This window comes from Phoca vitulina, unplaced genomic scaffold (assembly GCF_004348235.1).
Source record: "Phoca vitulina isolate PV1807 unplaced genomic scaffold, GSC_HSeal_1.0 scaffold35, whole genome shotgun sequence".
NCBI classification, from domain to species: Eukaryota; Metazoa; Chordata; class Mammalia; order Carnivora; family Phocidae; genus Phoca; species Phoca vitulina.
Window position 1 is genome coordinate 4,300,522 of NW_022589738.1, and position 144,179 is coordinate 4,444,700.

At 40.8% G+C, this 144,179-nt stretch overlaps 1 protein-coding gene, 1 non-coding gene and 1 pseudogene across 9 annotated transcripts; 2 read left to right on the forward strand and 1 right to left on the reverse strand.

Moving 5' to 3' along the window:
- The first annotated feature begins 419 nt into the window (after positions 1 to 419).
- LOC116645952 lies at positions 420 to 931 on the forward strand (annotated as a pseudogene).
- Positions 932 to 11,036: 10,105 nt separating this feature from the next.
- LOC116646199 lies at positions 11,037 to 11,140 on the reverse strand. The gene has a single exon (XR_004302095.1). It is a non-coding gene; the product is annotated as a U6 spliceosomal RNA (small nuclear RNA).
- Positions 11,141 to 42,656: 31,516 nt separating this feature from the next.
- Positions 42,657 to 118,119, forward strand: GK (glycerol kinase). 8 transcript variants are annotated; one of them, XM_032426543.1, is made up of 22 exons: positions 42,657 to 42,906; positions 53,458 to 53,531; positions 55,639 to 55,745; positions 65,006 to 65,083; positions 73,868 to 73,960; positions 77,540 to 77,616; positions 79,566 to 79,703; positions 82,319 to 82,428; positions 82,879 to 82,945; positions 84,026 to 84,043; positions 85,742 to 85,777; positions 86,156 to 86,223; positions 91,454 to 91,496; positions 91,970 to 92,050; positions 105,130 to 105,208; positions 106,011 to 106,107; positions 106,634 to 106,718; positions 107,499 to 107,619; positions 107,731 to 107,874; positions 110,203 to 110,283; positions 114,083 to 114,169; positions 116,060 to 118,119. In XM_032426543.1, exons 1-22 carry the CDS (start codon positions 42,829 to 42,831, stop codon positions 116,068 to 116,070), a joined length of 1,773 nt encoding a protein of 590 aa, XP_032282434.1. In that variant the 5' UTR covers positions 42,657 to 42,828; the 3' UTR covers positions 116,071 to 118,119. The 8 variants fall into 8 exon arrangements, with proteins under 8 accessions (XP_032282434.1, XP_032282432.1, XP_032282437.1 ...); XM_032426541.1 differs by having other exon boundaries at positions 114,083 to 118,119; XM_032426546.1 differs by lacking the exon at positions 114,083 to 114,169.
- Positions 118,120 to 144,179: the final 26,060 nt, after the last annotated feature.

Here is a 144,179-nt window from a genome sequence, read left to right on the forward strand (position 1 = left end):
GCAAAGAAACTGAGCAGGATCATCCTCAGAGGGTCAAGGTCACCAAACTCCAATAGCCTACTTCCATTTGTTATTTTCCCAGGAAAACCAGAATTTTTTTGTCTTTTTAAAAGATCTACATTCCCTTGAAAACATTCTCATTATTTTGCTTTTAATCTGACACAAAAATATAATTCCTTAAGCATTTGCCATGTTTTGGACACACTACGAAGCCCTTTACGTATTTTATTTCATTTATTCATTTCCATGTCCTCATGAATTAGTTACTAGTCATATCCCATTTTTAAAAATGAGGAAACTGAGCTTTCTTTTCACCCTCTCCACCCTCTTCCCAGCACTGCTCTGGCTGCACCACGTTTGCTCAGAGCTCCCGGCTCCTGCTAAGCGAGCACCACCATCCTTTTTCTCCAGCCACCATCATGATCAACTCTCAGGACCTCATCCGCTAGGATGAGATGTTGTCCACCATCTACAAGATCTGGGGGATGGCACAGGGGCTGTGCCTGGAGGTGGAGGGGAGGACGGTCAGGAGGACGGAGGGTAACACTGATGACCCGCTCACTGTGGGAAATGCCTCCACCTCCGAGGGTGAAGGTACAGAAAGCACAGTCATGCCTGGTGTTGCTACTGTCCTGAAACATCACTGGCAGAAACCAGCTGCACCGAAGAAGCCTACGAAAAGTACGTCAGAGATTACATGAAATCGATCAAAGGCAAACTTGAAGAACAGAGGCCAGAAAAAGGAAAACCTTTTATGACAGGGGCTGCAGAACAAATCAAGTACATCCTCACTAACTGCAAAAACTACCCGTTCTCTGTTGATGAAAACATGAACCGACGTGGCATGGTTGCTCTGCTGGACTATTCTGGGGATGGTGTGACCCCATATAGGATTTCCTTTAAGGATGGTGTAGAAATGGAAACATGTTAATGAACTTGGCTATGACTTTGGATGTATCACCTGCTGCCATAAGAAGCTGCAGCTCTTCAGCCACACGACATCAGGACTTAGACGAATGGGACTGATACCACCTTGGGCTCTTCATTTATTTCAACCTTGACTTATTTGGAGTGGAGCCATTTATTAAAAAAAAAAAAAAGTAAAAAATAAACATGTCAGGTAGGTTGTCTACAAATAAAATTCATATAAGCTAGAAGAATGAGGTGGTGCCTGGGTGGTTCAGTCAGTTGAGCGGCTAACTCTTGATTTCGGCTCAGGTCATGATCTTGGGGTCGTGGGGTGGAGCCCCACGTCAGGCTCTGCGCTTAGTGGGGAGTCTGCCGGAGATTCTCTCTCTCCCTCTCCCCTTCCCCCCGCTCTCTCTCTCAAATGGGTAAATAAATCTTCAGGGGAAAAAAATAAACAGATGTGGAAACTGAAGCACTTAATACAGCTGTTAAGTAATAAAGCCAAGATTCAAATTTAGGTCAATCTGAAACCAGAGCTCAAAGTATGCAATCCTGTTAATATCTCTTTAAACTATGTTTTCATTCTACTAATGGTCTTTTGAACAGAGAAATTTAGCTGCTTCATAAATATTACATTTTGGAAAAATGGAAAGTTCATTGAAGGAAAATGTGAGCCAGGAGATCTCAGACTGTCATATGTATAAAGTGCTGGATTAATTAATGTGTTCCAGTGGCTGAGATTTCATTGTATTCAAAGGAGATTAAATTTAAGATTTAAAAAATTATGATGGTAGCCTACCCTTGGATCTTTGCCTAATAAAACAGTCAAGTATGACTGAAGCAAAAAGGGTTTATCCACCCCTCTCAGAGGGAGCTCAGTTCACATTGTGAAAAGTGAGTTACTGCAGAGATAAAAAGAATGTGTCTAGATGAAGCCATTGCAGCAGTGTCTTCTTCCTGCTGGGCCTGAGCCTTCACACAGATCCTGAGACCGTATCTCAAGACCTTCCTAAAAGCACCAGTATATGCATTAATAAATACATCATTGAAAAGTGAAATTAAACTAAAGCCCCTAGGAAAAGAAAATGAATACCCTAGGAGAGTGACTCTAGCTAAATTGGCCAACATAATTAAGTGCTAGCTTTCAGATCACTCCAGTCTATCAGTCAATGCAGTATTGAACGGCTAACAAATTAGGGAGACATGGTCTTCACCCACAAACTTCTGTTTATAAACACCAGATGTTTCTGGAACCACTACTTTTGCTGGGGAGGTTTAATTTTGCCTTGCAGTTCAGTAAGATTGGAGTAGTTGGAATATATTCTCAAAGCTGAAGTATTCCTGAGCTTCTGGAACAACCGGTAACAAGTATACTTATCTTAAAAGTTGAGCTTCTGTGATGAGCAATTCTATGAATATTGAATGCCTTTTAACCTATATGATACCACCCTTGACTGGTTGTTTTTTTTTTTTTTTTGGAGGGCCTAGGTTCAGTCTAAAGGATTTCAGCATGAAGTACACCAATAGAAAGTTTTTTTTAATCTTAATTTAGTTTCACTGTGTTTCCACACTCCTGTGTATGTATGTGTGTGGATACACACCAACAATATCTTCTCTTAAAATAAATATACCAACAGAAGAAGACTTATTTCTACCTTCCTTAGATGTGTAATTTATTTTTTAAATAGAAGTGTTAGCAACACCATCAAAGTCTAACTTCCTCAAACCTGAAGATGCCTCCTGAGCCTTGGATTTTTATTTCCATTTACTCTGTTCCTGAGTCTCATCTGTGACTTAATATGGAAACATACACCTTGTTTGGCTTGCAGACTAAGAGACAGTTTTTGCCATGATTCCTGGAGCATTTATGTTAATGCATCATTTGGATTTCTGTTGCTAGCAAAGATGGAGTAACAGGGCCTGGATTTACAGGAACAAAGTTATGAAACAACAGTTTTCAAAACATTGGACATTAGACAATGAAGGACAATAATTCCTGAAAAACAGGAAACATGCTAGGTAAGCCCTATGATTGCCCCAGAAAATTGAATCCGATAATATATAAAAAGGATAATACATCATGATCAAGTTGGGTTCACCCAGGAATACAAGGCTGGTTTTTTTTTAAATTTTTAAAAATATTTTATTTATTTATTTGACACAGAGAGATTGAGCACAAGCAGGTGGAATAGCAGTCAGAGGGAGAAGCAGGCTCCCCGCTGAGCAGAGAGCCCGATATGGGGCTCCATCCCAGGACCTTGGGATTATGACCTGAGCCAAAGGCAGATGCTTAACCAACTGAGCCACCCAGGCACCCCTACAAGGCTGGTTTAACATTAAAAAGTAATCAGTAAAGGGCTGTCTGGGTGGCTCAGTTGGTTAAGCATCTGCCTTCGGCTCGGATCATGATCCCGGGGTCCTGGGATCGAGCCCCGCATCAGACTCCCTGCTCGGCGGGGAACCTGCTTCTCCCTCCTCCCGGTCTTGTGCATATGCGCACTCTCTCTCTCCCCGTCTCAAATAAATAAAATCTTAAAAAAAAAAAGATGAAGAATATTTCACTCCCAAAAGCTTCTTCACATCCCTTTGTAATCTTTCCCTCCTGCACTTTTCATCCCCTTGGCCCAGGCAACCCCTGGTGTATTTTTTGTTGCTGGTGATTAGTTTGCATATTTCAGAGTTTTATATAAGTGGAATCATGCAGTGCATACTCATTTCTGTTTGACTTTTTTAATACAGCAAAAGTATTTTGAAATTCATCTTTGTTGCTGTATGTACCACTAGCCCATTCCTTTTTATTGTTTTTTTTTTTAAAGATTTTGGGGGGGGCACCTGGGTGGCTCAGTTGTTAAGCGTCTACCTTCAGCTCAGGTCATGGTCCCAGGGTCCTGGGATCAAGCCCCGCATCGGGCTCCCTGCTCCGCGGGAAGCCTGCTTCTCCCTCTCCCACTCCCCCTGCTTGTGCTCCCTCTCTTCCTGTGTCTCGAAAATAAAAATATAAAAGATTTTTTAAAAATTTTATTATGTTAGTCATCATACATTACATCACTAGTTTTTGATGTAGTGTTCCACGATTCATTGTTTGCGTATAACACCCAGTGCTCCATGCAGAACGTGCCCTCTTTAATACCCATCACCGGGCTGACCCATCCCCCCACCCCCCTCCCCTCTAGAACCCTCAGTTTGTTTCTCAGAATCCATAGTCTCTCATGGTTTGTCTCCCCTTCCGATTTCCCCCCCTTCGTTTTTCCCTTCCTACTATTATCTCTCTCTCTTTTTTTTTTTTTAACATATAATGTATTACTTGTTTCAGAGGTACAGATCTGTGATTCAACAGTCTTACACAATTCACAGTGCTCACCATAGCATATACCCTCCCCAATGACTATCACCCAGCCACCCCATCCCTCCCATCCCCCACCACTCCAGCAACCCTAAGTTTATTTCCTGAGATTAAGAGTCTCTTATGGTTGGTCTCCCTCTCTGGTTTCATCTTGTTTCATTCTTTCCTTCCTTCCCTTATGAGCCTCTGTCTTGTTTCTCAATTCCACATATCAGTGAGATCATGTGATACTTGTCTTTCTCTGGTTGACTTATTTCGCTTAGCATAATACCCTCTAGTTCCATCCACGTCGTTGCAAATGGCAAGATTTGGGGTTTTTTTGATGGCTGTGTAATATTCTATTGTGTATATATACCACATCTTCTTTATCCATTCATCTGTTGTTGGACTTCTTGGCTTTTTCCATAGTTTGGCTATTGTGGACATTGCTGCTATAAACATTGGGGTACAAGTACCGCTTTGGATCACTACATTTGTATCTTTTTTTTTTTTTAAAGATTTTATTTATGTATTTAATTGACAGAGAGAAAGAGAGAACACCAGCAGGGGGAGTCGGAGAGGGAGAAGGAGGCTTCCCACCGAGCAGGGAGCCAGATGCGGCGCTTGATCCCAGGACCCTGGGATCATGACCTGAGCCGAAGGCAGTCACTTAACCAACTGAGCCACCCAGGCGCCCCTACATTTGTATCTTTGGGGTAAATACCCAGGAGGGCAATTGCTGGGTCATAGGGTAGCTCTATTTTCAACTTTTTTTTTTTAAGATTTTTTATTTATTTATTTGACAGAGAGAGAGAGACAGCAAGAGAGGGAACACAAGCAGGGGGAGTGGGAGAGGGAGAAGCAGGCTTCCTGCCAAGCAGGGAGCCCGATGGGGGGTCCTGGGATCGCCAGGACCCTGGGATCATGACCTGAGCCAAAGGCAGACGCTTAACGACTGAGCCACCCAGGCACCCCTATTTTCAACTTTTTGAGGCACCTCCATACTGTTTTCCAGAGTGGCTGCACCAGTTTGCATTCCCACCAACAGTGTAGGAGGGTTCCCCTTTCTCCGAGTCCTCGCCAACATCTGTCATTTCCTGACTTGTTAATTTTAGCCATTCTGACTGGTGTGAGGTGGTATCTCATTGAGGTTTTGATTTGGATTTCCCTGATGCCAAGTGATGTTGAGCACTTTTTCATGTGTCTGTTGGCCATTTGGATGTCTTCTTTGGAAAAATGTCTGTTCATGTCTTCTGCCCATTTCTTGATTGGATTCTTTGTTCTTTGGGTGTTGAGTTTGATAAGTTCTTTATAGATTTTGGATACTAGCCCTTTATCTGATATGTCATTTGCAAATATCTTCTCCCATTTCTGTCAGTTGTCTTTTGGTTTTGTTGACTGTTTCCTTTGCTGTGCAGAAGCTTTTTATCTTGATGAAGTCCCAATAGTTCATTTTTGCCCTTACTTCCCTTGCCTTTGGCGATGTGTCTAGGAAGAAGTTGCTGCGGCTGAGGTTGAAGAGGTTGCTGCCTGTGTTCTCCTCTAGGATTTTGATGGACTCCTGTCTCACATTTAGGTCTTTAATCCATTTTGAGTCTATTTTTGTGTGTGGTGTAAGGAAATGGTCCAGTTTCATTCTTCTGAATGTGGCTGTCCAATTTCCCAACACCATTTGTTGAAGAGACTGTCTTTTTTCCGTTGGACATTCTTTCCTGCTTTGTCGAAGATTAGTTGACCATAGAGTTGAGGGTCCATTTCTGGGCTCTCTATTCTGTTCCATTGATCTATGTGTCTGTTTTTGTGCCAGTACCATACTGTCTGGATGATGACAGCTTTGTAATAGAGCTTGAAGTCTGGAATTGTGATGCCGCCAGCTTTGCTTTTCTTTTTCAACATTCCTCTGGCTATTCGGGGTCTTTCCTGGTTCCATACAAATTTTAGGATTATTTTTCCATTTCTTTGAAAAAAGTTGATGGTATTTTGCTAGGGATTGCATTAAATGTGTAGATTGTTCTAGGTAGCATAGACATTTTCACAATATTTGTTCTTCCAATCCATGAGCATGGAATGTTTTTCCATTTCTTTGTGTCTTCCTCGATTTCTTTCATGAGTATTCTATAGTTTTCTGAGTACAGATTCTTTGCCTCTTTGGTTAGATTTATTCCTAGGTATCTTATGGTTTTGGGCATAATTGTAAATGGGATCGACTCCTTAATTTCTCTTTCTTCTGTCTTCTTGTTGGCGCATAGAAATGCAACCCAAAAGACTCGACCCCAAAACTGCTAGAACTCATACACGAATTCAGTAAAGTGGTAAGATATAAAATCAATCATTTTAAATTCTTTAGAAGCTCAGGGTGGCCTGGGTGGTTCAGTCAATTAAGTGTCTGACTCTTGATTTCAGCTCAGGTCGTGATCTCAGGGTCATGAGATTGAGCCCTGTAATGGGCTCCAGGCTGGGCGTGGAGCCTCCTTTAAGATTCTCTCTCTTCCTCTCCCTTTGCCCCTCCCCCCAGCCATAGAAAAGAATGAAATCTTGCCATTTGCAACGATGAGTATGGAGCTAGAGAATATTATGCTAAGCAAAATAAGTCAGAGAAAGACAAATACCATGTGATTTCACTCACATGTGGAATTTAAGAAACAAAACAAATGAGTGAAGGGAAAAAGAGAGAGAAAAGCAAGCCAAGAAACAGACTCTTAACTATAGAGAACAAACTGAGGGTTACCCGAGGGGAAGGTTAAACAGGTGATGGGGATTAAGGAGTGTGCTTGTTTTGTTGTGCACAGGGTGATGTATGGAAGCATTGAATCGCTATATTGTACGCCTGAAACTAATATAACACTGTGTGTTAACTGGAATTTAAATAAAAACTTTTTTAAAAGGTGAAGAGAATGCTACAAAAGATAGGAATAGAAGAAACAGGGGCATTTGAAACCCCTAGACTCAACATAGAGTGCCCAAGGAAGATACCCCTCCCTGAAGGCTGAAATCCAGATCTTTTTGAGAAGTCAGGGTCATGACTAAGTGGATGAAAGAGAAGTCATTGTGGTGTCAAGCCAGCAGAAGTTGCCAGAAACCCACTGGTAACTTGCAAGAGAAAATCTATCCTCTAGGATTCCTGGGAAGCTGTTCACAGGGAGGTGTCTCACAAGAGGCACCCTGCTATAAAACCACTCCCGATGGGTGCCAGGGGCAACTTCTGGACAATAGATGCTGACAGCTTCTGTGCACTGTGGGACCTGTGTACTAGTGAAGCCCAGCGTCTAAATGGTCCTGCAGAGCAAGCCCATCAGAGCATGATGGGAAATCCTTTCCTCCTGCAGTGTCTCCTCAAACACCTTACAAAGCTTAACACTGCAGCTAGCAGAGGACAGTTTCGAGGGTCCTGACCCATTTTCCCACCTGCAGGTGAAAAGGGTAACTTTGGACCTGAACATCAAGGAAGCAGTAACTGGCACAGGAAGTGAGAAAGGAGGAGAAGAGGAGGCAGTGCACAAAGTGATGAAGACCTGGGAGATGACCATACAGCTCACCTCCCGCATGCCTGCAAGGTTCTGAGGAACAAAGGAGCTGAGTGTTGGTCCTTCTCATTCCTCCAGGCATAGGATTTTGGACCAGTTACTATCTCTCTGCAGATAAAAACAGGTTTTTTTTTAATTTATTTATTAGAGAGAGAGAGAGAGCGCGCACACACGAGCACACAAGCAGGGGGAGGGACAAAGGTAGGAGCTGAGGTAGGAGCTCGATGCCAGAACTCAATCCCAGGACTCTGGGATCATGACCTGAGCCAAAGGCAGATGTTCAACCGACTGAGCCACCCAGGTGTTCCTAAATACAGTTTAATACTTGCTCTGGGTCCCACCTGTATTCCCTTCAGAAAACTATGGTGGGGCATCTGGGTGGCGCAGTCGGTTAAACATCCAACTCTTGGTTTCACTCAAGTTATGATATCGGGACCATGAGATCGAGCCCTGCGTTGGGCTCTATGCTCAGTGCAGAGTTAGCTTGAGAGTCTCTCTCTTCCTCTCCCTCTGTCCCTCCTGCTCATGTGTGCGTGCTCTCTTTCTCTCTCTAAAATAAATAAACCTTAAAGAAGGAAGAAAGGAAGGAAGAATGAAAGGGAGGGGGAAGGAAGAAAGGGAGGAAAAAAGAAAGGGAGGGAAGGAGGGAGGACAGAAGGAAGAAAGGAAACTATGGTATCTCAGGTAGGAAGGAGTATCCCCATCCTCCACGGTCTTCACCTCACTGGCTGTATTTACAAGGTGGCTGATGAGGGGCCAACAAGGGTTTACCCGAAAGTGACGGCTTGAGCAGACTAACAGTATAGTCATTTACCCAACTTACCCCTCCCCAGCAGGCAACCAAAAAGAAGAGGAAGGGCAATGTAAGAAACATTTATTAAGCGTTCCTTACCCGGTGAGCACTTGTGTACACACTGTACGTGTATGTATACATTTTATACATGTACATTTTACAGAAGAGGCATCTGAAAATTAGTGACTTGTCCAAATGGTAGGGCTGTGACTTCAACTCCTCGCTTCTAATTCTGGTTCCAGAGTTCAGTTCACTAATCCACGTGGAATACTGGCTCTCCGCAGATGTCACCAAGATAACTTGTAGATAAGACAAAGCTGGGTTTACCCTTACTGCAGTAAAAGAGAGCAACCTTGACAGAACTTTGGGTAGGAAGGTGAAGCCAGGATGTTAGGAGATATTCTAGTCTGGCTTAAGGAAGGCCTTTCAGTGAGGAAGTCTTGGTTAGGATTAGGTAAGGATGGTGATGTCATAATTTAGGATTGGTGACCACAACGAGGTGAGGATTTTTAAGGCAAGGAATTCAGAGTCTGGCAGGGAGTAATGTGTCTTTCAGGAAGTTCCTGGAGTGAGCAATAAAGTTATTTGCAACTATTATCTTCTTGGGCAAGAATCTGCTGAGACAGCAAGTTAAGGTGAAGACAGCAAAGTATGAAGTAATAAAGTCACATTACTGAGTGTAGACAGTAAGCTCTTTGGGTGTATATGGTTTAGGTTGTCATCCATAAAGGTTTTTCTTTTCTCCTTGATGGTTACATTCAAGCATGATGTATGACAAATTATTCTGTTAATGGAATGATCATTAACCAATTTCAATATTAAGACCGCTCAGCATAATAACTAACTCTTGTGTAGTCCTTTCTATGTGCTCTTTGTATCCTAGCTCATTAAATCATTGTACCTCTGTGGGTAGGTGCTATTTTTGTCTACATTTTATGGATGGCGCAGTGATGCACAGAGAGGTTAAGTAACTTACTCCTGTTCACAGTGCATTAGGCAATTGAGCTGGGATTTGAACCCAGGCAGTCTAACTCCTTTTTAGGACCTAATTACTAGTATACTAGTATACTAATTAGTCCATGTTAGGGTTTTACAGTTACCGTTCCTTCAAATCATCTGCAATTCATATCATTCAGATCAGAGGTGATTCAGATTAATCTATTGCCCAAGGTTATCCAGTTAATAAGTTATGGCCTTCAAACTAAATTTGCAGACTTCCTCACCTGAGTAATTCTTTTCCCCACCCCCCACTCAGTCTTCTATAACTACCTCTTGATTTCCAAGGAATAATTAACAAATCCATGGGGCGCCTGGGTGGCTCAATTGATTGAGTGTCAAGTCATGATCTCAGGGTCCTAGGATCGAGCCCTGTGTTGGGCTCCCTGCTCAGCGGGGAGTCCGCTTTTCCCTCTCCCTCTGCCTCTGCCCACAGCTCGCGTTCGCTCTCTCTCTCTCTCTGTCAAATAAATAAATAAAATCTTTAAAAAAAATCCATTAGTATTGTCCAACAAAGACAAAATACACCAAAAAATCTAGTTCTGTATTAAGTTAGGGGTCTCTGCAAGTTAGAGCAGGGACTGAATTCTAATTGCTTCTGTACAATAGAATAAGAAAAAAAAGTTTCATGTTCTAGCTTTGGAGTAGCTTCACTAAATGACTTTCATTAAAAAAAGTGACTGAAAGTAATAATCTTTGACTTAGAACAAATATTTAACTTTTATAATAGAAATGTAAACAGAGCAATGATTTGCGATTTCTCAACATGTTCCTTCTTGCTGAAGGACATTTAACTAGTTTTGACCTATAGTCAGGATAAGCTTAGTACACACTCAAAATTTCCAACAATAAGGACCCACAGACAAGAAAGATAAGCCTTGACTTAAACCTTATTTGGCAAAGAGAAAACAAAGCGTGGCACCATTAAATTTCGAATGCTAAAGATTTTTTTTTTTTTTTGCTCTTAACTCAGGAAATCTTTAGAGAAGTCATTAGGGTTGACCTTCTTTTATTCTTTAACAGAATAAAACTCTTCTCTCTTTTAGTTGATGTGCCTTTTGTTCTGGACTCCAAAGTTGATGGACAAGTTGATATACAGTCACTATGAGTGTGGGGTGAGGGGGGGTGGGGAACAAGAGGTGTGTAACTTACAATTGCCAATAAAGATATAACCTTTCTTTGTTGTGCATTTCACAAGCAGATTACATAACCTTTTGGGGATATGTCATCAGCACCAGCAACATATTTATTTTTTTAAGTTTTTATTTTTTTTAAGATTTATTTATTTATCTGAGAGAGAGAGAATGAGAAAGAAAGCACAGGCCAGGAGGAGAGGCAGAGGGAGAAGCAGAATCCCCGCTGAGCGGAGAGCCCAACACAGGGCTTGATCCCAGGACCCTGGGATCATGACCTGAGCTGAAAGGCAGACGCTTAACTGACTGAGCCACCCAGGCGCCCCTAGTTTTTATTTTAACTCCAGTTAGTTAACATAAAAAATATGGAGCAGTTTGTGAATTTGCCTGTCATCCTTACACAGGGGCCCTTCTAATCTCTGTAGCGTTCCCATTTTAGTCTATGTGCTGCTGAAGCAAGCACAACATATTTAAATAATATATGCTAACTGCCCAAGGATACATGGCTTTTTACTAAGTGTAGTTTGACTTGGGCTTTGTTGCTCCCCTTCTTTCCATATGATGGATAGAGAGGGAGGAAATGGGAGAGAGAGGCAGTGGTGACAGGAATGTTCTAGTAGGCCCGCTTGGAGAAAGGCACGCATGTGCTCCCTGTTCATTGTCCCAACCCAGTACACACACCCACATTACATAAAAAGCCCCATGCAGATGAAAGGAGCTCTTTATGTTGCCTTAAAAAATGACATAGGAATTGTGTGTTTCTCAGTTGCCTTTCCCCAGATTTACGTGCCCAAAGCCATGCAAAATTTCCAGGCCTTAGCCCACTCCAAACCCTCTTCATCCCCTGCTCTCCTGACATTATTTCCTTGTGAATCTACTACTGTGGAGGCTGTCACCTGGTTTCTAATGTTTTTCACCTTTAAGCCAAATCAAAAAGAACATTACACTGGAGAAACACCCCACATCAGTCAGCAAGTGAATATTTGCTAAGAGACTGTGATGAGCCCACATCTTTACCTGAGACCACGTAGATCAAATACAGGAAGTGCCCTCCCAAACAGGAGACTCTAATCCTGTTCTTTGCCAAAGAGGGAATCTCCTCTTTGGGACAGCCACCCCAGCCTTGAAGCTTTGCCCATCCCTCTGAAATGCAACTAATCAGCATTTTGTCTCCACTTTAAAGAGTATAACTTTTGGAACTGGGAGTCCAAAGATAAGTACTTAAGTTCTGGCTTATTTCCCTCCTAACCCATACCACTTCTCTAAGCAGATCCACTCTTGTTCATGATTAATCTCTCCCATCTTGATTCTCATTAGCTCCATTTCAGATGGTGATTTTTTTTCTGACCTCATTTTCAAATTCCAAGTTGAATATTACTAATGCCACGAAATTAGAAGGGATGATTAACTTTAGGGGGGAAATTATATAATTGTTCACAAAAAAACGTGCACTTGAGACCTTAGAAAAGAATGGATATTCCTCAGTGGTATGGTTTTGTTTCGTTGTACAGGTAGTTTCTCTTATTATCTTCAAATTAACTTTTACTCCTTAATTTTGCATGGGATTTCTATTTGAAGTCAAATTGTATTCTCTGTCTCTTTTCCTACCTAAGCCTCCAGAGTAGGTCTTGTATATGCGTGTCTGTGTGTGTATCACACATATACACCTCAAAAAAGTGTTCCTCACTCACACCATTTATCAGTGAAGAGTGATGAGAAGTATTTCAGCAGGGGTGCTCGTGAGGGGTAGAACTTTCTCAGGAAGCATGCTGGGGATGGAGTACTGCGGTGACTTATTTTCACTCTAGCGATGTGGTTGTGTTGGTGGATGAAGAACTCCACACAAGAGCAGAAGCCCTGATGCAGACTTGGGCCGGTAAATACATCTGAAAAATTTTAAGTGGGGGAGGGGAGGTAAAGGGTTTGAACAACTGGGAATCCTCTTTGCTTCCAGGTTCAACAACGTAGGTACAAAACTAGCTTAACAGGTTTTCCTTCAGGCTATACTAGACATACGGTCAGACTGAGATTATAAAGCCACATTCATCCTCTCCAGATAAATTACTAGCATTCCAGCCCCTGTGGCTCCTGTTGGGACCATCCTTGCATAGACCCGGAAGTGGCCGGTGTCCTGACATTCTATGGTAGGCAGAATAATGGTTGTCCCCAAATGTCCGTGTCCTGACCTCTGGAGTCTTCACCTATGTATCCTTACATGGCAAAAGGGAATTGAGCTTGGGGGTTGAATTAAGATTGCTCATCAGTTGACACCATGATAGGGAAATTTTCCTGGATTATTCAGTGGGCCCAGTGTAATCACAAGGGTCATTAAAAATGGAAAAAAATAGTGTCAGAATGATGCCATATGAGAAAGATGGGACTGGCATTGCTCACTTTGAAAATGGCCTGAGCCAGGAATGCAAGCAGCCCCCGGGAAGCTGGAAAGAGCAAGAACACAGGTTCTCCCCTAGAGCGCGCGAGTACCTTATTACTGTAAGGTAATAAATGTGAGTTGCTTTAAGCCACCAAATTTGTGGTAATTTGTTACAGCAGCAGTCCTTAGGGAAGTAAAACAGGCCCCATATGGCTCCTTGGCAACATTTGTCATTTAATTATTTTACCTTATTAGATTTTTTTTACTTAAAAAAGAGGTTTTCTGTCCTTCTTCACCAATCCTGCCCATCTAAGGTTATAATGTAATATGTATTCTTCCCCAGGTTTTTTTTTTTTCAATGAAAAATTTCACTTTGCAACTTGCCTCTTTCACTTAAAATTCTATGGATGTTTTTCCAGGTCAGTTCAGATGTAACTCAATATAAAAGTTAAATGTTTATTCTTTTTATCAAAGCAATTAAAGAAAATATACAGAAAAGGACTAAGTTGAGACAAGGAACATAAAAAAAAAATATTAACCCATGACTCTACAATCTGTGTAAAGTCTGCTGATAATTTTAAAATATCATTAATGTAAATATCTAGGTAGAAAATCCATACTGTACAGGTTAGTACAAGATACTAAGTAAAAGCTTTCCTCTTTTCCTTCTTCATATTCCTCTCTCCAAAGGTAACTACTCTTCACGGTTTCTTGTGTTTTCTTTTAGAATTTATGTATGTGTGTGTGTTTGTATATGTATGCGTGTGTGTTTCTGTATGTCTCTCCCACACATATCAGAGACCATTCATGATTGTGTATCTTGCTTTTTTCCTCTTAGTTTATGTTATAGATCTTTCCCAATGTGACATACGCAATTTCATTTTTAGTGGTCGTATAGTATTCCATCTGAAGGCTATTCCCAACTTATTGGACCAGTTTCTAATTAACGAATGCGTTCATGATTTCTTTTTTTCCTCTATAATAATGTTGTAATGAACATCCTTTTGAATACACTTTGAAGAACTTTTGCAAGCATACATCTAGGGTATGTTTCTAGCAGTGGCATTTCTGGATGAAAAGTGCATTTAAAAGATTGTTGGCTATTGCCAAACTGCCCTCCAGAAATCACTGCATCTGCTGACACTCTCTCCATCACAATATGGCAATGCCCATTTCCCCAAACTCTCACCATCATTAGATACCAGAATATATTTTTAATTTATTACTAACCTTATAAGTGATACACAGCATTTCATTATTTTGATCTTCATTTCTTTAATTATGAACAGGATTGAGGTAATAATACTTCTTATATTGAGTTGCTCTGTTTGATGATTCACATGTTCATTGGGAGGAATGACAAATCTGTTTATAACAAAATAAGTACTGTTTGTATATAATCTAAAAATTAATTTGCAACTGACAAGTTCTGTGACTTTGAGCAAATCTCCCTGGGCCTCAATGTCCTCATTCTCACAATTAGGCTGTACTAGATGATCTCTAAGAATACATCTAGTTCCAAGTCTACAGGTTGAGTTGATACAAGAAAAAAGGATCAGGGGCACCTGGCTGGCTCAGTAGTAGAGCATGCGACTCTTCATCTCAGGGTTGTGAGTTTGAGCCTCATGTTGGGTGTAGAGATTACTTAAAAAATAATAATAAAATTTTTAAAAAAGAAAAAAGGACCAAAGGTATCACAATTACAAACAGTAAATGTCTAAGTCCATTTGGGCTGCTATAACGAAATACCATAGACATAGTTTATTCAAAAAAAATTTATTTCTCACACTTCTGAAGGCTGGGAAGTTCAAGATCAGGGCACCAAGATTCATTGTCTGGTAAGAGACTGCTTCCTGGTTCATATGTCTTCTCACTAACACCTCACATGGCAGGAGGGACAAGGGAGCTCTCTGGGCACTTTTATAAGGGCCCTAGTCCCATTTATGAGGGCTCTGTCCTCATGACCTAATCACCTCCCAAAGGCCCCACCCCCAAACACCATCACATTGGGGATTAGATTTCAATATATGAATTTGGGGGGGACAGAAACATTCAGTTATAGCAATAAATAAGCCACAATGTGTAGATGTTTAAAAAAATTGAGAATAATAACGCACAGCCCCAGGGAGAGTCTTATTTATCCCTGACTTTTTAAATGTATTTTCATATTTTTATGTTCTAACTTTACAGTTAAATGGTGTAGAGCCAAACCAAAATGTTTAAATGAGGGGAGAAACCCTCGTTTAAAAATTATTTCTTCTTTAGCAACAGGGTCCTTTCCAACTCTGTGGCTTATACTATGAATTTTTTTTTATTTTTTTTATTATGTTCAATTAGCCAACATATAGTACATCATTAGTTTTTGATGTAGTATTCAATGATTCGTTAGTTTTATAAGGCTGGTACCAACATTGTTCAATTGTATCAACGTTTGTTTTACATAACATTATTTTATGTATTTACTTCCACATATTTATATAGTTGTAACATGTCATTTCTTTTGGGAATATTAATTCATTGCCCAAACATATCGTGATTTGCCTAGAAATTTCTCCACGGTGGTTTTTCCAATGCTTTCCAATTTCAACTAGAATTCTATTAGCCAAGTATAAAAATAGCTTTTTTTCACACAACTCTGTCAACAATTGATTTATTTTTACTAATTAAATACAGTTAAGATGACACCGCATAGTTGCTCTAATTCACACAATTTGAAATTCTTCTGGAAGCTTAACTTTTGAATAACATTTGATATATTTCTTCTTACATAACCGTGCATTCATATTCTTAGACCATGCTTCCATTAGAAAATAGTTACTCCCTTTATAAACCAGTATCTCTCTTGCTTACATATTTTGGGGCTAAAATTTCTGTTCCTACATATCAGTTACAAGTATCTTTCTCACTCAGTTGTTTTTTTTTTTGTTTTTTTTTTTTAAAGATTTTATTGATTTATTTGACAGAGAGATACACAGCAAGAGAGGGAACACAAGCAGGGAGAGTGGGAGAGGGAGAAGCAGGCTTCCCGCTGAGCAGGGAGCCCGATGTGGGGCTCGATCCCAGGACCCTGGGATCATGACCTGAGCCGAAGGCAGACGCTTAACAACTGAGCCACCCAGGCGCCCCCACTCAGTTGTTTTTCATTTTATTATTCTTCATTGTGGGAAAACATTTCACTTCTTATTAGGTCTATTTCACCACAGTTATTTTTATTACTTTAATTCTCAAAAAATTACCTCCCTTCTACAACTGACTTAAGATCTGTGATTCCACTTTCTTCTAGCTTTGTCTGTGGATGGCTTTTTAGTATTTAACTCTTTAATTTGAAATTTCTAGGATGTGATACAAGTTATTTCTGTAAATTTATTTTTCTCCGTTTTCATATTATTTTTCTGTAACACATTTATTAGTGATTCATTTTTATTACTTTGTGTCACTTGACATGCCATATATTGACATCTTAAAAATGTTGTTAGTCTACTCTTTAATGCTATTCTACTTTATCATTCTATTTTCTCAGGATAGTACCAGAAATTTATGACAGTCGTTTAATGTTTGGCAGAGTAAATCCTACACTGTTCTCTTTTCTTCTAAGAATATTGCTTGGTTGCATGTTTTTCCATAAAAAGTTTACAGATAGTCAAGTTATCTTAAGCACTCTGTTGGAATTTTAATCAGTAATGAATTAAATCTCAAAATTAACTTGTGAGATACCTTTTTTATTATATTATCTTCCCAAACAAGAGCATATATATTTCTTCTTGTGCTCAGGATTCTTGTTTCTGCTGTTAAAGTTGTCCATTCCTCTTTTATAAGTTACAGATGTCCCTCATCAGATTAGTAGCAAACAGTTAACGTTTTTATTATCCCCAACATTTCTGAAGCATGGATCATGCTGACTTTGTTTTCACCACCCAGTCACTTAACATTTTGTTCTTTACACAGCAGTTTCCCATCCATCATCTCATTTGAGATTCGCACCAACCCTGTGAGACAGGTCAAGTTCCAGACTTGTGACTCCAGAGATGAACACATGTAAGAAATTAGCCCAAGGCCAATAACTGCTGAAAATAAGTCTCAAGCTCCAGTCTAGAACCCTCTCCATTTCCATTTTGGATTGAGTAAGAAAACAGTGAAGGGGCACCTGGGCGGCTCAGTCCATTAAGCATCTGCCTTCGGCTCAGGTCATGATCTTAGGGTCCCAGGATTGAGGCCCTGGTGGGACGCCTGCTCAGTGGGGAGTCTGCTTCTCCCTCTGCCCCCTCCCACCCCTGCTTATGTTCTCTCAAATAACTAAATAAAATCTTTTAAAAAGAAGAAAAAAGAACACAGTAAAATGCCACATGTTTTCTTTGTTATTATTCCTTACTGTCATTTCCTTTAGATCAGTAAAAATTCATGAAGGCTCACAGGGTGCAGGAAACACAAAAATCCTGGCATCCATTTATTACTGTTGTGCTGATAAGCGAGGCTTAAAATCCTTGAGCTTTGTTTTCTTATCTGTGCAGTCGGAATACCACCTGTCATGTCCATTTTGCGAGGTTTTAAAGATAAAATGGCAGCATGTATATGAAAATCCCAAAGAAATGTTCCCAAGGCAAAAATCACCAAATTTCCCTTAGTCAGAATTTTTACATAGAAAGTGAGGAGTGACCTCCAAGTTTTCTTCCTATGCAAATATTCCATCATTCAAGGCTGTGAATTAGGGGAGCAATTTACATTTAATTTAAGGTACAATATTCTTGCTTGATAATTGCAGTTTCCATCTTTTACTGATGATGGCAGTGCTTGTCTCTGTAGATACCAAAACTTTTGGAGTTACAACAATCTTGTTAGATTTCACAAAACCTTTATTAGGTCGGCTACATATTGTATAAGGCATGTGTGTATTTTGTAAGTAGAAATGAAGTGAAACTTTGTTTTACGTTAGAATATAGTAATAGCCTCTTTTTTTTTTTTTTTAAGGGGCACCATTAGGATGGCCCTGGCCCTGAAGTTAGAGTTCCTGTCAGGTGATTTGGGCAACTCTGAGCCAATTCTGTACACTAGAATGTTACGACATTCTTGTTGGCTGCCATCACTGCATCAACGTCAGTTCTTTAACTAGGTTAGAGGTCATGCTGCGCATAGACACCCCCTTTTTTATTACCTGTGTGAATGGCAGTGTGAACCTTTATTTCTTTTTAAGGATTTTATTTATTTTTAGACAGAGAGAGTGTGGGTGAGGGAAGGGGCAGAGGGAGAGAATATCTAAGCAGACTCCCCGTTGAGCACGGAGTCGTCAGGCGGGCTCTATCCCTCGACCCATGAGATCAGGACCTGAGCCAAAACCAAGAGTCGGGTGCTCAACCAACCGACTGAGCCACCCAGAGGCTCCAGCAGTGTGAACCTTTAAAAGTACAGTCCATGGAAAGGATTAAGATACTCTGGTCTATCTGCTAGACACTGGATTTTGTATACTTTCATAAGCAGAGGTAGTCTTGGAGAAAATTTGTGAAGGTTATGTCATTTATCCTCCAGCTCCTATCTTTTCTTCCAGATCCTCTCTTTGACCTTTTGCCCATTTTCCTTCTATCGGGAGGAGCCAGATCTGAGAGGCAAAATGTAGAGGAAAGAGCACAGCTCTGGCATCAAAAAACCTCTGTTGTCGTCCTTACTCTGCTACTTTTAATTTGATTTTAATTTGATTGACCCCAGATTGACCTGGTTTCCTCACTTATAAATGGGGATGAATGATTGCTTATTGAAGGTTGCCAGAAAATAAAACAAATAGGGAAGTATTTATGTAATTTATACATTTAGGTTATTAATGTACCAAGATCTGAACATAAATATTTTATGTATTGCTCCTTACAAGCAATTTGTGAATAACCCCAGGGTCTTTGCACATGCTGCTGGCCGTGCTGGAATGACTTCTGCCTTTTACCCTCAGGATTCAGGTTCTAGAAGGCTGGTTCAAATTCCCCTCTTAGAGGCTCCAGTAGCACTTATGCTTACTTCTGTTTGGTCTTTATCACATGTTGCAGTTCCCGTTTACCAGTCTGCATCTCCCTCCAGACAAACTAAAGTCTTTTGAGAGCAGACACTTTGAGGACATGCATTTTCATAGGTCCAGATAAAATACAGGACATCCAATAGATACTGAACACACAGGGAAGAGGAGAAATTAAGAATGGATAGGACAAATATAGGTAAAATGATAATACAAGACAGACTATGGGATGCACTCTGGGAGGTAAAGTAGGAACGGGTCATATTTGCTTGAGGAATCCACTTCATGGAAGAAGTGGAACTGGAGATAGGCTTTGAAGGATGAGAATAATTTGACAGGCAAACACTGAAAAGACAGCGTCCTAGATGGTGGGAGCAGCCCAGTCAAAGGCACAGAATCGGGGAAGGAGCAGGCCGTCTTTGGGGGGAATGGAAAGCCCGCTCATTGGCAGGAGTAGAGTACAGATGGGGAAGTTGCGGGGGTGGGGGTGCGGCTGGAAAGGTAAACAAGAGCTTACTCTGAATTCCGAGATGAGGAAGTTGAAAGAGTTCCCACCACTGCTGGGCCCTTGTCCATGCCTTCCCCTAAGGGCTCAGAACAAGCTCCTCCCCCTTTTCCCCTAACACTTCCAGTCAGGCCCCAGCCTCCTTTCTGCCATTAGTAACTAGCTTACATCAGGAGCCTCTTCTGGGACTATCAGAGTAAACCCCTGCCAGTGATTTACTCTCATTGCCTTTTCCTCCTACCATCTGTTTGGCATCAAAAAAAAAAAAACCCTCTGTTGTCATCCTTACTTCCTGGGTCTTCTGACTTTGTCACCCTGATTTAAACAATCAGAATCTACAGACATCAGGCTGCTCTGAATTTTACTTTTTTTAATGGTGACATGATTTCGACGTGATCCATACGTGACAAATAAACTGCTAAGGTGAAACATGATAAATCGCCAACTGAGTCACTTGGACAAGTGGTATGGTGGGTTGGGTGCAGCAAGCAGCGGGTTTGCAAGACAAAAAAGCCATGCGAGCTAGCAGGATCGGTCCATGGCTTTTTTTCTTTCTTGCCATGCCCTGAGGACCATCAATAACCTTGCATCTCTGACCCTAGCCAAGCCTGACCAAAGCAGACCTTCTGGGGCCTCGGACCTGAAGTAGTCTTGTCCTATTCGCCTTGGGCCAATGCTTGCTGTCATACTAACACCTTGCCCCTGACCTCTTCAATGTTGGCCAGACGTATGACTGTATATCTGTGTTGCTTTCTCGATGTGCACAGCAGTTTGCTCATTCCGGGGAGTACAGCTCTTCCCTGAACAACCTGGCTGGCCCTCTCCACTGTAGGGCCATAGCATGGCCTAGAGATTGCAAGTGTGGCACCATATCAGATGTTCTGGAATAATAGTTTTGATCCAGAGCCAGCCACTATCTGCCATCTCTCTTTAAACTGCCCTTCTGACTGCTGACAATCTTATAGCCATTCCTATAGATGCCTATAGATAAGTTAGTTCCTCTGGCCCGTGGACTCCTCTCTTCCAGCTCATCACCATTCGTCACCACCACGACCATCTTTGCTGGGCCAAAGATGAGCATGTCAAAGACATGAAAAGGGAAAACCATACTAGGTTGCAGTGCTGGCCCCAATTTTTCACCCCTACCAGCAGGCAGACAGTTGCTATGGTCTCATCCTGGGTGGAGTAATTTCCCTGCCACTTTGACTTTGGGCTTGGCCGTGTAACTTGCTTTGGTGAATGATATCTGGATGGAAGTGCCACTGTGACAATTTTGAGCCTAGGCCTTAATGGGCCTTGCATGTTTCCATTTGTTCTCTTGCACTTATGCCATCTCCATAAGATGAACATGCCTAAGAACAAGCCATCTTGACCAAGGGGAAAAAAGAACACACATGGAACAGAACCACCCTATCCAGTACATGACATGCAGTGAGAAAAAGGGCCACCCTAGCTGCCACATCCTGAAGCTGTGACATCCAGCTGAGCCCGGCCTTGATCAGTAGAACCTCAGGCAAATAGCAGATGCACAAAGACTTCTTGTCTACCCTATCTGTCCCGTGTCACCACTGCTGACCAGATCAGGGTGACCACTTGATTAAAGGGAAGCAAAAGGTACATGAGACGAGCCAATCAAAGCATCTTTTCGAGGGTTTGTATATGGAAACAAATTGTAATCAGTAAGGGACAGAGTCAGGTAGCCTCGGAGTCTGAGGTATCATTTAGAGCCCTGGGCAATTTGATAAATAGATAGGGAAAGCCAGTCTTGAGAGTGAAGTGAGAAAGCAGGGCACATGTTCGAAGAGTTTCGGAGAAGAGTCCCAGAAAGACAAAAACAAAAAGATGCTTAGAGTAAACTTGGTTCAGTCATGTCATCAAAACCATCTCTCATCTCCCACTCAGTGTGTGCATGTGCACACACGCACGTAGGCACACACACCATTTTATTTTTAGCTAACTCAAGTGGATTTTGTTCCTTGTAACTAAAGAACTGGACTAAGATATTTTCCATAGAGGAAGAAGAGGAAAGAAGAGCAGCCAGTTGTGTGGTCAGCTTCCCCGCACGTGATAGAAAACCACACCGACCGCAGGTGGGACCGTGTATCACGTAGCTCTTGCGGCGTAAGAAACCACCTTGAAGCTGAAGGACATTGAACAACAAAATATGTTGCTGACAATTTTGTGCAATGTGATGGCTGGGATATTTGGGACATTAATGATGGCTCTTCTGGTCTTGTCTGGCTGGGCTGATGCTGGATGTTCTGGGATGGCCTCACATGTCTAGTGATTGTTAAGCTGTTTTTTCTAGAGGGCCTAGTGGCAATGACTTGGTCTCTCCGCCATGGGGTCTCTCATCCTCCAACAGGCTAGCCCAGGCTTCCCCACATGGTGGTTTGTGGACTACCAAAGAAGAAGCAAAAGAGCAGTAGCCCAAATGAGGAAGCTCATTTTAAGTCTCTGCTCGTGTCATGGTTACTAGTGTCCCTTAGCCGAGACAAATCACGGAGTATAAACCCAGAGTGATGGACACTAAGCAAGGGCTTACATGCAGGGTGGAGTGAACACTTTGGAAGCCCTTATTGCAACAACATAGCAAAACTACAATGGACAGGGAGGGAGAAAGGAATACTGCCAGGAAGGGCCTGAGTGCAAGGGCCAAAAGCCGGGGGTGTGGTATTTTTAAGGGAATGAGTCTAGGAAAACCTCCAGTTTGCTTTAACTTGACCTATATACCTTTGGAAGAGTACAAGACTTTAAGCCGAGTACTGTTACTCTACAGTCATGGAAACGTTGGTCTAAATAGTTATAAAATATATCATAAGCATCTATAGTATTTCATCCTCACTGGAATGCCTAATCTCCATTGCCTCCTTTAGAAAAGAAGTGTTTCAGTAGAATTTTAACAGGGGGAAAATATCAAAAGATTGAAAATAAAGTGTTTCCTGAATACAGTTTACATAATAAGCTCTCTTATACTTGATAGCAGAGAAGACTCCCAAATAATAAACATAATTATTGGGGGGGGACTATTCTGTTGCAAACACTTCACTGGGGGTACCACCAAAGGCACCAAACCCTTACTTGAAATGGGGCTTGTCCCTTTAAGTATCATAACCACATAGCTGTGAATCATAAGTTAAAAGTGATCACTCTGTTCCCTATTCCTGAACACATACGCCAGCCTGGGTGTCCATATCTGCAAGGTTGGCAGACTGGAGACCTCCAAAGGTCACCCAGCAGTATGGACTCTGTCACCTGTGGAATATGCAAGCATCCCAAAGTGTGTAGACATGGGCACTAGATTACAGCAAGTTCTCTTGAATAGGCAGAGGTGTCATATCACCCCATCCAGAAGAAGAGGGCGTCATGAAAGGAGAGCCATACAAATTCATGCTTTCCTCATTGTACAAACGCTAACTTACAAATAGAGGTTATTTCTCCTCTATGTTCCTCCTGCTATGTTGCCTAACTGCAAACGGACAGTTGTGACATCACGATCATTTCCAGGCAGCCAGACACAAGCTACAAAGAGAAAATTTCCATTTGTAGACTGCAGTGTTATTAACCAGCACTTAGGGAGAAGGACGTGAAGGGGAGTGGAGAAGTTAAGGTATACAGTATTTGAAAATGTAAGTACGAAGTATATATGACAAATTTCTGAAGAGCAGGGATTTGTGGACCACCTGTTTTTATATATTTTTTAAGATTTTATTTTTAAGTGATCTCCATACCCAGTGTGGGGCTCAAACTTACAACCCCGAGATCAAGAGTCACATCGTCCACCAACTGAACCAGCCACGCCCCCCCCAAGGGACCAACTATTTTGAAAAGGAGAAAAAAAACCTCTGTTCCTCAGAAGTTAGTGATTTAATGTGTGCCAATATTTTACAAAATTTTAAATGACCTTTTAAAAAATTAAACGTGTGAGCTTATTTAAATACAACCAGAAAGAATTCTAATAAAATTTATTTTATCATAAGCAAGGAAATAGGCCAACACAAGCCATGTGGTCAAAAGTAAAGAAGGTCTAGATCAGAGAATTGAAATGGCAATGGGAGGGAAGCAGGTGATTTCTCAACCTAGGTAATGAATGCTCAGTAATGCACAGTCAGCCAAGGAGCATGAGTAGAGGACAGAACCATTCAAATATGTCGAAACTATCTCTACAGGTTTTAAAATAGACTTTATTTTTTAAAGATTTATTTATTTGTTTGAGAGACAGTACGAGCAGGAGAGACAGAGGGAGAGGGAGAGAGAATTCCAAGCAGACTCTGTGCTGAGCGCAGAGCCCGATACGGGGCCTGACCTCACAACTCTGAGCTAAAACCAAGAGTCGGTGTTTCAACCAACAGTGCCACCCAGACACCCTAAAATAGACTTTATTTTTTAGAGCAATTTTAGGTTCCCAGGAAAATTGAGCAGAAAGAACAGAGATTTCATATATACCCCTGGCCCCCATATCCACAGCCTCCCCCATCATCAATATCCCCCACCAGAGTAGTACATTTGTTATAACTGGTGAAACTACATTAACACATCATCACCCAGAGTCCATAGTTTACATTAGGGTTCACTCTTAGTGTTTCCACTCCATGGGTTTGGAGAAATGTGTAATGACATGTATCCACCATTATGGTACCATACAGAGTAGTTTCATTGCACTAAAAATCCTCTTTACTTTGCCTATTCATCCCTAAGTCTCCCCCACACACCCCCAACAACCCCTGGCAAGCACTGATCTTGCTGTCTCTGTAGTTTTGCCTCTACCAAACTGTCATTTAGTTAGAATCATACTGTAAGCAAACTTTTCAGATTGGCTTCTTTCACTTAGTAATACACATTTAAGTTTCCTCCATGTCTTTTCATGGCTTAATAGCTCATTCCCTTTGGCAATGAATAATAGTCCATTGTCTGGATGGACTACAATTTATCCATTCACTACTAAAAGACATCTTGGTTGCTTCCAAGTTTGGCAATTATGAATAAAGCTGCTATAGGCATCTGGTGCAGGTTTTATGTGGACCTAAGTTTTTACCTCCTTTGGGTGAATACTAAGGAGCATGATTGCTGGATCATACAGTAAGAGTATGTTTAGTTTTGTAAGAAACTCCCAAACTGTCTTCCAAAGTGGCTGTACCATTTTGCATTCCCACCAGCAACGAATGAGAGTTCCTGGTGCTCCACATCCTTGCCAGCATTTGGTGTTTCTCTATAGTTTTTAACTCCTCATTCTCTAACACAGAGAGATTGATGACAGAAATAAAGACCTAGGTTTCGTGCACAGTGGTGAGGAATGGGGCCTTGGGAGAATGGAGTACAGTAAGTATAGTAGAAAACTCTGAAAAAAGACCACAGGAGCACCTGGCTGGCTGGGTTGGTAGAGCATGCAGCTCTTGATCTCAGGGTCATGAATTCAAGCCCCATGTTGGGTATAGAGCTTACTTTACAAAATAAAATTAAAAAGACTACAGCACTTTTTTTCAGTGATGGCCTAATTTTATATATATATATATATATATATAATGTTTATATGTTTACAGTATCTTTCAGAAAAGAGCACTATTGATTCATTGTAGGTTGACTTATGCTCTGAGGTTTTTTTTTTCATCAATAGCAGTGAATTCATAAGACACACATGTGCACCTCACCACTTGCTGACCAATTTCAAACATTTAAGTGACCTGGGACAAGTAACCCAGATCCTTGCCTTTATTTTCTTCAGTTCTAATACACGGAGTTGAGCTAGACAATTTGAAAAGTTCTTCCCAGTCCTTTAATTTAGGAAATTACATCTGTATGTTTCTTCACAAATAAGAAGTGCCCCCAAAGATATGTGCTTTCTTTTTTTTTTAAAGATTTTATTTATTTATTTGACAGAGACACAGCGAGAGAGGGAACACAAGCAGGGGGAGTGGGAGAGGGAGAAGCAGGCTTCCTGCAGAGCAGGGAGCTGGATGCAGGGCTTGATCCCAAGATTATGGGATCATGACCTGGGGTCATGACCTGAGTCGAAGGCAGACGCTTAATGACTGAGCCACCCAGGCGCCCCAAGATACGTGCTTTCAATGGAGTGTTTCCAAAGAGAGGAGAGTTTCCCATTAAAAAGGCAATGAATGTACTTAAATTAAGATCATCGTTCCTCTTTCCTTACATGCCATTCCTGAGTGATAAATGATACATTTTCTTCCAAAATTTTTCCTAATCAGGTTTAACTATGGAGCCTAAACAAGTAAATTATAGTTACCTTTTCTTCTCAAAAGCATACTTTTTTAAAAAAAAGAATCAGCAAGGGGTGCCTGGGTGGCTCAGTCGGTTAAGCATCTCACTCTTGATTCCGTCTTGGGTCATGATCTCAGGGTCCTGGGATCGAGTCCCATGTCGGACTCTCTGTTCAGCGGGGAGTTTGTCTCCCTTTCCCTCTGCCCCTCGTGTGGTCTCTCTCTCAAATAAATAAATAAATCTTTAAAAATAAAATTAAATTTAAAAATCTGCAAATGAATGATTATAATCCTATTGAAAGTAGTGAATTCCCTCATTCAACATCTATTTTGTGCTGACTATGTGACTTGTCAGAGAAGGAACTAAATATATTTTCTTTTTTTTTTTAAGATTTTATTTATTTATTTGACAGAGAGAGACACAGCGAAAGAGGGAACACAAGCAGGGGGAGTGGGAGAGGGAGAAGCAGGCCTCCCGCAGAGCGGGGAGCCCGATGCAGGGCTCAATCCCAGGACTCTAGGATCAAAGTCAGACGCTTAACGACTGAGTCACCCAGGTGCCCCAAGAAGGCACTAAATACATTTTCTTTTCTTTGTATGATATGACTGTGTGAATGCAGCCCTTGAAAAGTCAGCGCCCCATGATTACGAATGTAACACGTAATTTATAATCATGAACGTACTTAAACATAATGGTGAACATAATTGTGGCTTCAATTTTGTCAGTTTCCCTATTTTTTACATCTCTATATACAGTGGCAAAAGGCAAACTATAAAAAGGAACATACGTCTTTGTCTCTCTTCTGTTAGCCATTGGAGACTTGAAGGTGGGCACATGGAAAGGCAAACAGGCACACAAAAGAGAAAGCATGAGGAAAATAAGAGGAATGTGAGACTGGAAAGCAAAATGGGTGCTGAGGGAAGAAAATAAAAACAGTCAAGTGACAGTGGTCCGACTTATGCATCACCTTGCCCTTTGTGGAAACAAGGGCTTTCCCAGCATTCCCCCCCCCCGCCTCAGAACCCTATCAGGAACAGGTGTTCAAACTGAAGACCTGTCAACTTGCATCAACTGCAAGTTTTCCAAACATGTTTAGAAAATGAGAAAACTTCTGGATATTCCTATTTTGATCTTTCCAAAAGACCCAGTATCTTGGTTAGAACCAAATATGACCAAAAATTAAAATTCTGTGAGGAAGAGAGATCACACCAACATGTACTCGTTGTGTCATTTATCTGTTGCTGCGTCACAGCTCCAAAACCAAGTGGCTAAAAAGAATAACCATTTATTATCTGTCATGATTCTGTGTACTAGCTGGGCTCAGCTGGGTAGTTTTTCTGCTCTAGGTGATATTGACTAAGGTCAGTCATTCAACTGGGTCGTTCATTCAGTAGCTGCAATCAGCTAGGAGCTCTCCTGGGGCTGAAATATCCAAGATGGTTTCATTCACATTTCTGGAAGTTGGTGTTGGTCAGCTAGAGTGCATAGTTCTCCTCCACATGGTTTCTCATCTGCTGGCAGGTTCGATTGGCTTTCTTAAAGCGTGGCAGCTGGTTCCAAGAAGGAAAGGCTCACTTTTGGGCAAACGCTTATCAAGTCTCTGCATCATGTTTGCTGATGTCCTGTTGGCCGTACAAGTCACCTGGCTCAAGCCCAGTCTCTTCTGCACCTGTGAAGGAATACCAGTGACTTGTGATGGGTATGGGTGGTTGAGCCTAGACTGGGTAGAGATGGGAACTGTTGCAAGGAGATGGAAATGTGTGTAAGATCATGGATGGGTTTTGTCTGCTTATCAAAGGAAATGTTACTATTTTATCACAATGCTATTAATATGGGCAGACTTTGACACAATGTACTCCAAAGAACAAGTTTATATTTTGAAATGGTTTTTACAGCTGAGACTCGATGTGTACTGCCCTACTTGTGACAGTTGTATGTGTTTATTTTGTATCTAGCAGCAGAGCCTACAGTAAAACCTTAAAACAATGAAAGAAATGTGGGAGGGTACAGCACAATGACGTTATTACCAGAAGGTACGATTCCATTGATTGATTCATTCATTCACTCATTCAACAGTCCCTTATAGAACACCCAGACCCTAGTGCTAAAACAATGATCAGGACAAAATCCCTGGCATCAAAGAGCCTAGGTCATTTTATTCTGAGGGGTCAGGGTAGGGAGAAGGTGGCAGGAGTCTGCATCTCTAACAAGCACCTTACATGACTCGGACAGACTAATGGTTGAGAACCTATGCCTTAAGCCTTTTTCTACCAATATTCTAAGTGTATTATTTGTTAGCAAAGAACTAAGATTTGGGAGAAAAGGGCACTAACACAGGATAAAAGACAGATTTCTCTTAACACAGTTTTGTCAAATCCTAGAAAAATGGAGACCCTAGCATACCCATAGTCCTGTGGTTCTCAAAGTGTGGTCTCTATATCGGCAGTATCATTACCTGGGAATTTGTTAGAAATGCAAATTATCAGACCTTGCCTACTATACCAGAAATTCTGGGGTTGGGGTCCAGCAACCTGCATTTTAACAAGTCCTATGGGTGGTTCTGATATGGGTAGAATTAGCAAATCATTACCATATCCTAATTCTATTACAGTTGCAACATTGCATAGAGTGATACATAGTTTTAGGTAGCTACAATAAGATTATTAACATGCATTTGAGTGGATTTTCTAGTTTGCGTGGGGGGAGAGGAAAACTCCTAATTTGGCTTTCTTAATCAAGTATGTTTAAATTCTGGGGGCGCCTGGGTGGCTCAGTCGTTAAGCGTCTGACTTTGGCTCAGGTCATGATCCCGGGGTCCTGGGATCGAGCCCCGCATCGGGCTCCCTGCTCCGCAGGAAGCCTGCTTCTCCCTCTCCCACTCCCCCTGCTTGTGTTCCCTCTCTCGCTGTGTCTCTCTCTGTCAAATAAATAAATAAAATCTTTTTTTTAAAAAGTATGTTTAAATTCTGAATCTGACTTTAACTCCATTATCTTGGGCAAATCACGTCTTATATCTGCCTAAATCATCCCAGACCCATAAAATAAAGGAATGTCTGAGCTATTTATTGCAATCCTTTCCATTACTAACTTTCCCTCTTATGCTTTCCATACCCATGTCAATCCCTATCCAAGTAATAGTTGCTAGAATAGCAAGAAGAGATAAGGAAAGGAGCTTTCCAAATAGACTAGAAAAAGTAGGGCAAATATGGGAAGACCAAGAAGCATTACTGGACCTCCCACTCCCACAAAAAAAAAAAAAGATTCTCAACGGAAATGTCGTCTTTCTGCTTATATAAATTAACAACAGGAAACACCAGAGGAGGAATCATTGAAACACCTAGAGACTGTCCAGTGGGAGTTGACTTTGATTTCTTATTCTACCAGTCAGAAATCATCACAATGAACTTGAAAGAACTCAAGCTACTTAACTCATCTGCCTGAAGTGCCTCGGTGTTCACCTCCTGGTTTCTTTGGTGGAAACAGATTTGCCAGTGAGAGCATCTTGCCTTTCATGATTAACCATTCTGCTCGTAGAGCGCATTCACACATCCTCCCATCCACGTCAATGACATTTGCCCTATTTGACAGATGAGCAAAAGGAAGCCAGGGAAGAAAATTAGTTACTCAAGGTCAGGAAGATCAAGTGTTGAATGGCAGGGCCAAGATCAGACCAAGATCCTTAGCTTTCCAATCCAGTGTTTCCTCCACTGCTGTACTTTCAGACCTGGAATGGGTGGGGGGGCGAGCAAGGCGGACCAGAATCCTACCTTCTTCCTTTTCACTTATTTTCCTGGCTTCCCTTCCCTCAGACTGCTCTAAAATGGCAATAGGCCTGATGTCAGGAGCCGGAAATTCTAGTGCTGGTTCTGCCACAGAAGGCTGGCTGATCTCAGACAAGTCACTTAGGCTCTCTGGGCCTCACGTGCCCCATTGTTACTTCCAACTCTGCCTCAGTAATAGTATGGAAAAGGAAATCGGAGTATCTATTGGTTGATTTTTACATTTATATAAATTTGAGTTTTCAGACTGCAGCTAGGGTTTGAAGGGTTGAGAAAGAGCAGGCAGATGGGAGTAATTCCAACTGGGTGAGAGGAAACAGGACTAGGAGGTTCAGAGTACATATTTAAGGTGTGGAGATTAGATAAAGCAAGCGAGACTCTTCTGTTCAAGAGCCTTGCCTTTGCCCTTCCCTGATCTCCAAGCGCGAGCTTAGATGTGTGTGACTCCTGAAACCTTAAATCATCTTTTGGCCTCTCAGTTTTGTTTTGGTGAAAGTAATTGGGATGTGAAATACAGACTGTTGTGGGAACCACAGGATCAATATATTTAAGAATCTCTCATGTACATCTAACCCCACTTATTCTGACATGTTTGAATTCGGATCCCACTATACTGGTAAGCAAATAATTTGCTGTCCTCTTAGAATCTGAGAGTCAAAAGTGTGTGAGAGTTGGAACATAGTCACTTTTTTTTTGTTTTGTTTAAATGGATCGATGTGGCAGGTCTGGTGGCTTTCTTTTTACTGCCTTCTAGAATCAAGGAAATCCTTATCTGTATCATTTAATTAATGCCTTTCATGGTGTTTAGAGGCAAGTTAGCCTACTTCCTTTACATTTGCCGGAACGCCTGTCTGTGTCTTCTTCCAGGAAATTCAGAAATACTGATTCATCTGCCCTTCTCTCCTAAGCAGGCCAGTTTATCAGCAGTTATTAAGTCCAGCATTTCTATAAGCAGGCCTCATGGGGAACACCAGAGTCTGCTATCTACAGAGTATAGGAAAATTTCCTTCCGGAGCAAGTGTGGTTAAACTATAAACACAGAGATGGTGTAGAATAAGGACTAGAGGGGAAAAAATAGAAATGATGTTCCAGAACCCTGAGAGATTAGGGAAAAGGATGGAAGGAAATGAAAGATTGACAATAGTAGGGTGCTTTTGAAATGGACAGAGAGCATGGTGGTTTACGTAATTAATTTAGTGATTTTCAATCAGCATCTTTTAAAAATTGGGGAATTGTGTACAATTTCTAGACACAAGAGACTCCCTTTTGAAGCTCCATTTTTCTGTCCAACTAAGGAACTATCGAACTGGGCCAGAGGCAATAATTCTTTTACAAGCAATTGCTCATAAAATTTCAACAGAACAAGTGGCATTCAGATTATATGAGGCCAGTAAAGCGAATTAATACATACCAGGGACAGGTGTGTTTGACAGCACCAATACAATAATCAATAGTATAGTAATCAGAAGCAGCTCCACCAGTCAGCACCAAATTAGCAGGGTTTTTTTTTTCTTTGTCTAAATCATGTAATTACCGCTTGCTTCTTTCTCATAAAAACCCCTTGCTTTCCCTACACGAACAGGACACTTTTCCCACTCCTCTGGAATCTGTGCACCCGAATTGCAATTCTGAGATCACAAAGGCCTGTTCTCTTTTTCAGTTTTGCCTCCTTTTCTCAGTTGACATAAATGGTGTGAGAATAGCATGGGATCCGAAGTGATGCACCCCTCTGACTCTAGACTCGAACATGGTACCTGCCTGAGCAGGCAGCTCGGGGTTCTGTTGGTGAGTTCTCTTAGTTCTAAACCTCACTTTTCATAATTTCGTTTTAAGTAAGCTCTATGCCCAACATGGGGCTCGAACTCACAACCCCAAGATCAAGAGTCACATGCTCTACCGATTGAGCCAGCCGGGAGCGCCACCCCCTGCCAAACTTCCTCTTTTTGGTTGAGGCTCAGGCCCAGGTTTGGGGTGTCTTTCCCGTGTGGGCTTTTGTCTGTCTGTCTATGTGTCTGCACTACAGAGTTACTCTCTTCTGTCTGGTGAATACTCAGTGGGGCTTTTAGTTTGGAAAATTGCTGCTGGACAGCAGCCCCTGCCTGGCACCACCGCTGGGTGTGTGTTATGGGTCCATTTCTTGTAAGTTTCTGTCTTGTTGGCTCAATCTTACTTGTCATTACAGTGGCCACTCCGGGGATCTTTGGAGATTTCAAAATTAGTTTATTTGCATGCACAATTGGAAAAAGAAAAAAGAACCAAGCAGCTTGAGTAGGAAGCATCGTTCACTTAGTATTTGGAGGCCTCTGAGAAATTAAATCATTCTAAACTTGCTTCCTTACACAAAAATAACTGAACTTTCTAAAGCCAACTCTGACCTCCCTCAGAGATGATCTAAACCAAAAAAATTGATCAGAAACTGCTACAGCTGTTGCTCTTCCTCACCTTCCCCCTCCTGCTCTTCACCTGTATATCCTAGGATTTTCTTAAAGATTTATTGCTTTCTTTATTTTGAGAGAGAGAGAGAGAGAGAGCATGAGTGGGAGAGGCAGAGGGAAAGAATCTCAAGCAGACTCCCCGCTGAGCACGGAGCCTGACACAGGGCTCGATGCAGGGCTCAGTCTCAGGACCTCAAGATCATGACCTGAACTGAGACCAAGAGTCAGAGAGTGACCCCGCTGTAACACCCACGCTGTCCTGTATGTCCTAGTTCCACAGAACTTCCAACCTATAATATCAACCCGGAGGTTCCTCTGGACCCTCCAGTCATCCAAACTCCTTCTACACTTACACCTAATGAAGGAGGTTCTAAGACTTCATCAGTCATTTATACTCCTTGAACCAAGGCAGGATTGTGAGCTGCTACCAAGGACCTTCCCAATGCCCTTGAAGACCCTCTAGGGTTCCCTAAGGAATTCATTTTAGTTATTCAGACCTGTAAACCTAGTAATTTTGACCTTTATCAACTTATACACATGCTTGTAAGTGAGGAGAATATAGAGGGATGAATGGGCAAAGTAGGCTGGACAAAGCCTTTTGATGATTTTTCCAAGTGAAAAGCTATAGGTAAAACAGAAGCTTTTAAGCTAGCTAAAGATTTACATAAAACTATCCCTAAGATTTTTCAAAAGACTATAGATTGGAGAAGCAAATCAACAATGTACTCAATGGCCAAAAGCATCTGGTTTTTGATTATTATGATATGTTACAGAAAAATTTCTTTATTTTTATTTTTTTAAAGATTTTATTTATTTATTTGACAGAGAGAGACAGAGTGAGAGAAGGAACACAAGCAGGGGGAGTGGGAGAGGGAGAAGCAGGCTTCCCGCTGAGCAGGGAGCCCGATGCGGGGCTCGATCCCAGGACCCTGGGATCATGACCTGAGCCGAAGGCAGATGCTTAATGACTGAGCCGCCCAGGCGCCCCAGATTAAAACTTTTAAACAATACTTTGGTATTGACAAAATTAATTGTGAAAACCCTTTTTAAAAAAATTTAATTCCACCTTTGTTACCTAAAAGACAAAGTTGGCTCAAACAGCCTAAGAGCACTTTCCCCTCTAAGGACATGAACAATGGGGGGAACAAATGCTCATATAACAGAATAGGGCAGCTGGGAGGACAACAGGGGATCTTCCCATTACTTCTACCCATACCTTAGGGGAAGTGGAGGTTAGTGGGAATGGGGTGAGATGAGGTCTCTTTTTTTTTTTTTTTTTGAGTGAAGTTGACACACAATGTCACTTTAGTTTCAGGCGTACAACATAGTGACTCAAGTTTAGAGATGATGCTGTGCTTCCCACACATATAGCCACCACCTGTCACCATGAAAGACTGTATTCCCTCCGCTGTGCCTTTCATTCCCCTGTCTTATTCATTCCATACCTGGAAGCCCGTATCTCCCGGTCCCCTGCACCCTATAGACATGGGAGCAACAGTGGCAGTGTTAAGCCCCACCAACCTTCCTTTCCCCCTTCCTCGGAACACAGAAACCCCGTAAGTGGTGGGAGTGTCTAATACCCCATGACAGTTTTGAAATTCTTACCTATCCCTTTTCAGCTGGGGCCCTTGCAAGGCACTCATCCATTCCTTCTGGTCCCTTCAGACCCCATTCACCCGTTAGGCTGCAGTTTTCTTGAGATGTATCAGGCGCACATCTCTTTCCCTCAGAAGGGGCAAATGTTTTTGGCAATAGCAGAATAGCACAGAGAAAATTCAACTTAGCTTCTGGATTGTGACACTTCTTTAAGACTGAAGGGGGGGCCGAGGGGGCTCAGAGCAAGTCTCCCCAGGGTGGGCCACTTCAGCATGTGAATTATTTTGAGCTGAAGGCAACTGAGACCCTGTGAGCTCAAGAGAAATAGCTGTTACCTTCCTGCTCCACTCGTTTTGTCTGCCTTTCTGCGACATGCAGATTGTCAGTTCTTTCCTTTGGCTGTCTTTGGGGGTGACTCGGGCTCTTGGGAAGGTAGTATGTTTGCACCCTCTTTGGGGACGTCTTACACTCAAAGGGTAGTTGTTTAATACTGTCAGAAATACTTACTGTTTGTCCCAGCTGAAAACTGGCAAGAATTTTAGAAAAAGTAGCTCTATAGTCAAAAGTTGGCCAGATTAGAAGCTGATATTCAGCATCTGATAGGAATGTTTTTAAGGCCTCTCCCCTAAGTTAAAATTAGAACTATATACCCACAGGGAAAGAAGCAAACTGAGGATAACATAGCCAGATGGGTAGATCAATCTATGATATCATTTAAGTTGCAACCCAATTCCTTGAGGGATTAAAAGCTACTGTCTTTATCCTACAAATCTTTGCAAAACTAGAAATAAAGCCCCAGAAACAACTGAAAATCCTTCAACCTCTCCTTTTCACCAGTCCCCAAACATCCACTCTTAATTTAATTTTATTTTTTTAAATTTTTTAAATTTTATATGTTGTTAGTCACCATACAATACATCATTAGTTTTTTTTTTTTAAGATTTTTATTTATTTATTTATTTGACAGAGAGATAGCACAAGTAGGCAGAGCGGCAGGCAGAGGGATAGGGAGAAGCAGGCTCTCCGCCGAGCAGGGAGCCCGACATGGGGCTCGATCCCAGGACCCTGGGATCATGACCCGAGCCGAAGGCAGACGCTTAACTGACTAAGCCACCCAGGCGCCCCACATCATTAGTTTTTGATGTGGTGATCCACGATCCATTGTTTTCGTATAACACCCAGTGCTCCATGCAATACGTGCCCTCCTTAATACCCATCACCGGGCTACCCAAACATCCACTCTTCATCTCAAAACTCTTATAATGTCTCTGGGAACTCAGATGTAGATCAGCCTCTATTCCTAAAACTTGGGTGGGGGGGCAGGGGGAGTTTTTTTAAAATTACAAATGGCTATAGAAGCACCCTGGCCCAAAATCTAACCCACAGCTTCCATAACATTACTTGTCAAGGATAGATACAAATGATAAGTGCCTTCTCCACAAATATTAGTAGAAGAAGTTTTAGTTATCTGAGCAGGAAGTGTTAACTGATTCCATCTGCCAGAAAAACACTATGGTTCCAATTGTTCTTTTATAAACTAGTGAGTTCTGAATTATCCTACTTGTCTCATGGCTAAAAAATTTATTCTGTGTTTTTAAAAGATTTTATTTTTAAGTAATCTCTACCCCCAACGTGGAGCTCAAACTCACAACCCCAAGATCAAGAGTCCCACACTCTTCTGAATGAGCCAGCCAGGTGCCCCTCATGGCTAAAAAAAAAAAAAAAAAAAATTTTAAAACAGTAGCTTTAAGGTTACCATTTATGTCTGTCTTTATGTTCATAGGTGTTATACATGTATGGGATTTACTACCTCTGAATGGTATTGCCAGAATTAATTTTAAAAAGAGCTCTGTTTAGGGCGCCTGGGTGGCTCAGCTGGTTAAGCGACTGCCTTCGGCTCAGGTCATGATCCCGGAGTCCTGGGATCGAGTCCCACATCGGGCTCCCGGCTCAGCGGGGAGCCTGCTTCTCCCTCTGACCCTATCCCCTCTCATGCTGTTTCTCTCTCTCTCTCAAATAAATAAATAAACAAAATCTTTAAAAAAAAAAAAAGAGCTCTGTTTAATTGGCTTAAAGAATATTAGTGCTTATATAAATTAAATTCTCAGAGATATAATAGAAATGAACCCAAATATGTTTCAAATTCATGTGATCTAAGATTAATCCTTAATATATAAAAGCTAATTGAAGTTGGTTGGTTTAATTAAAACAGGCATGTTTTTAGAGTTGCTAGCATTAAATATGAAACTTTTATTCTACCTAGGTTTGCTAAAAGTCAAATTAGCTCATGTTATCTCTGTTACAGAATTTGTCAGCAACGAATATAACTTAAAAGTGATGGCTAGCTGTTTAGTGTCTTGTGAAATTTTCATGACTAATCTAAACATAATTATTAAGAACAAGTGAATTATATCTAAAACTAATGATGTAATGTATGGGGATTAATATAACAATAAAAAAATTAAAAAAAAAAAAAACTTATAAGGTATACACTTAGGGGTAAAGTTGTTTAGGCAGAGAGAAAAAAAATCAGTTGACTTGTAAGGAAGAAAATGTTAATATTTCTCTACAGAAATATTATTAAAAAAAAAAAAAAAAAGAACAAGTGAATTAAATAGATGTAAATAAGATAAAAGTTTGTAAATGAACTTTTCAGCAATATTTATGTCTACTTAAATAGTTTCCCCAAATCCTTTTTGGTAACTTAAAACCTTAGAGTTTTGTTAAGTTAAATTACACGATAGATAGTCTTTAAATATCTAGATCATTTCCAAATCAGATCGAATACTAAAACATTAATTACTAAAACATAAGCTTATTTAATTTTGACTTCCTGTTACAGAGAAACTAAAGATATTTAGGTCTACTGGTAAACATGTTTTGTGCCATTCTGAGAAATTTACTATAAGAAGGCATATGTTTCTAAAACTTATGAAATGTATTCATAAATTTGCCAGTCTAAAGAATGCTAGTAGAGGGGCGCCTGGCTCGCCCAGTCAGTGGAGTGTGCAACTCTTGATCTCAGGGGTTGTGAGTTCAAGCCTCACGCTGGGTGTAGAGATTGCTTAAAAATAAGATCTTTAAAAAAAAAAAAAGAGGGGCACCTGGCTGGATCAGTTGGTAGAGCACTCGACTCTTGATCTCAGGGTCATGAGTTCGAGCCCCACATTGAGGGTAGAGATTGCTTTAAAAAATAAAGAATAAATAAAATCTTAAAAGAAAAAGAATGCTAGTATAACAGTTCACAATTGCTTACTTAGTTTTCATTAGAAATTAAGGTTTCCAGGGGCACCTGGGTGGCTCAGTTAAGTGTCTGACTCCTGATTTCAGCTCAGGTCATGATCTCAGGGTTGTGAGATAGAGTCCTACGTCCGGTTCTGCACTGGGTGTGGAACCTACTTAAGGTTCTCTTTCTTGGGGCGCCTGGGTGGTGCAGTCATTAAGCGTCTACCTTTGGCTCAGGTCGTCATCCCAGAGTCCTGGGATGGAGCCCGCATCGGGCTCCCTGCTCCGTGGGAAGCCTGCTTCTCCCTCTCCCACTCCCCCTGTTTGTGTTCCCTCTCTCACTGTCTCTCTTTCTGTCAAATAAATAAATAAAATATTTTTTAAAAAGAAATTAAGGTTTCCTGGGGTGCCTGGCTGGCTCAGTTGGTAGAGCATGTGACTCTTGATCTTGGGATCATTTGTTTGAGCCCCATGTTGGGTGTAGAGGTCACTTAAAAAAGAAAAATAAGGTTTTTAAAGGTTAGGAATTCTACTAAACATAATTAAGCTACCAGAAATAATAAGGAAACATTTTCGTATGCCAAGAAAGTAGGATGTTAATGTGTTCGGTAAGAAAAGATAAGAGAAATGGAGATGTGTTTCTTGTTGAGGGAAAAGAAAGTTTTGTCCTAAAGCAAGGTCAGTTATTTAAAGAGGGAAAACATAGACAAAATCTGAATGTAAGAATGAATGTTGTAGAAAGTTTGTGAAAAGGGAATCTTTGAAAAAAATTTTATGCGTGGTCAGGACTACAATTGGAATGAATGAATCTTTTTCAGGACCTTGAGATAGAGAGTCGCATGCTCTACTGACTGAGCCAGCCAGGTTCCCCTAGAATAAATGAGTTTTAATGTCACAGGTACACTGGTCAAGATTAGAATTGGTTTCCTCTCACTGTTACAACAGCAAAGTTTTCTTAGATTATTGGTCCACTCTTAATAAGAAATTATAAACAAAGATTTTTGTCTTTACCGTACTCCAGGTAAGAAAACCGAAGTTTTGAGATGTTTTGTCTTTATCAGGTCTTTGATTACTTAAGGAAACTGAATCTCCCCATCATTAAAGAGCTAAGTTTTGCTAACAACTATGTAACCTTCTATATTTGCCTTTAGAATCTTTTGTCACCTTGGATAATAAATAAAAGAGTATTAAGTTTTGTAATTATCTGTGATCCTATTTAGACATGTGCTTTAAAAACTTCTGATATTTTTAACAAACTTCCCCCAACTCAAATTCTAAATGAAGTCTTTTTGAATAAATTGTCAAATTACCAAAGCACTGTCAGGTAAGTGACGATAAACCTTCTTAGGTTATATTGTGTGGGTGAATTGCTATTAATATAACTGCTCTAGAAATAATAGGAAATTCCTAAAGTTTTAATATGTTCGGGTACAATGTTATCACTTGTAATTCAAATTATTGAAGTGTTGTGTGTCACAGAAATAACCACATTTCTTTGTCAGTTGCATTGTAATGAACTCTCATCGGATCTTGAACCATGGCCATTTTGAGTCTTTTGTCATTTACAGTTCTTGTTTTATACTTGATGCTCTTGCAAATGTGTTTAAGCTTCAAGGAGATTCATGGAAAGGACTTTTGACAAATAGAGGTTTCTGATAACCTTAAGATCAGAAAACTGAACCGAATAAGAATGTTTGTAACTAGTGAGAAACCTGGGTTCCAACAACAAGAATTAATAACATGGGCCTGAATAAACTGAGGAAGATGATCATAGTTTTTATGACTCTTGTTTGAAATGTTGCTGGTTTTCTAATGTTTGCTCTTCCAGATTTAAGGAAACTTTCTCTCTTAAGCTATCTATGACTTACAGAAATTTGATAAAATATTCCTTTGTGAATAAATATGAAACATTTGTCTTTTTTTCCCTACCTGACCCCTCCAGAGTTTAGAAACTCTCGGTGAATATTCCTATTTTCATGGCAATTATAGTTATTTGCAAAATTTATTAAGAATCTGCTCTCCTTGTAACAGAACACCATTGCAAACTTTGGTTATATTACCAAGGCTTGGATTGGAATGTTATATTTGAGAGAGAAGTGCATAGACTAGATATGACCAAATAGCTTTAGGGAACTAAGGTTGACTTCATGGAGCCAATGAAGCCCCTTGGAACAGTAAGCCTGATACCTTGCTTACAGGGTTCCCAGCAGCCTTACCAGATGAGTAAGGAAGGTCACTTCCTGGCACGGGCAGGAACCTCAGGATATTTGGGGGACCTCACGAAGGGAGGATTCACCCAAATCCATAACTATTAATTACACAAAATTCTGATGGCAAGTATTTGGGTTGGCTTCTTAGCCTGAGGAAGCTGTTGAAAGTTCAATCTAAAATTCCTTATGAAAAGTTTCAGCAAAGCAGATTTAAAAGAAGCTATAGAATCAATCACTCTTCTTGCTACACTTTTGAAAATAATCAGGCCAAGGTGTTGAAATTGGACTTATTTCACAAACAAATTAGTATTCATTTGGCTATCTTTGGTGGAAATGAGGGTGATTTTAGAGAGTGTTAAAAAACAAAACCTAATTGAATAAATCTAAAGATCTAATTGGTTTTATTAGATGATTCGTGAATCAAGCAGCATCCCATCTAGCAAATAGAGGGAAGCTTTGAGAAATTGTACAAAATGGAAGGTGTTTATAGGAAAGAGGGTGGGGCCTGAAAGTTATTAGTAAAAGAAAAGGATTGTTCTAGGCAAGGTCACTTTCCCTTCGGGGAAGAAGCAGGGGGTCTTATCATGCAGATTACTTCATCTTCCTTTGGGGGATGGAGAGGCCCCCTGTGACAGACTCTGGCGCTGATGAGGAAAATTCCTGACTGACCAGTTAAGATTACATTTCTGGATTTGCAACGAGGCGGATAGAACTAGAGGCTATTTTGCTAAGCGAAATAAGTCAGTCAGAGAAAGACAATTATCATATGATCTCACTCATATGTGGAATTTAAGAAACAAGACAGGATCATATGGAAAGAGGAAAAAACAAAACAAGACGAAATCAGAGAGGGAGACAAATGATAAGAGACTCTTAATCATAGGAAACAAACTGAGGGTTGCTGGAGGGAAGGGGGGTAGGGGGATGGGGATAACTGGGTGATGGAAATTAAGGAGGGCAGGTGATATAATGAGCACTGGGTATTATATAAGATGGATGAATCACTGACCCCTACCTCTGAAACTAATAATACATATTAATTAATTAATTGAATTTAAATTTTAAATACTACATTTCTGGGGGAGATTGAAACTGAAATTAAATTAGGTACTAAGTTCCAGTTTGAGAACTCGGCCTAAGTAACACCATTTTGGGCCTGTGGTTTTCTTTTTAAAAAGAGAAAAAAAATTATATTTCATAACACACAGTGTGGATGTTAGATTCTAGTTCTGATTGAGGGTTTCCCTATAAAACTGGCCTGGATCCTAAATTCTGGTATCCTCAAATATCTGGCTGTGACTCTCCAACTAAGGTTTCTAATTTTCTTTCCTTCTTTTGACTTGGAGTCACTCAGAACTAAAATTGCTGTTTTGGGGATGCCTGGTGGCTCAGTCGCTTAAGCGTCTGCCTTCAGCTCAGGTCATGATCTCTGGGTCCTGCGATCCAGCCCTGCATCGGGCTCCCTGCTCGGCGGGGAGTCTGCTTCTCCCTCTGCCCCTCCCCGCCATGTGCTTTCTCTGTCGCTGTCAAATAAATAAATAAAATCTTTTTAAAAAAATTGCCGTTTTTCCTGAAGCCCTGCACACTGAAGCTAGACAATTGAGATAAACTTCAGAGAAATTGCCACAACAGCCCATATCTAAACAATCTTCGTGCCTTTTGCTGTATGGGCCACTCAGAAAGATCACCAGAGATATTCAGACTGCAAACCAGGAAAATTTATCAGATTCCCACTGCCTGCTCGCACTCTCTCTGAAGATGCTATGAGCCTGACATCTAGAATTCTCAGTGGCTGCACTCAGGACCACACTGGGTTTATAATTTGCTCCAACCAATAACATTTGTTTCCTTTGTTTTTCTTTTGTTTCCTTTGTTTTTCTTTTGTTTCCGTAGAGATGCTTCTTTTTAATTACCTGATTGCTTGCACAATATGGGCCTAACTTTGGGAACCCCGTTGCAAGACCATCTCCTGAAATGAGACCCAACTGTTTAACTGAATTGACCTATTTTCAAAAGACTAGTTCCTGAGATATGGAGCAGACCTCTTAAGATCCAGAACAGAACATTAAAACTCCGGTTAGCAGGGAATAATATTGATCTCTGACATTTTTCTAAAAAAAAAAAATCTTGATCAAAAGGGGGGATTGTATAAAATTTCTGGACATAAGGTTCTCAATTTGAAGCTCCATTTTTCTTCCCAGCTCATGAACTCTTGAACTAGGCCAGGAGCAGCAATCGTTTTAGAAACAGTTGGTCATAAAGTTTAAACAGAGGAACTAGCGTTCAGATCCTCCGCGGCCAGTCAAGTGAATTAATACATACCAGAGACAGGTTTGTTTGATGGCACCAATCAAATAATAAGATAGTAATCAGAAGTAGCTCCACTGGTCAGCACCAAAGTAGCAGTTTTTTTCACTTCTTTATCTAAATAATGTAATCACCCCTTCCTTCTTGCTCATAAAAACTCCTTGCTTTCCCTACATGACCAAGACCCTTTTCTGATTTCTCCAGAATCTGTGCACCTGAATTGCAATTCTGAGACCCCAAATAAAGGCCTTTGTTCTTTTTAATTTTTTCCTCCTTTACTCAGTTGATAAAATGATATGCAATACAATAAGACAATGCAGAATGCATAGCATGGAAAGAAATTGTTTTGGAAATACTTTTCAATAATGTAAATATGCATAAAATATATTTATGTATAAATATATGTATTAAATATAAAATAAGTGTATGCGCGCGCACACAGACACCCACACCCACACCTGGAGTTGTCAACTGTTTCTCGCAGTGGGTCTTGATTCAAAGTTTGAAAAGCCCCTGAAACATAGGACTCAAAAGGATCCTGGCAAGGTAAATTCAAGGTCAAATGAGAGAGCCCCTTTCCTCTCCCTTTGCAATGTAGAGCAGTTAATGGAGGGAGAGGAAATTGCGTGGAAGGGAGGGGACACCCGAGTGAGGTCAAGCGAGGAGGAAGGGTGCATCAGGACAGGGAGGTGCCGGATGCCTAATTGTCAACTGAGGAACCCGGGAAGGTTGATTCTGCACTCTTCCCTTAAATGCTAAACCGAAAGAACTTCCGCGTTCCTCGTCCCTGAAAAGCATACAAAGATGGGGATTCGCCGTGCTCCCGGAGGTCACACTACATTGGACCAGTTCCCGCACAGGGAATTATTATCCAGGGCAAGGAGAGGGGAGGTGGGCGGGGCGTGGGAAGCGCGGGAAGGCCTGACCAGGTCAGTCTTAAGAGCGATTCACGTCGTGCTCTGCACAGCCCACCAGAGGAAACAGTTCTGGACTCTGGGACCCATTCGCGGGAGGGAGCCCCAGGGCGTGGGTTGGGAGTTGTGCCCTTTCCACGGACAAGCGGCGCTCCCAGCCAAAGGACAGCACCCGCCTCCGCCCCCGGCCCTGCAGCTGGATGGCTCGGCCGCCGGGTCGCAGGAGCCCACGTGACCTGCTGCGCGGGCCACCGCCTCCGCCGCGCCCAGGCCCCGCCCCCGTGACGTCACACCGCCCTCTGATTGTCGGAACGTTCCGCCTCTTTCCGCGCTCGCTAATTGGCTGGCCCGGCAGGCAGCGCCCCCCCCCCGCCACTCCCCCGGAGTCGTGGGGAACGCGTTTGGGGGCGGGGCCTGGGTCGGAGGGGCGGGGTGAGAAGGTTCCGCGCGGGTAAAGGGGCTGCCTGGAGCGCGGTCCGAGCGTTCTGCCCTCGCACGCCTTCTCGCCTTCCCGGCTCGCCGCCTGCCCCTCCCCCGCACGCCGCCGTCACCCGGGAAACGGGCCGCGATAGCCCGCTGACCCGAAGCTGGTTTCATGGCAGCCGCGAAGAAAGCAGTTTTGGGGCCATTGGTGGGGGCAGTGGACCAGGGCACCAGCTCAACGCGCTTTTTGGTGAGCCCAGGGTGACATTTGAGGAGGCGCTGAGCCGAGGCGGGAGCCCAGGGACTTCGGGGCTGGCTGTCGAGTCCCCATCCTGCGCCTTCTCCGACCCCGGGCCCCCGGTCGCTAGGCAAAGGGTGGAGGCCAAGGCCCCCAGAGCGGGACCTGCCACGCTGGAGCTGCCCTGCGTGGGCCTGGGGGACCTCGGCCTCTCGCGACCCCCGCGGCCGAGTTGAGCAGCCCCGGCCTTGGTGGTGGAGCCGGGTCACCTACTAATAGGGGACTCCACCCCCAAAGGGAGCTGGGACTCGCCTAGCATCCGTGCGGAGCGGCCCGCCTGCAGCCAGGGACAGGTGGCCACATTGACCGCTACTGCGGGCTTCCCCAGGAGCGTTTGGCCTGCGGGGCGCAGGACGTCCTTGGATGGGGCGAAAGCTGTGTCACGGCTTTGGTAGCCTAACACAGCGTCCTTTGAAGCAGTAGAACGAATATGAATATAGTATTGGCGTGATGATGCGTTGTCATCCTCTCCCACAGAAATTGCAGAAGGTGGAATGCCGGCTTGGGGGGGTGGTGGGGCGCTGAACACATTAGGAAAAAGTCACACTACACTGCTTTTACCAGCATCTTTACTTAATTTCGGAGACTCGAAAATTTCAGTTCTGGATACTTTGCGGGTTACAAACAGATGGTTTTCTCCGTGCTTCACAGCATAAAGTGACGGGAAAATTCTGTTTCTCTTTTTATTTACCATGGATGACAGCAGTTTTATCACAACGGAGTGCTATTTAAGGGACTCTGCTTATTAGTATGTTTTGTGCAGTTAGGAAACTTGCTCTTAAACTGATATACACCGAGTTTAGTAAGATAATTTAAAAGTAATTTAAATAAGTGGTTAAGAACTCAAGCTTTCAGTGGACATTTGACTCATTTGACAGGTTGATGTAATTATTGAATGATTATTTAGCTCTGTCTTCACTTCAAATCATTTTTTCGTGCGCTATTTTGTATGTGTATATATATATGTACATATATGTATACATTATATATAAAGTTTATACGTTTTTTCCAAGTCCTGTTGAGCTGACCACTTGACTAAAACCTGCATTTGTGCCTTCATTTTGATACTTGTCTCTCTTGTCTAAAGTGAAAAGCTTTCAGTCCAATTTTAGCTTGAATCTTCTTTAATGACTTACCCTGGTTTGAGCTGCCAAGATGTAGTTCTACTGTCTCTTACATTGCTTATCTTTTGATCACCCAGGGCAGGTTTCATTTTGTCTTATTTTCATATAAATGTTTGTAAAGTAATCCTGAATCATAAGTAAGATAGTCTGTCTAACTGGATTTGATTAATATATAAAATACACAGTGATCATTACCATCTCCCCAAATTAAGAAAGACCATTAAGACATGTGTGTTAACTGTGGGTTAATTTTTGAAATCCTATTAAAGAATTGCCCACACAAATGCCCGCAGGGGCCAGCCAGGTAGAAGTTGGAGAGCAGACTCAGGCCAAGGGGACAGCCTACAGTTGCCAAGCAGGAACACCAGCCCAGTGTTGCCAGATCTTCCAATTCCTTAAGAAAAGCTGATAGTCTAGAGTTTTCAGTGAAATCCTTCTATTCTTAAATGTTGGCAACTAGTTCATAAAGCACGGTGGGGGCCAAACTCAACATGGCGATTGTTCTCAAGTTTATACGGCTTTTGCCCTCTGTGAATATGGGTAAAATATTTCATAACTTTGTAGGCTTCCTTTTTAGGAGCCAGCCTTACTGTGCTTGTCTTCCTTTTGACTCTTCACTCTTGCTGTCCATGTAGCCCGCAATCTTCTTTATCTACTGCAGGTTGTTCCTCAGATTCTTCTGCCCAAGAGGCATCTTTCTGCATTGGTAGGGGAAGAATTCATCAACTTCATGTTATCACACTCATTTGTTCAGTGTGTGACATGAACAACACAAGCCCCCCGAAGTTGGGTTCTCTTTACTGGGCTCTGTATGGCATGATCTCATTGAGTAAGCTAAGGTGGCAAATTCAGAAGATTCCCATCCTGCTTATAGAATGATGCATAAAAGTTGATCAATTAAGTTTTCTGTTTCTTGAGAAACAACTATGAAAGCATGCCTCACAGGTACATAAAAGACTTAGAGATCATGTGTGAAGTCGAACAGAACTTAGGAACAGTTTAGCGAGGTGTTTTTCTTCTTTGGTTATAAGGAAAGCGGTTGCTAAACCACTCCCTGCAAAATGCAGGTAATAGATTTGCTGAATAAGTGCTTCAATCCCAAGGTGATTCCCAAGAATTGTTCCAGTCGTTTTGTTCCGTGTTATAATTATGACTCAAAACTCATTGCTTACCTTCTCAGGAAAGAATACGGGGATATGAACTGTCATAAGGAACCTTATAAAGTTAAAGGTGTTTGAATAATTTCCTGACCATTCATTAAATTTGCATACCTCATTCGACTTTTACAAGACCCATAACCTCTGCAAGCTTTCTTCTTCCTTTTTCTGTACTAACAATGTTAGCTTTCTCCCATGATGGACACAAGATTTCTTTCTTCCTGCTCTTTCATCCGAGTGAATTGCCTCCTCCCCTGTTCCCCAGATCTGCTGCTTGAAATTCCAAATAATGCCTCAGCTGCCATCTCCTAGCAGGTCTTCCTCAAACCCTTGGAATTTCCACCCCTTCCTATACTACTTTTCTTACACCTCTAGTCCTAGCTCTTATCACTGCTCTGTATTATAATTACATACCTGTACTTTGGAGCAGGGACCTCTTTTGAAGTCTAGGTCTCTATTCCTTAAAACATCTTGGTCAACACCGCAAATGAATGCATGTTTTGTCTGCAGGGAGCACTTGATACATATTTATCGAATAGATGTTTATTTCTCTTTAATAGGTTAACTGAATTTTGATTCCAGGTTGTTGTTTTTTTTTAACCTTGCCAAAAAATCTTAAAACTTCCTGACTTGGGTATGTTTGATTATTTAATTTCTTCTATTTTAGTAGTAGACCTGCCATTTTAGAACATGTTCACTTCTAGTTGTCAAAGAGTACCCCCTGTGACCCTATGCATAGGCTTTGTGCCAGAGGAAAAATTTCATACTTGTCTGATAGGAAAGTGAACTGGGGTTGGCACATGATTACTCAGATTACAGAATAGGAACTTCTTGGAAAAAGAATCAGTGTAACAGGTTTTAAGGAGGGGCCATTTCTTTAGAAGGCCAAAGTTTCAGTTGAAACAGTCAACTTCCTTCTTTAATTTGGTAAGTTTGTTTTCCCCCCATTAAGCTGGATGTTACAAAAAGCAAAGGCTTGGAATGTGTTGTGACTTGAAATGTGTTGGATGCAGCAGTTGAGGATTTTTTCCAGCATTATCTCATTTAATCCTCCTAACAACTGTGATGTAGGTAGTATTAGTAAGCTCCTTTCCCCAGGTGATTGGACTGTGCTGAAGACGGTGCCCAAGGTCACAGAGTAACCAGTGGAACTAGGATTCAAGGCCAGGTCTGTGACATTCAGAAGCCTGTCCTCCTAATTCCTGCCCTAGGCTTCCTGGCTGGGGAAGGCCACTTACCCACCTTTCAGGTGTCTGTTCTGATTACAATCACAGATGAATCTTCACCAAGAAAAACATACGCAAACGTTGGTTTCGCAATATGTTTAAAAAAAAAAAAACATTGCCTTTGAATAAGTCTTGCTGGTTTTGATCATCTTGTGACTCAGATTCAATGGGTCCTGGGCAGGGCTCAGGTGTAGTCACCATGGATAATGGTTGCACAACCATTTTGTTCCAATAGCCAGCATCTCCAAAGCATGGCACGAACTGTAGCTCTGTGCTTGCTTTGGCCAGAACCATTGTCTTGGCCCCACTTGTTCCATCATACTTCGAGATCTCATAAGGCTTAGGGACGGATTTCTGCTTTCCTTCTTTTATTCGACACATATTCATTAAGCACCCATGAGGGGCCGGGAACTAATGAACAGTAAATTTGGTAAAAACTAATCTGGCTCCTAGGTAGAATGAGGCCACTGTTGCGATCACTGCAGTTGTATTTCTTTTGTGTTTTCTTTTTTCCACTAGGTTGGCTTATTTTCTAGCCCATCACCTTACACAAATGGCAAGAACACTATCTCATCATAGGCTGCCACCCCCCTATACTACTAGTTCTCTTGTCTCCCATAAACATTGCATGTTAAGAGCTTTCAATTTTGAGCTCCTTAGAAGGCAGGACAGTATCTGTTTTTTCCTCCCCAAAGCCTAACACAGCACCTCGCATGTAGTGGGTGCTCATTACATGATGACAGCCGAGCCCTTCAGATGTGTTGACTAGAACTCTAGGATTGGAAGACTTAGGAAGCGTAAAATTTGTGGAGTCTTGGAAAAAGTCTAATTTGGGAACTATAGCTGTGTTAGATATAGTATATGCTATTTAATATGGTTTCATTTTTTAAGAAAAATATAATGTCATTTGCCATGTTTTCCTTACTTTTGTAGCTTGTTGGAAGATGCCAGTATGCCTTTTGTGGTCAAGTTGGCAATGTAATATATTTGTAGCTAGTATTTTTATTTTAGGTCATTCAAATTTATGTAGTATCATAAAGTTCTAGAGAGGGAGTTTACATTCCTGAAAAATGTTTTATCACATAGTGAAGCTGAGTGTGGTGTAAAAGCGTAGGCTAGTGGGGAAATCACGTGAGGAGGGAAATGAATGTGCATGTTTATGATGGGCTGGCTGAATTAGTCATAGGATGAGTGAGCAAGGATAAGTGAATTCATTTTGGAACCCCAAGGGACAGTTTCTTAGTAAGGACAGCATGTCGTCCCTTTACTGGTCTCCTTCTAAGACAAGGAAGGCCTGCAATGTTTCAGAAAGTCCTTCTTAAATAGTTTTTTATAAAGATAATTTTCCTTGTGTCTTTGCTTTTTAAGCCATCCCTCTCCCTAAAGCTGGAATTGAGTCATGAATTAGGCTTAGCGGTGACTATAGAGCTGGTGACTATTCTACCACTTGAAGGTAATAGTAGTAGTAGCCCTAATAATAATAATAATAATAAGCATTAGTAGTAGCAGCAGCAGTAGTGATGACATTTTGTGGGTGTATGCTATGTGCCTGCACTGCTAAATTTCTTTCCTACATTCACTTCTTTCTTCAGTTTTTTTTTATTTTTAAGATTTTATTTCTTGAGAGAGAGCACGCGCGCGCATGCACACGCATGCGTGCACACAGGAGGAGGGGGAGGGAGAGGGAGGCAGAAAGAATCTCAAGCAGACTCCCTGCCAAACAGGGAGCCCGTTGCAATGGGCTCCATCCCAGGACCCTCAGATCATGACTTGAGCTGAAAACAAGAGTCCAACGCTTAACTGAGCCACCCAGGTGTCCCTTCAGTATCGTTCAGGACTTAGATGGTCACGATTACCTTTTTTTTTTTTTACCCTCTCTTCAGTTTGTAATTGCCCTCCCCATAAAACAACCTAGAACTGATAAGTGATTTGGGCTTAGAGATGAGCATAGCACGGGTGGCTTTGAACCCTCACTCCCACCAGTCAGTTGTGCTGCCGGCTGGTGGTGGTAGTAACAGCAGTAACGGGGGCGCCTGGGTGGCTCAGTCCTTAAGCGTCTGCCTTCGGCTCAGGTCATGATCCCAGTGTCCTGGGGTCCAGCCCCGCATCGGGCTCCCTGCTCAGCGGGGAGCCCGCTTTTCCCTCTCCCAGTGCCTGCCCCCCCCCCCCCCCCCCGCTTGTGCTTACTCTCTCTGTCAAATAAATAAATAAAATCTTGAAAAACAAACAAAAAACCACAGCAGTAACAGTAATGAAAATAGTCATGGCAGCACCAGCAGTGGCCTCATCATTTGGATGCATACTGTGTGCCTGCCCTGTGTGAAATACTTTCCATAAATTCTTCCATTTAATCCTTTGACAGCTGGAAAAGTCGAGGTTCAGAAAAGTTAAAGTCAAACCGCTGATGCGAGCAGGACTGGAGCTTGACCCCGCACCCCCAGCTCTGTGTGCTTCCCAGGCCAGTGCTCTTTGCCTCCGTGTTACACCAAGCGTGAAGTTCTCATCCGCCTCTCTGCCCAACACAAAATTCTGCGAACAGATCTTTCTCTCTCTCTCTCTCTTTTTTAAATTAAAATATAACCAACATATAACATAGCATAAGTTTAAGGTATACAAGGTGTTGTTTGATCCATATGTATTGTAATACAATGACCACAGTCGCGTTAATACCTCTGTCGTGTCACAGAGTTATCATTTCTTTTTTGTGGTGGGAACAATTAAGATCTAGTCTCTTGGCAACTTTGAAGTTTATAATACGATGTTGTTGGCTCTAATCACTACGCTGTGTGTTAGATCTCCAGGACTTACCTATCTACTACTTCCAGGTTTGTAACCTGAACAGATCTCCTCCTTTAAGCTTATGACCTACAACATAAGCAACTGCCCACTGGGCATCTCTACGTCTATGCCTGAATAACACGCCAAACAACACATTATGTAAAATGAACTCTGCGATCTCCTTAACCCCTTTGTGTGCCACAACGACTAATACCACCCTGTCCTGTGTCTTGTAAACACTGCTCTGCTAACCTATCCCTTCGTCCATGAATGTCCCTCCTTTTCCTTTACTCCTCCCCCTCCAAGCCCTTGATGCATCTAATTGCTTATATCCTAAATTAAATCTCTCTCAGCAATGCACTTCAGTTTCTTTGGATCCCCACTGCTGTTCCCCCTCTGACCGCAGCCCTCAGCTTTCTCACCTGGATCCCCCCACACACGTGGTAGCTGCTCTCCCCGCCTCAGCCTAGCCTCCCATCCCTTCCCAGGCCCACACGCACTCCCTTCCAGTCCATCTTAAGTCTTAGCCTAGAACTTTCCTCTTTTGATAGCCCCTCTCTCTGACTCCCACGAGTCTGGGTGAGGTGTCCTTTCTCCTTTTATGTCCTAAAACTCCGTATTTGCTGCCACTTAATGGAGGATGAAAAGATCATAATTCGTATTAGCATGATTTTGTACTGGAAAAGCACGGAACTGGCATTTAGAAAACTTAGAGTTTAGTCCTGTTTGTAAGTATTATCCAATCTTCTGGAGTTCACTTTGGAATGTATGAGAGCATTACATTAGGGCCATGGGTTTCAGTTTGTGTAATCATTTGTTTTTTGCCTTAGGACTCCATTGTTAAGCTCTTTTCTGAAAGGGCCTAAATCTGGAAGCTAAAGTCGATAAAGTGTGAACTCTCAGGTATGGCGTGGCCCAGAGGCTCAGCTGGAGCTCCCTGTCCCTCCTTCCCAGCTTCTGAAGGGTCCTGGAGATGCAAGGAGCACATTTTGAAAATGCTGACCCACAGGATCTCAAAGATCTCTTCCAAGAAGCATAGACTCCTCGTGCCTTCAAATATGCCTTTTAATTAACTTTCTTAAAGAGAGCCTTTGATTCTGTGCTGTTGTGCATCTGAAGTTTTAACTGACTTTTAAATTTGGTGAATTTCAAATCTGAAAAGGGAGCAAAAAGTGAGGAACCTCGTGTAATTTTGAGGTCTTTCTCCTTTGCCACCTGATGAGTTTTAAACAATGAGCACGCTAGAACTCTTATAAAACCGTATAGCCGCCGCCATCTTCAGTTGACAGGGGCTTTTGAAATCTGCTGGAAAACATCAGACTAGCGTTCTCGCTACTGGGCACTGTGCTCTCATATAGAGTTCGTAACCCTCCAGGCAGAAAGTATTGTGGAAGCATCATTAGCCTTCTTTGTACATTTGTCCATCTGCAGACAAATGGACAGCCATTAAAACTCTTCCCAGGAACCTAGATGTACGAGAAAAACAGTACTGCAGAACTTCACTGTCCTGTACAATAGCCACTAGCCACATGTGGCTATTGACCACTTGATGTGGTTAGTCCAAATTGAGATGGACCGTAAGCATAAAACATATACCAGATTTCAAAGACTTACTGCGAAAAAAAGTAGCAGGTCTCATTAATAGTTTTTGCTGTTGATCACATGTCAGAATGATAATTTTTTTAGATATATTGGCCTAAATAAAAGTTAATAAAATTAATTTCACCTGCCCCTTTTTACTGTTTTTTTTTTTTATGAAAAAACTTAGGGGCGCCTGGGTGGCTCAGTCGTTAAGCGTCTGCCTTTGGCTCAGGTCATGATCCCAGGGTCCTGGGATCGAGCCCCACATCGGGCTCCCTGCTCAGCGGGAAGCCTGCTTCTCCCTCTCCCACTCCCCCTGCTTGTGTTCCCTCTCTCCCTGTGTCTCTCTCTGTCAAATAAATAAATAAAATCTTTAAAAAAAAAGAAAAGAAAAGAAAAAACTTAAAATTACAGAAGTGGTTTGCATTGTGTTGGACAGAGCTGCAGTAAGAAAGCTGATGATTCTAAAAATACCTAGAAAGTGTCCCATAAACCTGAAAGTGTTGCACAGGGTCAGCTCCTAAACCTCTAAAGGTGGTGTCTATATTCTGCACAGTTTCAGAACTCTGAAAAAGTAAGGAGGTCCAGGCTCCATCCTGTTACATCCAAATGCTGTGTGATCACCAGCATCATGGTCTGATAAGCCAAACGGAATTTACCAAACTTCTTCCCTTTTCTCTGCCTATTCCAAAGGCCTACAAATCCATTATTAGTATAAGGGTCCTGAAGTTAGCCTAGTAAAAACTACCAGATGATGGAACAGGGATCCTACTGCATTCAGAGCCCCATAGGTCTGCTACTGAGGTGTTTATGAATCCAGCCGACCAGAAGGGACACCTTATCTCTTAACTCAGAGTCCTTTGGGGATTTGTGAGTAGACCCTGCAAGCAGAAGTAGTATGGATAAAAGTAATACAACTGTGGTTTCCTATTAGAGATTTTCTGTCACATAACCATTTCTCATTTGATTTGATAATTTTTCTCCCAATAAGTATCTGGTAGACCATATTTTTTTCAGACATTCAACAAATATTGATTGTCAGCCCTATGCCAGGCACTATTCTAGGCCCTAGTGATAATTAAAAATAGGACAAATGGCGTGAACATCCTAGAGATACACCCCAATGCTAAGTTGTAAATTGGGGGGGGGGTGCCTGGGTGGCTCAGTCCTTAAGCGTCTGCCTTCAGCTCAGGTCATGGTCCCAGGGTCCTGGGATCGAGCCCCGCATCGGGCTCTCTGCTCAGCTGGAAGCCTGCTTCTCCCTCTCCCTCTCCCCCTGCTTGTGTTCCCTCTCTAGCTGTGTCTCTCTCTGTCAAATAAATAAAATCTTTAAAAGAAATAAATAAATAAATTAGGGGGATATTATTTGGGGTTCTGTCAAGTGCCTTTTATTTATGACATGTCAAGTTAACCTTTGACTTGTAAGATATTTTATCTCCTCCAAGGACTTGAGACTTTACCTTCTTCCTTTCATTATATTTATCACTTCCTCCGGAAAGGGAGATGGTGTGCTGGGGAGGGAGGGCGGCAGCTGCTCATGGTGTGTTTTCTCTTTGTACTTTCCCTTTCACAGACCGCATTGAGCAGGTAATTTTCTCCCACAGGAAACCTAGCCATGGACACACTTTCTTACCTAATTGGATGTAACTTTACCACTGTAATTACAGTGATTTCGGAAGTTGAGTTTAATTAAAATATGAATCCTGACTCTGAAAGCCTAAGGACTTTGGTACTCAAGTATAGGTACACACAGGTGAAAAAGAATGTCTATGAGAAAAAGTGGTTAAGTTTTTTTTTAAGATTTTATTTATTTATTCATGAGAGACAGAGAGAGAGAGGCAGAGGGAGAAGCAGGCTTCCCACGGAGCAGGGAGCCCGATGCGGGGCTCGATCCCAGGACCCTGGGATCATGACCTGAGCCCAAGGCAGATGCTTAACCGACTGAGCCACCCAGGCGCCCTGTTTTGTTTTGTTTTGTTTTTTAAGTATTGTTTTAGTAGTATTAAAATTGTGGAGGATTGTACAGCACTTCTTTGGTAGCTTTCATCCATTGGTTTAAATGTTTTATACAAAGGTCAACAATCCAGGACACTATATGTCACAGGGAGCACACTCAGCCGGATGGATGGCAGGAAACACTTTCCCCTTGTTGATAGGGCTCTGCTTACCTTTAAAAGAGCTAGATGCATTGCTGCACTTCCCTCTGAAGGAATTTATGCAGTGCCCTTCTCTGCCTGGGCATCTATGACTCTTTGTGTCTCTATATCCAAGATGGAAGCAGAATGGAACCTTACACCATTATCATCAGCATTTTGCCGCCTCTCTCTCATTCTTGGTTTTCCTTTCTCTCTTGAGATCCGTGCTATTAATTGCTTGATGTATTCAATTTTCTACACCTGGAGCCAGTCGTTTGTTTTGTTTTTTTTTTAAAGAATAAGGAATTGTCCCTTTAGCTTCATGTTCAATAGATTTCTCTTTATCGTGATTCTATCAGAAGAGAAGGTAGAACATCCTGTGTGGCATTTCATCTGATCGGACTTTTTCTGTCAGTGACTGAGAACTTAAGTTGCTGAATAGCTTTGAACACCTTTGCTCTCTACGTGCATTTTCACCCTAACGTTGCAATATGTTTTTCAGGTTTTCAATTCAAAAACAGCCGAACTACTTAGTCATCATCAAGTGGAAATAAAACAAGAGTTTCCAAGAGAAGGGTACGTTTCCTGATTTAATATGTAAAAGATACCTCATGTTTATTAATCCATTTCCCCTTACCAGCCCTCTGGCCTTGTAAAGCAAACTTCACCAAACCCCTCCTGAGAAGACTTGAGAGAGGTTTTTAGTCAAGGAAAGAGGCAATACCTTGGTGGCTCAGCAAAAACACGTGGGTGATTGATGGCTTGGGAATTCAGTGACAGGAAAGGAAGGGATAAGAAAGTAGTAAGGCAAAGGAGTATTAAATATCAGAAATTCCACATTGACTTTGAAGGCATTTAGTTCTGTGTCCATCCTTGGTGAACACTGCTTTGCTGATTGGAGTATAAGCATTCACATCTCTTACCATCTAATGCTAAAGTCATCCTTCTTGGGAATAATGTGCATATGTAGTAGTTGTAATTAAATAGGATGTTAAGTATATTATTTAAAATTTAATGATGTTTATGATACACCCTCTTTGAAAAACTGTGGCAGTTTCTTAGGAAATCAGCCATGTATCTGCAGGTTCTGCTCTTAGGAATTTATCCAAGAGAAATGAAAGAAGAAAGCATATGGCTATAGAAAGACACACATGAATGTTTATAGCAGCTTTATTCATAATAGCCCAAACTGGAAACAACCCAAATGTCTGTTATCGTAGAATGAATAACCGTGAAATACCATGAGGCAGATTTTAAAACATGAACTGATGCATGCAACAACATGGTTGATTCGTATTAATACCATGAAACACGAAAAAAGCTGAACACAAAGGAGTACATACTACATGGCTGTGTCTGAGATATAAGAAGAGACAAAAGTAATCTAAGATGATAGAAACCCAAAAATTGGTTGTCTGTGGAGTATGTGATTGATTTGGAAAGAGGCATGAAAGAACTTTCAGGAGTGACAGGAATAATACTATATCTTGAGTGGGGTGTTGGTTAGATGGATACATACATTTGTTAAAATTCAACAAATTGTATACTTTTGATCTGTTTATTTTACTTTAAAATTTAATTCAATTTAAGAAAGAGAAAAAAAAAACTTGATGCCCTACCAAGTTTTGGTATTTTCTTTCCATGAAAAATGTTCTCCTGCATTTTAGAGAATTACTTTAATAATAAAAGCTATTGATGTGGTACTAGCATTAGAATGACTGTCCACAGACCTAATCCCAGTGCAGTTTGGAGAGAAAGCACCTGGGTCTTGAAGGGACAGAAGTTAGAAATACGTGGAAGGAGGTTAGGTTTTTAGAAAAAGAATTTAGAGACAACTCAAAGCTCAGGAAAGCCAGTCAGGCTCAAGGAAGGCTGAGAAGAAAGGCATTTGGAATTCCCTTGTACTTGCAGATTGTAGGGTAGGACTTTTAAAATTTGGGTCCTTTCTACTTGTGGTTTTCCTCAGTTGCCATTTGTTTTTTCCACATTTCTCTTCCTTGTCATTTATTATGAGCCTTTGATCTTTCTGAGGTCCTTGTACCTTACCAAAATGGCACCAGGATTGGGTCTGAAAACTGGAAGCAATCCCTTGTCTACATGAAATAATTACTGGAAGAAATTTAAATTTTTTCCCTAAATTCTCACAAAATAGTTTGGGAGAAAAATGGCAAAAGAGATTAGTATACTTCTTTGACTTTTCAGAATTCATTTTGCTTCATAAATAAGTACATACACAAATAAGTAAATAAGTAGATCAATCAGTCCATCCATCCCAAGAATAATATATATATTTCAGTCTACTTAGAAATAGCTAGTGACTAGTGAAGGCATGTGGATGGTTTATCAAAATTCATCAAAGCCACAGGATATAAAGAATTGGGGAACTAATTTCTTATTGAATTTGAAAAAATTATTTTAAAGTAGGTAGAGTATCTGCTACTTGTGGTCATTACTTGCCTTCTTTCAAATGATTAATTACTATATGAAGAATAAGAAAAATGTAAGGGAAATGGGCTTTTGTTTAAATCATTAGTTTAGAATATTGGCGATGCTTTCCTTTACTAATGTAATTTTCTTTGATTTATGCACCAGCCACACCCTCATAAGTGCACATTTCTAGAGAAATAAATTACATTTGTACTGCTTTCTTGTGGACTAACCAGATACATTCTTTTGTTCAAAGATGGGTGGAACAAGACCCTAAGGAGATTCTGCAGTCTGTCTATGAGTGTATAGAGAAAACATGTGAGAAACTTGGACAGCTCAATATTGATATTTCCAACATAAAAGGTATTTTTAATAGAATATTTTTCTCCATGTATGATTATCTCAATCAAATTCACTCATTCCCTCATTCAGCACATAACCGAGTGCCTGTGCGGTGGCAAGCAATTCTATGTGAACCGGGAATGTGACAATAAATGGGAAGATTAGGTCCCTGTTCTCATGAAGCTTTTATTCCGGTGGGTGTGAGCCCAACAGTAAGAGCAGACAAATACAAGCTGATCTGAGATACTGAGAAGTACCATGCAGAAGCTAAAACTGAGTGATACAGTATGGTGTGCCGAGAGAGGCTTACTTTAGTTTAGATGGCTAGAGAAGGCCTCTCTGAGGAGGTGACACTTTTGCTGAGGTCTCACAAGCCAAAGGGGGCCAGCCATGCAAATAGCTGGGAGAAGAATGTTTGAGGAAAAGGAAGCAGCATGTGCAACGGTCCTGAGGTGGGAATAAGCTTGGCCTATTTCTGGGTCAGAAAAAGGCCAGCATGTCAAAAGTGGAGTAAAAGAAGGGTGAGGGTGGGGGTGCATCAGGGGTTTCAGTAGGAGCAGAAATCGGGGAAACGGATAAGGCCTTGTCAGCCATGGTTAGGAATTTGGGTGTTATTATTTTTAGTATTACAGGGGGCCAGCCGTGAGAAGGTTTTAAGCAAGGTGACAGGATGACAGGGTCTGACTTGCAGTTTGAAGACAACTTCCTCACTACGGTGTGGTGAAGTCGTGAAGGTCTGAGTGTGGACACAGGGAGACCAGTGTAGAGGCTGCCGTGGAAGTCCTGAGAAAGGATGGTGACTTGACTGACAGTGGTAGCGGGGGAGGTGAAGAGAGGGGGCAGAAGTTGATAGATTGGAAGTCAGGGTAATAGAGTAGTGCTATCAGGGGAAGTGATGGGTCAAAGATGGTGCTTGGGGTTTTTGCTGGAGGTCCCAGATAGACTGGGGAACAGCTGGGGGAGGGCGGTTGGAATCAAGGCGTTTCACTAAGAGAATCTCCCCCGAAATAATTGGGAGTGTTAGATTATTACAGATCTCTATTAATTCCAAGTAGTTTTATTGTTTTTAAAGATTTTTTTATTTGAGAGCGAGAGCATGAGCAGGGAGAGGGGCAGAGGGAGAGGGAGAATCTCAAGCAGACTCCACCCACTGAGCCACCCAGGCGCCCCCTTAGCTAGTTTGACTCTACATAAGGGCAGCCATCAGTTGGTGGTGATGGTGCCTTGATTCACATCATAATTGGCTCTGAGATTTACCAACACTCCTGAGTTGAAACTTTGATTATTTATTTATTTTGGTGGAAATGCTGAGGAGAACCTTTGAACTTGTTTTCAGACTTTCCTCTATTTGTATAAATAAAACTTACTTAAAAAAGACTGGACCAGGGGCACCTGGGTCACAGTTGTTTAAGCGTCGGACTCTTGGTTTCAGCTCAGGTCGTGGTCTCAGGGTCGTGGGATCGAGCCCTGCTTCAGGCTCCGTGCTCAGCAGGGAATCTACTTCGGATTCTCTCTCCCTCTGCCGCTCCTGCTTGTGCTCTCTCTCTCAAATAAATGGATACATCTTCAAAAAAAAAAAAAAAAAAGACTGAATGTTATCAAAACCTTTCATTCAGCAGACTTCACGTGCTGGGTATGCTGGGGAAACAATGGAGCATAAATAGGGTTGTGCAGCTAACAGCCAAGTGAGGGAGACACGTGATAATGCAATGACAAATGAATGGAATATCCTACCCTTGTTTGTCCCTACATCTATGTGGAAGTGCTTCAGACTTCTTTTAGAGCTGCATTCATCAAGTTTTAGATGAGTCGTGCATCAAAGTGGTGGTTGGTTGTGTCCTTGAATTGTTCTCACAGCTTTTGCAGCCTAAACCTAGCTGCAAATGAGGGAAAAGGACTTATTGGAGGTCAGGTAGCTATCTGTTATTGGATAACATTAAAGCACAGCTCCCTGTCTTCTGGGCCAGTGTTCATTTTCCTGAGCCACACTGGTAACTTCACAAACCACTTCACTTTTTGTTTTTCAAACCACCTCACTTTTTACTTCCCGTGTAGCAAATAAATCATATTTTCCAGCTGAAGAGCAATTTATTTATAGTCTTACCTGTTAATCATTAAGAGTTTAGGGGCACCTGGGTGACTCAGTCGGTTAAGCGTGTGCCTTCGGCTCAGGTCATGATGAGCCCCACGTTGGGCTCCCTGATCAGCTAGGAGGCTGCTTCTCCCTCTGCCTCTCCTCGCTTGTGCGCGCGCGCGTGCTCTCTCTCTCTCTCTCTCTCTCTCCCTCTCCCCCTCCCCCCCCTCAAGTAAATAAATAAAATCTTTTAAAAAAATCATTAAGAGTTTATCATAGCTGGTTGTATTTTTTTAAGATTTTATTTATTTATTTTTAAAGATTTTATTTGTCAGAGAGAGAACGTGCACAAGCAGGGGGAGCAGCAGGGAGAGGGAGAAGCAGGCTTCCCGTTGAGCAGGGAGCCCGATGCCGGACTCCGTCCCAGGACCCCAGGATCATGACCTGAGCCGAAGGCAGACGCCTGACTGAGCCACCCAGGTGTCCCTTATTTATTTATTTTTTTAAAGATTTTATTTTTATTTTTAAGCAATCTCTACACCTCTCTGCACCCAGCATGGGGCTCCAACTCATAACCCTGAGATCAAGAGTCGCATGCTTCCCTGATTGAGCCAGCCAGGTGCCCCTAGCTGGTTGTATTTCTTTTGCAAATTCTAGTTTGATTGGTATTAGTTGTCCTGCACCAGAAGCTTTGTGGATTTCAGGTCTGGATGAACAGTGTCACCAAAACTAAAGTTCACTCTCCAGCTCAACCGCACACAGGAGTCCAAGACAAGTAAATAGGCTGCTTCTTTCCTTAAAGAGTTGGGAAGCTTGGGGCGCCTGGGTGGCTCAGTCGTTAAGCATCTGCCTTCGGCTCAGGTCATGATCCCAGGGTCTTGGGATCGAGCCCCACACCGGGCTCCCTGCTCAGCGGGAGGCCTGCTTCTCCCTCTCCCCCTGCTTGTGTTCCCTCTCTCGCTATCTCTCTGTCAAATAAATAAATAAAATCTTAAAAAAAAAAAGAAAGAAAGAGTTGGGAAGCTCTGTTTGCCTGTGACTGGGCTGAAGGAGCTACAGAGTATATAAAGAATTAAAGTACCAGATACTCTTATTCATCCTCATGTGATAGAAGCAAAACATAACATACACCGCTATAATCCTGAGAACATAGGTGCACCTGGCTGGCTTAGTTGGTAGAGCATGCAACTCTTGATCTTGGGGTCGTGAGTTCGAGCCTCAGGTTGAGTATGGAGATTACTTTAAAAAATAAATTTAAAAAACCCAAGAGCATAAAATTTTCAGTGATTAAATTCTCTTGTATCAAAAGTAGTTACCACACTGTTAGAGAAAAGGGAAACCCCCCACATCCACTACCTTGCCCTGCCAAACATATCCACACATATTTCTGTCTCCTATCTACTCTCAGGGGGTCTCAGAAAGACACCTTTTCTCCAAAATAGCTTCCCAGCTGTGGTGCATCTCATTTCCAGTTGTTACAAGATGCCTCAAGCACACATTTTCTAAAGCTTTGACCTCTTTAGACCTCTTTCCACGTGGCATTTTTAATAGCCCCAGAGTCTCCCCCCAGGGCTCTTATTATTTCGCTTTGGGTGATTTTAGGGTTGGGTTTTTTTTTTCCTAAAAACATGTTCCAATTATAAGCTACGATTTTAATTTTTTAAGTGGCTCTAGGCCCAACATGGGGCTTGAACTCACGACCCCAAGATCAAAGAGTTGCACGCTCTACTTACTGAGCCAGCCAGGTGCTCCTGATTTTATTTTTAAATAAGGATGCCTACCGTCCATAATTCTACCAACAACAGTTATAACACCCTGCAGTATTTCCAAAGGCTTTTTCTGAGTATATTTTCTTAACTGTCATTATAACTTATCACAGGCCATGTTAAGCAAAATTGAACCAGAGATTTTGAAGTTAGCATTTAACTAGTTAATTTTACTGGAAGTGCTCATTGCTGAGAAAAATACCTCTTGAGAAGGAATGTACAGGTGAAGCATGAACCTCCTAGATACAGTGTACTAAATTGGGTTTTATATATGTCAATGATGATAGTATCTGTAACTAAAAGACTGTGGGGCCAGGAAATCATATATACTTTATGCATGTAACTCTCATATGCTCCTAAATGGGAGATAAACCCAGGGTGGAGAATTACAGAACCTCAATGTGTAATTCTGAGAAAGAGGGAATGAAAATTAGGCACTATTAAGAGAAGCATGTGTGCTGGAATCAGCAGTCAGAAAAGTTTTGTTTTTGTTTTGTTTTTATCTTTTATTTAAATTCAACTTAATTAACATATATTGTATTACTAGTTTCAGAGGTAGAATTTAGTAAAATTTTGTTTTTGTTTTGTTTTTTTTAAGCACAAGCAGGGGGAGGAGCAGAGGGAGAGGGAGAGAAGCAGACTCCCCGCTGAGCAGGGAGCCCAACATGGGGCTCGATCTCACAACCCTGAGATCATGACCTGAGCCAAAATCGGATGCTCAACTGACTGAGCCACCCAGGTGCCCTAGAAAAGTTTTCTTTAAAAACAAAACACAGGGGTACCTGGCTGGCTCAGTAGGTAGAGCATGTGACTCATGATCTCAGGGCCATGAGTTCAAGCTCCACATTAAAAAAAAAAAGAAAATCTTAAAAAAATACAGAGGATTTTAGGGTAAAAATGACAAGAAGTTGGAACACTGAAAAAGTTCAGAGGTACCGCATAAGGCCTGTGTGCCCTGAGGAGAAACCAGTAATGGAGATACGTTTATGGCTGCGGGAGAACCCGGAGAAGCTCTCTCGCTGGACTTTGTCTGCAAGAAAAGCAATTTACTTGGCACAAAGGAATCAAATTAAGATAGAAGGGAAAGAAGGAGTGGTCAGGGAGGAACCTGTGACCAATGAGTCAGATAGAAAATAGCCCTAGATTATATTCTGAATATAAGTTAAAATGAGCCAATAAAGAAGGGAGCCCAAAGGGCAGAGGAGAGTGACTCCGAGACTGTAGCTAAGCGAGCAGCCGGTCTGTTTATGGAAAATTAATGTAGTGGGGAAGAATAGGAGATTTTACTGGACCATGAATTCATTGTGATCCCCCAGTGTGAAGTTGTCACTAAAACTATCATGTTCACGGTATTCCAATTTAGCAGTCCATTGCTGAGGTCCCACTGAGTTCTCTGGCCTCTGTTGTGCGCCCAGTACTGCTGGGCAATTCCTTTATGTGTCCTGCTTAGCTCAGTCCCATTCTCTGCAACTATTAGTCCACTCTGTCCTCAATAATATTGATGACAATGAGGGGCACCTGGGTGGTGCAGTCGGTTAAGTGACCAACTCTTAGTTCCGGCTCAGGTCATGATCTCATGGTCATGGGATTGACCCTGAGTTGGGCTCCACACTCAGTGTGGAGTCTGCTCTAGAGTCTCTCTCTCTCTCTCTCTCTCTCTCTCTCTGCCCCTCCTGCTTGTGCTTTCTCTCTCTCTAAAATAAATTAATTACTTAGAAATAATAATATTGATGACAATGAATGGAAGCAGAAAGGAACATTTATTAAGCAGTTACTATGTGCCGGGCACTGTCGTAGTACGCATTAACTCAGGAATTCCTCATTGTAACCCTGTTAGGTGGGAACTATTACCTCCATTTTACAGAAGATAAAACAGATTGAGATCCAGGATCATGCTGCTAGGAAACAGGAATTTGAATTTGAACCCTAACAGTCTGGCTTCAGAGCCTGAGCTCTAATTGAATAGTGCCCCAAACTCATGATCCTATTTTGCTTGAGCCCATTTGAGCAGATAACCTTGTGTGCTACTTCACAGAGAACATTGAGGCTCTGAGGGCTTAATTCCTCATTTCCTGTTCCTGTACTTAATACCTAGAACTCTTACCCACTTCCCCACATCACAAGGAAAGCAATAGCCTTCTGTCCTTCTGGAGGCTCCTCCCTCCACCTGTGCATTAATCTCATCCCTTCTTGTCACTACAAGAATCAAGACCATGTCCCATTGATTTCCAGCTCCCCTGCCCCCTCTTGCACATTCTCCTTGGTCTTCCATCTTTATTCCTACAAACATTAGTGTCTTCTGTTTTTAAGGAAATGCCCCCAAATCTCTTCCTTTTACCCTGTGTCTCTTAAGTTTCTTGAAGTAGACCATCAGTCATCTTTATACCTTTAGAAAAGGTGTTCTAGTAAGTAAATTTGCATTTGATAAAGGTTATTTAGATAAACTGTTAGACTCCCTAAGAAAAAAAAGGGCTCAAATAAATAAGAAATGAAAGGGAGGAAGTTACAACTGATACCAAAGAAATACAAAGCATCGTAAGAGAATGCTATGAACAATTCTAGGTCAGTAAGTTGGACAACCTAGATGAAACTGATACATTCCTGGAAACCTACAATCTTCCCAGACTGAATCATGAAGAAATAGAAAATCTGAATAGGCCAAACATTAGCAAAGAGTTTGAATCAGTAATCAAAAACTAAACTAAAAAGCCTCTGCACAGCACAGGAAACCATCAACAAAATAGGCAGCCTACTAAATGGGAAAATGTATTTGTAAATCCTACATCTGATAAGGGGTTAATATCCAAAATTAAAAGAACTCCTACAACTCAATAGCAAACAGTCTGATTAAAAAATGATCACAGGACCCAAATGTCATTTTTCCAGAGAAGTCCTACAGATGGCCAACAGGCATATGAAAAGATGCTCATCATCACGCATTATCAGGGAAATACAAATCCAAACCACAATGAAATATCCCAGCACACCTGTCAGAATGGCTATTCTCAAAAAGACCGTGACAACTGTTGGCAAGGATGTGGAGGAAAGGGGAACCCTCGTGCACTGTCGGTGGGAATGCAAACTGGTGCAGCCACTGGGGAAAACAGTATGCAGGTTCCTTAGGAAAGGAGAAACAGAACTACCACATGATCCAGCAAGTCCACTTTTGGGTATTTATCCAAAGAAAATGAAAACACTAATTCGAAAAGATAGATACACCCCTATGTTCATTGCAGTTATTCACAATAGCCAAGATAGGAGCAACCAAAGTGTCCACTGACGGATATCCAAGTGGAATATACAATGGAATATTATTCAGCCATTAAAAAATGAAATCTTGTCATTTGTGACAACATGGATGGGCCTTAAGCATATGCTAAGTGCAATGTCAGACAGAGGAAGACAAACACTGTAGGACTTTACGTTTATGTGGAATTTTAAAAAACAACACAAACAAAACTCATAGATGCAGAGAACAGAGCCGTGTTTGCGGGTGGGAGGGGGGCAAAATGGGAGAAAGGGGATGAGGCACAAGCTCCAGTCATAAAATAGATAAGTCATGGGGATATACTGTACAGCATGGTGACTATAGTCAACAATATTGTATTGCATAGTATGTAACTTTGTACGGTGACAGGAGGATACTAGATTTACTATGATCTCTTTACAGTATATACACCTACCCGATCATGTTATATACCTGAAACTAATGTCAATTATCGACCTCAAAAAATATATATATTGCTCATTTTCCATAAGCCAGTTTTCATTGTTCTCTATTACACATAAAATCTCCTTAAAGTAAAATCTAAGTAATTATGTTTTTTATTTAGATTTTAATATATTGTTTTAAAAATAAACTGTTGTTTTGAGCTTTAAAAAGAAGATTATTTAGAACAAGGGAACTATTGGTCCCCCTCAGCTCTGTGCTGGTCAGAACATTCCTATTGTGTTTTATTCTGGGTGTACAATTTGAACAGTATGGACAAAGTTGCGTGTTCCTAGGAGGGGTGGTGAAGGGATTTTAAATCATGCCACATGGAAGGGTGCCTGGCTGGCTCAGTCGGGAGAGCATCTGACTCTTGATCTTGGGGTTGTGAACTTGAGCCCCATGCTGGGCATAGGGATTACTTAAAACAAAAATAAATAAACCATGCCATATGGTGGGAGTAGTGGAAGGAAACTGGACTGTTTAGCTTACACAGGGAAAGAGAAGACCCCGGGGACAATGTAGCTGCCTCAAGTTTGTGAAAGACTCGCATGTAGAAGTATTAACCTTCTTCCATGTATCTCCAAAGACTACAGCTAAGGTCTGTAGGTGAAAGCTACAAGGAAGAGGATTTTTTTTAAAATAACAAAAGTTGTGAATAAAGATTGGTCTGCCTCAAGAGAGGTAGTGAGTATTTTGTCACTAGAAGCGCTGTCTGAATGGTCACGTGATGAATGGTTTGGGGGGAAATTAAGTGGAAGACCTGTTATTGATTACATAGCCTTTAACGTCGGTCCTCACCTTACATTCTGAGAGAAGAGAGTTCGATCCTTCAGGCAGGCCAGTGTGTTCGACCCAGGCTGCACGGTAGAATCACTTGGGGAGTTTTAAAGAAAAATACTAACGTTCAGTTCCTACCCCTGTCTGTTAAATTGGAATGTTTGGGTCATGGCCTGGGCACGGATACTTTTTTTAAAAGCTCTCCGGTTGATTCGAATGTACAGCCAAGTCTGAGAACCTCTGATTTAGCTGAATCAAGCTGTTGAATAAAATGGAATGGATTAGTATTTTTACCTAAAATAATTGTAACTACAGCATTTGAGTCATGTGAAGGTCAGTATAATGTAAATGCCATCGCATATTGTATTTATGCCTTATTCAAATTCATATGTCTTAGAACATATTCCAATATGGAAACAAAACAATTTCTAAAGAACCGCAGTAGGAGGTTGCCCAGCGTGAAGGATTTTATCTGTAGCTGTTTTCTTAAAATGCAGGCGCGTGTGCGTGCCCCCAGACGGAAATTGCCTATAGCAATTCGTAAATAAATGGATGAGGTGATTATTGGTCTCCAAAGAATTATAAATTGGGTATTGTAAATTTGGAATTAGTGCATTCCCTTTTTTATAAGGTAACCTGGGAGCCTTTCATTTGGGAGATATTGATCTGAATCCATGTTGTTCGTGTGCTCATAGTGAAGTGGGAAGCAGTCTTGCAGAAATAAAAAGAAGCACTCGACAGTGGGTATTTCAACAGTGGGTATTTACTTTTCCTGGAGCCGCTCACAGACAGTATATTCAATACCACTATAAAAGTGCCAGATGTTTTTTCGAATTGTTATGTTTAGTTATGCCTGTAAAAAAACAAAACAAAACACATGAGAATTATTCTCCTGAAGTAGTTTTCTACTTGTTTGACTTCTATTCCCTTCTGTTTAATCTTCTCTTTCAAGCTATTGGTGTCAGTAACCAGAGGGAAACCACTGTAGTCTGGGACAAGTTAACTGGAGAGCCTCTCTACAATGCTGTGGGTAAGCTGTTGTTTGTGTATGTCAAATGCAAGGCCTTTCTCCACTTGCAAACATTGTCACCCTGAAATGTCTGGCTGAGAAAGCATGTAGTCGTGTTTCCTATACTCAGATGGGATGGCCAGAATAGTCCTCTAAGAAATTAGTTGTTCTGTATTTACCATCCTCATGTATTTATTCACATCTTGAATTAAGTCTTTCCCTTGCTTTCTCTTTTTCCTGATTATTTGTATTATACAAATGGTTCAGTGTTGCCACAATTGTTTCATAGTCCCTGCTGTTTCTGACACCTAAAAGAGATCTCGCCTCCTCCCCTCAAAAATCAAAATTACTCGCGTGCACAGTCATCTCTTTATAAAGTACCTGGGTAGTTGTTCTTCCCATCTAGGAATTTGAATTGACTCATCTGAGGTTATGAAAATAAAATCTCAACATTTTAGCTCCTTCTGCTACACATTTGGCTATTTCAGCAGGGGTTCAAAAACTCAAAATCTCAAATATACCAACATTAGGTATCACATCTTACTTAAATGTAAATGACCATGAGTATAATGTAGCATACTCTTCGCACATGATATTTGGGCACTAAATGACACTGTCAGTTGCTAAAAGGAAAATTTTGTTGTAAATATACAGTCACTAAAATGCATTGTTCTATTCACAAATGGCAAAACACAAGTTTTTGTCAATAAAATACCAGGTTGTAAAAAAAAATAAAATAAAATAAAATAAAATACCAGGTTGTGAGATGGGGAATGGAGGCAGAAATTGTCAGAGATGGGATGATTTCTAGAGCGAACTATTTTTACTTGATAGTTATTTTAGTAGTATAGTTACTTTAGTATTGATTGGAAGAAAGTGATATTCAAGCAGAAAATATACTAAAACGGTGCCTTGTAAGAGTAGCATGAAACCTTTGGAAATAATCTTTATAAAAAATTAAGGTAGTTAAAGTTACTGTGTTATCAGAGACCATTTAGTATGTCTTTTGTACTTGTGATAAAAAAATTAAAGACTCAAAAAATGTCAAAGAATTGCAACCATAGGTCCTGTTACACAAAAGTACGTGTTTTAAATATTTATTTTGTTCTCATTTTCATGAACAAATCATTTTGAATACAAGTAATGCAGGATATTACAATTTTAATGACTGATACCTAGGGGTATTCTTTCATGGATCACTATTTGCCAACTTCTTGAACTAGTTAGGGTTTTACTTTTTTTTCCCCCTTAGGGAAAAGGAAGGACCTTCTCAAAGGAACCAAAAAGTTCCTGTTAAACTCTAACCTTTGAATTGTAAAAATGCAACTTTGGACTTTGAGTTGTCATTTTAAAATAATGCAACTAGGTTAGTTGAAGTTATACTTAAAGTAGAAGATTTAAGTTAATATTTTACCAGAAATATTTTCTTTTCTGATGTGCTTATATACTCATTTCCTTTTCTTCTACCTTTGTCCCTCTGTGCCCCATCCTATGTGCTTTCCAGTATTAATTTCTACTGCATCTATGGGATATGAAGAACTTTTTTCAATACTGAACCATGCACATGTCTTGAGAAGCTCTTATGTGTTTGGTGCTATACTGAGTGTGTTATGGAGGATATGAGTTATTGGCCAGTTTTATAAACACTTTGTAATCTACTTTTGGTAAGAGACTAACACAGAATTAGGGAATCGTTGATAAACTATGCTGCTAAAATGAATAGGAATTAGAGCAAGTACATGTTAGTATGGATTTTGAGTTTTGGGCATACCTTTGGGGGAGCTTGAACTCCATCTTAGGGCTTGAAGAATGTATTGGATTACATTAGGAAAAGGGAAAAATGAAGGCTAGTGTGAACAAGCTATGAAGGTGAAAATGTCTACACATATTTCACCGAAGAGTGAAGAGACTGATCAGATTCGCAGATAGGGTGACTTATTTATTAGTTTTAATAGAACTAGCAGTGATAATAATGCTCAATAAGGGCTAACATTACTGTGTGCTATGGATTGTGCTAAACACGTTGCTCATATTATTTAATCTCAATGATCCTGAAGCAGGTTTTACTTGCCTTATCTTAAAAATGAATTATGGGGGGAACAGCTACATAACTTGTCCAACGCCATATAGCTGTAAGTAGAGGTAAAGCCACAGTTTGAACATAAACCTCTCCAACCCCAAAGCCTATGTTCTTGTTTGGATAAAAAGGGGTTGGTGCGGATATAGAGAGCGCTGAAAGCTGTACACTGGGTAACATGGGACAAAGTGAGTAATAAAGGAGAGTTTACTTTCCCATATGGTGGAATGGATTGTTTAAAATGCACCTGTCTACCAAGAACAGCTCAAAAATTACAAAACAAAATAAAACTGTCTGAGGGACTGGAAGGCTACCAAGGCAGTGAAGAATTATGGGACCAAGATCCAGGAGAGAAGGAAAGCCCAGAGAAGTAAGCCTGGCATTCGGTGCTGCTTATTCCCTAGAAGTACTCGTAGATTCTATGAGGAGTATCTGAGGCTAAGCAGCATTTTCATAGGTTCATGGAAATAGGGAGGCAAAAGGTAGTCAGGCTGCCGGGATAGAGATGAATATGGGCAAAATCCTAGACTTTTGATTGCGACTGTGTAGGGCCAACCCTAGAAGTGAGGTAAACTGAGACTACACTACCCATCACAGGAGTTAAAGCCCAGATTCAAGTAATTTAAAGCACTGAGTGGATTATGGTGATCTAAGATTGCTAATGCTCCTAGCCTGACTTTCTTTCAGAAATAAAAATGAACCCTTTCTGAAGGAAAATTATCTCTAAAGTTCTTCATATACGATTTCTAGTTTTCTATAAAAAAATAATCAAGCATACAAAACAAGACATGACTAAAAACCAACAGAAACAAATAACCTTAGAAACCAACCCATAGGAAATCCTGATATTAGAGTTATCAGACTTTAAAGTTATCATGATCAACATGTTCAAGGAATGCCTTGACAAGTTTGGTCACCTTAGCCAAGAGTTGGGAATTTAAAAATAGAAATTCTGGAACTGTATTAAAAACTCAGTTGATGAGTTTTACATCAGATTAGACACAGCTGAAAATGAATTAGTGAACTGGAAGAGAGATCAGAAGTAAATACCAGACTGGAGCACGGAGAGACAAAGGTTTAGAAAACAGAAAAGAATCTGGGAGAAAGATGGGGTAACGTGAGGAGGTCTAACATATTTATAATTGGAGCCCCAGGAGAAAAGGAAAGAGAAATGATACGGTTTTTCAAAACTGATGAAAGATATCACAGATTCAAGAAGCACTGTGATTCCCAGGCAAGATAAATACACAGACTTTCACTTGATTTTTCAATGGAAACAAAGTAAGTCAGAATACAATAGAATGAAATCTCTAAAGTGCTAAATGAATGTAACTTCCATCTAGGATTCTATACCCGTGAAAATATTCTTAAGTAATTAAGGTGAAATATAGAGGCAAAGACAGACAAAAACTGAATTTTGATGGCATAAAACAATAACATCTTAACGATGTTCAAAATTTATTAAGAATTAAAATACACAACAACAGTTGTACATGAAACGAATTTAGAGTAGATGAGTCTAAACTGTTTTGAGGTCCTTGTATTGTCAAGGATGCATGTTGTAATAATCTCCAAGCAATGAGAGTAAAATAATGTATAATTAACAAGCTTATAAAGGGGGAATATTGAATGATTTAAAAAAAAAAGGCAAGAAAGGAAAGAAAAAGGAATGTGAAACAGGAAGGAAGGACAAATAGAAGGCATTTAAATCCAAATATGTAAGTAAGTATATTAAAAAGGACGAGATTCATTTCTCTGCAGTAAAATCTGGCAAAGGTGTTGAGATTACTAATCAGTGGGTGGGATTAGTGCCAAGACAGTGGAGAGAAGGCAAACCGGAGAGACCTTTCAGAGGAAAGTCACAACCTGTATGTTTGTAAATCAGATAGGACATAAAGATAAATGGGGGTGGGAGGGGCGGAAACAGGGCTGCAAGATTTTTAGCCTCCGAGAACAGAAGGAAATTAAGATTTAAGGGGTGTCAGCCTGCTTCTTCGAACAAGGTGAGTATTGGACTTGTAATCAAAGCTCATTTCTGGGCAATTAGGCTTGTGGCTCTTGTATAAAGAGATTGTTCAAATGTAAGATGGAGACTTAAAGTTGGTACCAGAGAGGTGAGTCTCAGTTTATTATAGATGACTTCACTGTAGGAATGAATGTAAATTATTCAACAAAAGTTCAAGTGCCCGTCTGGGTACAGGTTCTGTGATGAGCCCTGGGCAGCTAGTGATGAACCAGGCAGGCACCGTGCTTGTCTTTGTGACTCAGAAGGCTAAGGAGAGGAATCTGGAAGTGAGAAGGAGGAAGGCGAATAGAAAAGTAGTAGAGAGAAGGACTAATTAGCTGAAAAGGGAAGCCACTTGGTCATGACAAGGATAGATTCTGCCTCTAATTTTATGTCACCCAGGAAAAGGCTCAGGTGTCATATCTCCATGCAAGTCGCAATTGAGACTATCAACATAATATTAAATCTTCAGCAGCTTTCTCTTAACACAGGGTAGGACTGGTGGAAACAGAATTAGATTTTCACTTACCTTTGTCTTTGAGCTTCTTTGTTTATATCAAAGAATAAATCAAACCCATCAGTCTGTGGGTTTGATTCTCTCTCTCTCTCCTGTCTCTTTCTCTTATAAATCTATCACTGTAGGCCTGTCCTCTTCATCTCTCTCTTTACTTACTCAATTATGTAACTGATTAGCAGCGTTTGTTATAGACAAGCCAATGAGAGAAGCAGTCTACACTTCTCTTTTTTAAAAATTGCTTTTTTATGTGGCCTGCTGGTTTATGGCCCAGGGGTCCTTAATAAGCAATCAGCTTACTCACCCCCAGTACCCGTCCTGTTAGTGGACCTGAAATCCATTTGATGTAGAAGTTGAAGACTGAGAAAGGCAATTTTTTTCTTGCTTGCAATAAAGGTGTGTGTGTTTACTGATGTCTTTTGTAACACATACAGTTACAAGCACAGAAAAAAAGTTTAAATCGGTCCATTGAGGCACAGATGGCCTGTTTCATATAGTTTGAGAATGTATGTGTTGTATGGTGAGTGAGGTAAACATTGGTGTGGTACCTAAAATAGAGCAGTGTCACTTGGCATCACCACTTTGCTGTCACCGGGCCCTGATATAGCCATTGACTCAGATGGGCCTCCCGGCTGGATTGCAAGAACTCTGTGGCCCTGGGTTGTTTGGCTTCTCTCGCCTGGCTTCACTCATCCTTACCCCCGTGGTGGTGCTTTTCTCTCCCCCTCTTAGTGTTCCCTTCATCAGTATTCTTTTTTTTTTTAAAGATTTTATTTATTTATTTATTTATTTGTTGAGAGAGAGACCACAAGCAGGGGGAGATGCAGGCTCCCCACTGAGCAAGCAGCCCGACGCGGGACTTGATCCCAGGATCGTGACCTGAGCCGAAAGGCAGATGCTTAACCGACTGAGCCACCCAGGCGCCCCTCCACAGACTTCCCTGTACCCCCAACTGCTGCCATTTTTCTAAGCCTTTTCCTTCTAAAACCAACTTTTATTATTAGTTAAGGTCTACACACCTTGCGGTCTCCTAAGTATTGAGTGAGAGAAAGGTTGAGGTTTACAAATACACCACAGAGGAAACCGAGCACAACTACAACGGCACAACCAAGGCCAAAAGCACTGAAGTGGGAGGGAAAGGCTTGATTCCGTGATGTTTAAGATCTTCATGTGCACGTTTCACTGACACCACCAGTAAAACATTCTGGCCTAACGACAGTGGCCCAACTGTTGCCCTCCTTCTTGGACAGGTTTTGTCACTCTCTGTTATAGTTGATGGGTGTGCGTGGCAAGCCTAGTGCCATATGACCCTTGCTCCAATAGCTTTCTATAGAGCACAATTCATGCTTTAATATAAAAATATTATTCATATTAAAGACTAATATCCAGGGAGGCAAGAGTCACTGATTTAAGACCTCTAGTATATGTAAGAAAACCACCAACAAAAATCATTTGTCTTCGATCCATTTTTCTTTATTTAGATGGTATGGCAAACATTTTTTTCTAAGATGTTGGATTTAAGGTTTCCTGTGGGGCTCCTCGCTGGCTCAGTCGGTGACTCTTGATCTTGGGGTTGTAAGTTCGAGCCCCACTTGGGTGTAGAGATTAGTTCAAATAAAATATTAAAAAAATAAAAATAAAAATAGGGGTGCCTGGATGGCTCATTTGGTTGAGCGTCCGACTCTTGATTTCAGCTCAGGTCATGATCTCAGGATTGTACTCAGCACAGTCTGCTTGTCACTCTCTGTCTCTGCTCCTCTTCTCTCTCTCTCTCTCCCCCCCCCTCGAATAAATAAATAAAATCTTTAAAAAAAATACAGTTCCCTATGACATATAATTGTTTACGCAGAGTATTGAAGTTGTAAACATTGATCATCCTCTTCGCCTTTTTTACTTTTTATGTACTGGTTAAACCCTGAGCCAGTGATTAAGCCTGTGTAATAATTTATCAAGATCTGAAGGAACCTTGAGTTCAATTTTTTTAACCTTTTCTGGGACTGGATTATATTTCAGAGTATCAGCACGAAAGAAAACCATAAATGACAAGCTACCTAAAACTTGGAAGCACACTTGTCTTTAAACAACAAAAGTGTGGTTTTGTTTTTATTGTTTTGCTTTGGAAGGGAGCAGGTTTTTTTTTTTTTTTTTACTTTTGTAAGATCTAGAATATTCAGCTTGATCCAGATATACTTAATTTCTCCTTATTTCAAGTCCTTTATTACAAGATTCTTTGAATGTCTTACACTTCCTTCAATGCGGGGTAAAAAAATTCTGCGTAGTTTGCATTTAATGAATTCTTCAACTCTGGCCAATTTAAAAAGAAACTGATTTTGATTTCAACTTTGAGGTTTCTGATCTTCAGTATTTCTTTATATTCCGTTTAAGACTTTGAATTCATCCTGGCTTACCTGTGTCGTAGGGGTTTCAAGCTGGATTCAGACTCTGGGTTCAAATCGTGGCTTTTCCACTTACTACCATTCTGTGCCTGTTCCCTCAACAGTTAAATTGGAGAAATTAAAAGTGTGGACCTCTTAGGCATGAGGTAAAAATGAGTGAGTTAATACATGTAGAATACTTGGAGTGCCTAGCAGATTAGAAGGCTTCAGTAGTGTTAGCCATGGCCAGTGTTCTGAATGGGCTGATAGTCTTTTTAATCCAGGAATGCCAGATGGAATGATTGATTTATACATGACAAGTGTTCTTAGGAGAAATGCAGAGCTTACCTGGGTCACACACACTCATGTGAATCATTGGCATTCTGGCATTTATACACCTAAGAGCTGAAATAGTTTTCGGCCCCCACATTGGGGCATATATATGTTTTAAATCACCCCCCTCCCTAACTCTCCATTTTTCTTTTGGCCCCATGTGATTTCTGAAAATGTCATCAGGTGAGGGACAGCCATCAATTATAGCCTCTTCTCCTTTGCAAGTGACCTCTTACCCAGCTTAATTAATAGCTTAACTTTTGGCAAGTGATAACACATAGCAGTGCAATCTGGTTGACTATTATTCTATCTCTTGTGGAGGAAGCAACCTGATAACACTTTGTGTAACTGTCAGCAGTCCTTGCTTAGGGTGTGCTCCGGAACCTGGGGCCTCGCTTTCACCTCCCTGCCAGCCCTGTAGCTGCTCACAATCAGCCCTCCCAGAGGAGATGTATTATTTGCCTTTGCTTCTAGTCCATTGAAAATAATTCCGATTATTTCTAGTTATTTTTAAATTTTTTTCTTAGGTACTTTTCCCTTCTGTTGTTCTGACTAACCAAAAATGATACAAATTTCTAAATATTCTCAAAATCATCTCCTCCTCTGGACTGTAACTACGTCACCAAACTGGCCCTGGTCTGTGGGCATTGAGGTAACCGCATTTCTCTTCACTCTTAAAACTGTTTTTTAGACCAGACCAAATCTAATGGACCTACATTGGATGTGACTTTATTTAATACAAATGAAAGTTTATCGCATCATCCAACTGGGTTTTTTTAAACTTACTTACTTCATGGTTTGAACCATTTAAATCAGATTTACTGGGTCTAAATAAGGGACATGCCTTATAAAAGCAGGCTGTATAGTGTTCTGGACTCCCGAGCATCTGTTTTCCTTCTTCTTCTTTTTTTTTTTCCAAATGACTCTGGAACTTAGCAATCCCCTGTTCCCTCAGGACATGCTTCTCCTGTCTGTGGTGGTGGGCTTCACCTCCTGCCACCCTATCAGGGAAGTGCTTTCTTGGGGCCATGCCTTCCCAGAGCAGCCTTTTCCCGTCTTCCTGTAAATTGCCGCAACAGAGACTGTGGCACGCTCCTTCGCGTCCCTTTCTAGGGAAGGCTCACTCACTACAGCACACAGCCTTTTGCGATTCACGGGTTGGGTGAGCAGTCAGTAACCAGCTGAGCCACTTCTCTAAGCAGGGCGCGGATACGTGGCCAGGTAGGGAAGAGTCATCCTGAAGTAGAAGCACGTTATTTCCCTGGCCTTTGTCCACATGGATGAAGTCCACCAAACCAGAGCCTCAGACTGCCCTGTCTTCGTTTCCTGTCCACTCCATGTCTCTTCCTTTGCTCTTTCTGTGCTCACATGCGTAGAAAATGTTCGTTCTGGGGAACTTGCCCAAGTGGTCTCCCATTTTCCCAGTGGTCCACGAGAGAACACAGACCTTGAATCGGGCCACCTCTAGCATGAATTGCCATTATTTCTCCTAATGCTCCAGCCGCTCCAGTCTCTCCAGTCTCTCCTGGCCCTTCAGATCCAGTTGCCGTTGTTCCCTCTGGCTCTTCAGTTCCAGCTGCTGGCACTTCCTCAGGTATTGGTGCTCCGGCTCCTGCTCACTTCCCGGCCTTCCGACTCAGACACGATGGGGGAAATTGACCACCGCTGCTGGATGTGGATCTGGCACTTCTTTTGATTGTTCTCGGAAATTACCTCCGCAAGGGGCTCCTCCTCCAGCTTGGGGTCTTCTCTTTGGCTTTTGGTCTCTTTTCCTGCAAATCTAATTCTGCCATCTTAGCTTCTTTAATGAGTTTTCTAATGTTTTTGTTCTTAATTCAATTAATTTTGAGCATTTGTGAATTGTTTGGTAGTGTATCAACCACTGACATTTTTCTCTTTGGCAGTTATACTAATTCCATTCCATGTATTCTAATTGCTTTAATCTCTTGGGCTGTAAAAACAAAGTGAATCTGCCAGCCTTCTGTGATCATGGAATAATGGCAGGAGAGGGACTACGGAGACCATCTAGTCCAACTGCCTTATTTTATAGTCAGGAAATCTAAGCCACGAGGGGTGAAATGACTTGCTTGAGTCACATAGCTTGTTGGTGGCAAAATTGGAAGATCTAGAACTTTGGTCTCCGAATTTCACGTCCGGTGTCTTGACTCATTTTGCTGAGGGGTTGATTCTGTGGATTCCACTGTGGATACTTGCAAGCTCTCAAGTGAGGAGTGAAGTGCCTAGTTATGTAAGTGGTCACTGTCCAGGAGCAATCGAGTCACAGAGCCACTGGGACTCAGGGGAGCCACCTGGTCATCAGTTTGTCTGTCATTTGGTTTTTAAAGAAATGATTGGAACAGATTGCATATCCTAAAGATCATGCCCTAGAAAAGAGCTTCTCAAGTTCTAGAATATGAATAACTTGGGATGCTTATAGCAAAAGTAGAAAGACTCGGGCCTTCCTTGCCTAGACCTGCAACCAGAATCCTGCAAGGTAGGGCTTGGAATGTATGATTTCAGATTTTTCCAGGGGATTCTCATTGTGCTTTCTGGATAAGGACCACTGCTGTGGAGTATAGCAGTGTTTCTTAAAAGGCAGGCACCTATTTAAAAGGCGTATTTCTGGGCTCCCTCCCTGGACCTTCTTAGTATTCTAGAATTTCAGGGAATGGGGTCCATCTTTAAGCTCCCTAGTGATTATTTACATTAAAATACAGAAAAACCATGATCTAGGAGGCTTTGAGTCATTAAACAGCCCAGAACAATGACTTTCAGGTCCTTTGTTCATGTCCCTTGATGAGAAATATATCTTCCATCATGATTCATCAAACTCACATAACTAAAAAGTTTCACAAGTCTGTACTTACCTTACTGAGTTCAGTGAACTCTGTTATTTTCCATTCTAATCCATCCTATTTCATTTTTTAAGAGTAGGTAGTCAAAACACACTCAATTGATTTTTAACCCCCAGCCCAGTGTAGCTCGAAACACTGAGAACTGAGACGTGTTTGTTAATTCTACCTGTCACCGACTCAAAACTTCTCTCTTGAATTCCTCTCCTTTTCCCAATTACTGCTGTTAACACCTGCTGGGATTGCCTATGAGGAAGGTCTACTTTGGTCAAAGTCTTGCAGTACGCCCCTCTGTGAGAAGTGGACTGCCTTGGCGCCCTGGACAGGGGAGTTCTCGCCAACTCCATGCTGCTGCTGCTAATGGCTTATATCAGTCACAGTGCAAATAATAGAAAACTCAGCCCTAATTAAATAAAGTGCAAGTTTTTTTTAAAAAGTAATTATTTTGTTCATGGAACCAGCAATGCAACAATAGCTTAGTTCAGATGCTGTTTCACTCTAGACTTGGACAATATGACCTGGATTCCCCGCAAGTCTTCTGGGATGGCTCCAGATGTGGCCAGTTCAGCTCTCTCTCTTCCTGGGGGCAGCAGGCCCAGCCACACACTGCCTAGTGGTGCTGAGGAGAGGGGCTCTGGCAGATTGAGCACAAATCTCCATTGGGCTGATTAGACCACACTGTCTACTGAACCAGTCATGGGGATGGGGACGTGATCCTGGAGCTGGGGGTAGGGTCGAATCTCCGGCAAGCCACATGGCTGAGAATGAAGGAGGGACGATTTCCTGAAGAGAATTTGAGATACTGTTCCCAGGAGCAAGAAGAATATGTGGCGGGCAGCAAATGCAGATGTGCGCTACGGGCCACGGATTCCCCTGGTGTTCCTCTCTGCCTCCTCTTCCCTCAGTTGTGATGAGCCTTTTCTTGCTGCTTTTCACACCTGCAGAAAGCAGTCTATTGTGCTGAAGTAGCCGCTGTCCAAATCAAGCTCAGGCAGCCCTCGGGAGAAATGACAGTTTAAGTAATTAGAAAGAACTGATTAAAATTCACTACCGAAGAGAACTGGTTTTTATTTTATTTTTTGAAAGATTTCATTTATTTGACAGAGAGAGAGACAGCACGAGAGAGGGAACACAAGCAGGGAGAGCGGGAGAGGGAGAAGCAGGCTTCCCGCCGAGCAGGGAGCCCGATGCGGGGCTCGATCGCGGGGCTCGATCCCAAGACCCTGGGACCATGACCTGAGCCGAAGGCAGACGCTTAACGACTGAGCCACCCAGGCGCCCCAAGAACTGGTTTTTAAATGAACAGAAAGGAATAGTCTAAAGGGTGAACCAAACTTTGCAATGAAGTGGCCAGCATTCTCGTGTGTAGTGGACAAGCCTGTTTAATCTTCCCTGGTGCCCTTTAAATAAACGATGGGCCTGAGGCTTTTCAGGAGGCCTCCGAGCGCAGTCAGTGCCTAAAAATACCAAGTGACCACTAACAGATTAAAAGTGATAGAAGTTAAGCACAGAACTTAAAGCTGACACATAAAACTCAGCTGACCTATTGGTTACCTTTCGCAGTTGCTTTATGTACTATGTGATACCTTCTCTTTCTCAGGCCTTCTGTCCTGAAGCAGAGCAGAAATATTTTCTACTAGAGGATCAGAAAGTGGACAAAACTTACTTAGTGTAAATAATGTTGATCTCTTAAAATAGATTTTTTACAGTCCAGCAGGGAGCAAGAATGGTGACCTTTAAACAATTCTTTTAACAATTCTGGCTTCTAGCCTGCTTTTGAAATGGAAGAGTTTAATGTACGTAAGCATTTCATACATGGGAGACTGAATCTTACTTTTTCCTTCAATAAATAGTGCCAGGTTCTCTGCTTTGTCACAAATTGCTCCCAAGTTTTGTAAGGTACCTGCTTTATACCCACTACGGTGATCCTGAGCGGTGTGTTCTGCCCTTGGCAACTGGCCTGCCGAGCACGTAGATTTTCTCTGTACTCACGTATTCTGAGAAACTTCTTATCCCAAACATTTTTTCATGTTTTTTTTTCTATAAAAAGGTTACAAATTAAGTGCCCTCAGGTTTGTATTGTTCTCCTAACTTGGTCTATAATTTTGCATAAAAGCTTTAAATTCTTCCTCATAAATTTATTCTTTTTTCTAACAATATGCCCATTCATTTCTAATTTTCTAATTTCAATCTTTTGAAAGCTCTAGCATTTTAATTGCTTATGGAAACTAATCAGTCTCCTATACTTGACAGTGATTTCATTAAGATCTGATTTTTTTAAATGAAGTTTTTCATATATGTTATTATATTTTGGTCTGTAGTGTGGCTTGATTTGAGAACCCAGTCTACCGTGGAGAATCTTAGTAAAAGAATTCCAGGAAATAATAACTTTGTCAAGGTAAGAGATCTCTTCAAAAGTATACTGTAAGAATGCTTGTTTTTAAAAAAGGTTTAGAGATTTCACCTGAAAGACTATTCGGGCCTTCCATCCTATTGCACAATAGTTATTTGATATGTTTGATAGACTATTTCTCTGCAGACAACTGAGGACAACTCAAGTATTTACCTTTCTGTCAGAATTCTTGCCCTGTAGTGGATTAGAGGATTCATACTCTGAGGTTGATAGGCTGGAGGGGATTATAGAGTGTCCCAATGGCTTCAACCATACTCCCTCTTGTTTTCTCCTATCTGTCTAAGAAAGTTCTGGATGCTTTTGAGTTTTTAGGCATCTGGATTTAGGGAGAGAAATTAAAAGTCACTCCAGCTCCTCACTGAACTCTTTCTTCATATGAAGGAGGCTGATAAAAAGTGCCTAAATTTCAGTCCATATGTAGAGCTCTCTTGAGTTAAACGAAGAGAGAGAGAATTTTTGAAACAGGCAAGGTATTTTTCTTATCAAGGTCAAGGCCCACTTCTCCTAGCATGCAAAGGAAGTTGTTTTTTTGGCATATCCCCTTTGTATTTGTCAGTGGGACTCTTAAAACAGTGGTTCTTGGTTCTGAAACTAGGGTTCAAATCCCATTAACTGTAGCAGTTTAACAAACCATTCCCTACCCTCACCCCCCAAATAACTTCAGGCTAGTCCTAAATATACCCTTACCCATTTCCTATTCTGTTCCTTTTGTCACCATGCACAACCCTCACCCCCACCTCCAGCTGCACTTTGCTTCAAGTGATGCATGTTTTTCTCTTCAGGGCCGTTTTAGGCAACTTTCACACTTGCTACCTAAATCATTAAAATGAGATATTATCGACTACCTCACTGCTGGCGTTGTGGGATGACCCTTGGTCCTTCAAATCAAAGAGGAATAATCCCATAAATTATTTCCTCTCATTATTTTTGAGTATTGATCTTACTTTTATTCTAGGAAAGCTAGAAAACCATGGGTTAGTCATAACTTACAGGGTGCAGTAAAATATTAAATGGTTTGGTTTGAATTTTTTTACCAAACATATCCATAGCAGATAAGAAGGAAAAAGGTATCACTTTCTGTAGGTAGGTGGTAAATCAGGAAACTAAGGATTAGGGGAGGGGAAAGATAGTTGCATTATTTTGATGTATGTATCATCTTAACCACTTTCATCAGCCCTTATAAATATATTTGGTATTTAATATACTAACAAAAATAAGAGTTGGATCTGTTCCATTCTCAAGGAAGATTGATAAGCCCATATGTGTTTTATATTTAGCATTTATCCTTTATTCAGTATACCCTCCCTTTGTTTAATGTACTCACTGAGTTTTTAGGCAACTACTTTCTTAATATGGAGCAACTCAGTGTTGCTTCCTTCTGGCATGTCCTTGAGCTCTACTTTATTCTCCACTTATATTATGTTATTTGAATATGTATGTGTGTATGTACATATTTATAGTATATTTTTTACACATATAAGTATATTGTTATTAAGTCTTACATGTTTTAAAACCTAAAATTTTCTGGTTATAGTTTGATATACTCTCTGATTTTTAATAGTTTAAAATATCACTTTCATGAAATATAAAATGAAAAGGCAGAGTTTCAGACTAGGTTCTGCACGTAATACTCATCACAAAAGCTAACGTCTGCGTGTTCACCATCCAGATTACAGGATGTTGTGTCATTTAATTTTCTCTTTACCTTGCAACGTGGATGCTCTTTGAACTGCAAACATATCACGCTGATCTTTGTTCATGAACATGCCTTCCTGTGCCATGAGACAGGAAAATTATTTTTATCCATAATACCATGGGGTTGACTTTAGGGCCATTGAATATTTTGTGATTTATTGAGTTTCTCAGTTTGGTGTTTTATTTTTTAGACTAGTTGGTAATTTAATTTGCTGGCTGAATCTCATAACTGTGTTTAGTCCAAGACAGGCCTTCCACTTAGCACTTACTTCAGTGCCGTGAAACTTCGTTGGCTCCTTGACAATGTGAGGAAAGTTCAGAAGGCTGTTGAAGAAGATAGAGCTCTTTTTGGGACCATTGATTCATGGCTTATTTGGGTACGTTTAAATATAATGTATGAACGGAGAAAGTTTTTCAGAATTTTTTTAGACTGGCTTGCCTGCTCTCTATTTTCTACCAAGAGTTCCAACTTTTTTTTAAAGGTTTTATTTATTTATTTGAGAGAGCGAGAGAGCGCGTGTGTGTGCATGCGTGAGCTGGGAGAGGGACGGAGGGCGAGGGAGAGAGAGAATCTTAAGCAGGCTCCATGCCCAGCACAGAGCTGATGTGGGATCGATCTCATAACCCTGGGATCATGACCTGAGCCGAAATCAAAGAGTTTGTCACTCAACCAACTGAGCCATCCAGGCACCCTGAGTTGAAACTTGTTAGTTGGCAAAATTATTAAGAAAACCCACTCGAGACAGCAGAACATTTCAGCCTCCATTTAAGAGGCATTTTTGCCTACTTCCTCCTTATTTTTCTTGCTTTATTTCAATAAAAATGGAGGGTGATTACCAAAACCACATTTCATATTTATTATCTTTAGAATAAGTAATTTAGGTAATTTAATTAGTAATTAGTAATTTCGGTAGTCTTTTTCTCTTGCTTATCACATGCTCTTTTCCAGTGGTCATTTCTTAAAGGAAGTAACTATTTAACCTAATGGAACACCTGTGTGACTTTTAGCATTTGCTTTCAGCATGACACAGCTGTCTCTTATTAAGCCATAATATGAAAAAATCATAGTGGAATTTCGATGGATAATCTCTTTGCCTAAGCTGAACACAGATGAGTAGAAACTAACATTTTTGACATTTCCCGGAGTTATCTTAAAAGTACATGTTCTCTCTCCCCCTTTCTCTTTTTTGTTCTCTGTTATTTTTCTTATGGGCATTTTCAAATATACCCAGAAGGAGAGGGCCTAGTGTAATGAACCTCGGCAACAACATGCCAGCTACAGCAATCAACTGTGGCCAATCTTGTTTCAGCTAAACTCACATGCCCTTTCTCCCCACAGATAATTGTAAAGCAAATCCCCACACATACAATTTCATTTGTAATTACTTCAGTAAGTATGTGATTATCTTTTTCAACATTCAAGAGAGCTTCAGAGGAATGTTGCCCCATTCTCACTTGCCAGATCCACAGCAGATCTTCCAGAACCAGTACCAGGAAGCAGTACTTTCTTCACCCCTCCCTGTGCTTGGCCAGGGCACGCTGTGCTTGGTGCTCTCTTGGCCCGCAGTTTTCATACCTGTCACAGTTGAAATAGTTCTGACAGTAGTTCTGACAGGGTGTGGCACCTGTGAGCTGCAGGAGGGAGCTCAGTTAGCTGCGGGGTGGGGGACCTACTCCCGGGATGCTGAGATGCCTTTCCTCCACTGTTGTTCCTTTCTTACCTCTTATCACTCCCACACAAAAGAAAGCAGCAGTGCCCGAGGGTATTAACACGGGAGAATTTAAAACTCTGCTTTCAGGATAGTGCTTGGGTAGGCACAACCCAATGAGAATTGTTACTCCAAAAAACTAAATCACAAACAGAGAAACAGCAGCACAGAGTTCTGTAAGATCCTGAAGAGGCAGACATGTTGATATATTTCACTTTGCCAAATGTAGTTAAGACTGCCTTTTCCAAAGATAACGGATGAAAACAAAACTGATTTTTGTTTGTTTGTTTGTTTAACGACCAGTTTACTAGAATTCTGTCTAATACGGTAGCCACTTAAGCACGTGTGGCTGAGCACTTCAGATATGGCTAGTGTGAATCAAGATATGCTGTAAGTGTAAAATATATACTGTACTTAAGTAGGTAAAATGTTGGGGTGTCTGGCTGGCTCAGTCAGTAGAACATGCGACTCTTGATCTGAGAGTTGTGAGTTCAAGCCCCACGTTGGGTGTAGAGATCACTTACAAATAAATAAATACATAGGTAAGATGTCTCAGTAGTAATTTTTTATATTAAAAGATATTTTGGGGGTGCCTGGTTAGCTCAGCCAGTGGAGCATACGACTATTGATCTCAGGGTTGTAAGTTCGAATCCCATGTTGGGTGTAAAGATTACTTGAAAAGTTTTTTAAAAATAAATCTTTAATAAATAAATAAAAGGATATTTTGGATATATTGGGCTAAATAAAATATATAGTGTTATTAAAATTAATTTCAAGAGTAAAGAGTTTTACTCTTTACCAAAATTTACTAAAATTAATTTCAAGAGTTTTACTCTTTACCTGCTTTATACTTTTTAAATGTAGCTATTAGAAAATTTAAAATTATGCACATAGCTAGCATTGTATTTCTATTAGACACTGCTGAAAACTAGAAAATTAAGTGATCGACACATTCCATTCTCCTGCTTTATGTACTCTGCTACTGATTATGGCCCTTGACGACATGTAAATTAAATTGCAAATGAGGGGGTGCCTCGGTTGAGCATCTGACTTTTGATTTTGGCTCACCTCATGATCCCAAGGTCCTGAGATGGAGCCTGCATTGGGCTCTGCGCTCAGCAGGGAGTCTGCTTGAGGATTCTCTCCCTTGCCTTCTGCCCCTCCCCCTACTCACATACTCTTTCTCCTTCTCTTTCTCTCTCAGCTAAATTAAATCTTTTTTAAAAATAAAAATAAATAAATAGCAAATCAGTACAAATCTAACGTCCTTTTATTCCATCTAGAGTTTGACAGGAGGGGCCAACGGAGGTGTCCACTGTACAGATGTCACTAATGCAAGTAGGACAATGCTTTTCAACATTCATTCTCTGCAATGGGATAAAGAGCTCTGCGAGTGAGTTGTGTTTTGCCCTAAAAAGCACTTCCCAATACGTTAGCTACTCATCACCTAAATCTTACTATTTTCAGATGTTGGTGGAGCACCAAACTTGAATTGTTGATATTTCAGCTATAGTATACAAGTCTATACTGTGTATTCAAAGAAGAGACTATTGTTGGATATATAGCAAACAGGCCAAATTAATTGTCTTGATTAGGAAGATTAGGTCTCTTTAGAAAAGTACTTTGTTTTCTGTGTGCTTCTTATTTTTTATCAGCCTGTATAAAGTTAGAATGATAAATACCCAAACATACAACTATGTTCTGCTGGCTTATTTAACTCTGCACTCAAATACGTCCCTTTTTTAATTGCTATTTACAATTTTGTCTTTAAATACATATAAATGTTTCTAGATATTTATTTAAAATAGTGTTATATACCCAATATTGTCTTACTGTTTTTCAGATTTTTTGAAATTCCAATGAAAATTCTTCCAAACGTCCGGAGTTCTTCTGAGATCTATGGCCTAATGGTAAAAAAAAAAAAAAAAAATTAATTTCATTTTAAAAAAAAGCTTTACTATTCAGAATTCAAAAGTCAGTTGTGTTACATTTTCTAGTTTGAGAATTGACTTTTCTGTAAGTATTGGTAGTATATAAAATAAGAAATTAGTGCTGTTTAAGTAGTTTTATAACTTAAATTTTAGAATCCTTCTTACCAGTTGGTTTTATATTTTATAAACTTTCATTGGCTGTTCTTTGAGTATTCTACTTTTAAGGTATTTATGCAATAATTAACTACAGAAGGTGGCATGGGAATGTTTGAGCCTGTTTATTCTTTTAATTGAAATAACTTTAGTAGTTGTGGTATGTGCTTATAATTTATAGGAAGGACTCTTCACATGTTAGTGTTCTTTTTCCTGTTGAATCTCTTTTAATGGCTAAACCACGTTTTTATATTAGATTCTTTGTCAGCCTGAGCAAAACTTTAGCAAAGAAACTGAAAACAAAGAGTCTGTTTCTGATTTGTGATTGCTAATTGAACTGGTTTCCATAATGGACATTTTACTGTTGCTTTCACTGAAATGGAGAGAAAAAGTACTTTCAGCAAAAAGTGTGATTAGCATCACTGAGTATCTCTGATTACGCATCAGGGCTGAAAACCTCCAGGAGGATTTGAACTGGTATTTGAGCACAAAAATCTAGAATTTATGATAAAATTTAAAAATACATCTAAGGTCAATTGCAAAAATATATATATATATTGTTTAGACATTTCATGACAAATATTAGAAACTACTTACAGAGTTAGTAATAACAGAGTTGAATACTAAGTGCTCTGGATAAAGCTTGAGCAGAGTCCTTAAATATTTCATTTATAATAAAGCCTTCTAAAGCATCATGGAAATTTTTAAGGGAAGCACGGCTCATCTACAATGAAAGTGCTTGGATGACTTCATAGCTGTCTACAGACTGCCTTGGGTCAGAGAAAAAAACTTATCCTTGAGAAACAGTTTTAGAGAATGGTTGAAAAAGCATTTACTGGCCTAGTTTTTTTCTTGCGTTTAAAATATTATGCTTCTGTCCTCCTTTTTCCCCCTTGCTGACTATAGAAAATCTCTCATAGTCTGGTGAGTAGGTTGCCCACCAATTATGCTACCCATTCATTTGGAAAAGATAACAGTGCATTTCCATTTAGTTTTAGACAAGCAGAAGTCCATTTACTAAGCAGATTTGTCTAGAATCTCCATGACCCTCCAAATTGCTATAAGCTCTAGACAAGCTCTAGGTTTTCTTTAAACTCAGTCATGTCTGTTTGTTTTTAAGTTTCCCATAAGACTGAAAATGGTATTTCAAAATAAAAGACTAAACTAGTTTTCTGGAATGAGAAATTCTGATGTTCCCCATGACAAAGTACAGTTGTGATGTGCTTTGGGCTTTGGCATAACAGGGAAATTAGGCGTAGTTTTTAAATGTCATAAACACCTATCTTAAATGATACTTGACCAACCTTTCAGACTAGTTAGTTGGAAATGCACTGTCACTTTTTCTGCATGCTTCACCAGAGGACGTTCCCAGGAATCCTCCAGAGACCCCTCCCTGTGCAGGAAAAGGAGCGCTTTATGTGCCTGAATGCACATTAGTAGATCCTGCTGGTAGTTTGATAATACCTTCAATAGTGTCAGCAAAGGCTTCTTCTCATACTTAAGTATATGAAGATAGCTTCTCGGTTACCTACGGATTCACTTTCAGTTCCTTATGAAGTGTACCCTTCACTTATTATCCAGGTTCAGGTTTCCTAAGAGTATATCCAGTAAATAAAAAAGGCAGGTCTTGAATTAAGCAGAAAGCATGAAAGAAATAAAATAATATCCACCATCTAGAAGATGTTTTCTGTTTTGTACAGGGTTTCCACATATATGCTATTACTTCCTTATCATCGTAGCCATGTGAGGCAGCTTCTATTCTTTCCCTTACTCTTCTAGATAGGGAACCTGAAGCTCCTAGAGGATCACAAATGGGAGACCAAGGGGGCACTCAGTGGAAAGCTTTTGTTTGGCCCTGTTCCTAGCACATCACACTACTTCACGGATCACGTTCCTTCCCCCTAATTCCTTAATACCAGTACAAATTGCTTTGTATTAGAGTATTTTTTTAATGAAGTTTGGTAAAATACACAGCCACTTAAATCTCGTTTTTCTCCCTAGAATGCTAGCCATATTCGTGACCTAAATTAACTCTTGCTTATCTAAACTTGAAGAATGATGTCTGCTATGAACAAGTAATACCCAGTACCCAAACGCTCTTGGGTTTCTTACTTCTCTTAAAAGCAGTTTGGGTAAGGAAGGATAGATGGTAAAATACCGCCTTCCAAAATGAGGCTGTTCCATGCTGGTTTGATAGCTATTCATATGTTTGTTTTAAAGGATGTGTTGGTTTTCCTTATTAATGGCAACGATAACAAAGAGCTATCAGACATAGGCATTCATGTTACCTGGACTCCGTTTTATACATCAGGAAATTCAGGCATAGAGAAGTTTCAGCAGCCTGCTCAGTGGCTTAACACGAACTAACCAAGAGTAGACCCCTTGTCTCGCGATTCCCAGTCCAGTGTTTGATGTCCATTCTCCAATACCATGTGTCTTCTTGTCATTCTAGAAATATGTCTAGTATCTGTCTCTGAATCACATATGTAGTTGAAACACTTGCTTTGTCTTGTCTGCCCACATGCTCTGGCATGTTGCTATTCGTGTTCATTCCTGTTGCAGTTGTGTTAGTAGAAACAATAGTTGGTGATTACTCATAATCCTTTTTTAAAATTTTATTAGAAAGCTGGGGCCTTGGAAGGTGTGCCAATATCTGGGGTAAGTTTCATCTCCTTGCTACCTCCCCAGCCCTACCCGCTTCCATGTGAGGGGTTTCTTCCTCTATCTTAATCAGTCTGCCCCTTCCAAAACTATGGAAGAAAGGTAAAAGCAGCAAAATTGGCTGATTCTTGTTCTTAGGTGACACAGTGTGGGCCATTGAGAACCTTTTGACCAAATTCTAACTCTTCCTTCCCATACCTACTATCTTGTAGGGGATATTAAGAAATGGGGAAGTGGCCAAATGGAAGCAATGCAAAAATCAAGATAGTTCAGTCCTTGATAAATGAAAGAAAGGAAAAATAAATCCTATGGCTGTTCTAAAAGGGAAATTAATAACATTGTCTTAGTGTTCTTTATTGTCACTTGTGCTTTCAGTGTTTGGGGGACCAGTCTGCTGCATTGGTGGGACAAATGTGCTTCCAGGATGGACAAGCCAAAAATACGTGAGTTTAAGAAACAGACCCAAAAACCAATGGTGTTTTGTTTGTTTGTTTCTCCCTTTGGTGCTTTGAATGAGGAAAATCTGTTGAAGTTCATCCAGGCTGAAAATCAATAGCTTAGGAGTTCCAATAAGTTTTTTGCCATTTAGTTTTCTTTCTCTCCTTCAAATAAATGTAAACACAATGCTAAGGCTTGTAAAGACCTTAATTTATAAAATTCAATACCTTTTCCATCCAGAAACTAAATTTTGGTTTGAAGTGTTAATGGTTTTGGTTGGGGTGGGGGGGTGGGGAGTGGTGGAGGGCAGAGCAGATGGGAGGAAGAGCCATGATTTAAATTATGTTTCAGGGGCACCTGGCTGGCTCAGTCCATAGAGCATGCGACTCATGATCTCAGGGTCGTGAGCTCGAGCCCCAGGTTGGGTGTAGAGAATACTTTAAAAAATGTTTGGGGGTGCCTGGGTGGCGCAGTCGGTTAAGCGTCTGCCTTCAGCTCAAGTCATGATCCCAGAGTCCTGGGATCGAGCCCCACATTGGCTCCCTGCTCAGCGTGGGGGGTGGTCTGTTTCTCCCTCTGCCTCTGGCCCTCAAACCCCACTGCCCCCCCCCACCCAGCTCGTGCTCTCTTTCGCTCACTGTCTCTCTCAAATAAATAAATAAAATCTTTAAAAAATATTTTTTAATTAAAAATTTTTAAAAATGAGCTGTATTTCTCAACATACTGTTCCTGCCCTAGACTTTCTCACTATAACTGTAAAGTTATATTTTTGTGGGATTTCTAGTGCTGTTTTCCTGGCATTGTGCTTTCTCCTCATTATCTGGCATTTCTCCTTGGACAAGAAGTAGAAGGAATGATGGAAGTAGAGGTTTGGTGCATTTGTTTCCTAATCTTGTCTCCTTACTACTCAGACCTGGGGCATCTGTAACAAGCCCCATATCTAAGAATGATGAGATTTCTTGCATTTTCAGATAAGAAAACAGATGTCAGAGTGGTGAAGCTAGTTAAGTGAAAGGAGCAGTCTTTGCCCCCAGATCCATCTGATTCCACTTAGCCGGGGCTCTGAACCTCTCTGCGTTACTCTACCCTGTGTAGGAAGGAGTCCCATCCACCGAGTGGGAGACTATCTACATTTATTCTTTTCTAGAGGATTTCCTAATTCTCTCATCAGTGTTAACCTCAGTGATTAAATTCTTCTTTTGTAGATAATAGAATGTCTCCCATTTTTAATGACATGTTCTTGTGGCCCAGCATGGTCCACGGTCCTCATGCAAGAGTGTGACATCATCTGTGTGAGAGCAGGGGAGATACGTAATCTTTGGAGGTCATGGTATCCTGAGGTTATGACCAAGCGAGCTTGAGTGAGCATGGGTCTGGAAACAGACTCTTTGAATTCTGGCTTCCAGACAGCTGCACCAGGAGTCAAGAGAAATAATGGAAAACTAGGCTATTTCCCTTCCACCTTTCCTCCTCTGCCAGACACGGTAGTGCTAGTAAATCAGAGGCTTGCTCTCTCTCTCTCTATTCGTCAAGTACCTAACACGGTGTAGAGCACATGGGACGTTTCCAATAAAATTGTCAGCTTTTCCTTCTCTTTCGACTCCCTTCCCGCTTAAGCATTATCAGCCAAGTCCTGGAATGGTGAATTTAAGCCAAGCCGCTGCAGGTTGGAGGAGGGAAATAGAAAATCATAAGTTCTTTGGGCTTGTATTTCTCTTCCTGAGGGGAGAGAAGACAAATACACACTTAATCATCTGAGAAGTCAGAACTTATGTGCCATAAGAAACTTTGAAATACTGCTCTTGGGTTTCAAAGGATGGGGAGAAAAATCGCAAAAGATTATGTTAATAACGAGGTGTTTTGAAGAAGGAGCTATATTGGGCGCCTGGGTGGCTCAGTTGGTTAAGCGACTGCCTTCGGCTCAGGTCATGATCCTGGAGTCCCTGGATCGAGTCCCGCATCGGGCTCCCTGCTCGGCAGGGAGCCTGCTTCTCCCTCTGACCCTCCCCCCTCTCATGTGCTCTCTCTCTCATTCTCTCTGTCTCAAATAAATAAATAAAATCTTTAAAAAAAAAAAAAAAAAAAAAAAAAAAAAAAAAAGAAGGAGCTATATTGGTGAGTGCACGGAATACTGAAAAACTCGCAAAGAGCGAAATGAAGACTTTGTTTAGAGAATGTAGAGAACATTCAGGTAGGGCGGTAGTAGGAAATAAGGCTAGGATCATATCGTGAAGCCCTAAATTTCAGACTGAGGAGTTTTTTTCTTGATTCGGCAGTGGGACACTTCTGCGGGTTTATGAGCTGGTGTTCAGAGTGACTAGAACTGTTCATTAATAATACCGAAGTCCTTGGCCAGAGTGAGGAGAGACTAGAGGCAAAAACGCCATGCAGGCATCCTGGTCACAAGGACAAGGACTAAAAAGGATGGGGACAGAGAGGGAGGCTGTAGGGGGGTATTCATGGCACTGTGGAGGGACAAGAGACAGAAAGTAGGTATGGAGTCTAGTCACCTCAGCCCAGTGTGTAGGCTTAGCCCACTATCAGGAACAGGTCTGAATAGTATACTTTCTGTTTGGGACATGTTTGGGACATGTTTGTGGTTCTGATAAGCTGTGTATTGCACACATTTGTAAATATGGAATGAGTTCAGTATGAAAGTAGAGATTTTGCATTTCCTTATTTAGAGGTGATTTTTGAAGCAATAGGAATAGACACAATTACCAAGAAAAAGTTAGGAGAGGTAAGAGACACAGGGATGGGAAATTCATAAAAATGGACTGCAATTATTCATTCATGTGGAAATCCGGGGTAGAGACACTTAAGAGAGGGGGGCTTGGTCAGAGGTGCAAAATGCTACAAAAAGGTTATGGAGGCTGAGAATGAGAAGAGACCATTGTACACAGAAAGTAGACCTTCAGTGGTAACTTCTCAGAATGAAGCTTTAGGAGAATGCTCAAGATGAAAGCCGGGTTGCAAATGGCCAAAAGAGATGTGAGCAGATAGAAAACAGAGACAGCGAGACAGAATGTACTTTGCAAAAATGGCCATCCAGAAATGGTGAGCCAAGTAGGCAGTTTGTTAAGTTGACAGGATCATGCCAAGTGTGGGGGATTTTGTTTGTGCTTTTAAGTTACAACAAGAGCAGAGAATGTTTCTTTGGAGTCCGAGCAGAGACCAGATGGGAGTTGTACAATGAATGAGAGAGAAGTGATGGGCCGGATGAAGTCCTAAGAGGTTGGAGAGGGTGGGACTGAGAATTGGTCAGTCTCTTCAAAGCTCAGCAGGGAGCACATGAGGGCCAGCTCAGAATTCAGCGGAAAGCCCGGCTTTGTTTTGGTGCCAAGGAACAGATTATGGGTGATTCTCATTTTTCTTTCAGCTTTTCTATATTTTCTGATTTTTCTTGAATGGACATGGATTATTTGAGCATTTAATTTTGCTTTTAAGGACGAGAACCTAAGATAGATGCCCTCTCTCCCCAGAGGCATGAGGTATTCTAAAGGAGGCCTTGACCTTCACGGCTTCGGCCGGGGCCACTCACACTCCTCCATGAGGGATAGTGGGCAGCCTTCACCTTCACCGAGGTTAGAAAAGTCAGGCAACCTTCTGTGATGTTCAAACACAGTGCAGTCTTGAGAAAGGATAGGTTGACCATATAAACGCTGAAAGCTCCATATATGTTTGATGTATGGGAAGAAAAAATAATAAAATTTCAGAGGAAAATAACTGCTTTGAAAGTTGTGACCTGTAGGTAGCAAGAGTCTCTTCATACACTGATAATGCTCATTAATTACTTGTGAAGTATACTCACTTAAGAATTCACTTTTATTAAATGCCTTGAGCCTCTGTGTCAGTTTGCTACTTCAAGATTCATACACTACTCTTCGGTATGCAGGGTGTTTATATGGGGGCTAAATTGGTACAGATTTCTCCTTTAAAAAGCGGTGAAACGGGTAATAATTAACTTTTTAAAGCATGAAACAGGTAATCCATTTTTAAGAATATTTATTAAAGGAGATTAACATAAAATATATAGCTTTTTCAGCCTTGTGAAAGTAAAAGGGTACAGTGATTTGTGTTTTCATTCATAAATGTATTATTACCTGTACCTAGTGTTAGTTGACTGTTATCTGTAAAAACGTAGATATTCGTTAATCACGTGCTCCCTCAATGTGTTGGCTGTTTGTCTACAGGCGGAGAATATATATTTGAGTGAAAAGAGATAGGATGTCTTGGGTTAATTCTTATTCACAACAGCGGTGCCTGGAAAAATGTTGGCTAGAAGAAAAAATTGCCCTCGGTTTCTATTTGCTTCACACCCACATGATGGGGCCTGCTGTCTTCGTGCTTACTGGTAGTGGCTTCTGCTGGGATCCTTCTGCCTGCCCCTGAACTGAGTGCTCCCTGTTCTCCCACCTGCCAGAATATCAAAGAGCACAGCAGCAAGGCCCATGGGGAGGGAATCCCAAGCTTGGGCAGAACGGTTTGTAGAGAGCCAAGGGGGACAGTCACAGCTCACAGTGGAAAACTGTTTCCCTGTGACCCTTACTGGTATCACTTTGGATTACTTCTCTGCCTGGCACACGTCAAAACTCCTCACTCATGTCCAGACTTGTTGCAAAGTCCAAAGCTTATACTTTTAAGGCTGCCGTAAAATAAATTCAGGTCTTCCGTGGAGGCCATGTTCCATTCTCGCTCTGACTCTCCCACCTGGTAGAATAGCCTAGCCTGCAGAGAGAACAGGAAAGCGAGGCCTTCAGTAGCTTTCCCCTCGCCGAGGTCCATCTCCAGTTTCCCGCATTCTGGACCGAGCCTCCCCTCCATGCCAGAAGATAGCAGTGTTTCTCAGTTCATGATTGGACTAATGATAGAGCTAAGCAGCCTGCCCCATCAGTGAAATGCTTCATTCCACGTGGGTTAGTAGCAATGTGACTGGATGTAGAATTTGTTGTCATTTGGTGATACTTTATAAACCACAGTCCTGGGCTGTGACTAGGCACTAAATACCATGCTTGCATTTTTCCTTTAGGATTGCACTAAGTACGTTTTCTTCTAGACTTAGTCTTTAAAACATTATTCCAAAAGGAGTGTGTGATGCTTGTTAACTTTTGGAACTTTTCTAAAACTTTAAGATAATGACTTATTGTATGTCAGTTTAAATGACTTGTATTATTGATGTTTCGTGATTTATTTTTAATAAAATTGTCACACTGTTCATTCTTCCCCCAACTATAGGTATGGAACAGGCTGTTTCTTACTATGTAATACAGGCCGCAAGGTTGGTTTTTCCTAATTAAAAGATTGAAAGTCGTCTTTAACTTCATATAAATAATGCTTGAGCATAATTTGCTATTAAGTTACTTATGATTCTATAGATTTTATTTAATCTTTATTAGGGTTTAATTTAGAGCTCACCAAAAATGATGAAAATCACTAAATTTAAGTGGCTCTAGTAAGAACTATTTTAGGTTCTTTGAATTTTTTCATGTGTGATTTTGATTGCTGGTGGGATATCTATGCTAGGACCATGTCAGATTCTTAATGCAAATCTAATTTGGAACAAGGGATAAACATTTTGTACTGTTTAAATGTATTGTCCTTAATACTGGTAATTTTGACTTAAGATTTATTTTTTAATTGTTACATATTTATTGAATTATTTTTGTACCTAGGTCATCTTAGCTTTAAAAAATATTCTTCCGCTATCTTTTTATTGTCCTGGCTACTGAAATATTTTTGTCTTTCCTACAGTGTGTATTTTCTGAGCATGGCCTTCTGACCACAGTGGCTTACAAGCTTGGCAGAGACAAACCAGTGTATTATGCATTGGAAGTAAGTACTTTTCAATCAATATGGGTAGTATGGCAAACAATCAAAGCCAGTGAAAATCGTGGTGCTTTCTAACACCTTTTCTGGTAAATCTTAATATATAGGACTGAAAAAACTCAGTTTTTTTCTTGGCATTTGGTTGAGTGGAAGGAACCCGGGACTGAGCTGGGGTGAGGACTCCCAGGAGATCTTGAGTGTATGGGCTCCTTGGTTCTTTACCAGTCCCTTGTGGCACCTTGTAGTCGCTTGGCAGTGTAAGGTTTTCTATCTCTGAAGTTTAATGAAGGTGTTGACTTGCTCTCCCAAGTATTTCTGTCAGCTGGAAAATTCTGTGTTTTTATAACTACAGTACCCCAGTGTTCCAAAGAGAACCACTGGGCACAAAAGCGGAGGAACTCTCTTCACGTGTCTCCCCATAAAAATAAATTTTGTGTCCAATTTTGGTGTGGGGAAGAAAGTGAGGAGATTTATGCCTTTTTTCAGCGGAAGTATTTGTTTCAAACACATTTGTAAATTCTAGTAGGAATATATCAGTCTAAGTCTGTAGGGCATGGTGAATTTATATTAGAAACATTACTAACTTTTATTGGTAAGGTCAAAGAAGCAGTATTCTTTTTATCAAATCAGATACATCCTTTTTTTTAAAGATTTTATTTTTAAGTAATCTCTACACCCAATGTGGGGCTCAAACTCAACCCCAAGTCACATGCTTTACTGACTGAGCCAGCCAGGCCCCCCACATTCTTTTTGTTGTTGTTGTTGAGTATAGTTGACGCACAATGTTACATTAGATTCAGGTATACAGCTTAGTGATTTAGCAAGCTTAAACATTGGACTCTGGGGCGCCTGGGTGGCTCAGTTGGTTAAGCGACTGCCTTCGGCTCAGGTCATGATCCTGGAGTCCCGGGATCGAGTCCCGCATCGGGCTCCCTGCTCGGCAGGGAGTCTGCTCCTCCCTCTGACCCTCCCCCCTCTCATGTGCTCTCTCTCTCATTCTCTCTCTCTCAAATAAATAAATAAAATCTTTAAAAAAAAAAAAAAAAAAAAAAAACATTGGACTCTGCTCACCACAAATGCATCTCCCGTGTGTCCCATACAGAGCTATTATAGTATCGTTAACTGTATTCCTTATGCTTTGCCTCTTATTCCTGTGACTTATTGATTCCGTAACTAGAAGCCTGTGTCTCCTTCTCCCCCTTCATGCATTTCGCCCATTCCCTACCCCTCCCCTTAGGTACATTTCTTAAAGGCATCTCTTTACAATTCATTTTAAATGGTTCCCTTTGATCTGAAGGCTTACTGAGGCTTGTTTCCTAAAGTATCGATAATAATTTGTTCATAAGTATTAGACTTCTGTTTATAGTTCAGACATTTTATTAGTTGCTCTGCCTAGAGCATGAAGAATTTATTTCCATTTTTTTCTTGACCCCTCCTGACATAAGCACTGTGTTCTCTCTCCCCTAACCCCTTCTCTATGGATAATAGAAGCATTTGGGAAACACTTGGTCTGTGTAATAATGGTATCATATCGTTTCTCAAAAGGTGAATTCCTATAAGCCCTGTCCTGCTCTCTTTCCCCCTGTGGAAAGTGCTTAGTACAGAGCTGGGCACGTCGAATATGTACCGTCTGTTAAAAGTTACCTATAGCAATTGAGGAAGCGGCTCTCTTTTTTCCTTATACTGGAGACAGTCAGTCGTTTAGAATTAGAGATGCCTTAGACCTGGAAAGGGCTTCTGGGATTGGGCTTACCAGGTCTTAACTTCCCTCCCAGTACAAAGAGCCTTCTCTTTCCTTCACCGATAGCCCTACAACTTCTGTTTGAAGATAGCACCAAAAACTGCTTCTTAACACCTCTACCACTAGACCTGGATCAGCTGTCAAGAGCATTCAAATACTAGGAGGCGGCTATCACTTTTTTTTTTTTTTAAAGATTTTATTTATTTATTTCACAGAGATTCAGCGAGAGAGGGAACACAAGCAGGGGAGTGGGAGAGGGAGAAGCAGGCTTCCCGCCGAGCACGGAGCCCAATGCGGGGCTCGATCCCAGGACCCTGGGATCATGACCTGAGCCGAAGGCAGACGCTTAACGCCTGAGCCACCCAGGCGCCCCGCGGCTGTCACTTTTTCTGGGTCTTTCTACTCCAGGAAAAACTTCCCCAGTGCCCTGATGTCATATGGTTTCTGGATGCTTTCTAGTTCTGGACTCCCTTCATTAGATGCATTCCAATTTGTCAGACTCTTCCAGAATGGAATAGAATATTCTACATGTAATCTGACTTGTACTTACTAGTGTGATTTATTCCTCTCTGACCACAAACACTGCTTCTGCTACTCTAGCCTGAGAGTTCATTAATTAGTCTAATAACCCCATCATATCATTGGCTCTAGAAGCAGATGTTAAAATATCTGGCTGTTTTTCAAATGACTCATTGTCATGCCATGTCCTCTCCGTTCCGTATTTGTGCAGATCTTTTTTTTTTTTTCCTCTTAAGTAATCTCTACACTCAAGCTGGGGCTTAAACTCATGACCCCGAGATCAAGGATCAAGAGTCACATGCTTTACCAACTGAGCCAGCCAGGTGCCCCTGCAGATCTTTTGTTAATCTATATTCAGGTCTTTGCTTCTTCCTGTCAAATTTCATGATAGTGATTTCAACCTACAGTGACACAGTCTAGATTCTTTTTCACGCTTTACTCTGTAACTTTTCCAGTTTTGCCTCATCTGGAAACTTAACAAGCATATGCTTTAAGATTTTGTTTCAGTTCATGTAATTTTTTAAAAGATTGATAGAATTTTAAAGCTGAGAGGGACAGTAGATAAGACTGACAAACAGGCTTCGCTATGTCCTCACAAGGCATTTGAGAGTAGGAAGTGAAATTGGAGTCACTTGGCCATGGTAACTTTTGACAGCTAGTTAGTAGCAGATCCAGGATGCAAATTCAGGTTATTGGACATCAAAATCTAGACACCTGGCCACCCCTCTGCCATCTCCAGTCTCCCGAGTCCATTTCTTTTCAGTGCATCTCGGATTTGTCCCTTGCTTCGTCTGCTAACCTAGCAGCCTGCCTGAGTCACAACATACACACTTATACACACACACACACACACACACGTTCACAATAGGAGATGAGATTTTTTCTTTTTTTTCTGTATCTTCTCACTTTTTGTTTCAATTAATAGACATGTAAAAAACTTGAACCAAACCAAAAAAGAGGGCAAAGCATAAAGCTACATTGGTAAAACTTTTTCTCAGTCAATTCCTGGTAATCCCACATGGTCACACCACTTCCATTTTTTGTAAGTGCTTACAAAGTGTATATTTAATAATCATTTCTTTAATTTGACAAATTGTTAGGATTGGCAATCTGAGGTATTAAAAATTTACTCTCCATTTTTTAAAAACTGAAACTGTAGCAGCACATCTTAAGTCTTTTAATTTTGCATTCTCCCTCTGCTGATTTGGAAGCAACATCATGCATTTCCTGTTGTTGTTGTTGTTGTTGTTTTGGGTTTCTTTTCTTTTCTGGGTACCTTTAAATTTTGAAGATATTATTTTAACCGTAGGGCGCCTGGGTGGCTCAGTTGGTAGAGTATCCGACTCGATCCCAGGGTCATGAGTTCAAGCCCCACATTGGGTGTGGAGCCTACTTTAAAAAAATATATTACTTAACTATATATTTTCTTAGCACTGTTGATAGTTGTTTAGTAATTTGAATGTCCCACCCATGATGATAACCTCAAATACTTTTCCTCTATGACCTCCACCAGCAATCCTGTCATTGAGTTTAAAGTTTTCGTTTCCCCTTTTTCTTTTTCTTTTTTTTTTTTAAAGTAGGCTCCTTGCCCAGCAGGGAGCCCGCAGGGTTCAAACTCCACCATGAGATCAAGATCTGAGCTGAGATCAGGAGTCTCAGCATAAGACGCACAAGACGCTTAACCGCCTGAGCCACCCAGTTGCCCCTCCCCTTTTTCTTAAGCGGGTGGTAATTAGTTCTGTTTTCTTATCAGTAGATAGTAAATCATACTTAATGGCTTATTTTATCATTTTTTGTGTCCAGTATCATTTCTTTGGGGTCAAACCTTTTATGGCTCTCCCCCCATTTTTTTCTTGCAGAGGGGCATCCTTTTGTGGTTCTCTTATAAGAGCCTTGGGTAATAAGCCTATTCCTTTTAGATTTGTCTTTATTTTGCCCTCTCTCTGGGGTGGGTATAAAATCTTAGGTGAAACCATCGTTTCTCCTACATCCCTTCTGGCCATTTTTTTTAAAGGTTTTATTTATTTAATTGAGAGAGAGAGAATGAGAGAGAGAGAGAGAGAGAGAGCATGAGAGGGGGGAGGGTCAGAGGGAGAAGCAGACTCCCCGCTGAGCAGGGAGCCTGATGGGGGACTCCATCCTGGGACTCCAGGATCATGACCTGAGCCGAAGGCAGTCGCTCAACCAGCTGAGCCACCCAGGCACCCCCTTCTGGCCATTGTTTATGCTAATGAGACCTCTGATCTAAATGTGGTTTCTCTTACAGATAACCTGGCTTATTTTCTGGGGATGGGGGGGTTTTAAAATGTTCTTATCAGTGATGTTCTACACTTTTACTATGATGTGCCAGGGTTTAGATTTGATTTTACTTACCCTGTTAGATAAATTGGATGTAAGTCTGTCTTCAATTCTAGAAAATCCTCAGCAGTTATTTCTTTAAGCATTGCTACTCTACCATTACCCCTGGCCTCTTCTACAATTGCTATTGTATGAATATTGGCACCTTTAAACCCATCCTCCCCGACTCTGAACTGTTCTTTTATATATTTTCATCCCCTTGCTTCTCTGTCCTGCATCCCTCACTAGTTCCTCCCTGCCTACCTTACATTCCAAATTCTCTCTTTAAAACAAACAAAGCAGCGACACCTGGGTGGCTCAGTTGGTTAAGTGCCTGCCTTTGGCTCAGGTCATGATCCAAGGGTCCTGGGATCGAGTTCCGCATTGGGGTCCTTGCTCTGCAGGGAGCCTGCTTCTCCCTCTGTCTGCCACTCCCCCGCTTGTGCTGTCTCTGTCTCTCTGACAAATAAATAAATAAAATCTTTTATTTTTTTTAAGATTTTATTTATTTATTTGACAGAGACACAGTGAGAGAGGGAACACAAGCAGAGGGAGTGGGAGAGGGAGAAGCAGGCTTCCCGCGGAGCAGGGAGCCCGATGCGGGGCTCGATCCCAGGACCCCGGAATCATGACCTGAGCCGAAGGCAGACGCTTAACAACTGAGCCACCCAGGGGCCCCAATAAATAAAATCTTTTAAAAAAATAAAACAAAGCAAATCAAAACATTTTTATTGTGAAATATAAAACACCTACAGAAAGATGCATAAAATATCAATGTACAGCTTGACAAATGAGTATAAAGGGAAGACACATGTATCCTCTACCCAGGGCAGGAAACAGAACAGGGCCAGCAGCCAGGAACCTGTGCGCCCCTCGCACTCACAGTTTCTCCCTCTCCCCTAAGGTCACCAGTGCCCTGGCTTTTATCATTTCCTTACTTTACTTTATAGTTCCAGCGGTGGCTCAGGCGGTTAAACACCTGCCTTCGGCCCAGGTCATGATTTCAGGGTCCTGGGATCGAGCCCTTCATCAAGCCCCACGTTGCGGGGGGGGGGGGGGGGGGGGTCCCTGCTCAACAGGGAGTCTGCTTCTCCCTCTCCCTTCCCCCTCCCCCGACTTGCCTGTGCATGCTCTCTCTCAAATAAATAAATAAAATGTTTATTAAAAAATAAGTGCAACCCTCAACACCAGAGTTGAGTTTTCATGTTTTTAATACTTTGTATATTAAAAATAGACAAGGGGCGCCTGGGTGGCTCAGTCGTTAAGCATCTGTCTTCGGCTCAGGTCATGATCCCAGGGTCCTGGGATCGAGCCCCGCATCAGGCTCCCTGCTCGGCGGGAAGCCTGCTTCTCCCTCTCCCACTCCCTCTGCTTGTGTTCCCTCTCTCGCTGTGTCTCTCTCTGTCAAATAAATAAATTAATTAAAAAAAATAAAAATAAAAATAGACAAGAGAAAGTGAGAGAGACTGAGTCATACAGTATGTATTCTTTAATGTGGCTTCTCTCTCTCACCATCACATCTGTGAGATTCTCTGTGTTGTTACGTAGAGCTTTGACGTCATTCGTTTTCATCACCATATGAAAATGCCACCGTTTAGTATTTATGCAACTGTTGGTGACCTTTTAGTTGTCCTCTCTTTTCGTCTCTGATGAAAAATGCTGCTCTGAACATTTTTGTGTAACTCTCCTGTACACATGCTGCTGTAGGAGTAGGACTTGTACGCAACTGATTATGTGTATCTTCCCTTTGGGGCGGATGACGCAAACCACCTTTCACAGTGGAGGCAGCAAGTTACAGTCACCTGCGGTGTATGTCTCCTCATCTTGTCTCTTCTAGAGTTGGCCCCGCCTATTACACTCTTAAATTTCACTCTGTGACTTCATTTCCACCAGTTTTAACTGGCTATTTGTTCGTATCCCCCCGGATCTTGTTTGATTTCGCTTTTCTTTTGATTCATAATTTCATGGCTTTTTTTTTTTTAATGGAAATCATGCCTTAATTTCTCTCTTTGAATTCTTCCAGCACTGACTTATTTTAAAGTCCTTGCCAGATTGGAGTGAATTCTCTTCCATCTGTTAAGTTTTGTCGGCTGATTTCGTGATGATGGAGTTCTTCATGTGTTTTGGAATTTTCACTTCCGGTCCCATCTTCTATTAAAGCCACAGCCTTTGTCAGCAAATAGTTCTCCGCACAAAGCAGGAGAGCGCCACCTAGCCCCCGGCTTCAAGCACTGAAGCTGATTCTATCCCTTGTGTCGCGCAAGCTACTTTAGACCCCTTTCCTCTGGGGGAGCCGGTTCCTGGCCCCCACTCCTGCTTCCTGATGCATACGGAGAACCGAAGCAGAACCTCCTAGGCTTGTGGTCTCAAGCCCTGCTCCGTTGTGCATTTCTGTTTCTGTCCACCTCGACCGCCGCTCTGCCTTTGAGTCAGCAGGTGTTGGTTTAGTGTTCCCTTTTTACATTTTGCCCTCTCATCCTCTGTGTCTCAAACAGAGAGAGGGGATTTTTAAAGCGCAAACTCATCATTTCTGATGTGGACATCACCAAGAGAATTCTTTTTTTTTTTCACTCCTTCCTCCCTGGCATGTGATTCATCCGGGCCTGATACGTTAACCTCTCTAGGTTCCTATTTTCATTATCAGTAAAAAGGAATTGGGACACATGATCCTTGAGTTGTTCTAAAACTTTAATGTCCTATTAAACTGCTTCAGTTTGTCCCACTCTTTCACGAGGAAATTTTCCTTTTTTTCTTTAAAGATTTTTTTTTATTTTTTTTTATTTATTTTTTTTTTTTTAAAGATTTTTTATTTATTTATTTGAGAGAGAGAATGAGATAGAGAGAGAGCATGAGAGGGGGGAGGGTCAGAAGGAGAAGCAGACTCCCCGCTGAGCAGGGAGCCCGATGCGGGACCCGATCCCGGGACTCCAGGATCATGACCTGAGCCGAAGGCAGTCGCTTAACCAACTGAGCCACCCAGGCGCCCGATTTTTTTTTTTATTTTTAAATAGTCTCTACACCCAACATGGGGCTCAAACTCACAACCCTGAGATCAAGAGTAGCACGCTCCACCAACTGAGCCAGCCAGATGCCCCCACTAGAAAATTTTTCTTAGTGTGGAAGAGGTTGACGCAAAACAGAGCAGTGGAGTAGGTCTGCATTTTCTCTGCCATCTGTTAATAGGATGCCATCTTCCTTAAGCTGTGCTTCTCCCTTCTGTTGTTTATCTTTTTCTAAATATTATTTCACAAAACAGAAATCCTTTGGGGGCCTTTACTTATTGATGAAGTTGAGATTACTTAGGATTTGAGACTTCCATGTTCTGTATTGTGGCACTGAGATGCAAGTTGCCTGAGGCCACGCTACTTGTCTGTCCGCTTCACCACTGTGTTGGAGCAGGCTGGTGTGGAGTAGGTACTCAATAAATACCGTTTACATACCCAATCTTATGCCATTTTTGTCTTTTTAAATAAGAGTTTCAAAGAGGTCTTCTGTATAGGCCCTCTTAGTTTCTTTAAATGCCCCTTCTCCCATCTCTTCTTTGGTATGATTTATGATGATGGTGTTGACATTTCCTTTTTAGAGTTTTTCATCCTTTTTTAAAAAAGATTTTATTTATTTATTTGAAAGAGAGAGAGTGAGGGAGAGGGAGAGGGAGCACAAGCAGGGGGGAGGGTCAGAGGGAGAAGCAGACTCCCCGCAGAGCAGGGAGCCCGATGCGGGGCTCCATCCCAGGACCCTGGAATCATGACCTGAGCTGAAGGCAGACACTTAACCGACTGAGCCACCCAGGCGCCCTGAGGTTTTCACCCTTCTTAAGCCAGATGTTCCATTTTTGGTATAAGCCTATGTGTGAGTTATCTATTGCTGTGTAACAGTTTTACCACAAACGTAAGTGGCTCACAACCACTTGTCTCACAAGGCTGCAGTCAAGGTGTTGGCTAGGGCTGTGGTCTCATCCAACGCTCCATCCCCTTCCAGGCGCACTCACTCAGATTATTGGCTGAATTCAGTTCCTTGTGGTGGTAGCACCGAGGTCTTCAGTTTCTTGGTAGTTGTCAGCTCAGAGGCTGCCCTCAGCTCCTCGAGGCCACCCGCAGTTTCTTCTCACATGAAGACCCCAACAGAGGACCCCCTCTATTTTCTCAAAGCCAGCAAGGAACAGAGAGAGTCCAGACAACAGCCATGATAATCTTACGTAGCTTAATCACGTATACTTCATCACGTGCATCCCTCACCTTTGACGTGTGCTGTTGCTTGGCAGCAAGTCCTAAGCCCCGCCGTACTCAAGGAGAGAGGATCCCACATGGGCATGAACACCAGGAGGTGGGGACCATGGAGGCCACCTTAATTATGAATCTGTCTGCCACAGCCTTTGTGAACGTTGTTCTTGGACTTTTGTAATGTACTTTCCTGGAAAGTATACTTTCTGAGCAGTAAATGCTTTTTATCTTAATTCCCTAACTTATTACTGAAGTATTGATAATATAGATTACATTTTGAAAATAATGCTCCCCCAATTTAACTCTAGGTTTCTGTTCTCTCTTCTATGCAATTAAAAATGCTATGGAGTTAGATTTTGCATTTGTAATCTTACACAAATTAAGTACGGTATAAATTATATACACAAAGATGCATATTACTGTCACATACACAAAGCTATGTTTACCGTGCCTAATAGATGATTTTAAGCAATTTGAGGATAATCTTAATTTTACATAATTTTTCTCCATACCCACTGATTTTAACCATAACTGCCTTGTATCATACAACTACCCCACATCCTGAAATGTCTCCTTCATATGGATACTGTTCATGGCAAGGAGCTCTTGAGGAAAAGTATATTTGTCTTCTATGACATTACATCAGATCTACTTTATTATTTATTATTTTTTTAGAGAGAGAGAACATGCACAAGCATAAGCAGGGGTGGGAGGAGGGGCAGAGGGAGAGAAAGAATCTTTTTTTTTTGTTATTTTATAAAGATTTTTATTTATTTGTGTCGGGGGGGCACACAAGCAGGGGGAGCGGCAGGCAGAGGGAGAGAAGCAGGCTCCCCACTGAGCAGGGAGCCCGATTCGGGACTTCATCCCAGGACCCTGAGATCATGACCTAAGCTGAAGGCAGATGCTTAACTGACTGAGCCACCCAGGTGCCCCCTACTTCATTATTTTTAATCTCCTCTTCCCATAGCCTGTTTCTTAGCCTTCCAATTACCAGGCTATGTATTTAGTTGGGTGTTTTTTTTTTAAGATTTTATTTACTTATTTGCGAAAGAGAGAGAAAGCACGAGCGGGGTGGGGGGGGCAAAGGGAGAGAGACAAGCAGGCTTCCCACTGAGCAGGGAGCCCGATGTGTGCCTGATCCCAGGACCCTGAGATCATGACCTGAGCTGAAGGCAGATGCTTAACCAGCTAAGCCACCCAGGCACCCCTAGTTTTTAAGTTATTTATTCCTCTTGTCCTGTTAATCATTTCATTTATTTTTCTTTATACCTTCTCATTTCTGTTATGTCTTTCTTAGAGTACAACTATTCAACTTGCATGCACCTTTCACATATAGGTCATGCCTTGGAATGAGAATTCATTCATATATGTAGACAATACACTGAAGTATTGGATCTTTATATTTAGGATATAATTGACAATAACTTATTTGATAGCAAGTAGACCATCACCTTCTATCATTTTAAGTTTCTGTTCCTGTACTCTTTCCTGCCCACTTTGAAAGCATTATGCCATTTTCCACTTTATCCCCTGCCTCTGAATTCAGAAGACCACATCTTTTGTGAATTTGGAGGTTTCTTTCACTTTTATTAATTTTTTAGAAGGCTAGCTAATACCATGTATTATATCCGGGTACCAAAATTATATTCTTATTTCAGATGAGTGTTTTTAATCTATCTTTTATTTTCTTAATATTGAATTTATTTTTTCACTTACAACCAAACACTCCTATATACTCCTGATGACCACATTTAAAATAATTTTCTTCTGGAGCCTTGAGAGTGGCTTTGTGTTTTTTTTTTTCTTTTGTTTCAATCAAAGTAATGCCCTCTGGCTCACAACCGATTACTTTTTCATGAAAATCTTGATACTCCTTTTGCTAAAACAATATTGTTTCCTCTCCAAAAAAAAAAATTATTATAAGCCTATAACATACTGCCTTTTCAATGGAAATGAGGTTCATCAGCATCTGGTTTCCCAAAGTATAAAGTTCCACTAGCTGATAACCACAAAACCATTCCACTAGACTTCTAGCCCAGCAGCTGTTTGAAGGTATCAGTTTACTCACCTAAAAATACTGAAAATATTTGCATTTCTTGGTTAGATGCAATTTAGGCCCAGTGTCTTTTGAGAATATAAGGAGAAAGGGACACCTGTTTTTTGAATTAGATCTAGAATTGTGCCCTCCAATATGGTAAGCCACTAGGAACATGTGGCTAGTCCCAGTTGACATGTGGTATAAGTGTAAAATATACTCCTGATTTCAAAGACCTAGTACCAAAAAATCAAATACCTCAATAATTTTTATATTGATTACATGTTACACTGATAGTATTTTTAATATTTTGGAGTAAACAACAATATATTGCAATTACTTGTCTCATTTTACTTTTTTAATATGATAACTACAAAAATTTAAATTACATATGTAGCTGACATGGTATTTCTACTGAACAGTGCTGGTCTAGAACATCTTACACATTTACTTGTTTTTAATAGCTACCATCTTTGAATTGTTTGCTTCCAAAGGAAATTTGAGAGTAAAATTCTAAAGTCTTTAGTTTTCCTTGATGGTTCCACTAAGTACCTAAATACATAACATATCAAAGTTAGGAAGTGTACTGAAAACTTCTCCAGAGAGAGACAGTGGGTTTAGAGTCCCTTCAAGGTATTTGTTGAATTGGGTTTTTTCCCATTTTTAAAGCCTGGTTAAGTTTGCCCAGTGATGTCAGATCTCTTCCTTAGTAATTTTTTATAGCTAAAAAGCTGCTGTATAAAGAGAACGATTGTGGTAGTCTGCAGCTTTCCAGTAACATATAATGACTTATTCTCATAGAAGCTATGAATGATAGAATGAATCATCATATTCCACGTCTAGTTATATCCTGGAAATTGACAGCAAGAAGGGGTGACCATCTGTAATTCAGTTAATTGAATTGGAGGCAAGGAGGTAGGCAACAGATTAAAAAACATTCTGCTTTCTGTACTTAATCTCACCTGATGTTTTGGTTTGGGGTGACTCTGGAAGTAATTTACATTAATAATCTGTATGAATAAAACATCAGAACCAAAAAACTTTTTTTGAAATTCCTAATGGTTTGTGCTGGTACTTTTTTTTTTTCTCCTCAGGATCTTTTTATAATAGCTTTATTGAGATACAATTCACATATCACATGATTCACCCTGTTAAAGTATACAGTTCAGTGGTTTTCAGTATATACAGAGTCATGCAACCATCACCACAGCCTCACATTAGAACATTTTCATCGCCCCAAAGAATAACCGCACCACCCCAACTCTAAGCATCCACTAATCTATTCTTTGTCTCTATGGATATGCTTTTTGCAGACATTTCATATAAATGGAATGGTGAACTTTATGGTCTTTTGTGACTGGCTCCTTTCACTTAACGTGATATTTTCAAGGTTCACGTTATAGCAGAAGTTCATTCTTTCCTGTGACCAAATAATATTCCATTGTGTGAATATACTATATTTATTTGTCCATTCATCAGTCAGTGGAATTTGGATTATACTTTTTTAACACAGAAAAAACTAATGAAGCTAATATTTACATTGGGTAATAACCTTCCCCTCCGTGCTCATATTGAGCCTCATAGTAGTTTAAGTAGGTGTTGTGATAGTCACCACCGTTTTATAGGTCATGCAATGGAGACTCACTAAGCCTAACTAATTGGCCTAAGATCACATAGCAGTTAAGAACTAGAACTTGGACTCAGCCTGTTTATCTGACTCCAAATCGTACGTTTTCTTCCTTATTGCCACAGCCTCCTCCCTGCCTCCCCATCCCTTGGTGATTTTGTTGAATAATTACTTTGTAGTTAGCTTCTTCGCTTTTTTGTTACTGTTGCTTGATTTAATATGCTATCAGATACAAGAAATGGTTTTGAAAAAAACTTTTAATGTGGCCTTCCCTGATAACTGGGGAGATAGGGTGGGAATGTTTTCTGGGTGATAATCTACCTCATGGTTGAGCAGCAGTCCATAGAACAGCAGATTGGATAGGTCCAAGCGTGTGCTGGAGGGTTCACTTCTTTGCCCTGTGTCATGAAAAAACTTCTCTAATGACCTAGATAAAACTATGTTTGCATTAGTAGACCTCGTTTATGATATTTGTAAAAGCCCCAAAGTTGACATTTTTAAATTGTGTCCATCTTGGAGTGTCATACATTGAGAAATGCTCAACAAAATCTTTTTATAGTGATGCCGTATATTCTCTCTGGGCTTCCTTTTCCTTCGCAGGGCTCTGTAGCTATAGCCGGTGCTGTTATTCGTTGGCTGAGAGACAATCTTGGAATTATACAGACCTCAGAGGAGATTGGTGAGTATGTTCTAACAAAGCGTTAGAATCTAAAGAATGAAAATTTTTAATGTTTTACCTTTGCGGTCTGTTAATAATTGTACTTTGAGCCATATGTGACATTAAATGATATGGATTCCTATTACGAGTTGGATTTATATAAAAAAGACTATTTTGTGAAGATTTATAAAACAACAAATTGACATAATTAGTGGTAGCCACCACTTAACAAACTGGCAAGGTAGGGCATAAAAATTACCCAGGTGTAAAATCGAACAGCAAAGATGGCCAGAATCTACAGGTAAAGTAGTTTAGTTACATTTACCTGATGAGAAAGAACTTTAACTCTTAGAGTGAGCATTAAAACCCCAGGGCCTATCATTTAACTATTAACATGACTATTTTCAGTACAGATAATTATTTTTGAACTCATCTACCCACTCTTTCATCTACTTGTTTACTTCAGCCTGAAGGTGAGACAATCAGAAGCACATTTCTTACTGGGGACGCACTGGAGGCTACTTTTTCATCTCGTAGTCAACCACCTTAGGAATAGTGGAAAGGAGTTAAAATACCTTAATGAAACTAATCCAGTTCCTTTATTTCTTGGCCTGGGTTACATTGTAGTGGGAGGTATTCAATGTGGGGAAGTTTGTTTCTGTTGCTCCCAGCTTACATCTTTAATTCGGAACATTTTGCTCTACTAGTAAATAAGAAATCAAAAGCCCTATCCTAATTTTTTATACAGATGTGTTTATTGACTAGAGTAATAGAATATTTTAGAATGATTTTTGTTTCTCTCTTTTTTTTTTTTTATTATTAGAAAAACTTGCTAAAGAAGTAGGTACTTCTTATGGCTGCTATTTCGTCCCCGCGTTTTCAGGGTTATATGCACCTTACTGGGAGCCCAGTGCAAGAGGGTAAGAATTGAATATGAGGTATGCTTTTACAGGTCTTGATTTATTTACTAAATTAGCTAATAGCTTATAGTTTCTAGCTTCCTATCTATTTTCAAATGATCTTAAAGTGTTGAGGAAACCTTTTCTGTTTGGAGAGTATTAATTTCAGAACCTTTAAATTGCAAGAAGTTATAAATCATCTGACAATAAGCCCCTGCCACATCCATGTCAGTGTTACGATCTTTTATCTTCAAGGCCTCTGCCAATTATGTATCCAGGGGACATCGTCTAGATGAATTCTGATTTGGTGTTGCATTATTGTCATCTGTTCATTTGGATCCTGGACTTTTCCCTATGTGGATGCAGGATTGTGGACCATAAGGACTTTCCAAGCTGCTCATTGTTTATGTCCAGTTTTTTTTTTTTTAATACGCATTTTTCCCCTGAACTTCTCTGTCCACCAAGGTCAACCTTTCCATATTCAGGACATTTCAGATTGACTCGTGTACTCCACTCTAATCTTAAAAATCTTTGTGTGTGTTTTTAGGATCATCTGTGGGCTCACCCAGTTCACCAATAAATGCCATATTGCTTTTGCTGCATTGGAAGCTGTTTGTTTCCAAACCCGGGAGGTAATAATAAGGGCTTTTTTTCTTGTATTTCGTCCGCTTTTATCACTTTCAAACAAATTATATATTAATGCTGAAAATTTATTAAATGCTTCATTATTAAATACCTAATCAAAAATTAAGCCTGCCTAAGCTCTCTTCTAATAAGTACAAGTTTCTCCTCTTTTTGTTAATTGTCATTACCTTCTGAGTTCCTGTCATCCGCCAGGCGCTGAGTGTTTTACAGTTGGGAGGATGTTGAGTAGAACATGTTAGGTAAAGGAGATAAATAGCACAAGCATAGGCATCAGGGCAGGAAACCAGGGTGCAAAGCTGGGGTATTTGGCATGGCTGGTTCTTCGGGTGAGGGCAGAGGTGTAGTGAGAAGAAAGGTTGGTGTGATCCATGAAGGAAGGCTTGGAAGATGAGAATAAGAAATCTAAATTTGAGGGGCGCCTGGGTGGCTCAGTTGGTTAAGCGTCTGCCTTCAGCTCAGGTCATGATCCCGGGGTCCTGGGATGGAGCCCCGCATAGAGCTCCCAGCTCAGCAGGGAGCCTACTTCTCCCTCTCCCTCTGCCTGCCGCTCTACTTGTGCTCTCCCTCTCTCTCTCTCTCTCTCTCTCTCTCTGTGTCAAATAAATAAATAAATACATCTTTAAAAAAGCCTTTAAAAAAAGAAATCTAAGTTTGATTCTGTAGGCTTTGGGAAGCTCTTGAGGGTTTTTGAGTAGAAGACTGCCATTTTCAGAGATGTCATTATGGAGTAGTAGTTTAATTACGTGCATTGCATTGGTTCATTTAAGATTTTGGATGCCATGAACCGCGACTGTGGAATTCCGCTCAGTCATTTGCAGGTAGACGGAGGAATGACCAACAACAAAATTCTTATGCAGTTGCAAGCAGACATTCTGTATATACCAGTAGGTCAGTAAGCCTTCATTCCTTTGCATTCTGAGAGGAATATTTCTTTCGGAAGAACTGGTATTTTTAGGCATACGTAACTGCAAAGATCTTGATGTTGCCGTCTTCCCTCAGTGAAGCCCTCGATGCCCGAAACAACCGCCCTGGGAGCTGCCATGGCCGCAGGGGCCGCAGAAGGAGTTGGCGTTTGGAGTCTCGAACCCGAGGATCTGTCTGCGGTCACAATGGAGCGCTTTGAACCCCAGATCAATGCTGAAGGTATGTTTAAAAAAATGAAAATTTAGGGGCGTCCGGCTGGCTCAGTCGGTAGAGCACACATGACTCTTGATCTTGCGGGCATCGGTTTGAGTTCCACGTTGGGTGTAGAGATTACTTAAAAATATAATTTCTTTGGGGTGCCTGGGTGGCTCAGTTGGTTAAGCAACTGCCTTCGGCTCAGGTCATGATCCTGGAGTCCCGGGATCGAGTCCCGCATCGGACTCCCTGCTCAGCGGGGAGTCTGCTTCTCCCTCTGATCCTCCCCCTCTCATGCTCTCTGTCTCCCATTCTCTCTCTCAGATAAAAAAAAAAAAAAAAACTTAAAAAAAAAATATATAATTTCTTTAATGGTATACCATGGAAAAGAGAGAGAGTTTGCCTTTCTGTTTATTCGTAAGTTCAGAAACTAAGCAAAATAGCAAATGCTACTGTTTTAGATTGGCTACTAAGCATGTTGGGGTGCACTGAGTCTGAATGAGGGAAAAAGTTCCTTATTATAAGAAAAAACCTTCCAAAATCACTTTTTTTGCCATCCACTTCTACTGTTCACAGTCCTTTCATGCAAAAGGATGACACTGCTTCTAACTTGCTAACATGGCCTTTTTTAAAGTAAGAAGGGAGATAGATCAGCCATGGAGCTGACCGTCTGTGGTGCCAGTGGCCCAGGTTTAGGACATGATTAGCTGGCCTAAGGGACATCCTGGGAACTTTTAAGCCCGGCAGAGCTAGCCTGACAAAAGCAGCAACAGTAAATAAGCGAGCCTCAAATACCTGATTTGCTGTCCTAACCAGCTAAGCTAAGCCACGGGCTCTGACCGACACCTTTATAAAACACAGTGGTGCATCTCTTAAATTGAAATAAATGTGAGTACAAAAATAAGGCTTTATATATATTGAATTTGATTTTATAGCCTTTCAAAAACCTATGTATAAAATCGCATCAAAGTAGATTTTGCAGTACTGGGAAATAAGCTCTCAAATGCATTTCTCCTTAATTTTCTGGAAGACTAAGCCAGCACTTCTTAATTTTATTCCTTCCCACGTACAAGAAAATGGATTGTAACACTAGTAATTTTATAGACAGACAGTATACCACGTAACTTGATGTAGGAAATGTGTTTCAAAATCTGATATTCTATCTGTAGGTAATTTTTATTTGTTAATATTGGATTAAATGGGGGCTCGAAAAAATTTCTACGTCTGAAAAAAATCAATTTTTTAATAAACAAATAACATTCAGAGTGAGTATATGGTCTCGAGATGCTAATCCCACTCTTAAAGCAAGGAAGTTCTGTGCAAAGGGTTTCCTGTTTTCTGAGGACAGCCTTCTTTGCCATTTTTTAAGGCCTCGGCCCAGAGGTGGTCGGTTATGTCAGCTGTCCTTCCCTTCCCCAGCCCCACGCCTCCCCACACAACACGGACGCGCGCACATGTGTAACAGGCATCTAGGTATAAGTAGTTCATTCTCCAGCAAACTTTTTTTAGAGCTGAGTACAGGCCAGAAATTGTCCTGATGTGGGGATATAGAGATGATTAAGACGAAGTCCTTGCCCTTCAGGAGACTCACGTATGCTGGGAGAGGCAGACAAAGCCATGACAGTTCACTGTGGTGGCTGGTCGCCTGAGATGTGTGGGAAGTGGTGTGGGAAGAGGGAGGAGGGGTATAAGTGGGGCCCTGGAAAGCTTTCTGAAGCAAGTGATGCTTGAGCAGTGTCACTCAGGTGTCACAGGCTTCAGGTGCTGTGGCAAGGCCAGGAGGCCTGACAGGGACACCTTCCTGCAAGCCTCCCCATTACTAGGAGGAGTGCGTGTGGGTGGACGCACCAGTGGTGCCCATTTTTGTTTAGTCCTCTTACTGTGGATTTCCATCGTAAAAAAAGTCCTGTATCACAGGAATGCAATTTGAATCTTATGAAGAATCAATACTTGTTAAATCCTTCGGCTAGACTGACTAACAGTTCTCCTTCTAGTCTTTCCACATTACAGTACACCCCTTCCCTATATCCGAAGCTTCCCCCGCTTCCTCCCCACAAGAAAGAGAACAGATCCAATGGAAATCCCTTTCTAATTCATCACCACTTGTTTGTGAATGGCCTGGTCTTCATAGGTAGCCTGGCTCCCAGTCTCCCTTCACCCTGAACACCATGCTGAATTTCTCCTCCACCTTCCAGCAGGTATCTCACCCAAATCCAAGTTCTGGTAAAGCCCCATGCCAGTTGAATATGTGTCACAATTTGTTGAAAATGCTGAGCGAACATAAGTACAGTGCTTAGACTATCTCCATAAACTACTTTTCAGATGTGTATTTTTCCTACCTTCTATTTCTAGAAAGTGAAATTCGTTACTCTACATGGAAGAAAGCTGTGATGAAGTCAGTGGGTTGGGTTACAACTCAGTCTTCGGAAAGTGGTAAAAATGTTTTTATTCTTCTTGCCGCTTTGCCTTAGTATGTTAAATAACTTAATTTAAGTATCTAACTATTTACACTTAGCAAGGCTGCTCTGAAGAAAAGCATTATCATATGTCCAGAGTTTCTAACATCTTGAAAACACTTTAAAGTTCTAAACATAAAATGTAAATTATCAGATAGATAACGTACTTAATTCTATCCTGCCCTCTCTTTTCCTTATTAGTTTTTTCCTGGTACTTCAGTGGGTAACTGAGCTTTCTAAAAGTAAAATTATTTCTTTCTTCTCAATGAAAAAGAAAATCAACTAGAGTCTTCCTTTTCTTTATTTTTTTTAAGTGTCTCCTTTTACCTTTTTGGGGGGCTGTCTTCATGGCCTGAACCAACCAAAACTTATGTTAATTTCAGAATCTGTTTCTCTACTTCCTAGGCTGATTCCAAGTTCTTAGTGAATGTACGTTTTAAGAACTCATTGGAATCAGAGAGGAAGAAATGTACCAAATAGTAAATTAGAAGTGTCATCATCGATTGGGAAATGCTCTTGGCAGAAAATAGAAAACTTAAGTAGGAAGGTATTGGGCTTAAGTAAGCCATTCAGTCATAGACAGCCTTAAGCTGCCTTTACTATGCACTTGATAATTAAACAGACTTAAACGTGCCTTTAATATGCCATAATATATTAATTCTTTGCTAAATGAAGATTTAGAACATAATAAATAGAACAATGTCCAATAATATATTGAAGCATACACTTTAATGGAGAAGAGTTTATAAATGAAATATTACCTGCCTTCCAACCCAAAAGTGAATATAAAATTACTTTTAATGTATCTGGCTTTGAGGAGACACTTCTGGAACCATCCATTACCACAGATCACTGATCTGTATTTTCAGTCCTGGATGTTCCTACCTGAAGCTTTTTTACCTCCTAAATAAGCTTAATATCCTTTTTCTTTAAATCTTTTGTTCTGAGACTCCGTTTTCTTTCCAAAATGGTGGCAAAGCTTTTCTTACTAAGACCTTTTGTGATTTTGAGACCCTTGATAACAAAACTTCTCGATCATAAGTGTTTTCCTAGCCCGGTGCTAGTTGCTATGCAAGATATAACAACATGGACCCTGATTTATTTTCCAGTTGCCCTTAATCAATGGCTAATGAGCAGTTGAGTCCTATGTTTTCGTTGACTTGTTGGATTTTTTTAAATGGCACAGTCGTCCCTTTGTCCCTCCCTGCACCGCACAGACACACACACACCTTACTAGCTAGCAGTTGAAGATCAAATTTTAATTGCAAAGTTCCCATAAAACCAACTGATCATTTTCACTTTGTTTGAATACCTCACTGTCAGTGAATTTAAAACATAAGAAAAAGTTGATGAAAGACAATTTCATGATTTCTTTAGTTTCTGCTATTGAGAGGTTTAGATTCTTCACATTCTGTTTTTGTTTCAGACTGCAATGCATTTAAGAGTTTCAAGATGATTTTCAGTAGATTTATGAAACACACTCTCATGTATAATACTGAGTCTCTAAGCTGTGTAATAAACTCAGAATTATATTCAGTTAGTGACATGCCAATTGTATTTATTTAAGCAGTATAAACTATATATGACTAAATATCAATAAGCTCTATAATAGTCGCAGTACAGATAGAATCCTATTTTAATAATCTTGAAAGGATATTAGAATTGCTACCTGGTCTTTTATGCTCTTTAAATTGCTTTAGTTTATGGGGAAAATATTATGTTAGCTTCATCTCCAAAGCAGTTTGGCACTTTTGAAGCAGTCATATTTATTTTCCTATTTCTAACTATATTTGAATATATTATAAATAATTTTTAATATACATTTTGACATGTGTTTAAAATGTTGTAGAAGTGATTGGGAGTTTGATACTTTTTAGAGAGAGCTTATCATAAACGATAAGCTTGGCTTTGCACTCCAAACACACCGAAACAACATTTTGAAAACAGGTCAAATTGGTTTAAAATGCACAGCTATCAGATAACAAGTAAGTGTGTGTGTGTGTGTGTGTGACCAAAAGGGATATATTTTCATTAAATAAATGCCACCTGTTGGCTAACTGAACATAATAAAAAAAATAAAATAAATTTAAAAATAAATACATAAATAAATAAATGCCACCTAAATTGGTAAGGACTTGTAAATGCAGATAGTCCTCAGGGTCTTCTTTGCAAACTAGAACTCACTGTAGCCATATCAGGAAATTAGTGATTAGAACTTAGCCTAACTGAAAAAAAAAAAGAACTTAGTGTAACTGATGGCTTGCTCTAAAAGAACAAGAATATATGTTCCCTTTCCTAAAATCAAATTAAAATGTGGTCTCCACAAATATGGAAACAAAAAGAAACCTTGGTTTTATCTGAAAAATAACATAAGCAGTGGTAAAATGGAGGAAAATGGTTTGTACCCCTCTTTTAATCTACCTTCTAAGGGAAAGAAATGTATGGTGCAGGGAAAAAAAAAAACAATCCTTTCCCAAAAAGGCAAATAAATGACTGTTGTCAGTTTATTATATCAAAAACTATGCCCATAGCAAATATTTAACTAGCTGCATTTCAACGAAGCCCGTTCATCCAGTGGTTGCATATTCTTAAAACTTGGAGGTTAATTTTGAATATGTTTCTTTCTAAAAGAGCATTAAATAATAGAGATACATAATTTTTAAATTCAAGAAAAGCATATGTAAATAAAGAATTTTCTTTAAAGGAAGGGATTTTGACAGAAATTAGTTAGAAAATACCAACACAACCATATTCTCAGGCAATTTTTTAAAAATGTGGATTCACAGGGCACCTGGCTAGCTTAGTCGGTAGAGCTTGCGACTCTTGATCTTGGGGTCATGAGTTTGAGCCCCATGTTGGGTGTAGAGTTTACATACATACATACATACATACATATATAGATTAAAAAAAATATGGGGCTGCCTGGGTGGCTCAGTCATTTAAGCATCTTGACTTCAGCTCAGGTCATGATCTCGGGGTCCTAGGATGGAGCCCTGCATGGGACTCCACGTGGGCTCAGCGGGGAGTCTGCTTCTCCCTCTTCCTCTGCCCACCCCCGCTTGTGCTCTCTCTCTCAAATAAATAAATAAAATCTTTTAAAAAATATATGGATTCATACAGTTTATTCAAGATTTTATTTTTAAGTAACCTCTGCACTTAGCATGGGGCTCAAACTCACAACCCTGAGATCAAAAGTCCCACGCTCCACGGATTGAGCCAGTCAGGTGCCCGTTTACAATTTAGTTTTTAAATTAATATTGACTGTGAGGTGCATTTCCTTACATAGCAAATTCTGTTTAAAAAAGAAAACAAAACCAGTATCTTAGCAAAAATAGGGTTTGAAGTTCATTTTTAGTAGACCAGTATAACTCTTCTCTGATAACTAAAGGATCTCTACCTTGAATCTTGGGGGGATTGGATTGCTCATTTAGTATCTTTGGGGTAAGAATCAAAAAAGCTAAAGTCAACAGCCTCCCAAAAAGTTCTCCACCAACTCTCTTCAGCTTTGCCAGTGGAAGGCTTATGTGGGTTTATATATGTATTATGTTCTTGGCTACCTGTGGCATGCTACCCATATTGTTTGTTAACTGTCATAAGCCTTCAATATTGATTATATTTTTGATTTGAAGTAATAACTCTGCTAGCTTTTATGAGTATACTATTTTTATAACTTAATTTTGTTTTGCTGTCATGTGATTCTTAACACAAATATTGTAATTATGTGTCTCTCTTTTGGTTTGCTTGACTGGAATTCCCTTCTACTTGGATGACCACAGGTGACCCTAGTATCTTCTGTAGTCTACCCTTGGGCTTTTTTATAGTGAGTAGCATGGTAATGTTAATCGGAGCAAGGTACATCTCAGGTCAGTTACTCTTTAAATTAGACAATTTTATTAGTTAGCACTAATGTATTTGTGTATAACTTGGCAGAAAATGTTTAGAGTTTTTCATTCTTCCTGTGCTGAGGAACCTGGAAAATCCCTGAAAGGTCTAATTTGTGAGACCAGTTAATCTTTCGGAGCAGTCAGAATTGAGGACTGTGGCTCTGCTTAATTCTCTTATTGTTGGTAGATGACAGTTTCTTTGAGGGGCCACGTTCTGCTGTCAGCCGCAGCAGGAAGCAGAAGTGAAAGGAGCGTGCTGTGAAAGCTTCCATGAGAGGACTTTCAGGGTGACAGGTGGACACTAAAGTCTGATTTTTGACATTAATTCAATTGGCTTTCAAACGTACATAAGTTCTTCATACTCAAGAAAACTTGCCACGTGGGTCTAAATATTTCAGTTCTGGTAAGAGTTTCCACCAGAGTATGTTAGCAGAGTCTCTGGAAAAACTCTAAAATTGGGGAACATGTATAGTCGCTTTTATTTTAGTTAAAAGAATATATTTTGTGAGATGAAGTTTTAAAAATTACTGCTAAAATAAGGGGAGTCAAACTTAAAACCGAATTATTTTTTTGCACATTAACTTCTGCTTATTCTTAGAAAAATAAAACTGCTCAGCATGTTATGAAATACATTGCATAACCTGTGATGATTTAAATGTAATAATCGTTTTGGGGAGCTATTCCTGATGACAGCTCGATTTTTCTTCCAGTTGAGGCTTAAGGGACTACATGGCAATGACTTGTTCCATATGTTACCAAGAAAGTGAAATTTTTTTTAAATCTTCATAACAAGGGAAAGAGTTAAATTATTTCTTGTAATTAATCAGATGTTGACCTGGGTTTAACATGTAAAATGTAAACTTTATTGATATGGAGGGAGCACCTGATTGTAGAAATCCGACAAGCCTTAACTCAGCTTGACGTCATTAGCTTAGCGCTATATATAAATATGGAATGAAAAGTGTTTACATCAGCAGAACATTAGATTATCTTTTAATGATAAAATATGAGTTACTTGCATGAGAACTTAAAACTAGGCTACCATTTTCCGTATCCTTCATATTTGGGATAAGTTTATTCAAATCTGCTTTCATAAAAACAATACCTTATCTTGGTATTAGTGCTTTCCACCTTATGAAGGGCTTCTGTATACACAAGTCTATACAGAATTCACAGATGTCTCTTTTCTTTCTGCTTCTTGGGAATGTTTGGTGGAAAAGTCCAAATATTGTAATTTTCCAAAATATCCAAAATGGGTATCCAAAAATATTTTCCAAATATTGTGATAATCCAAAAATAAGTCATTTAGATTTATAAAGAAACTTATGAGTTGTTTTAGGAAAAGTTATATCATTTTTTCATCATCCTGAGGTGGTTTTTTTGTTGTTGTTGTTTTGGCTGCATGACGATGATTTGGAAAAGGAGGGAAAATACTGCACCTGAATGTTTTCATTGATTTTTTTTTTTTTCTCCTGTTTCCCCCTTGGTACTGTGAAGGAGGAAAAGGCCTACTCTCTATCAAAATTGAGACATACAGCTTATCTCTAAGCTAAGGGATACGTTATTTGTCTAAATTCCTAGGCTCCCGAAGGGATACGGTCACCATCTTTCGCTTCTCTCTCTTGGTAACATGTGCTGGGATTTGAGAACAGTGGGAGTCACTTGCCTTGGCAAACGATTAGCAATAGTGTTAATATTTGCTAATTTTGGAATTGGCCTAGTTATATTTGTTGCATTTTTAACTGTGAAGCAGTATTTAGAAATCATGTGGAATGTGTAGCTCAAATGATTAAATAGTCTTCGTTGCCTTAACTCCTAAATTGCGTGTATGTTGTTGCTGATATATGTGGTTTTTGTCCCCCGTTTTAGGTATCCCGTAAATGATACCAACTCATGGATTCCAAAGATGCAAGCTCTTTGCCTAATGAGAGAATCCAGCGATTGTCTCTTAATGTGATGACACTATTCGTAGACTCTGATTTTATTTATAAGCCACTTGCTGCATGACCCTCCAAGTAGACCTGTGGCTTGAAATAAAGAAAATGCAGCAGAAAGAATGCTATAGAAACATCTGGTGTGTTTTTTAACATCAAGAGTTAAGATCGGACCAGCCACCTTGGGGGCTGACCCCTCCTTTGCCATCGCGTCCTGCCCCATTCCCTCTGAGATCTAGGAAGAATTCAGGTCCTTCATTGGAATCTTTCATCAAACACACTCAAACGCTGATGGTCTAGGATTTGATTCTCTGCACTGCACACACTTGACTAAGGGGTGATTACTAACCAGCTAAAAATGAGTGGCTTTTTGTTTCTCTTTAACAGACCTTAAAAGTCCTCTTTTCTGCATATTAAGGAGACCACAACATCTTCCCTGAATGTTTAAATGGACACCTCTACTAAATCCTTAAAATGGAAATTTAGTACTCTCAAACTTAGATATTTTCCAGAAAGGTATTTGCCAAAACTGAAATTCGTCGGACATTTTACATGGTCTCACTAATTCACTGAATTGCTGTCTGGGTCTTCTAGGGAAGGACGCTTTTTCCTTTCTTCTTTCATCTCTCCTTTTTATATTTTTCACTTTGTATGTATAACATACATGGCTATATATATTTTTTATATACTGAGGGCAACCCATTTATAAATTAAGAGTACATTTTACATGATCTCACTAATTACACTGAATTTCTGTCTGGATCTTACAGGGAAGAACCCTTTTTCTTTTCACCTCTCCTTTTTATATTTCTTACTTTGTATGTATAACATACATGCCTATATATTTTATATACAGAGGGTAGCCCGTTTATAAATTCAGAGCACATTGTATTCAGTAGGTTATAATGGGGCTGGTCTTAACTGGACCACTATGTGTATAAATATTTTGGGGAAAACACTGTATACATTTTTGGGCAACTGTTATGCATATTTACAAGGAGAAACTTTTTCTTAAAGAGCCAGCATTTAAAGCTTGAGTATATGTTCCATGTCAATAAAAGAAAATGTACTTTATTGTGACTTCAACTATATTTCTTATACCTTATCTTTTTATTTAATTGTTTTAGCTGGATATATGTCTTTAAAAAAAAGGAAAAAGACAAAACTGTGGAATACTATGGTAAATATTGTTTTCAAACAAGCACTAGTCCATATAAAGTTGCCTTCCTTTGACATAATTTAGACATATTAGGGATCCTTTTGAGGGAATAGCAAAAAAGGTTAAACACTTAAGTAGAAGAAAACCTTAGGAATAAAGCCAAGAATCTGTTTCTATCCAAATATGTTACTAGTTGCTGGTAAGCAAGTGTAATTTCTATTTGGGATCACAGACAATTCTCTCCACTTACTGTCCTAGTACAACTGAAGAAAGGTTTGCAATTAGAAATGGCTTCCAGTGAAACCAAGAATTTCTCAAAATGGTTAGTATTACATGTTATAAAAACCTACCTAATCTAGCATCCTAATGTCAATTTTTTTAAATCTTAAAATTAATTTCTGTTTACTACAAGTAAGAAAATACTGCCTCCTAATATTTTCTTCAACCAGGGCTGACAATGGAAAATATTTATATATTATTATAAAAGGTGTTGTTTTGTTTGGAATTAATGGTAGCTTGCATTTGCAGTTCTGATTGTGCTGTTTCTAAATTATTCAGTCTACTTGGGTTTTACTGATGCAGCTGCCGCTCGCGTGACAAAAATACTACAGAAAGGTACTGTGAAATTATTACTTTGTGTTGAGGGTACTTTTAAACATAATTATGTTTCTACAAAAGTAGGTTGAGTTAATTGTAAATAATTGTTAAATCCTGTTCAAAATAATTTTAAGATTCCATTAATTTTCTATAAATTGCGATATTTATAAATGTTTGAAACTGTGCACATTGGTATTTAATGATAAATTGACTTAAAATAAATTGACCCCTCATTCTTACTTGCATTTCTCATTTATAGACTAGAACTTAAGATCAAAGTTAAATCCAGAAGGATGTTTCTTACTTGCATTTCTCATTTATAGACTAGAACTTAAGATCAAAGTTAAATCCAGAAGGATGTAACTCAGCTGTTAGCACTTGATCAGGCACACTCTGAAGAATTAACCAAGAGCCTAAGAAGTAGTTTCTGAAATGATGAGCACCTTAATCATTCTATTGGATAAGACTACACTGTTCCATCTCAGCATCCAGAAAATACCCACTGAGGTCAGAAATCATGATCAGTTAGGGTCTCTCATGGCTAGCCATGCCTTTCTACTGGTTTCTCTCTGTTCTTTCTGTCTGGGTTGGCCGGTGGAGTCAGGTGTGCCATTGTTCTCTCAATTTCATGCCAATACCTCAATCTTTTGTTCTTTAGTTAATCAGTAAAAGAAGTAAATGCATTTAGGGGTGCCTGGCTGGCTCAGTTGGTTAAGAAGTAAATGCATCTTTGCTTCTGTAACAGTATCTTAGAATTTTTAGTGTTTCTTTTGAAGCGCCCAAACTTAAGTCTTTGGTTTCTGAGTGTTTTGTATCATGTTGGGAATGAAGAATGATGGCTATTTATGAGAAACCAGCAAAAGAAGAAGATGTCATAGCACAGAAGCTAACAGCATTGATGGTAGGTAGTGTTTAACTCATAGTGTCTACCTAATAGTAAATAGAAGTGCAGAAATTATTTTTTACAGCTTTAATGAGGTATAAAATTGATACACAGAAAACTGCACATATTTAATGTAAACACTTGGAGGAGCTGGGACATAGGCAAACACCCATTATACCATCACCACAATCATGGTAATAAACATAGCCATCCCCTCCACACGTTTCCTTGTGTCCCTTAGCTTTGTGTGTGTGTGTGTGTGGTAAGAATGCTTAACATGAGATCTACCCTCTTAACAAATTTTTAAGTGCACAGTACCATGTTGTTAACCATAGGCAGTACATTAGACAGCAGATCTCATGAGCTTATTCTTCTTGTATAACTAACTAAACCCATTGAACAGCAACTCCCCATTTCCCCAACCCCTGGTAACCACCAATCTACTCTCTGTTACTATGAGTTTGACATTTTTGTTTCTTTTTTAGATTCCACACATAAGTGAGATCATGTAGTATTTGTCTTTCTGTGTCTGGCTTATTTCACTTAGCATAATGTCTTCCAGGTCCAGTGATGTTGTTGCAAATGGTAGGGTTTCTTCCTTTCTTGAGACCTATTTCATTGTATGTATGTACCACATTTTTTTAATCCATTCATCTGTCGATGGACTTTTGGTTTGTTTCCATATCTTGGATGTTGTAAATAGTGCTGCCGTGAACATGGGAGTGTAGATACTTCTTTGAGACCCTGATTTCCATTCTTCTGTATAAATACCCAGAAGTGGGATTATTGAGTCATGTAGTAATTCTGTTTTTAATTTTTTAAGGAATCTCCATACTGTTTTCTGTAGTGACTGCACCATTTTACATTCCTACCGACAGTGTACAAGGGTTCCCAAAATTATTTCTTGACTAATTTTAATAGCTTATTTTGACTAAAAATATTTAAATAATGAAGTCTACTTGATCCTTTATTTTGCAACCTAATAACTTTTTTTTTCCTGACAACTTTCATAAGGTCACATAATAGTTAGAAAACTGGGGGACTTTCAGGGCGCCTGGCTGGCTCAGTCGGCAGAGCATGCAGCTCTTGATCTCGGGGTTATGAGTTTGAGCCCCACGTTGGGCAGAGAGCTTACTTAAAAAAAAAAAATTGTAAAAAAAAAAACCTTTTTTTAAAGATTGTATTTTTTTTTTAAGTAATCTGTACACCCGATGTGAGGCTCAAACTCACAACCCTGAGATCGAGAGTCACATGCTTCACTGACTGAGCCATCCAGGCACCCTGAAAATGGACCTTTAAATCAACTTCATTGCTACTTGGCCTGTACTTTATATAGGTACATATCTTTTTTTTTTTTTTTTAAGATTTTACCTATTTATGGGGCGCCTGGGGGCTCAGTCGTTAAGCGTCTGCCTTCAGCTCAGGTCATGATCCCAGGGTCCTGGGATCGAGCCCCACATCGGGCTCCCTGCTCCGCGGGAGGCCTGCCTCTCTCCCTCTCCCACTCACCCTGCTTGTGTTCCCTCTCTCACTGTGTCTGTCTCTGTCAAATAAATAAATAAAATCTTTAAAAAAAAAAAAAAAAGATTTTACCTATTTATTTGACAGAGACATAGCGAGAGAGGGAACACAAGCAGAGAGAGGGAACACATAGCGAGAGAGGGAACGCAAGGGAACCAAGGAGAGGGAGAAGCAGGCTTCCCGCTGAGCAGGGAGCCCGATGCAGGGCTCGACCCTTGGACCCTGGGATCATGACCCGAGCCGAAGGCAGACGCTGAACGACTAAGCCACCCAGGCGCCCCTGTAGGTATGTATCTTAATTCTGGTTTTAGGATAAAATATTAGATGTGCCAAACACCATAGAGAAAAAACTCAAAAGTATGTCCTGAAGTTTTCCTTTCATCACATTTAGTGAAAATGACCCATTAAATTACATGTGGGGACTATAAAGATAAATACTCTGAGAAGCAGAAGGTAGGTTCCAAACAAGTTGCTCAAGGGGTGCCTGGCTGGCTCAGTTGGTGGAGTGTGCATCTCTTAATGTTAGGGCTGTGAGTTCGAGCCCCACGTTGGGTATAAAAATTACTTTAAAATGTTTAAAAATAAATAAACTGGTACAACCACATAACAGAAGATGTGTGGCTTTAGAAAAGAATACTGTAGAAACATGGAAACCTATCTAGGAAAAATGAAAGAGCAAGGTGCAGAGGAGTGCCAAAGTGTGCTCTCTTTCTATTTAAAAAAAAAAGAAAACTAGGATGTTTGCCTATGCTGCGAGGACACCTAAGGAGCTGTTAATAGTGTTTACTTAGTGGGACAGAAAGCAGTGATAATTGGGCATATGGGAGACAAGGGTGAGAAAAACCTTTTCACTGTTTATATATATTTAAACTACATTAATTGTTAGCGTATGTAATCTTGAACCGTGTTAATGTATTAGCTGTTTATAAATCTAATTTTAGGGGTGCCTGATCTCAGCTCAGGTCTTAATCTTGGGGTGGTGAGTTTAGGCCCTGCATTGGGCTCCATGCTGGGTGTGGAGCCTACCTAAAAAAATCTAATTTAAAATTTTTGAATTTAAATTCAAAGGTCATTGTACATGAATGTTCATGGCAGCATTATTCATAATAGCCAAAAAGAGGAAACGATCAAATGTCTATGTTGATGAATGGACAAACCAAAAGTGGTATATCCATAGAGTGGAATATTATTTAGCTATAAAAATGAATAAAGCACTGATACATCCATGTTGTAACATGACTGAACCTTGGAAACTATACAAAGTGAAAAAAGATAGACACAAAAGCCACATATTGTATGATTCCATTTATCGGAAATGCCCAGAATAGGCAAATTCATAGAGGAAAAGATGTTTGCTTGAGTCTAGGCTAGGGGGAGAGGGGAAATGAGAAGTAACTGCTAATGGATATGAGGTTTTTGGGGGGTGGTGATTAAAATGTTCTGGAATTAGTGGTAATGGTTGTACAACTTTGTGAATATACTAAAAACCACTGAATTATACACTTTAAAGGGGTGCATTTATGGCATATGTATTATATCTCAATAAAATATATAACTTTAAGAACTCAGATGTCATAAGTTAGTTACCCACAGGCCAAATTCAGCCCACAGGCTTGTTTAAAATAACAATATTTTTAATTTGCATTAATGTAAAGTCAGCCTATGACCAGTCCCTGATGGCATGTGAGTTTGTAATCTCTGAAATGAGCCCTTGGAAGGAAGGCTCCTTGAAAAAATGGAGATTAATAAATTTAACTCCTTTTTATTCCACTTTCATTAACTTTTTTTAAGCATCTAGTATTGGAAATAAGGGAAATGCTTTAGTCACTAATACATAAAAGACTATGATGGAACGAAAGATCTGGTCTTCCATTGACCTTCCCAGAGGTTTCCATGGTCTGTCCAATAGAATATACTCTATACTAATATTAAAGGATGCATCTAACCTGTTTCCCCCAAAGCAGTCTTCCAAAAGTGTTACCCAAAATATATTACCATAATTATCAGTAACTTGATTTTTCTCTAAGTGGAACCCTTTGTGTCATTTCTTAAGGTTCTAAATAGTTCTTTAAAAAAAAAAAAAAAGGTTTATTCGAGAAAGAGAAAGAGTGCAGAGGGGAGGGGAAGCAGGGAGGGAGAGTCTTAAGCAGACTCCGCACTGAGCTCAGAGCCCAACCTCATGGCCCTGAGATCATGACCTGAGAGGAAACTAAGAGTCGGATACTCAACCGATTGTGCCACCCACGAGCCCCAGCTTCTAAACAGTTTAATTTCATATGTTCATTATCCTCTTTCTCTGCAAATTTTAAAGCTTCAGCCCTTTACTAATTTACCACCACATCTTTCTTAAAGGAAGAAACAATAGGTCTGTTTGTAATCTACCTCTTCAATTAATTGTAAATCAAATTCAAAGCACAGTGAATATTTGCCAGTTCACAGTCTACATCACCGGTTTCCCAGCTCAGGGAGCTCTTTTTTTTTTTTTAAACTAAACTCTACGCCCAACGTGGGGCTCAAACTCATGACCCTTGAGATCAAGAGTCACGTCCTCTACTGACTCAGCCAGCCAGGTACCTCCCAGGGAGCTCTTTTTAAAATGACCATTACTTGGGGCGCCTGGCTGACTCAGTTGCTAGAGCATGCGACTCTTGATCTCGGGGTCCCAAGTTCAAGCTCTAAGTTGAGCCTAGTACTTGCTTTTAAAAACAAAACAAAAACAGGTGCCTGGGTGGTTCAATTGTTTAAGCGTCTGCCTTCGGCTCAGGTCGTGATCCCAAGTTCCTGGGATTGAGACCTGCATCAGGCTGTCAGGCTCCCTGCTCAGTGGAGAGCCTGCTTCTCCCTCTGCCTCTGCCTCTGCCACTCCCCCTGCTTGTGCGCTCTCATGCGTGCTCTCACTCTCTCTCTCAAATAAATAAAATCTTAAAAATCAAAAAAACCCGAGCATTCCTGTGCTTTTTTTTTTTCAGATCAAATAGTTATTTTTGGAAATAGGTAAGAATAATACTGCTCTTAGAAAAATTGGAAAATAGCTTAGAAAGAAGAGTAGAAACTAATACATAATCCTGAACTGATGTCTGTGGTTATTTTTATTTTTTTCCCAAACTTTAAGGGAGTGTTTTCATAGATCTTGAATGTTCATAAACTTGATGTAAAAACATTAACACACAAAACAACATGAGGTGTCATGTGTATGGACACATACAGGTGAACTAGAAGTATAACACTTGCATAGGGATGATAAATACCAAGTTTAGGATGGTGGTCACCTCTGGAAGGGAGACAGTGCAATCAGAGAACCTGAAAAGTTGTGTTTCTTCAAAAAATTAAAAGAGCTAAAGCCAATATAGCAAAGTCTTAAGATCTGACACTTCTGAGTGGTGATACACATGTATTTACTATCTTCTCTGTGCTTGAAATATTTCATAATAGAAAGATAAGGCATATCACTCTCCTAATTGTGCATGCTTAAGCCCATCCCTCACCGTCCGTTAGTACAATTTTGTTTATCCTGGAAGACTTCCCACTTAAAAGGGCTGAAGTCTTACTGATCTTCTGGCACAACTATTCCAAACCCTTTTCTTCCCTCGGAGAGAGGCACAAATATATGCCAGGCCTGGACAGGGCCGTGAGTATAGTACACAGGGCTTTGTATGCTCTGAAGCCTGTGGCAGCTTATTACTGCTTCCTAATTAACTTCAGTGACTCTGGCTAATTGAACTGCACTCCCTGGTAACTGCATGGGCGTCCCAGAAAGAAGGTTGCCTTTCTTTCTTTTTTTTTTTTTTTTTTATAATTTTTTTTATTGTTATGTTAATCCCCATACATTACATCATTAGTTTTAGATATAGTGTTCCATGATTCACTGTTTGTGCATAACACCCAGTGCTCCATGCAGAACGTGCCCTCCTCAATACCCATCACCAGGCTAACCCATCCTCCCAACCCCCTCCCCTCTAGAACCCTCAGTTTGTTTTTCAGAGTCCATTGTCTCTCATGGTTCTTCTCCCCCTCCGATTTCCCCCCCTTCATTCTTCCCCTCCTGCTACATTAGAAGGTTGCCTTTCAAAACCAAGGGAAGAAAATCCTATCTTCATAGGCAACCCCAGGTTCTTTGGTTGAGCCAAGCAATTGTTCAGTTCAAGCCAAAGATTTGTTTACCACAACTGGAATAAGAACTGGTGAGGCTACAAGTGTTTCACCTGATCTTAGTAGACAGGATTTCAAATATAACGAGTTTTTACTGAGTTATATTTTAGACACCATAATGCCAACATTAAGTGATTCTAACACGGATAGAGGCTGAACCATTTCTGCTGAAATGTTTCAAACATCCAATCACAATTTACGAAGCCATATGTACCATACAAGATTCCTTTATCTCTTCCAAGTCCATCACTTGTAGTCACATCTTTCATCATGTTGCTAAAAACCATGTAGAACAGGATCCAGTAACCTGGCTATCTCTTGCAAAGCTGGTTTCTTTTTAGAAATAAATTTAACCACTAGGTGGCGCTGCTACCCACAGTCAGGCTTTTCTGTCTTCTCAGGCATCTTTCCCATCTGTTGTAATGTACTGCCCAAGTTGCTGGGGTACTCGTTGCTCGTTGCTCATTGCTCGTTGCTCGTAATCCTAGTTAAATAAAAGCATTGTGGTGACCTCGGGAGATGTCGATGATGCCTTCATGCAAGGATCATAAAAACCAAAGGCTTAAACGAAGCCATAAATCCATTTACACTTGCCTGCAGTTTTGATTTTCCTTAGTTTTTTCAGGTCATCATAAAATTAGATTTATAATTCCCTTCACAATCTATACTTTAACATTTATCAATTATTTAAAAACTGGAATAGCTCTGGTAATTACACATTATATGCTTTCCTAAATTTATTCAAAAAAGATCTTAGGTTACAGCCTGTTTTCTTTAAAGGTATTTTTTTTTTTTTTAGATTTATGTATTTATTTTAGAGAGAGCCCAAGCTTGAGTAGGGGGGTAGGGGCAGAGGGAGAGGGAGAGAGAATCTCAAGCAGACTCCCCGCTGAGTGTGAAGCCAACACGGGGCTCGATCTCAGGACCCTAAGATTATGACCTGAACAGAAATCAAAGAGTAGGTCACCTAACTGACTGAGCCACCCAGGTGCCCCTGAAAGCTATTTTTAAACACATTGGTTCATAATTGACTTTTGGGATGACATGGTAGAAGCAACCAATTCCCAGACAAAATTGTGCCCCCTTTTCCCAGTACCGACCAAATTACTTTTTTTTTCTATTGTTTTTGTTTTACACCTGTTTGGTTCTAGAAAAGTATAAAGAAATAATCTCATAACGATCCACAAACATGATCAAATCAAGACAAAATTTTGTTGATTGTGCCATATGTTGATATGATTATTGTCTCAATACCAAACAAATCTTTTTTAACGCTTATGGTTGTCATTAGCTTTTTACATATTGAGCTTTACAAACTTATGAAGAAAATAATCTTACTACAATCCATCAGCATTTAGATCATATGTCCTAAGCACCATAAAATAAAACAACTAATTTAGAAAATTGTGAAAAATCTAATTTATAGAATATTTTGTAGCAAAAAAAAAAAAAACTTTCCCGAGTTGTATGAGACAAAGAAAAAATCACAATAGATTCATATCAATGTTAATCAGCTACAAATAGGATTAAATTCCTTTAATCACAAAACATTTATTGAGCCAACAATCTTATTTTTTTTAAGATTTTATTCATTTGGGAGAGAGAGAGAGGGCATGAGCAGGGGAGAGAGGCAGAGGAAGAAACAGACTCCCTGCTGAGTTGGGAGCCTGACGTGGGGCTCAATCCCAGGACTCTGGGATCACGACCTGAGCTGAAGGCAGACACTTAACCATCTGAGCCACCCAGGCGCCCCGAGCCAACAATTTTAGCACCCTAATTCCTTGACATCTTTTGAGTAAAGTGTATTTTTTTGTTGTTGTTTTAAATTTTATTAAGTAATCTCTGCACCCAGTGTGAGGCTTGAACTCAGCACCCTGAGATCAAGAGTCTCATGTTCCAGGGGCGCCTGGGTGGCTCAGTTGGTTGGGCGACTGCCTTCGGCTCAGGTCGTGATCCTGGAGTCCCGGGATCGAGTCCCGCATCGGGCTCCCTGCTCGGCAGGGTGTCTGCTTCTCCCTCTGACCCTCCCCCCTCTCATGCTCTCTGTCTCTCATTCTCTCTCTCTCAAATAAATAAATAAAATCTTTAAAAAAAAAAAAAAAAAAGAGTCTCATGTTCCACTGACTGAGCCAGCCAGGTGTCCCGAGTAAAGTATATTTTAAATCGAAATATTTTTATATAAAATAAGGCATTTTTAATTTTTTTTAGTAGGATGCACACACAACATGGGGCTTGAACTCACAACCCTGAGATTAAAAGTCTAATGCTAAAAAAAAAAAAAAGAGTCACATGCTCTACTGACTGAATCAGCTAAGTGCCCCTAAAGTAGGACATTTTTAAAAGAAATTTCTGTGAATATACTACTCTAAGAAGAATCATAAACAACTTTGGAATCACATAATCCAAATTAATTTTTAGCTCCGGGAAGTAATGGTATTTTGCTTTGCGTTGTCCTATTAGAAACTTAGTTGGGGGTGTATAGATGCTAAAAATGCATAAGCAGGAAAACATAACAAAAGACTGACGCCAGCACTCTTTTTTGGAGCTCTGCTATAGAAAGACATTAAAAAGGTTTTTATCCAAACCAGGTGAGTAGAATGTTAACCTGAAATAAAGTGAATGGCCTTAGAGCTATGTTATTCCTATCTCTGCACTCAGGTTTCTAGGTTAAGGAATAATGAGTTTTGTTTCTAAAATTGTTTTTAGTGGAGCTCACTTTCGTACCCTTGGGGAAAGGTGTAGAGAAAAGCAGGTATGGTTTTTCCTACCAGGCTTGAGTCATCTATTGACTTTAGAATAAGCAGGTGAACTTGGCCATTCTAACCACATAGGCTTAAAGATGTTTCTGACATCAAAGGGAAGAAAGAATTCAAATCCAATTCTGCCATTAAATATTTGATTACTAATGTAAAATATACTTTTTATTTATTACCAAAATGTACATGAATATCTTCTCAAAATCATGAATAACAAACAATTCAGTTAGTGATGTTTTCAGTGTGAATATTTCAGTTAGGGTAATTGCAGGTTTTGATAGTGAGCTGGGTATATCAGTTATCCATGGCTGCATGGGAGACTACCGAAGGGGAAATCCAAAAAGCTATACTCTCTTTTTTAGGGAAGCATATAAAGGTAGTAAAACTTAAAAATGCAAGGGAATGATTACCATAGAGGTCAGATTAGTGGTTACTTCTGGGAGCATGTGGAGAGGGTATGGTTGAGCAATGTCTTTAGTTCATTCAGGCTGCTATAACAAAAATATCATAGACTGGTGACTTCAACAACAAACATCCATTTCTCACAGTTCTGGAGGCCGAGAAGTCCAAGGTCAAGGCACTCACTGGCAGAATCGGTGTCTGGAGAGGGCCTGCTTCCTGGTTCCTAGATACTTCTCACTGTGTCTTCAAAAGGCAGAAGGGGCAAGGAAGCTCCTGGATCTCTTTTATGAGGGCACTAATCCCATTCATGAAGGCTCTACCCTCAGGACCTAATCACCTCCCCAAAGCCCCTCGTCCAAACACCATCACACTGGGGGGCAGGCTTCAACCTATAAATTTGGGAGGGACACAAGCATTCAGTGTATGGCAGATGGTATGTTACGGGAAGCTTACAGGATGATGGCCATTCTAGCTCATGATGGGTACATGGGTGTTCACTTTATAATAATACGCAGCTACTTCAACTACATATTATGTTTTATATACTCTTCTGCATATAAATCATATCTCACAATAAAACGGGCTAAACATATAAAATATCTAACAGAGACCGTGGATGAAAATATCTTAAATGAGGAAGAAAAGTACAAGAGCAAAATTACAAGCCTATCCAACACTCTCACTCTCTTCCCTGCTATGTTTCGTCCATAGCACTTACCACCATCTGACACATTATGGATTTTATGAAATGACTTTGTCGTCTAGTTTCCTTACCTGCATCTGGAATGTATTTTTCATGAACACAGGATTTTTTTTATTTGTTTACTTTTTAATCCTCCGTGCCTAGAAGGGTGTAGCACATAATGGGTGTTGAATATGTATGTGTTGAATCAGTGAATGAATGAATAGCATTCTAAGAATTAACCTTTTGCTGCAAGAGAGACTGTTCTGGTGGTTTGTGAATGGCCATTTTAGAATGCCACTTTATGAATGATGGGCCTCCTGGTGGCTTAGATAATGATTTTTCATCATGTATCTGGTGATCAGTCACTGGAGTGTTGAGCTTCCCACGGAGTTTGGTGAGAAGGACGGCCTGTTGGCCATTTTATATCCTAGGAGTTGCCTTTGCTGTCACTTTTCTGCTTATGCATTTTCCTTAAAGGTTGAGGTAAAGTGAGAAAGGTTAACAGAAATTACCACAACTCAGAGCAATTCTGGGACATAGCTCGCATATTACAGTTATCCTCTTATAAACTCCGTGATACTGAGTTTCTCCTGCTGTGACCATGTGAGAATACTATTGAGGTTCCTAAGAAAGGTCTACACTACACTATTTTTTAATAATTTTTAAAGATTTTATTTATTTGGGGGGGACATGAGCGGGGGTGGGGGCAGAGGGAGAAGCAGACTCCCCACTGAGCAGGGAGCCCGATTTGGGACTCGATCCCAGGACCCCGGGATCATGACCCGAGCCGAAGGCAGACGCTCAACGACTGAGCCACCCAGGCGCCCCCTATTGTTAGACTTTTTAAAAAGGTTTAGTAAAGAATTACAGCTACAGAGAACAAATTGAAAGCAAATCAAAATTTGCAGGAATCTTGAAGAAAAAGAAAATACATTCTGAAAACATCAGAGGAAATCAATGGGGGAAAGAACATAGCGGCTAAGGTCTTGGGCTCTCTGCCTGGGTTTGACGAATAGTAATGAGTCGTGTGGTCTTCGTCTCGTTGTTTAACTTGTTTGCATCATTCCCTCATCTAGAAAATAAAGATAACAATCCCCACTTCCTAGAGTTATGAGGATTAAGTTAAATAATACATACACATTGCTTAGAACAAGGGTGTCACAGAACGACTGCACAATAAATGTTAACTGGTATGATCATTTATTTTTAAAGGGAAAATAGTAATGATAAGATGTTACAAAAGCAGGAGGGTCTACAAGAGAAGAGGGTCCCTTCATGCCCTGTGCCCATCTCAAAATGTCAAATGTCTGCAGAGGCCAGGCAAGAAATATAAAGAGGGAAGAAGGAAAGCAAGCTGGGAAAGACAGAGCTCTGTAGAAAGACTACGGACGTTGCCTGAATGGGGGTTGCTGCCATAGGGGAATCGACAGCCCCTGTTGCAATATCTTCATCAGCATAATCTGACTCACATGAAAGAGACACCGGGGACCTAAGAATAGACTACTTTAAATTCAGACGCTCTTGGAAGGTGGGTCACCAAAGCCTGAAAAATATTGCATGTCCTTAAAAAAAAGAGGAGCCAGAATTTGAATCTAGATCTGTCTTCCTTTAAGGCAAAATGCCTAAGAGGTTCAATATAAAATATTGACCTTCTGGTTTATAAAATGTTGCTCACATGGGATGATGATGACAGGCAGGCAACAAGAATGATGATGATGATGATGATGATGATAATGATTGAGTTGTTACTATATATCCAGCTTAATAAGTGCTTTACATCTTTTAGCATACATTATCACATTTAAGTCTCAAAAATACTCTTTAAGTTAGTATATACTACTTCCATTCTACTAGATAATTTATTGAGTTAATTCTACTAGATAATTTATCAGAGTGTGTTTCCTCCCTGCTGTATGCTTTTTTCCTTTTAATGATTGGAGGGCTTTAGGCTCGGGAGGAGGAGAAAGATCTAAGTGCTTCTAAGGCCAGTGAGGAAAGAAAGGAAACCTAGGGGGCCAAGCCCCGAATCTCCACAAGAGGGGAGACTCAGGCTCTTCTCCCTACCAAGACTTGGGGAGAAAATTTCAGAAGCCTTGTAGGTGAGCAGGTGTGGCAAGGAGCAGGTAGTGAGGTGGTGCTCAGGGAGGCTGATATTAGGACTAGAATCTTCCTCAGGAAGAGACAAGCTTCCCAAATCCCTAGAGGCAGCCAGAGATGTTGAATGCTTTGCCCTGGGTCAAAGAGCAAATGTGTAACAGAACTGAGATTCAAGGGACGCCTGGGTGGCTCAGTTTGTTGGGTGTCTGCCTCCGGCTCGGGTCATGATTCCAGGATCCTGGGATCAAGTCCTGCATCGGGCTCCTTGCTCAGCGGGGAGCCTGCTTCTCCCTCTGCCCCTCCCCCCGCTCGTGCACTTTCTCTCTGACAAAAAAATAAATAAACTGTAAAAGAAATGCATTCACTTCTTTAAAAAAAAGAACTGAGATTCAAGCCCAATGTGTGAGGCTGCAAAGGCAAAGCTCTTCACCACTCTACCAGACTTCTTAACATCGTTGACTTCCTTCCGGTCATGATGAACTGCTGTCCTGCCATATGCATTTCTGGACCCCCAAACTGGTTAATGTATACATTCAAGAAATGGTACCAAGAAATGGTAGTGGGACAGGAGACAGTCATGTGCAATTCAGCTGTCTGCCCTGAACTCCTACTAGGTTAGCTTTGATTCCACATTCTAATCTATGACACAGGCTTGTTTCCACTTTCACTCTATAAAGTCACCATGATGACTATTTTCAAGTGTATTTACTTGCAAGCTTTATTTTCTACTTCAGTAACCTCTGCCATTAATATTTATTATTAATCCATAAAGCACACATAATTAGACCTAAGTAGGTGACCCTAAGTTAGCAAATTCCTAGCCCATCAACTGCAGATTTATTGGTTCCAGGAGTAATTCATTTTTTTATCACTGATTCTCTGGGGGGATTTCAGAGCCTCTTTTCATGGCCATTGCTTCTCAGATAACTGGCAAAATAGCCTGAGCAGCCTTTGAAAGTGCTGGATATTTGATAAATGTCTAGAACTTTCATTTCAAGTTAAGGACAGAAGGTGATCATTCCTCTGTGAATAATAATACCAGAAAAGGAAAGAATGTCTTGATATACTTGGGATAAAAAGGGCACAGTGAGTGATCCACTTGATAACTTAGTTTGGTGTACAAATTTCTTACCCACCTGTTCTGGCAAGTGACAAGTGTGGAAATAATAAACAAGCTAAAATATCTCTATGAATTTCATAAATATAAGAATGGATCAAAAAAAGCATCTCAGATAAACAACAATCATTCAGGGGAAAAAATGAAAATAAAAAGCCAAAGAAATAATTTACTGTGTCTTAAGACTTTAAAAACCACATTTTAAACACAGAAGGGAAGAGAGGGAAGGAGAGACAGATTGAGAAAGAAAGTGGGAGATAGAGAAGCAAATGAAAAAACAAGCAGGGGCACCTGAGAGGATCAGTCAGTTGAGCGTCTCTTTTTTTTTTTTTTTTTAAGATTTTATTTATTTATTTCAGAGAGAGAGACAGAGAGCAAGCAGGGGGAGAGGCAGAGGGAGAGGGAGAAGCAGCCTCCCCCCTGAGCAGGGAGCCCGACAGGGGCTCGATCTCAGGACCTCGAGACCATAACTCAAGCCAGAGGCAGGCACTTAACTGACTGAGCCACCCAGGTGCCCCTTGATGATTTTAAATAAAAGTTACTGAAGAGACAGCCTATGCAAGAAGGACACTCAGACCCTCCTCTGTCCCAGGAAAGCAGGAAATCAGTCTCCCATGTGAAAGGTGCCACCCCTGAACCGGGAGGTAAAGAGACATCCTTACTGCCAGACATGGGGAATTTAGAGCCCCGAGGCTATATAAACAACCCTGGTTACTTTGTACTAATTTACTAAGCAGTCCAAATTCTGTTTGGAATTCCTGGCTAATTGACACTCCCAAAGTTAAGCTTTCTTTGTTCTGTCAATTTCTCACAGATTTATTGTGTCTTTCTCTACAAAGTATAAAAACTGCCTGCCTCGGTCATTTATTTAGGTCTCAATTTCATTCTTGGGCCTCCGTGCACACTTAATAAAACTTGGGGGTTTTTTCCCCTGTTAATGCATGTCGTGTGCATTTAATTCTTACTACAGCTGGAAGACCTTGAGGGTAGAGAAAGAATTCCTCATTCCCTTCCAAACCGCGTGTAGCTGTCTGTTTCAGGCCTTGCCGCCAGCTTGGTTCCAGCTCCCTCTATCCACGCCCCTGAGTGATCCCCTTGGACCATGACTCTGGGCTTGATATGTCACTTCTTTCACCCATGAGACAAGAGTAAATGGAGAGCAAGTAAAAGCTCCCAAAGTGATAGCACTTTGGGATATCTTCTCTTGTTTTGGCTTGGAGCCCTGAGACTACCATGTCAACAAGGCGGGCTCGCCTATAGGAGAGGAGAGCACGTGGGACTGTTAGTAAGTCACCTCAGCTGAGGGCTCTTAGCTGACCAGCGACAGCCCAGACCCCAGCAGGAGAGGAGCCACCCATCTGAGCATAGCCCAGACTGCCAAACTTCAGAATTGTGAGTCCATACACGATTGTTGTTTTAAGCCATTATGTTGGGGGTGGGGGGTGGGGGGGATGGTTTATGACCCAGCAAAAGCTAACAAATACACCATGTCAGCCACCTCCCGGATTGCCTTGGCAAGTCTTATGTGAAAGAAAGCATCTTGTTTCCCTCTCTCACAAGTCAGTAGTGTGATACTGTGATTTATAATAAGACAAATATGTTTGGTTCCTGGCACAGAGCTCCTAAAACCCTTGCAACTTGCTGTGAGGAGAGTGGTCAAGGTGTCTTTTGTTATGTTAATGAGGCAATTTGGAGGAAAACTCTTGAAGATGGGGTTGCCAGTGGAACCAATCATGTTCTTAGAGGGTTGGAGCTCCAGCCCCACCCCCAGACCTCGGGGAGGGGGGCGGACCGGAGATCGAGCTCCATCACCAATGGCCAATGATTTAATCAATCGCACCTGGGTCCTGAAGCCTCCACAAAAACCCAAAAGGCAGGCGTTGGGAGAGCTTCTGAGGTGGCGAAGAGCTGCAGGTGCAGGGCGAGAGGCGCGCTCCAAGAGCCTGGGGGCCCTGTGCCCCTTCCCACATAGTTGGCCCTGCCTGTCTCTTCCATATGGCTGTTCCTGAGTTACAACCTCTTCTGATTCACCAGTGACCTGGTAAGTAAATTGTTTCTGTGGGTTTTGTGAGCCGCTCTAGCAAATGAATTGAACCTGAGGAGAGGACTCTAGAAACTTCTGATCTATAGCTGGTCCGTGAGAAGCTCCGTGGCGACTTGGATTTGTGATTGGCATCTGAGTGGGGGTGGGGTCGAGGTCGGGGGATGACAGTCTTGTGGGATTGAGCCCTTTACCTGGGGTATGTCCTGCTCTCTCCAGGTAGATGGTGTCAGAATTGAGTTGAATTGTAGGATGCCCAGCTGGTGTCGTAGAACTGCTTGGTGGTGTGTTGGGGGGGGTAACCCACACATGGGAATTGGGTGCAGTATCACAAGTAGAATCCTTATTACAGGTATTATTGAACCGTTCGGGGAGCTGTGCGTCAGCTTTGATGCCTTCCTCTCCCTCAGCCTGCATATATCCATCACCAAAGTCTCTTGTTTTTACTTCCTAGAAATCTGAAATCCCTCCCCTGTTCTGTGTTTACGGAGGTTGCACCTCAGTCCAGGCTCTCTCCCAGAGGAAATGGGGATATGTCCTCCTCCTCTCCCTGCCTCACCCCGGCCCCATTCAGATCTGTCCAATGTAAGAGAATGAGCATTTTCAGGCAAATGTGACCATGCCCCCCCCCCCCCGGCCCTTCCACTTCCCCTCCTTCAGTGGCTCCCATTTACCTTAATGGAAAAGCCCCTGTTTTTCCCTTTCCCGGCCTGGGCCGCTCTATCCCCCACTTCTGGCCTCACCTCCACAGCCCTCTCTCTGCCCGAGCTCTTCCTTCAGGTTGGCTAACGGGCAGCGCCCCTGCCACAGAGCCTTCTGTGGTGTGCTGTCGCTTTGACCACGAATTGTGCTCTGTTTGACCCCCACGGACTTTTTTCCACCCTTCTCCTTTCTTTTCCGGCATCGCCTGCTGAGGGCAGGCTTTCCCGCTGTCTTAGGGCAGGTTCTACCCTCCTTGTCTGCACTGACCTCCTGTCGCATTTGGTGGCCGAGTATGCCCGTGGTCGTGTGGTGCCTAAGCTGAATGTCTGTATTCCCAACTGCGCTATAAACGCCAGGAAGTAAGAAGTGCTGAGCTTGGCTCACCCTGGGCACCCCAAGGACTTAGCACAGTGCCTGACACCTAACTGACCCCCCGAATTGTGATTGCACTTGGCATATGAAATCACCAGATAATCCCTGAATGAGGAACTCCTGAACGCATAAGCCTGGGACAGGAAGGACATAGCAAGTGGGAAAATCCTATCTGACCCGAATTGCGTTTTTTGTGCGTCATAAGCTAAGTATTTTTGGAATGAATGAGTAATCTAATTAGGATTTTGAAGAGGTAAATAAGACTATGGACAAAAAACCAATAATGTTTCCTTTATACTTGTAATAATCAATTATGTGGCTTCCTTTCTGTAGCTATGGCACTAATTTGTAAACAGAATTTACATGCGTACTTCCGTGGATGTACATCTATAAACAGTGGTGAAGTTCTGTGGATAATACCTTGTGATCACAATTACTGGACATCTCTGTACACTCTGTAAAAAGATTTCTCTTGGTTTGTATAACCCTAAACTCTTACCAGTAGCAAAATGAGCCTAAATTCGAGTCCACTTTTCTTAAACATAAGTAGCAATCAGAACAGAAGATATATATTATTTTGTCCTCTGATCATCCTCCTCATTAACCTTCTTGAAAGCCTCTTCATCTCAAATGTATACAAGTATAAAAAAAAGTCAGTGGTGTCCTAGAAAATCCACAGGTTCTGAAGTGCCTCACAGATGAAACCGACCTCCCGCAGTACAAAGCTGCAGGAATGGTCCCTGACTTGCTCACGCCTTTCCGTGTGCACGCCTGTGGGCCCCGTGTGCACAGACTGAGTGCTTGGCCATGTGACTTGCCTCGCCTACAGAATGAGGAGCATAAAATGATGGCTTATTTAAGCCTGTGTTAGGGGGTGGTTTTTGTTTTTGTTTTTACACAGCTAAAGCTAGCGGCCCCAGTCTTGCTACTCTAACAGTTTTCTAAACATGAGCCTGATCTGTCAGTCCACTACTTGCAGGCCTTCAAGATTCAGAAGTGGCCTTGGGGCACCTGGCTGGCTCAGTTGGAAGAGCAGGCAGCTCTTGATCTCAGGGTCATGAGTTCGAGCCCCCTGTTGAGTGTAGAGATAACTTAAATAAAACTTAAAAAAAGAAAAAATTCAGTAATGGCCTTGAGGAAGGAGTCCTCAACTCTGAGGAGTCAGGTGCTGGATGAGAAGGCTTCTCAGAAGAAAAGTCAAGATTCATTGAGGAGGTGCACCTGGGTGGCTCAGTTAAGTGTCTGACTCTTGATTTTTTTTTTTTTTTTTTTTGCTCCGGTCTTGATCCCAGGGTCCTGGGATCGAGCCCTGCATCAGGCTCCCTGCTCAGCGGGGAGTCTGCTTCTCCCTCTCCCTCTGCCCCTCCCCCGCCATGTCCCCTCTCTTCTCTCTCTCTCTCTCAAATAAAATCTTAAAAAAAAGATTGATTCAGGAGTGTGTGTGTCTGTGTGTCTGTTTCTGTCTTTCAGTGGATCAGAAAAAGGCCCAGTGTCCGTGGAATTACATACGCTTCTGTAGAGTCTGATCTAGGAGCCACTTCTCAGTGTATTTTGAAATTTCACCGACTCTAAAATTAGGAATCCTGGATAGGGGATCTTTGGCCACTCATGACACTGAGAGCTTTAAGTCTTAGGGAAGGAGAGATGTCAGCAGTCCTTGTTGAATTTCTTTCTAATGCACACTCAGCATCTTAATGCGGTACTCCGGCTAGGATGCAATGCTCTTCACATTGTTAAAACAGTGATAAATAGGTCCAGATGCTTTACTTTAAAAGGACATTTTAGTTAATGTTCCTTGAGGAGAAGCAATAGTAACCAGTGTTGCCATTTGTCTGGTCATTCTGGGCTCCAGATGGCCTCATCAGTGCTTGAGGAAATAGGAATGTTTTGTTGAGCTGGAAGATTAAATAATATGAGCTGAGCCACTTCTACCACTTTGGGGGGGTTTTAAATTGAAGCCACAGGCATTTCTGGTGAAATGCACACCAAGTGTAACCGAGTAATCAAAACTGCTCTCTCTTGCAACAGGATGAGTGAGCTGTGTCTGTTTGACAAACAACAATTGGCTAGAACTGTCCCTCTTTGCTTCCTAGAAGACTCGCACTTGGGAGTATTACTGACTAACTTTACAAAAGAAATAGTTTCAGGACTATGTATCTCTAGGTCTCTAAGATGATTAAATACCTTCACTAAAGATTTTGGAAACGGGATTACGCTGATAAAATGCTAGTAGGCGATTGCTTGGAAGTCACTGTTGGTTCTTCAACTTGAAATACACTTCCTCCAAAGGATGTCATCGGATTAGTTATGTGATGGTTGCGTCAAGGAGATAAGATTGTAAGCGTTATTCCACATTACCACTTAATAAAAACGAGCTTCTATTGGCACTCGACCACACCAGTGATAGCTAGGAACCCAATTTAGATGCTGGAAACAATGTGAACTAACTGCGGGAGATGGCAAACATGGCCAAAATCTTAGCCTTCGTTCCCAGCCTGTAGCTGATTTATCCGCCCCTTGAATGTGGGTTGGCTATGTGACTTGCTTTGGCCAATGGGACACTAAAAATGCGATGCAACCACACTTTTGAGAAGTGTTTGTACAGTTTGGGTTTGCCCTCTCGTGCACCTCATGGTGAATGCCATGTGAAGAACTCCAACTGTCCTGCAGAGGACAAGGAGCCACGTGGCCCTGTCACTAACACAGCACCCCGGCCAACAGCCACCAACCTGCCAGACATAAGGGGCTCATCGTCTACATCATCCAGCTGACCGCAGGAGTGGTCCATGCGTGAAAGCAAGTGACGTCAACACAAGAAGCCTCACCCAGAGTCTGCCGGCTCACCCGTGGTCCCGTGAGCTCATAAATGCTGGTTTTAAGCTGCTGACTTTGGCAGCAGTTAAGCAGTAAAAGCTAACTGCTACATAGCTTCAGCCAAAAAAGATTCATTGGAAGACCCTTGTGTGTTTTGAGGCTGAAGGAAGTTGAGGAAAGGACAAGATAAACTTGAGCCTCAGGAACAACCCATCCCGTACCAAGGACTTGAACATCAGCACAAAATAAAACTGACCGCCATCTGGGATGAAGAGAACTTTCAAAGGTGCATGTAGCTGGTAAGCAATATTAATTTTTAAAAAAGCTGTCCAGTGTTTACCCAAATAGAACTCCAGATCCACTTTTAAAAAACATTCTGTGCCTGCGGCGCCTGGGTGGCTCAGTCCCTTAAACATCTGCCTTCAGCTCAGGTCGAGATCTCCGCATCCTGGGATCCAGCCCCGAGTCGAGCCCCTCATCAGGTTCCCCGCTCAGCAGGGAGTCTGCTTCTCCTCCTCCCTCTCCCTCTCCCCACCTCGCTCATGCTTTCTCTTTGTCAAATAAAATCTTCAAAAACATTCCCTGCTTGACTACAGCAAAAGAAATACTTTGCTTTAATGCAGGGACTGCCTGAGAAGAGCACGCAAGCATTTGCAACTTTAACCACTCTGGGGTCCTGATGCTGGCCTGGGTTTTCATCAAAGGCAAATACATGGTAGGTGCAGAAGCTGTTGGCCCATCAGAATGTTTCCTCTGGATCTTCATTACTAAGTATCCGTCACTACATGTGCCATGTAGGCTAAAAAAAAAAAACACTGTCTCAGAATGGAAAAATAAAACTTATGTTAGTAATGAATAAATGTGAATGTTTTGAAGAGTGAAGACTCCTGTATTTTTTAAAGTATATTTTTATTGAGATATAATTGATACAACAGTGTATGTTTAAGGTATACAACGTATTGATTTCATACATTTATATATTGCAATATGAATAACATGATAGTATTAGCTAACCTCTTGATCATGTCACATAACTCTTTTTGGTGGTGGGAACAATGAAGAGCTAGTCTAGTAACTTAGAGTTATGACATGGATGAGTGTAATCGCTACCAGTTGCCTTGTACCCTTAAACACCGTTTCCCCGAATTCCACTCCCCCACCCCCACCCCTGATAAACACCGTTCTACTCTGATTTTACAAGTTAGGCTTGGGGCACTTGGGTGGCTCAGTCGTTAAGCGTCTGCCCAGGTCACGATCCCAGGGTCCTGGGATCGAGCCCCGCATCGGGCTCCCTGCTCAGCGGGAAGCCTGCTTCTACCTCTCCCACTCCCCCTGCTTGTGTTCCCTCTCTTGCTGTGTCTCTCTCTGTCAAATAAATAAAAGAAAAAAAATCTTTAAAAAAAAAAAGGGTTTTTTAGATTTCTTATTCAAGTGATACCGTACATCATTTGTTTTTTATCTGACTTACTCCGTATGATGTCAAGGTCTGTCCTTGTTGTCTTAAGTGGTAGGATTTCTTTGTCATGGCTGAATAATCTATTGTGTATATATACATCGCATCCTCTTTATGCGTTCATCCCATTATAGAAAGGTAAGGTGTTGTCAAATTTTGATTATCTTGAATAATGCTGCAATGAACATGTGAGTGCAGGTAATTCTTAGATACTGTTTTTGTGTATTTTTAAGAAAAAGTGTTTTTACTTCCATTTTGAATGCTTTTTTTGGGGGGGTAAGCTCTATGCCCAATATGGGGCTTGCACTCTTGACCCCGAGATCAAGAGTTACATGCTCTACTGCCTAAGCCAGCTGGGCATCCCTCCAATGTTCTTCCTTCAGTACTGAACATATTTGACCTACAGCAATATGTAAATGTAAGGTGTATAACATGGCAATTTGATAAATTTATATATTGAAATTGGACTCTAATTGTAGCAATAATTAACACCTCTGTCACATTACATACTTACTTTTTCATTTTAGTGGTCAGAACAGTTAAGTTCTAGTCTCTTAGCAAGATGTTTTCATTTTGCTTGGATTTTTACCCAGGAGTGGGATTGCTGGATCACGTGTTAGTTGTATTTTTAATTTTTTGAGGAACTACCATATGGTTTTCTGCAGTGGTTGCACCAATTTATGTTTCCAGCAATTGTGTGCAAGGCTTCCCTTTTCTGCAAATGTTTGCCAACATCTATTTGTCGTCGATGATCACCTTTCCAGCAGGTATGAAGTGATAGCTCATTGTGGTTTTGATTTGCATTTCCCTGATGAGTGATACTCATCTTTTCATGTATCTGTTGGCAACCTGTACATCTTTGGGGAAAATGTCTATTTAGGTCCTCTACCCATTTTTTTTATTACGTATTTTAATTATTTTTTAAGTAGGCTCCACACCCAGGGGAGTGTGAACTCAAGACCCTGAGGTCAAGACCTGAGCTGATAACAAGAGTCAGACCCTTAACTGACTGAGCCACCCAGGTGCCCCTCCGTTTTTGAAATTGAATTTTTTTGGGGTGTTGAGTTCTATGAGTTCTTGATATATTTTGGATATGAAATCCTAATCTGATCAACGGTTTGCAATATTTTCTCTCAGTAGGTCGCCTTGTCTTGTTACTCAAATATAATTAACATAAAGTGTTGTTAGTTTTAGGTGTACAATATAAGAATTCAGGAATTCCATACATTTGCTCATCAGGATAAATGTACTCTTAATCCCCTTTATTTATCTCACTCATCCCTCTATCTGCCTCCCCTCTGGCAACCACCAGTTTGTTTTCTGTATTTAAGAATCTCTTGGGGCACCTGGGTGGCTCAGTCGGTTAAGCGTCTGCCTTTGACTCGGGTCATGATCTCAGGGTCCTGGGATCAAGCCCCACATCAGGCTTCCTGCTTAGTGGGGAGCCTGCTTCTCCCTCTCCCTTTGCTGCTCTCCCTGCTTGTCCTCTCTCGTTCTCTCTCGCTCTCTCTTAAATAGATAAATAAATCTTTAAAAAAAATAATCTCTTAATGGGTTTGTCTTTCTCTTTGTTTCTTCAATTTCACAATGAGTGAAATCACATGGTATTTGTCTTTCTCTGACTTATTTCAGTCAGCCTAATAATCTCTAGCTCAGTAGCCAAGATATGAAAGCCACCCAAGTGTCTATCAGTAGATGAATGGATAAAGATGTATTGTGTATGTGTACATAAATGTATACACATACACATATTATGTACAATGAAATATTAGCCATAAAAAAATTAAATCTTGCCATTTACCGCAACGTGGATAGACCTAGAGGGTATAATGCTAAGTGTAGGCTGCCTTTTCATTTTTTTGTTTCTTTTGCTGAGCTGAAATTGTTTTTATTTGATACAATCTCACTTGGTGGGAGTGGTGCTTGTTGCTTTTGGTGTCTTACCTGAAAAAAATCATTGCCAAAACCAATGTTAAGAAGCTTTTTCCCTTTGTTTTCTTCTAGGGGTTGTACAGTATTTAGTCTTAGTTTTAAGTTCTTAATCCATTTTGAGTTAATTTTTGTGACTGGGGCAAGATAGGGGTCCAACTTAAATTTTCGACATGTGGTTATCTGGTTTTCCTCATACCATTTGTTGAAGAAACTGTTAAGTGTTCTTGGGTCCCTTGTGAAGTATTAGTTGACTGATAAATAGTACCCAGAAATAAACCCCCTCGTTTACCATGTATCTGGTTTTTTTGTTGTTTTGTTTTGTTTTGTTTTTTACTGCTGGCACCATACTGTTAAAATGGCCATAACTTTATAATACAGTTAGAAATCAGGACATGTGAAGTTTACAGTTTGGTTCTTGGGCATGATTGCTTTGACTACTTGGGGTCTTTTGTGGCTCTCAACAAATTTTAGTGAAGTTAACTATTTTTTGAAAAATGCCATTGGCATTTTAATAGGGATTATCCTGCAGTTATAGGTGGTTCGGGGTAGTGTGGACATTGTGACCATATTTTTCCGACCCATGAACTTCTGGTATCTTTCTTGGCATTTGCTTATCTAAAATTTCTTTGATCAAAGTCTTACAGTTCTCATGGCACAAATTTTTAACTTCCTTTAGTTAGGTGTATTCCTAAGTATTGTTTTTGATGCTTTTGTAAATGGGTTAGTTTTATTTTCTGATGTTTCACTGTTAGTTTATGGAAACATAACTGATTTTTTTAACTTTTATATATAAATAATATATATCATGTAATATTATATAGATGTGTTGTGCAGCTCTGCTGAAATCATTGGTTCGTTCCAACCATTTTTTTGTTGCATCTTGAAGGTTTTCTGGTCTCTCCTCTGCAAATAATGACCATTTTACTTACTTTGCTATTTGCATGATTTTTATTTCTTTTATAATTGAAGTATAGTTAACATAGAATTAGTTTCAGCTGTATGTCATAGTGATTGAACATTTCTATGCATTATGAACTACTCATCGTGGTAAGGACAGTTATCATCTGTTACCATGCAGTTAGAACAACATTATTGACTGTATTCTCTAGGCTGTATTTTTTCATCCCTGTGACTGACTTTATAACTGGAAGTTTGTACCTCTTAATCTCCTTCACCTATTTGACCTATCCCCCCACTCACCCTCCACCCCTCGGAAAACCACTAGTTCGTTCTCTGTGTTGGGGTCTGTGTGTGTGTGTGTGTGTGTGTGTGTGTGTGTGTTTTAGATCTGACAAGTAAAATCATACAGTATTTGTCTTTCTCTGACTTCATTTAGTATAATACCCTCCAAGTCCACCTATGTTTTGCAAATGACAAGATTTCATTTTTTTTTAATGGATGAGTAATCCCACATTCTGTATATATACTACATCTTTATTCATCTATTGATAAACACTTGGGTTGCTTCCATATCTTGGCTATTGTAAATAATGTGGCAGTTAACATAGGGGTTCATAAATCTTCTCACATTGTTAGGTTTATTTTAGGTAAATACCCGGAAGTGGAATTGCTGGGTCATGTGGTATTTCTATTTTTAACTTTTGGGACCCTCCATTACTGTCTTCGGCAGCGGCTGTACCAGTTTACATTCCCACCAACAGGGCATGAGCACTCCCTTTTGTCCACATCCTTGCTAGCCCTTGTTATTTCTTGCCTCTTTGATAGTAGCCATCTTGATGGGTATATGGTGATAGCTAATTGTGATTTTTTTCAAAAGATTTATTTATTTGAGAGAGAGTACACTTGCATGCGTCTGAGGGGCAGAGGGAGAGAGAGAATCCCAAGCAGGCTCCCCGCTGAGCAAGGAGCCCGATGCGGGGCTTTATCCTGGGACCCCGCCATCAAGACCCCAGCCGAAGGCAGATGCTTAACCGACTGAGCCACCCAGGTGCCCCAGTGTACATTTTTCTGATAAGTAATATTGAGCATTTTTTCATGTGCCTATGCTGGCCATCTGTATGTCTTCTTTGGGAAAAAAAAAAAGTCTGTTCAGTTCCTCAACCCTTTATTATTTTATTTTCTTCAGTGAAATATAATTAACCTACAGTGTGATATTAGTTTTGGGGGTACAACCTAATCCAACCCCTGCTAGGTGTGGTGGGGCGGTAGTCACTGGGGGGACGAGGAGGAGACACTTGTAGTGACGGAGACCGGGTATGGTGGTGCAGAAGCTGCTTTAGAGAGTGGGAGGGTTGGGTGGGGTAGGGCCGCAGGAGAATGCTGGGGTGGGGCACGCAGTGTGAGCAAGGTGGAACGAAGGTGTCACCTGGTGCTTGTGTCTGGCCAGCTAGGCTGAAATCGGGCAAGAGAAACGCCATCTGTCAGCACTTCTGTTCCTAGGTAAAGCTGCTGCACATCTCTGTTCCTCCAGCAAACATCCTAAAATGGGTCCCTGAGTCTCCTTCACATATAACCCACGTTCTCTTCAGACTGCTCCTTCCGTGCCGGGTCTTGGATTAGGTCCTAGAGTGTACTGGTTCTTTAAGTGGGCACATGCCATTTCCTACAGCTCTGCAGGTCTCCTGGAGTTCAGCGCTACTGATTCTCAAAGCCAGACTGACAGGGCCACATCTGCCTGGTACAAGACCCCCAGGGCCCAGGGATCCTGGTGTGTAGGGCTGACCCGTTGGTCCTTGCACTTGGGATGTCCGCCTCCCCTCCCCCTCCCGCTGGTGGGTTGCTGTGCCGAGGTTTGGTTCCGCACTGCACCTCTGCCCCTTCTGCCCTTACCACTGGGGCCTTCTCTTGATGTCCTCAGCTGTAGGAGAGCTGTCGGGTCAGTCTTCAGTCATCTGCAGAGTGAGCTGAATTACGTGGAGTTGTTGGCTCTGTGGGAGGAGGTGAGCTCAGGATCCTCTGCCATCTCCCCCTGCCTCCCTTTTATTTCCCTGTCTTGACTAGTTACTCAAGCTGAAACTCCCAGTACCGTATGCAGTAAGACCGGTGAGGGCAGGCATCCGTGTTGTGCTCCTGATCTTAGAGGACAAGCTTTTAGTCCCTTACCCTTGCAGTATGAGGAGCTATGGGTTTTGTCTTTCATGTCCTTGATGTTCCTCCTATAATCAGTCCGTGGAGGGTTTTTATCATGAAAGGACAGTGTATTTTGTGAAATGGTTTTTATGTTGGTATTAAAATGATTGGATTTTTACCTTTCATTCTATTGTGCTGAATCACATTTATTTATTTGTGTATGTCGAACTAGCGTTGCATCCCAGCAATAAACCCCCTTGGTTGTGCTGTATACTCCTTTTTTTTTTTTTTTTTTTTAAGATTTTATTTATTTATTTGACAGACACACAGCAAGAGAGGGAACAC

Excerpts from the sequence above, each read along its gene's own strand:
- GK (XM_032426541.1), top strand. The coding sequence starts at position 42,829 with ATGGCAGCCGCGAAGAAAGCAGTTTTGGGGCCATTGGTGGGGGCAGTG. Across the intron at positions 79,704-82,318 it reads TTGATTCATGGCTTATTTGG|AGTTTGACAGGAGGGGCCAA; the intron begins GTACGTTTAAAT and ends TATTCCATCTAG. Across the intron at positions 91,497-91,969 it reads TATGTAATACAGGCCGCAAG|TGTGTATTTTCTGAGCATGG; the intron begins GTTGGTTTTTCC and ends TCTTTCCTACAG.